General features: G+C 41.0%; 6 protein-coding genes across 10 annotated transcripts in view; 4 read left to right on the top strand and 2 right to left on the bottom strand.

Annotated features, from left to right (window-relative positions):
- Nucleotides 1-109, top strand: part of LOC113019950 (uncharacterized) — a 1,242-nt gene extending 1,133 nt beyond the window's left edge. The window contains exon 2 of the mRNA XM_026163617.1: nt 31-109. The gene's annotated coding sequence lies outside the window, so the exon portion shown is untranslated. The remainder of the gene's footprint in view (nt 1-30) is intronic.
- A 44,620-nt stretch (nt 110-44,729) lies between these two features.
- Nucleotides 44,730-100,488, top strand: dmxl2 (Dmx-like 2). 5 transcript variants are annotated; one of them, XM_026163628.1, is made up of 55 exons: nt 44,732-45,141; nt 53,608-53,733; nt 53,999-54,070; nt 54,192-54,270; nt 54,447-54,591; nt 70,486-70,552; nt 70,653-70,825; nt 71,197-71,377; nt 71,500-71,680; nt 71,798-72,016; nt 72,117-72,388; nt 73,136-73,399; nt 73,602-73,831; nt 73,929-74,131; nt 74,659-74,780; nt 76,552-76,641; nt 76,775-76,883; nt 76,982-77,101; nt 77,220-77,447; nt 77,912-78,198; nt 78,663-78,835; nt 78,922-79,573; nt 79,711-80,040; nt 80,130-80,249; nt 80,362-80,497; nt 81,079-81,189; nt 81,327-81,496; nt 81,852-81,949; nt 82,077-82,242; nt 82,642-82,906; nt 83,026-83,228; nt 84,212-84,604; nt 85,151-85,333; nt 85,470-85,766; nt 85,870-86,061; nt 86,173-86,249; nt 86,521-86,651; nt 87,137-87,382; nt 88,105-88,182; nt 90,426-90,616; nt 90,739-90,872; nt 90,963-91,048; nt 91,237-91,438; nt 91,906-92,023; nt 93,027-93,092; nt 93,783-93,869; nt 94,107-94,228; nt 94,352-94,490; nt 95,927-95,987; nt 96,139-96,266; nt 96,342-96,419; nt 96,529-96,620; nt 96,711-96,763; nt 96,863-97,080; nt 98,530-100,488. In XM_026163628.1, exons 1-55 carry the CDS (start codon nt 45,055-45,057, stop codon nt 98,737-98,739), a joined length of 9,261 nt encoding a protein of 3,086 aa, XP_026019413.1. In that variant the 5' UTR covers nt 44,732-45,054; the 3' UTR covers nt 98,740-100,488. The 5 variants fall into 5 exon arrangements, with proteins under 5 accessions (XP_026019440.1, XP_026019413.1, XP_026019420.1 ...); XM_026163635.1 differs by having other exon boundaries at nt 54,195-54,270; XM_026163643.1 differs by lacking the exon at nt 93,027-93,092 and having other exon boundaries at nt 44,733-45,141.
- LOC113020003 (uncharacterized) lies at nt 58,524-62,384 on the bottom strand. The gene is made up of 2 exons (XM_026163679.1): nt 61,920-62,384; nt 58,524-61,677 (listed from the first exon to the last, which is right to left on the bottom strand). The coding sequence occupies exon 2, from the start codon at nt 61,507-61,509 to the stop codon at nt 59,854-59,856; it is 1,656 nt and encodes a 551-aa protein (XP_026019464.1). The 5' UTR covers nt 61,510-61,677; nt 61,920-62,384; the 3' UTR covers nt 58,524-59,853.
- Nucleotides 100,489-100,518: 30 nt separating the features above from the next.
- gldn (gliomedin) lies at nt 100,519-106,196 on the bottom strand. The gene is made up of 10 exons (XM_026163667.1): nt 105,427-106,196; nt 103,824-103,875; nt 103,719-103,736; nt 103,469-103,567; nt 102,851-102,952; nt 102,636-102,752; nt 102,324-102,404; nt 102,114-102,239; nt 101,867-102,017; nt 100,519-101,775 (listed from the first exon to the last, which is right to left on the bottom strand). Exons 1-10 carry the CDS (start codon nt 105,967-105,969, stop codon nt 101,310-101,312), a joined length of 1,755 nt encoding a protein of 584 aa, XP_026019452.1. The 5' UTR covers nt 105,970-106,196; the 3' UTR covers nt 100,519-101,309.
- A 3,561-nt stretch (nt 106,197-109,757) lies between these two features.
- Nucleotides 109,758-112,771, top strand: cyp19a1a (cytochrome P450, family 19, subfamily A, polypeptide 1a). Its single transcript, XM_026163688.1, has 9 exons — nt 109,758-109,996; nt 110,091-110,241; nt 110,354-110,508; nt 110,621-110,785; nt 110,923-111,037; nt 111,114-111,225; nt 111,415-111,577; nt 111,848-112,089; nt 112,352-112,771. Exons 1-9 carry the CDS (start codon nt 109,840-109,842, stop codon nt 112,610-112,612), a joined length of 1,521 nt encoding a protein of 506 aa, XP_026019473.1. The 5' UTR covers nt 109,758-109,839; the 3' UTR covers nt 112,613-112,771.
- A 12,282-nt stretch (nt 112,772-125,053) lies between these two features.
- Nucleotides 125,054-144,179, top strand: part of tnfaip8l3 (tumor necrosis factor, alpha-induced protein 8-like 3) — a 20,099-nt gene continuing 973 nt past the window's right edge. The window contains exons 1-2 of the mRNA XM_026163696.1: nt 125,054-125,399; nt 144,050-144,179. The exon at nt 144,050-144,179 is cut by the window's right edge and continues 973 nt beyond it. Of these exons, the coding sequence (XP_026019481.1) occupies nt 125,354-125,399; nt 144,050-144,179 (176 nt within the window). The 5' untranslated portion in view covers nt 125,054-125,353. The remainder of the gene's footprint in view (nt 125,400-144,049) is intronic.

Genomic DNA, 144,179 nt, shown 5'->3' on the forward strand with positions numbered 1-144,179 from the left:
TGTATGGTTGTTTTATTTTGTGTCTTTCAGTTGATTACCTGGCATCTGTAAAGGCACGGTTACTGTACTGGTGTTAGTTTATGGTTGTGGAATAAACTTATAAAAGGCAGCAATCAGATGTCCGAGCCTGAGTACGACACAGTTTCATCAGTTAAAACACACCCTTACGGTGGGAGTTTGCTAAATTAAAGGTAGTTAACTTAGTAAAAACCGTACATCAACCATTCATTCATTTTCCTGTTTAGAGACAAAGCCACCCTCTACAATGTAGGCAACAGAAACAAGCTATTTTTCATTTTCCTATTTTTCATTTTATATTTTGCTTAACTAGTTCAAGCTGAGTAAGTTTATTAGAATTAACATTTACACAAAAATAAAGTTTGTATTTCTGTCTACTAATATTATTTTATTATTACATTAATATAGCACAAGCTTTAGTTAGCTTTGCACAAAATTAGGTGTTAGAAATGTTCTTTAAGGAGTTCAGAGCCGGTACTTTTTCACTTTTACTTGAGTAAATTGGTTGACTCAGTACTTCAACTTTTATCTGAGTATTTTTAATACTAGTATGTTTACTTCTACCAAAGTACAGCATGTCTGTACTTTCGTCACCTTTGCATTTAACATTGATTGATTTCTTCACTCAATTGCAGCTGCCGATACTTGCTCATCAGCCACTGAATTTTTTGATAGTAACAATTTTATTCAACTTCACTGAATCCACGATTAGATTGGGTTTTGCTTTAATTCAAAATGTTTTTACCGCTGCTTGTATGCATAAAGGCAGTGTTGGCGTTTTTAAGTTCAACTGAACTGAAGTGTACAGTTGACACTACAGCACAGCCTCATGGGAGTGAATGAAAAATGAATCTATTTTTTTGTGTCAGTGAACATGAATTTTCAAGCAAAGCATTTCAGTAGAAAACATATTTCATGTCAGAAGCACATAAATTATTTATAGAGAAAATGTGTCACCATGGCAAACGAATATAAAAAAAACAACTTGTATCGGTTGTATTTTAACCTAAATTATTATATTTTCTAAACCTAATTGATTCATTTTTAAAGGCCTACATTAAACTAAAGCTAACCAAGCAACATATTTGTAATTAATATAATATTAATATAATCAAACAGTGTGTGAAAAAATTGCAATGTGTATCACACTAGCTTGTTTTTTTAGGAAAGTGAGGACAACTTAAAAATGCTGTCTTTTTTTTACCATTTTATCAGCACACATGCGAGCAGACTGATGAAAAGTCATGCTGAGGAACATAAAACCTGAAAATTCATGTCCATCATTGATAATGGGCTGGTACTTATGTACTGCTTTTCTACTCTATTTAAACACTCAGAACACTTTTCATACTACAAGCCTCATTTTAACCTAACAGACTCACACTCACTCGCACTCCAATGGATGCATCTGGGGCAACTCAGGGTTCGGTATCTTGCCTAAGGTCTCAAACCACCAACCATTGATTAGTAGATGACAGAGTATAAGAGTATAATACAAACTGGGATGAAGACTATTAGAACTCCCATTCACAAGCATTTTGTCACTGATTAAGTTATTTTGCAGTGTTAAATGTTCTTGTGACGATGGCAATAGATGAAAAATTCATCGCTACATTGATGCCATAAACTTTCAACCTATCCAATATATTTCCATAATAGAGATATTTCTTTCACCACCAATGTGAACCTAAATGTGATAATGAATGAAAAACAATAGAATTACTAAAATCATTTGATTTGTCCTGGAACTAGAAATGTGTTTACGAAGTTTTGTGGCAATTTTTATGGAACATGGAATACAATTTTAGACGTCAAAGCAAAAACCCTCTGGTGGTACCAGAGTTAATGGGGATCACCAACATCAATAGGATTCATCATTTTGGTGAGTAAAGACATCTGTACCAAACTTAATGGGTATCCATTAGTTAGTTACGATATTTCACTCTGAAGCGAAGCGATGGACCAACTGTCAGATGGCCCAAATGAGAAACATTGTTATCCACAAAGCTTTGGAACTTCCATGGCTGAAAATAAACCAGTTTTAAACCCTCACAACAACAAAAAATGTTTGTTTGCTTTATAGTCCAGGTTCGTATCCTCTTCTGTAGATTATTTAAATTGTTAATTTTCCCCATTTCAGAGCTGCACATATTTCATTTCATTACTTTTTGCCATGAAAAGTCACATGTCCATTCAGTGAAACCAATCAGACCATTTGATGCAATTAATGAAGTAAGACTTTCACTGATGTCTCACAATTGTTACTATTTTTTTTTCTTTTTTAAACCTTCTGGTCTCCAGCCAATCTCAGCCACACAATACTTGCATATTAACACACACTGTTTGGATAAGGAATTGATTCTTTTGGGTCTGGCAAACAATATTTTTTTACATCCCGATCATTGAGTGATCTGCTCAGGATATTAGAAAGTCTCTTTTCAGCAGTGAATAGAGAGAGAGAGAGAGAGAGGACGGGTGGCCTTTTACTGGACTCCAATTGTCTAGACTTCACACACCAAAACCAGGTAAATGTCAGGTATTTCTGAAGAACGTCAGAAGCTACATTTCACTCCTCTTTATTCCATCTTTTTCCCGTCCTCCTTCTCCTTTCATGGACTTCACCTCTTTTCGATGCTTGTGTCTCCCAGATAATGTCAGCACCTCTGGGGTGAGCTGCAAAGTGTGATCCTCCCACCTTTTTCTGTGCCTCCACCCCTTCTTCCACTTCATGTCTCTTCTCATCCTCTCCCCTGCACCTCGTTTCTCAGATGTGCTTCTCCTTCCTTTTGATAAGCCCAACAGTGCCTCCTTTCTCTCTCTCTCTGGCTCTCTCTTAGAATTTAGAGGGGGATAAAAATCTCTAAGCTCTGAATTATCTGACTCTGCTAAAGGTCACAGTCCTAATCACCCCAGATGATTGTGAATGGAACCAGCAGCAGTCATTAGCAGCTTTCTGTCTGGAACCAAACTAAAAAAAAAAAAAAAAAGTATGACAAGAACACAGTTTTTACTCCAATTCAAAAAGCGACAGCTAGGGTGTCTGCTAAAAGGCAAGAGTGTGTATATTTTAAAAATACCACCCCTACCAATATATTCTAGGTGCATAGTTAATATCCCCTCTAACACATCTTTGTTTTGTGAAAATAACAAGGGGTGTAAAAATATGACTGAACAGATAGAAATTGTAAATAACAGTGACAGGAAAGGGTGTAAACAATGAGTGAGCAGTAGACAAAAACACAAAGGGTGCCTAAACACATCTCACCAGAAACAGCAGTCAGACAACACAACAACAAGGCAACAAGCTGAGACACACCTGCAAGTATAATACCATTCACACCATAACTGGAATCAGCATGATGAAAAACTCGGTAACAACTATGAGATATTAAAAATTATCACAGGAAATAAAGTCAAACAGTCCTAATGCTAAAAAGACAAAGCATTGGACTCTGTGTGTGCGGACGTCAGAGAAAAAGGTTCATGAAACAAAAGATAAACGTGTTCAAAGGACAAAGGCTATAAAGGTTGTAAAGAATGCAGATTTACTGTTTTATCTACCCCAGGTTTAGGTTTTTCTGGTTACCAACTTAATTTTAACTGCCAGTAAGAACTTGCATATCATAAGAGATAAGAGATTTCTGCTGAAATTCCTATTCAGGCGTCTACTTGCACCCTTAGATTCATTGCTGTTTTGCTTATGATTTTCCACAGTAGTCTTTGCAGTGTCTCAGTACTGAATGACACCATAGAAATTTACCACACCTGAACAATTGGGTTTAGGCATATATGCAAATCCACAGACTCGGTAACAACTATGAGATGTGTCATTAATTATTTAACAAAAACTAAAATGTAGAAGCAGTGTGTGGAAAACTAAGCACACCCCTACTGCTTCCATAGGAATTCATAGGGTAAGAAGCAGCCAGGTGTTGGAAATCAATGCAAACATTTTAGCAGTTTGCTGATCTGGAGCATTCGGTTGGGTGTTGACATAATGTCAAAGAGGAAAAATATCAGTCTGGGAAGATTCGGAGACCCTTTCCAAACAGTTTAGGGTTCATCATTCTTCAGTGAGAAAGATTATTCACAAGTGGAAGACATTTATGTCACTCAGCACATGACGGTCATCAATCTTCCCTGGACTGGCCGCCCCAGCAAATTCCCAGCAAGGTCATACTGTTCAGTGCTCAAAAAACACTGGCGCCACCGGGCCCTCTGACCACCACAAGTAGGCAACGGGTGAAGTGTCTTGCCCAAGGACACAACAACCGATACTGTCGGAGCCAGGGCTCGAACCGGCAACCTTCCGATTACAAGACAAACGCCCAACTCTTGAGGCACGATCGCCCCAAGGAGAAAGCCTTGTCCTTCTAAAAGAACAAGACAGCATGGCTTGTGTTTGCAAAAGTGCATTTTAAAGAAACACAAGAACAATTTCCTTTGGAAAAAGAGACCAAATAGAGACGTTTGGAAAAACAACACAGCCCCAAATGCCTCATGTCAACTGTCAAACAGTGGAGTTGGAGGAGTGATGATTTGGGGGATTTTGCAGTCAGAGGACCTGGGCACCTTACCGTCATTGTGTTGACCATGTGCTCTTCTGCCTACTGCCCCAGGCACCAGGCAGTTCTCTGGTGTCAAGAACAGGGCCCTTGGGGATGGCTGAGGTTTGCAGTGCATTGTTATGGTTCTCTGGGGCTCTTGCCCTTTGGCCTTAATGCGCCATCTGGGGCCTTCTTTCTCCTGCTGCTGGGGTTGGCATGCAGTTGTCATTGAGATGTGTGGCACTGAAGCTTCAGTACACATAGGGAGCTATGCAGAGTCTGGGTCTCCTGGGTCTTTCGCTCTCTGCCTCTGACTCTTGGGGGGGCTTCTTTCAGTGTCAAAGGCACACACACACAGACAGTCATGCAAGACTGTAGTTGTGTATCTGATTTTTTGTTTCGTTTTTTTTTGACATTGTGAAATATGTTGCATGTTGTTTATCCTCAGAATTGGTAATTGATTGTGTTCTTGTTTTTTTCTTGTTTTCTTTTCTGTATTTGAACCATTGAGGAACAAAAAGGAGGGCAGACGATGGTTATATGTTTAAATTGGCCACACATGGAAATCAAGGCAAAAACAGTCTTGTTTTTGTGTCAGTGAAAATCAACAATTCAATTCAAAACTGTTTGCAATAAACAGGCAAATGAGCAAAGGATGACTGAAGAACAGTACAGCAAACCATGTAAATGTCATAGGGTGGAAGTAATTTTTATGTTTTATTCTCTGTGTGTGTGTGTTTTTTTAAAAGTTTGTTTTCATAGTTAGCATGTTTTTTATTTGTTGTTTCGTATGCTTTTATTTTAAAAAGTCTGTTTTAATTTCCTACCCACAGCTTCCCAATCAAGGAAATGATCAACACCTGTTCAGTCATCTGCTATAAAAGATGGGAGGTCAACACAGTCAGGAGAGCCGACACACAGCAGGGTTGCAAAAGACATGCCACATGGGTATCAAGGAAACCTGGGCCTCCACTGTCTGTGGAGGCGGAGGTGGACCCAGTAAAAGGCAGTTTCCAGTGGGACACTGAGTTTGTTCTAGAACATTTGTAACTGTTGCACCCATGCACATAATATACAACAGGACTGCTATGTTGCTCTGATTTAGTTTTTTGTTTGGTTTGCTTTTAAATGCCCTGCACCCTTTATTGTAAATAAAATAATTGTTGGGTTTTGTACTACTTGGTTGTCATCCCTGTTTTTGCTGCTCACTGCCTGATGGAAAAGGGGCCTCTCTTTTTCCTTTTTTACAAAAATACTAACAGTTTTAAAAGATTTTAAAAATGGAATTATGATGACATTATACCACATGACAGAACAGAGCCGACTCCATCTAGGCATCGAGATTGTATCTCAGTGGTATCTCATTTCAAATGGCTTGTGTGGCACTTCCAAATAGACCTGTGTTCAGACTGTCATTATGTATTATAGCAGTATTTTGAAAGAGTAGTGTTTCATTTAAAAAAAAACAAAAAAAAAAACTTAAGTTGTTTTATATGAGCAGAAATGATGAGTCAGCTATATTTGTAACTCTAGTTTCTGCATTTTTGAGTATTTACAAATGAAGTTTCTGATAACACATATATTTCCACCAGTGGTGTGGGGTGAGTTTTACAGATAGTCAATCAGAGGGACACAAAAAAGTTTTGTTCTAATGTTTAACAAGGCAAATCAAACCAGATTTAAAAACCATTTGTGCTGCCTATCTTTTACCTTTAAATATGCTGATTGCAAAGAATTATTTACTATTATTTGACAATGAGGAGTGGTGGAGGATTTTTAGAAACATTCTTGTAGTAAAAGAAGCAATAAAATACCATGAAAACACCTAATGACGACAAAACTGTGTTATCGACAAATCATAAAAGTAAAAGTAATTATTCTGCAGAAAAATGTTCTCTATCAGTATTTTATGGATTAATATTTCTGATGATGAGATTTAAGGCTGAGCTAATTTCAAACATTGTATTTTCTGTTCATTTACAGTAATGCAACATATTCTATATCTATCTATCTATCTGGAGAGAGAGCGAGAGAGAGAGAGAGAGAGAGAGAGAGAGAGAGATGTTATGTATATTTATATGTGCATGTGCAAACTGTCAGTTTTTGCAGGAGTTCTTAAAAATAAGGTGCCGTTTTGGCAAAACAGTTGGTTAAATATAGTAGGGATTTCTCAGAGATACTAAGTGCTGGCTGAGCCTGAGCCTCTTTTTTTATTTGCCTTTTTTAATAAACCAGATAAGATGTCATCTCTCCATCATCAAAGGCTTCCCTTGCTAATGTGCTAAAGGAGTTATTTCAAACTTTTTAAACTGCACTCTGTGATGGCATGCCACACATGGTAAGCTCCACACCTCATCACCCGTTGATTCACTTTAGTTTAATTTACAGTCACTACTTTAAAATATTCTATTTATTGTTCAATATCGTTTCTTTATTAAATGTATTCATTTTTCCATCACACCTTTATATGGCGTGCACACATATTAACCTTGCAAGGTCAAAGTTCTGTTTTATGTTATATTAATACATCTTTCTTTGTTTGAGTTACCTGGGGGTTGGTGTCTCCTCCTGTCTGGCAAAAGGTGTGGCAAAGGGCTGGGAGACCTGAAGTACTGCTGACAGCCTAATTGGATTGCACCACATGCTTCATTGCCTGGGGGGTGTTTCATGTTTGTTTAAATGTTTTGTATTAGTTGGTTATATGGCAGCCATCTTGTTTTCCCCCGTGTGTGTCATTTGGTTTAGCTAAACCAGTATTTAAGTCCCCCTGTGTGTCATTTCAGCAGGTCAGTTTACCATATGTTTGTTTGAGGTTTTGTTAATTATTATCTTGAGTTTAGTCTATTGAGTTGACCTCTTTTATTGGTCTGCCTGTTTAAGTTTTGGCTTTGTTAAATATATTTTCATATTTTTGGGTCAATAAAACCCGTTTTTTTTAATTAAAACCACCTGTGTCCTTTATGCTTTACTGCTTGGTCCCTGACACACTCTAACTTGCACGTTACCGAAGGTGGTTTATAAAAGAAAACTTATCTTGTTAAGTCAGCAGCAGCTTGTCTTGTCATTGTTGCCATTGTTTATGGGAGACTGACACACTGCTGAAATGGAGACACACTACAGTTTCCTATGGCATCCAAGCCAAGCGACGCTTCAGCGTCAATAGCCAGCTGCAGTCACAAAATGACAGTAGTGTCAAGGACGGATACAACCAGGTGAAAAGCTTTATGACAGAATGCTGCAGCACTGACATTGCCATCAGTATTGATAATATATATTTAAAATTCCACCATGCAGCTAAGATGGTAACCACTGTAGGTGACAAATACACACCTTCAGCAATATAATTTAGTCCATTACAAGTACCTACATCTCATGTAGTCAAATTTTGTCATTATGAATGCACTTCTCTCAAATCAGCATTTGTAAATGTGCACGTAAAGGATTTGAGACACTGCATGTAGTTCCTGGCGTCCAAATACTGAAGAATGTACAGTGTTCATTTTACTCAGAAATACTCTCTGTATAAACAAAGCTAAGCTTCTTTACAACCTTCACATTTCAAATCCTATTCAGTCTAACTTAGACATCACCTCAGAGATTTGCATGCCAACACACAGTGCAGACCAAAGACAAAAGGCATCACCAAGATTTGAAACCAAACCATTTCAGAGTATCCAGTAGTTCTCAGTACTCCAATAAACTGTGGGTTCAGAGCTGACAGAGTTTCTGTCAGCCCAGTGGCAGGATATCCCACTTTCATCAGTCTATCAGTCAGTCAGCTTTCCAGCACCTCTTACCCCCTACTCTATTTCTGAGCTCTTTATCAACTATCTGATGCTATCTATTGCGGCAACTAGATATCATTCCATCAACCCTGCCCTGTATCCTCTCCCTCCTCCACAAGCTCCTCAGCTTCTCTCCCTTCACCCCAAGTCTCTCTCTCTCTCTCTCTCTCTCTCTCTCTCTCTCTCCCTCTCTCTCTCTCTCTCTCCCCCTCTCTCTCTCTCTCTCCCCCCCTCTCTCTCTCTCTCTCTCTCTCTCTCCCCCTCTCTCTCTCTCTCTCCGGTTGTATGTGGATCGATGACTTACTGCTGTGCTGAATGTCAGGCTGTCCGGCTCCAGAAGCCGGTGAGGACACACCAGCTTCTGGAGGTACGCCAGAGGATAAGGGCTGACTTCATGTCCCCTTGACATCAGGATGATGATCATGGCAGCAAGTGTGTGCGTGCAGGCTTCTCTGTCAATGTGTGTCTGTGTGCGCTGAGAGGACACCATTGATTCTCACCAGTCACTCTTACTCTACAACAGCAGACTGGGCCAAGTAAAGGTCAGGGGAGAGTCAGCTCCAGCTGCAGCAGCACAGATACTGTATTTAGACATGCTATCAGAGGCCATTCATGGTAAAAATACAATAGAGACTGCAAATCATCTCGCAAACAAACACGGGATCTGAGTGAACTTCCAAAGTGTCTCTAAAGGTGTGTGTGCATTTGACTGCCTGTGTGTTATTGTTCAGAGGAGAACCTAGGGGAGCATTTACAGCAAAGTTACTGTACCTTACTAAAAATCACCCTGTAGAGAAACTGATCTTCCATTTGTGTCTTTTTTCCTTTCTTCCTATTCCCTCTATTTCTACAAGCACAACATAATGACCACCCTTTTCCACCCCCCTCAACAGTCTCAGACACACATAGAGACTCCTTGATTACGTGAGAGCCATTTCTGGCCCAGACGCAGCGTGTTCAAAGTACTTTCTCTCTGATGGAAAAGAATGTCATTCAGACATTCTCCGAGTGGGATCCAAGCCGAAACTCCATTACCTGTTCCCAAAATAGACTCACTTTCTCCATCGTCTGTGGTGTTTATGGAGAAAAGTGGAAAAGGTAGAAAAATCAATTTAAAAGTAAAGTAGTGAAGGTGGCAACCAGTGTAATAACGACACGAACGCAGTGTTTCTCACAGAGGCTAACACAAATGATGACTATGTCTTCCATTACTTCATTATTTGTTCAAAGCTGTTTAAAACAGGCTGTTTACAGTAGAGAGGAGGACATGCTTTAAGTTGATTCCATAGAAAATTAACAACTTTTAGCTTTTAGCTATTTTTATGTAGAGGCACACGCACATGTGCACACACAAGTTTGGTTCCAGCTTTTCTGGACACATGTTTTCACATCAATAAAATAGCTTCGACAAATCCTCTGTTTTGCTTTTGCCATTTGGAGGCTTTTCCTGTTTAGTTTTGTTTGGTTTTGATAGATAAAACAGAGCAGGATTTTGTCCTATTCAGGTAAAATTTAGGTAACTAGCCTAAATCAGGATATTTGTATCCTTAGATGATAATCAGACTAAGCATTCCCACAATGGTGTATCATCAGCTTGATATAACAAGCTGATCTAGCAACAGTTGTGTTAACATGAAAGAGGTGGTATTTGCAGCATATGGCCAATCACAAATATGGACTCGTCTACCCTCTTTTACATTTCTGAAACCCTTTTTTTCAGTTTCCATCTTGTTATTGTCTTTTTTCTCCCCAACATCAGTGTCAACATAAAATCTTCATCTACCCTGCATCTGTCTCACACATACCCACAAACACTCACAAACACACATGCACACTCACAAACCCATGCTCCACTTGAAGTCACCAAAGGTCAATCTCTTTAATCTCAACTGACACAACCGTTATTGGATTCTCTTCAGCACTTCTAATGAATATGGATACACATAAGCTAGCTTGTCCACACTTGCATACACCCACACGCGCTCGCACGCACACATCGACTCAGCCGTCATTTCTTTCTGTCGACATCGCCTACAGTACACGTAGATGCATCTTGTTGCCATTACAGTACCCTTGTGACTTGCAGGCCATCAAACAAGAAAATGTGTCCTCACTGATACTTCTGCGGCTAAAATGTTTTATCAAGAGAAATAGCATTCTCAGTCAGATGTAAGGTCGGGATAGGTTTAATTTCACACATGTGTGGGCACAATGGATGTGAGCGTGGTGGTGTGCACCACTGGGAATATGAAATGTATTTGTTTCTTTCTTTCTGAGCAGAGCAGAGCAGAACCTCGAGAGCTACATATCACTCATAGTCTTCTGTGAGTGATTGTGGTCATAATACCAGTCCCGTGAGATGCTAACAAAGCTGAGGAACATTTTTCCTGCTAATTACTCATGTTTAGTGATTAAACAACACAAGTTGTACATCTAATGGAAAAATAACAGCATGTGCAGTGTGCTCAGGAGTTTGGTATATCCATTTTGTGATGTCTTTTTTGGGGGGCAAAAAAGTCTGCTCTCGTTAAGCAGCAGAAGTTTAAGTGTCACAGTGTTATTATACCACCGTGTCTTTAAGCTGTCTTATGAACTGATGGTATGTAACATTATGAATACAGGCAAGCCAAAAAATGGAATTGAGTTTGGATAGTCTTGTACTCCTAATTTCCCTGGTGGTAAGGTAGGAACATAAAATGCCCACTTTAGAAAAAGTATGATGGTGGATTGGTTTAAAATCAAGATTTTCTCTGAGGGGAATGAAATTCATCTGAGACCTGACTCATTTTTATTACTGTTGCTTTGAGTTGTTTTACGTTTAGGTTTACGTTACTAAAAATGTTTGTAAAATCAGCATGCATGAATGGGTGCTAGATTGTACAGGATGGGCCATTTATATGGATACACCATAATAACATGGGAATGGTTGGTAATAATAAAGTCCTGTTTGTGGCACATTAGTATATGTGAGGGGGCAAACTCCTCAAGATGGGTGGTGACCATGGTGGCCATTTAGAAGTCGGCCATCTTGGATACAACTTTTGTTTTTTCAATAGGAAGAGGGCCATGTGACACATCAAACTTATTGGTAATGTCACAAGAAAAACAATGGTGTGCTTGGTTTCAACGTAACTTTATTCGTTCATGAGTTATTTACAAGTTTCTGACCACTTATAAAATGTGTTCAATGTGCTGCTCATTGTGTTGGATTATCAATGCAACCCTCTTCTCCCACTCTTCACACACTGATAGCAACACCGCAGGAGAAATGCCAGCACAGGCATCCAGTATCCGTAGTTTCAGGTGCTGCACATCTCGTATCTTCACACCATAGACAATTGCCTTCAGATGACTCCAAAGGTAAAAGTCTAAGGGGGTCAGATCGGGAGACCTTGGGGCCCATTCAACTGGCCCACGATGACCAATCCACTTTCCAGGAAACTCTTCATCTAGGAATGCTCAGACCTGGCACCCATAATGTGGTGGTGCACCATCTTGCTGGAAAAACTCAGGGAACGTGCCAGCTTCAGTGCACAAAGAGGGAAACACATCATCATGTAGCAATTTCAAATATCCAGTGGCCTTGAGGTTTCCATTGATGAAGAATGGACCCACTATCGTTGTATCCCATATACCACACCAAACCATCACTTTTGTTGTTCCAACAGTCTTGGAGGGATCCATGTGGGTTAGTGTCAGACCAATAGCGCTGGTTTTGTTTGTTAACTTCATCATTCACATAAAAGTTTGCCTCATCACTGAACAAAATCTTCTGGGTGAACTGAGGATCCTGTTCCAATTTTTGTTTTGCCTACTCTGCAAATTCTGTGCATCGATCTGGGTCATCCTCGCTGAGATGCTGCAGTAGCTGGAGTTTGTAAGGGTGCCATTTGTTAGTAGCTAATATCCGCCGAAGGGATGTTCGACTAATGCCACTCTCCAGTGACATGCGGCGAGTGCTACGCTGTGGGCTCTTGCTGAATGAAGCTAGGACAGCCACTGATTTTTCTTCATCAGTGACAGTTTTCTTGCGTCCACATTTTGGCAAATCCAACACTGAACCAGTTTCACGAAACTTAGCAAGCACTTTGCTGACTGTAGCATGGGAGATGGGTGGTCTCGTAGGGTGTCTTGCATTGGAATCTGCTGCAATGACCCGGTTGCTGCGTTCACTAGATATCAACACAATTCGTCATCAACGAGTGCCCAGTGGAGAGAGTGGACAGCTTCAAATACCTCAGAGTTCACATCACGCAGGACCTGTCATGGTCCTGTCACATCAACACCGTGGTGAAAAAGGCCCGACAGCGTCTCTACCACCTCAGACGCTTGAGAGACTTCCAACTGCCCTCCAAGGTGCTCAGGAACTTTTACTCGTGCACCATAGAGAGCATCCTGGCGGGAAACATCTTAACCTGGTTCGGGAACAGCACCATGCAGGACAGACGAGCTCTACAGAGGGTTGTGCGGTCAGCTGAGCGCACCATCCGCTCCGAGCTCCCTGACCTGCACTCAATCTACAGCAGGAGGTGCTGGACCAAGGCCAGGAAGATCGTGAAGGACCTCAGCCATCCCAACAACGGACTGTTCTCTCTGTTGAGGTCAGGAAAGCGATTCCGCTCCCTGAAGACCAACACAGAGAGACTGAGGAGGAGCTTCTTCCCGCAGGCGATACGGTCTCTCAATCACACTACCACACAGTACTGACCCACACATATGGTTCTTACACACACACTGGACTTTCTGGACTTTGTTTTTGCACAACACTGGTCACTATATTCTTCATTTCCGGTTAATACTTGTACAGCTGCTGTTATTGTGTATATATTTATTTATATTTAGATTTCTTCATACATTCTTATATAGTTCTATATTGTGTATTGTGTATTTTGTTGTACAGTTATTTTATTTTCAACTTTAATTTATATATTTTATCTTATTCTTCCCAGTTAAATTTACCCTTCATTCTAATTTGTGTTGTACAGTTATTTCATTTTTAACCTTAATTTATATTTTATTCCTTCCTAGTTAAATTTACCCTTTTTAATTTTTCATATTTATTTCCTATCTTATTCATAGCCTTTTCCTTTTTTGTTTTCTTTAGGTCACGAGCAGTTGTCCAAGCATTTCACTACATATCGTACTGTGTATGACTGTGTACGTGACAAATAAAATTTGAATTTGATTTGATTTGAATTTGAATTTGATTTGATTTGAATTTCGATTCGCTCCTCACGTGTTAACCTCTTCGACATGTCAATGGCTGTGAACCAAGAGAAACTTGTAAATAACTCATGAAAGAATAAAGTTACGTTGAAACCAAGCACACCATTGTTTTTCTTGTGACGTTACCAATAAGTTTGATGTGTCACATGGCCCTCTTCCTATTGAAAAAACAAAAGTTGATACAACTGACAAGATGGCCGACTTCTAAATGGCCACCATAAATAATAATAATGATAATATAAAATGCACATTATTTTATCAGTGAGGGTAGATGAGGTGCTTTCTGTAATCAGACTCACATATATATAAAGTAACGTAACTAACTACCTTGTGACCCTCAAGAATTTTTAGAACTGGGATTTGTTTCTACTTTGATTTGAAAATATTCAATAACTTATTGCTGAGTTAAAACTGATCTTTAAAAGAATCTGCAAAATCTAATGAACCCACAGTTAAAACCTTTCTTAGATTCTTAGAGATCACTCTCTGCACTAAACGGTTGTTAGCTTGATTCCTAAAACTGCATCACAACATTTGTATCAATGCTTCTGCGTTTCTAAGATGCGGTTCAGAAGTGAAGGCAGATCTTAATTTCCATCAAAGTGTAATACTCCAGCTCTCATGGGCATATTGTTATGGACGGTTCTTTAAATAAAAGAAGCCTGAAAAAATACGACTAAAAGTTTCTTTGCAGCAGACGCAGTAACGGCAGCCAAATCATAGGATACCACCATCTTTATCTGCCTTTCGCTTTCTTTTTCCACAGTGAGTCATGATGGTGTTTCCTAATGAGGTTTGGCTGTTTAGAAACATCCCATTTACAGTGCAAATTATAGGGAGCTAAAATTAAACCTCTGCATCATCAGCCCCATTTTCAAGACACTCAGCCTGGTAAATAATTGAGTTTGATGCTTATGCCACCACATGTCTTATTTATGATGCAGCCTATTGTAAAATGAAGGCCTTATTAGTGTTTTACTGACAACGCAAGCCTTTTTACCTGTGCTTTCTTTCCATCACTATGTAAACACACATGCATGTGTTTCATTTGGAAAGGCAGAGTAGAAAACTTTCATATGTCTTTACTAGGGGTGCAACGATACACAAAATTCACGGTTCGGTTCGGTTCGATACTTTGGTGTCACGGTTTGATATTTTTTCGATACAAAAAAATGTTCATGCCTTTTTAATTTGTCATTTATTAAAATTATAAATATATATTTTAACTCAAAAGTACAGTTTTTAAATTTAACCCTAACCCTTGTGCGCGTTTTTTATTTTGACAGCGAATGCGCACCTGCGGACCACTTATGTGCAGCCCTGGTTATATAGCTCGTCATATTGCAGCCACAGAAATTCTTTTGTCCATGAAACCATAAAGCTGCACTTTCTTTTTGCCTTATCTCATTTGTCATAACTTCTCCGTTTTGTGGTAAGCTTTTCTTTGGCTGTCACTTCTTCACCCCGACCTGTCTTATTTGGCTCAGCAGAACTAAAATATATATACTGCTACTTTTACACACGGACTCACATAAGCTCAGCGATTCTCTGCGCGATCAACCTCTCACATGTTTAAGCTTGCTGCGGGAGATTTCACTTGTCATGTTTGCATAGTAAGCTAACGATTAATAAGACGATGTCAGAGGAATTGGTGCACAAATTATCATCACTCACAGATCAGTGCTGTCGCTCTCTATACACAGTTCGCACGATTGCAAAGTGAAAGCAAAAAAACAAGCGCAAATTCAAACGCGATTTCAATATGTCACATATTGACAGTGGCTCACCGATGCCAATGACATAATTACCCAGCTACATTTCTGAAAGAATCCAAAAGCATTGACATATATTTTTCCTACAATAGCCCGACGGGCAGGGCAGAGAGATTTTTGTAGCCCGACTGGAAAGATCGCTAGCTCCGGGACGTCGGGCTAGCGATATTGCAAGCCCTGTATCTGATTGAGGAATCACTCATCTTTGGAAAAGAGAGTTTATTACAGAGAAATGTCTCTTTCCAAAATAAAAGCTATACTATCCGCTTCTTCTGGGCTATATTCTCAGCAGCATAAGGAGAATCACGTGCTAACAGCTGTCTAAATGACTCGGCTAAAGTTAGTAGCATGCTTGTTGTTTTTGTCTTTGCACTAGGATGATGTCGGCGTAAATGTGCAGTCATATTCGTTGTGTTCCCACTAGTGCTTTCAGGTTAATCTCGTTGAAATGACCTTAACGCCACAACACGGCAAATCTCCGTTAACGAGCTACCGCCGATCGCCCCGTGCATGGGGCTAGACGGCCAACACGTTAACGAGCTAACTGGGCTAACACACTAGTTCACACCAATGTAATTAAGCATTGCATGGCACATCCAACATACTGTTTTACTTTAGTCCATGACTCGCTTACCTTCAGGGTCATACGTCACATGAAAACCAAAATAATTCCAAACGCCAGATCTGAATGAGGGTGGGGGAGGTCCATCTTGCAAGGAGAGCTTAACTTCTGTCTTGCTAGCTTGCCCTGCGCTCTTCCTCCTGACTATGCTGTCTGTGTTGAGCACTCAGTGGATCTGCGCTCGACAGTGCAGCCTAGGCGGAGTAGTCGAACGCAGATTCACTGAGCGCTCAACACAGACAGCATCGTCAGAAGGAAAGTTGATAAAATAAATTACAAATGTTGTATTGTTCGATACATATGCGTACCGAACCGAAAGCACTGTATCGAACGGTTCAATATCGATACGAATATCGTTGCACCCCTAGTCTTTACCATACTTTGTAAGCTTAAAAGGGGTTGAGTCCAGTTTTTATAAAGATAGTACAGTTTTAGAAAGCAGACTTCTGTTTTCCACAGAGACAGAGTGAAATTTGTGCCATTCGTCCTCACGTAGTGCATCTGGAGGGAAAAGACCTTTAAGATATATGACTCTGCATTTAGCCTGTCAGCACACAGCTGGGAGCACATCTCAGCAGGACAAAAAATGCTCTCGGCACATGGCAGAAGAACCAGGTAACTATTAGAATCCAAGATAATAAAGAAATAAGCCAAAAGGCTTATATGCAGCTGTAAGTCTCTCCCCCTTTACATGTACAAGACACGTTAAGGATTTCTCCAAAACAGTTGAAACTCTTATGAGGAGGGCGAAAAAGAAACAGTTCCTTACATTGCAAATGCTACAACTTTTATCAGCACAAGCTGTGATGAAACAAGTGATTTTCCTTGAATGTGGGAAAAAAGTGCAAACGCAGTGTGATATTTCACATTTAAATATTTTGAAATAAGTCTGCTAAGTGTGAGTACAAGATAAAATATCTTCTAAAGCTTATCTCTCTTTAGATGTGTCCACGACGTCGGGGGAAATAAAACAAGGTTGTGTAGATATTTTATCCTGTATTCTCGCGGCTTAATTTTGGCTGATTAAACAGTTCTCGACTCTCTCTGTGAAACTACTTGCAATATTTTGCTCTGAGTTCTGATTGCATCAAAATTTATGTTAAGGCCGGGTCGACTCGTTTTTATTAGCGAAGAGGGAAGAAGGGTTAAGGGGCAATAGATAATGTGTTGAGGAAAATAATTGGAATGTGTGTGTGTGTGTGTGTGTGTGTGTGTGTGTGTGTGTGTGTGTGTGTGTGTGTGTGTGTGTGTGTGTACCTGTACAGTGAACACAGAGCACATGAGCTACTGCATTAACATGTTCACACTCTTGGCAAAGACTAATTGAGACAAATACACCAACTAAATGCTGATCTTCATAACCATCTCCCCCAGATATCATCTGCTCCACAGAAACTTCAAAGTATTTGGGAAAAATTGAAGATGCAGAGATACTGACCGAAGGCAAAGACAGTATTTATTTATTTTTTTACTCTTTCATAAATTTAAAATCCCCCCTGGGGATTTTATAATGTAATATCCAGAGTGACTGTGATAAACAGGCAGAAGGTAAGTTAGTAAACATCTAAAAATACTCTTAATACATCCATGGATTAGGGGTGTAAAGGAAAAGCCAAAGGAGCCCCTTAGAAATTAACTCGGAGTTCTCCTAAATTGGTGGTTTTATGGTTTCCTATTTGTAGCCAGGGAGGTTATGCTCCCTGCTCTGTTTCTTTTCTCTCGCTCCTCCTCTGTCTTGTTGTTGTGCAGAGTGGAAGCACACCTGCAATTTAATTGCGGGGTTGTGTCTCCGTCAGCATAAATTCACCCGGGCTTCACGTCTCGCTCAAAACTCCTTCGCCTTCTCCACGCCATGATTTTGGCTCTCCGCAATTTGTGAGGTTAATCCAGATAGTTCGGTCGTGTTGTACAACAGCTAAAGTGTGGCCGCCCATTTATTTCCAGCCATCGTGGACGGAACAGCAATAACTGCCACTAGTTGCTGGGATCTGCTGCTCTCTGGAATCTGTCTCCAGCCGCAGCCTTTGTTGATGCCTTCTGCCATTCTGGTCACACTTAAAATTATGACAACTTAATCTTCCGCCACCACTGTCATGGCAGCCTATTCTGAGAACGGCTGCCTTGCCTGTGTTTCGCCTGCGTCTTACCTGCCGTGCCAATAAAATAACTCAAAGAGTGTTGTTTGTGGGGTTTCTCTGGATTATCTTACAATGTTTTCTTCACACTGGTTGCCAGCAGTGGTGTGGAAGCTGGTAAACTGTTGCCCAAATCAGGAGTCACTGATTTGGGTCACTGTATTAGAGCACAGTGTTGTTTTGTTTTTTGTTGTTGTTTTATTTATTTTCTGTATCAGTAACTGGATTATAAGATATAAGATTATAAGATTTCAGCTGGCACTGAAAAATAACAAAACCAAAACAGTGCTATTGTATACTAAAATTTTGCAGTTTCCATAGTTTACAGTGCAATTAAACAAATCTATACAGATGTTCAAAGGTACGCTCTCTGGTTGCCTCCTGTGAGTCTTTAAAGCTGCATTTTGCTTCTGTTCTGTTGTGTCATACTGTGTTCCAGACTCGTTTGCTTGCAGTGTGTTTCCGTGCAGTGTTCTCTTGTTGTTTTGGACTTGCCTTTTGTTCGTTTCAAGTCTGTCTCGGCAGGCTGCATTTGGTTCTTCTTCTATTGCATTTCAAGACAGTGTTGTTAAAATAATGGAAAATGAACTTGGACAGGATTCTGGATCCAGAAGTCAGTAAATTCATGGTCACACAATCAGACAAAGTTGGTCTCTGAACCTGAGCACATATATACAGGGTGGGCCATTTATATGGATACACCATAATAACATGGGAATGGTTGGTGATATTAAAGTCCTGTTTGTGGCACATTAGTATATGTGAGGGGGCAAACTCCTCAAGATGGGTGGTGACCATGGTGGCTGCACATCTCGTATCTTCACACCATAGACAATTGCCTTCAGATGATCCCAAAGATAAAAGTCTAAGGGGGTCAGATCGGGAGACCTTGGGGGCCATTCAATTGGCCCACGATGACCAATCCACTTTCCAGGAAACTCTTCATCTAGGAATGCTCGGACCTGGCACCCATAATGTGGTGTTGCACCATCTTGCTGGAAAAACTCAGGGAACGTGCAGCTTCAGTGCACAAAGAGGGAAACACATCATCATGTAGCAATTTCAAATATCCAGTGGCTTTGAGCTTTCCATTGATGAAGAATGGACCCTCTATCGTTGTACCCCATATACCACACCAAACCATCACTTTTGTTGTTCCAACAGTCTTGGAGGGATCCATCCAATGTGGGTTAGTGTCAGACCAATAGCGCTGGTTTTGTTTGTTAACTTCATCATTCACATAAAAGTTTGCCTCATCACTGAACAAAATCTTCTGGGTGAACTGAGGATCCTGTTCCAATTTTTGTTTTGCCTACTCTGCAAATTCTGTGCACCGATCTGGGTCATCCTCGCTGAGATGCTGCAGTAGCTGGAGTTTGTAAGGGTGCCATTTGTTAGTAGCTAATATCCGCCGAAGGGATGTTCGACTAATGCCACTCTCCAGTGACATGCGGCGAGTGCTACGCTGTGGGCTCTTGCTGAATGAAGCCAGGACAGCCACTGATTTTTCTTCATCAGTGACAGTTTTCTTGCGTCCACATTTTGGCAAATCCAACACTGAACCAGTTTCACGAAACTTAGCAAGCACTTTGCTGACTGTAGCATGGGAGATGGGTGGTCTCATAGGGTGTCTTGCATTGAAATCTGCTGCAATGACCCGGTTACTGCGTTCACCAGAAATCAACACAATTTCGATCCGCTCCTCACATGTTAACCTCTTCGACATGTCAATTGCTGTGAACATAGAGAAACTTGTAAATAACTCATGAAAGAATAAAGTTACGTTGAAACCAAGCACACCATTGTTTTTCTTGTGACATTACCAATAAGTTTGATGTGTCACATGGCCCTCTTCTGATTGAAAAAACAAACGTTGTATCCAAGATGGCCGACTTCTAAATGGCCACCATGGTCACCACCTATCTTGAGGAGTTTGCTCCCTCACATATACTAATGTGCCACAAACAGGACTTTAATATCACCAACCATTCCCATGTTATTATGATGTATCCATATAAATGGCCCACCCTGTAGAATGCTCTGGGGATTATTATATCTCCACCCTCTCAACTACAATTAACATCAAAGTGTCTAGACTAACACCAAACAGGATTCCTTCTTATGGTCTGGGGGCTGTTTTGTTATTGGAGGAAATTGTACAGTGGGTTGATATCCCCCCTGTCAGGTCTGAGGCTGACTCAGAGCATGATAATACCAGTCCAACTTGGACAGCAGCCATGTTGAATAAGAAAACAGGCCTCTCCTTGCACCAGCTGAAGGCACACTATGTTAACTAGGGGTAGACACATAGATATCTTGGTAGTGCCCTTCTAATATCTTTACTGTTGCTGCTATTTATATTACTGTCAGTATTTCCTTGATATGGGGGTTTGTGTATGTACTGTAATGGTTTTTCCTTTTTTCTAAACCACTCTTCCAACATGTTCCTTGTTCTTCACAAATCCATCACTCCTGCACAAACATATTATGCACAAGAAGAAATGTACACTTAATTTAATATTTAAGAGTTGCTCTTGTAGTTCAAAACTAAGTTTCAAACCTGCTTTTTCATTTAATATATTTATGATTAGCATATGAAATAGAAGCCACTTGTTTTTGATCTAGGATTCCTAAATTAAGGCACAGTGGTTAGCACTGTTGCCAGGGTTGGACTCAGCCCCTGCATTTTTGGTCCAGGCATCCCACTATGATCGCTCAAAAAAATAAAATAAAATAAATGGTTTCTTTTCATTGTTTTCTATCAGCTTTTCAGCTCCACCTTTTTCACCACTTTTTCTATGCTAAACTTTTTCTACAAGCTGCGTGTTTTGCAGAGCAAAGGTAGGGGAGGGGCCAGTCGTATTAAGACATTTGATTGGGCAATCTAGTGTCTGTAATGAAAATGAACCAATCGATTGCCGTCAGTGCTTGTACGCCTGGTGTGCAGCAGGCTTCAAGCCGGTCCATCAGCCCAACAGGAAAATGCCCAGTATGCCATATTACCAGTCCACTCGTGACTGTTGCCTCACAGGAAGAATGTACTGGGCTTACATACACCATCTGGCTGTATGGAGTTTTCATGTTATCACCATGTCTGTGTTTGTTCTTTCTGGGTACTCCGACTTCTTCTCACAGCTAGTGGGGTTACATTAATTGGTGATTTTAAATTGTACATGTAAATGTGAATGGTTGTCTATCTTTCTGCGTTAGCCCTGCGACAGACTGGTGACCTGTCCAGGACTTGTCCAGGCCCCATGCAACCCTGAACAGAATAAGAGATTATTAATTAATTTTTTTTTTTTTTTTTTTGCTTTTAGTACCTGTTTTTTTTTCAGTAGAAGATATCTGATCTTGTTATGTCAATTTTTTTTAGATTGATCTAATATTTATTAAGTACACATTTTAATGCAGTCCAAAAAAGCTGAACTTTAAACACACTTGCTAATGAAGTCTAAGCATTTGCTATAATATTATTACCTCTTTCAATTACTGTATTCTCCATACTGTATATTCAAATGCTATCTCCAACTGCGAGTTCATTTTCCAGTCTATTAAAGCTGCTATAATATGAGGAACAAAATGTAATAGCAAACTCTTTGGTAAGGGTAAGGCATACACAAGCAAATAACAATGGAAAACGGATGTCTGATCTTTAATGTGTGGACTACACTGATGTCCATTCTCCCTTTGACAGGGGTCACTCCTTCCCCATTTCCATTGTACCCATTTCCCAGTAGTATCAGTGTAGTGTTTCATTATTGATTACATGACTTTCTGTTTAATTTAGTTGCTGACTTGGTCAGTTCAATTTCAGTGTTTTGCAATCCGGTTGTTCAGGGATGACACGACGAATCCTGCTTCCGGGCCTAAAGGGCAGGGATAGCTCAGTAGGTAAAGTGGTCGCCCCATGATCGGAAGGTCGGCGGTTCGAATCCACTTAACGGCTACCCTGAGGTACCCCTGAGCAATGTACCGTCCCTACACACTGCTCCCCGGGCGCCTGCTTAGTGGGCTGCCCACTGCTTCACAGAGTGAATGGGTCAAATGCAGAGAAAAACAAGTAATTTCCCCATGGGGATCAATAAAGTATCCATTATTATTATTATTATTATTATTAAAGTAGTCTGCGTTTAATATGGCTTTTGTGTTGTTAACATGTTTAATGTTTTGTATTTTCTTCTATTTGATCTCAAAAAGCTCCTAAAACAGTCAGTGATCACTGTTGACCTCCCTCGGCTTTTATTACCGCTAATCATTTATTTAAGGTCAGTTTTTAAAACCTTAGGATGTAACTACAGCCCAGCCCATGCAGCAGTATATGAATGACTAACCTCGTATTGTGGATGGATTATCTCAGTTGTTCTCCTGGCTGAAGTTTGGTCCTTTTACAGCATCCTGCCATACGATTACATTTGTTCCTGACCACCGAGAACACTCACGTTAACGTTTATCGAGTGGAAAAAAAGTTAGCTTGTTTATATTATGCTAACATAGCTGTGTTGCTAGCGGTCACGTAGCACATCATTATATACCAGCTAGCCAAACTTCAGTAACCCTACAAACGTCACTGCTGTTTAGCTTTCTGTCTTCATTTATGTTGGAAGTGATAACAGAGCTGTACGTTTTAATTTGTTTCCAAAACCCCGCAGTCAGGACATGCTATATTGTATTTAGATAGAAGCTAGCGAGCTAACTCCCTGCTAACTTCTAACTCCGTTAAATGTCATAAATTCCGTTTTCATGGATGCCTGGATGTTAAACTCAATTGTTACACCTGGTAGAGCAGAACGCTGATCATTTTATTAAAGATGAAAGACTTTAGACAGTTTTTCAACTCTCAGTAATGCCACAGTGATCGTTTGATATATGGACCTGCAGCGGAGTTTAGGTCCAGACACGGCTAGTGACGACAGACTGAACAACCGGATTTTTCACAATTGTTTATGGGTCATCTGTATTCCTGGGAATCAAGTGGGTGGGTCCTATTCCAAAAAACATGTTCAACAACATCTGAGATTTTAGCTAAAAGAAGCATGTGGAGTGTTTATGTAGCTGACATTCCTTTAACATATATACGTGCATTAGAATATCTAATATATCTATCAGTACTCATATGTAAAGGTGTTGGCTGAAACCAGGATTATTGCTAGTAATATGTGTATGTATACTTTGGTTCTTTGTTTTTATGGCACCTTCCTTACCTTGATAAGTGGTACGGTCCATACAGGTGAGGCTGGAAATGCCTAATTACAGGAGAAGAGAGAATGAGACTGAATTTTCATTTAGTTATATATATATATATCCTTGAATTTGGCCAAAATGTTGAAACTAGGGTCCTGCAGTGTTTCCAGCCATCCAAGAATATTAGCAAGCAGTAAGCCACTCACATCCAGATTGTGGAGTATTTAACCATATCTGATGCATAAAGCTTTAAATTTTCTCCAAGCAACTTCTCTATGTTACAATTATGGCCTGTGTAGATTACAGAGAAAAACACAACAGAATCCTTGTGTGTTTTCCAGTTGAAGATAAGGATGTATGGCAGAGAGGATAGTAAAGAAGAATAAATGGATGGTGTAATAAAAAAGGTCCTTACACTTAATGTTGCACAGTGTTTAGATGCTCATGAGACATTAAAAATGAAACAAAACAGGACACAATAGTCTCACAGATTCAGGGGTGGGCAATTAATTTTCCCAAGGGGCCACATACTTAACAGCGACTCTTGTAGAGGGCAGCACCAGTAAGTTTAACTCAGTTTTACTGAATATTAATCTTGTGTCTTTACGAGCTTTTTGGTGCAGCCTTCCATGGCACTCCCAGTTTCTCATGTGGCCTCTTGGGAAAATTAATTGGCCATCCTTGTTTAGAACCTCTTCCATCTATAATCGGTGGAAGGTGAGAGCCATATAGCAGTGAAATTGCAGAATAAAGCCAAATAGTTCTTAGAATGGGCCAGTCAGTAACTGGAATAGATGTTTGGCTAATGAGGCAAAACACCAGGGACATGCTATGGTACCAAGTGAAGAATGGAGCCCTTGTGGTCACTGTGATTATGCAGGTTTGACTCACCGCTCATTAATAGCTTTGCTAAAAAAGAAAAAAGGTTTAAATGCATATGTTTAAAACAGCTCATACAGTAGAGCCCCGGGTCCTTGTATTGCTAAAAGTGAGTTTAAAAACAAAATGTCATCTATAATTCACATGTGGTGTGTGGGTGTATTTGAAGTGAAAACATGTAAATGGAGCATTGCAGTAAACAAATTGTAAATAATGGTTTTTAAGTACTTTTGCCAAAAGCGAATGTGTATGAAGCAATTCAAACAATGCAAATGATTGAAAATTGCATAAATTACTCTCACTTTTTGCCAAAGGGCAGCTCATCAACATCATTTAGAATCAGAAAAAGGGGCTCTAGAAGGTTTCTTTCCTTTATGTTTTCCTCTGTTTATCATTGCACTCACACATTCCATTATCCTTATACCCCCCCCCCCCCTTTCAAATCATAGTTTAAAGAATATGAATTGTAAACTAAAGTGAGGTCATGGGTTATACAGGAGAAAGGAAAAAGAGCTGATTAGTTAGGAAAAGCTCCTAAATCTGTCATGACACCAAATCTTAATGAGCCAGGGGTTCCTCAAATCCAAAGTGTTTGTCCTGTCTTGCATCACGTTGTACCCACATGGAGTGTGTGTTGTAATTACGGCTTTAACAATGACTTCTCTTCCCTTCGTTTTCCCCCTGACACCACATCAAAGACAATGTCACTGCAGAAACAATACATAAATCAATATGAATGAAGGGAGTGTGACAGGAGTTCTGTGGCAAAGACTCATTATACTCATTAGAGGGCCTTGGTGGCTGTTGAGCCAGCAGATGCCAAGGGGACCTCTCCGGCCCTTCTGTGCTCTTTAGACTCTCCTGAACACTCACATACACATACAGAGAGAAAGAGAGAGATTACAGGAATTTGCCTGCCTCACCTCAAGCTGTCAGCTTGATGTGTCAAACACCAATTCACTCCCCTTTATTTGGAGGAGAGCTACTAGCAGCACTTTGCGATGCAAATTCCTCCATGTCCTTTTATGTGGAACCTTGCTAACATGCCAGTCATGCCATGCTTTCCTGAAGGGCTGCTTTAAATGCTGCACACTCAAAGCTGTGGTCAGAATCAATGGTTTTGCTGCTGTTAACCTGGAGTTAATATTTCATCAGTGGAGAAGCTCTAAGATGATTAAGATGGGTTCTCCCAAAGCAACCCATCCTCACCCAGGTGCACTCATGATAGAGAATTATTTAGATCTGAATAGAAAGTAATGTCAGCGTGCGAGAAGGAGGAGGATCTAGTACCTCTGCTCCTTTGTTTGGTTTTGTTGCTGAGTTATGGTCAGATATTTCATCATGTGTTTTCTCTCGAGTCTTATAATTTTACGTGAAGTTCAGCAAGTGCCAGACGAAGAACATTTAGCTTTTGGCCTGTTTTCCGTGCATATTACTCTTGTCTTGTGCAATCCAGTTTATGCAAGGCTGGTTTATACGCAGCCATCTCGCACCTTTATTATTTATGATAAGAGAAACAGCTCGTGTTGGTAGATGGTGGCAATTTTGTTACTGCACTCTTCACTTAGAATGAAACATTGCACGATGATAAGGGTCTGCGAGAACGCTGTGATGTCCTCTGATGTCCTTTACGTTCTCCCGGCTCTGAGAACACAAGTATATCTCCTCATCACACGCAATTAGAGCAGAGCCCGAGTATAAGCGTAGGAATATAAGCTCATGCACCCACACAAATACACACACCAGGAATTGTTCCAACATCAAATCAATAAGCCCATCCAGCTATGATTACAACACCAAGAAAGCACTTATTCTTTTTTTTTTCCTTTTTTTTTACTGGTTGGGTGCTTCTGTTTTGTGTACATTACTTTCAGACCTCACAGGTTGTAATGAAAAACCACATCTTTGTGCCCAGTGTATGAGTGTCAGATTACAGCCATCACCTTAGGAAATATGTAAGTTGTCCAGCACATTCTCCAGAGTCTTTTACTTTACTTTTTTCTAAGTGATGCATCTGAATATCTTTAAGAGCAATTTCAATTTTAGATGTTTTTCCATCATATTGACAAGGGGGACAATCATAATCTTATATTTCTCACTTGAACCTTTGTTACCCACACTTTGCTATCATTATGGTTTGTTTTGTTTTTGTTTTTTTTATCTTTAAATCAAAGTAAACACACAACAGAATGTGGGATGTACGTAGTGTGAATGACATGACTGATGAAAGCAAAGATACAGTTCTGTATTAAGTTGTTGTATGATGAATGTTTTATATTGACTACTGAGGTAGAGCTTGGTGTGATGCTTGTGAGTTATAAGTTTACTTTTGTAACATCCAGTCAGGTTGGGGGGGTATTTATGCATCAGTCACCTTCTTATGAACTTTAGATAGACTCCTAGATTTTTACTTTATTATACCCAGGACCAGCCTCACAGCCTACAGTCATATCTTTTATCACTGTGATATATGTAGGCTATTCTGCACTCATGTTATCCAGAAGAATGCGACAGAATGTGAAATACATATTTAATCTTCTATAATTTTCAGCTTCAGTAGTTTGTCATCGTGTACTGTGAAATGAACTGGGGACAAACTGTTCAGATATTCTTTTTTTGTACCTTGTCCTTTAGTCCTTTCCAGATGGGAAATAGTGCACAAGCTCTGCTTACAATGCATCCAGGTGATTGCTTGTGAGAGGTAACAGGTGTTTGCACTCCACTCTAACCTCATCTGTACTATGCTTGACCTGCAGACACCTAGACCTTTTCTAAGACTGGCATAATTTTAGTGGTTACTCTTTAAAAGACCAGAAACAGTGCCAGCTGATTATTTGGATGGCAAAAATGATTTTGTAAAAAACCTTTTTGGTGTACTTTGAAAAGATTAATTTGACATCTCAGCTCATGAGAGTGTGTATGCCATTTTATACAGTACTCTGCAAATGACTTATGTGAACCCTAATTTCTTTATATTTTGCTGGGAAAAGTTGTAGCAATTGATTAAAACATGAAAACATAAATGGAAATGCAGTATATAATTCAAATACTGAGTTTATACAATTCTAACAACCTATTTTGGTATGACCACCTATATCCTTCAACACAGCCTGAGCTCTCTTAACTGAACTAACTTAAACTAAGTTTTCTTGGCATTTCTTTAAGTAGTCTTCAGAATAGCTTTTATGTGGATGTTGGCTGCTTTTTCTTCTATTCTCTGTAAAGATGATCCCACACTGCTTCTATAATGTTGAGGTCCAGGTCATCCATGACTGATAGTTTCCTATTATGTGTTTTTCAATCCAGGTATGGTTTTTAGTGCATTGATTGTGTGTTTGGGGCAACTGTTATGCTGGAAAATTAAGTTGTTGCCAATCATGAAGGTACTTTTGTGCATTCATAATTCCATCAGTTTTGTCAAAACCTCCAACACCCCGTCCTTGAAATCAGTGGCGACTCGTCAGTAGAGGGTGCTAGGGTGCCGCCCTCATAAAAATATGGGAAGAGAAAAATCCATCATAAACAATTAATTACAGAAATATGGCATACATTAAAATTATACATTACATTACAAGTACAGTTTGCTCATACACTATGTGTGATTGCCAGAACCCACCTGCCAGAATGCATTTTGTGTTCGAACTTTACGTTACATTATCCATGAGGTCCTTGTGAAATATATAATTATTTTTCGACTTCCTTATATGGACACTGGCCAAATAGTAGTGTATGGAAAGTTTTTTTTTTAACTCATGAGGGTCTGAGGCTGAGTTTCAATTGGATCTTGGAATTCGCCTCTTGGGGCACAATTTTGTTCCCTGACCAATTAGCATAGATTACCTGGCTTGTTTAAAAAATTGATTGGACAATTTTATGTCATTCACACATTCACATTTATTTAGACTTTCCTCAAAAAAAATTCTTTTGTATTTTTCTTGTTCAGTTTCTGTAAAGATACTATTTTATGGCTCTCAAATTTTTCATAGTTTCAACTAAAGAAATGGGAACAAATATATGTTTTTATGACAGGCTGCTAGTAATAAACCACCAAAAGATAAAATTTTAAATTGTCTGTTTATTATTATTAATTTATTATTTATGTAATATTTATTAAAGGTTTATTGGAAATGCAGCAGAATTGTGGCATCTTAAAAAAAATATTAGGTTCCTTTGAATTGTGGATTTGGGAACCGTAACATATTTGGGGGTTTATCCGGGATATAACATAAGTGGCTTGTAGAGCTTCCCTTCCACAGTTCAGATTTATTCAAATTTAAATTACTTATACTGCACATAACCAAATACACAAATTTGTAAAAGCATTAAAAAACTAATTATATTCAACTTAATTATATTCAACTGACCCATAAAGCTGCCTCGCACTATTTTCACTTGCTTGTTGCATCATCAATTACTTGGTAGTAAAAAGAGAGAGGCATGTAATCAACAACATTAAAAACAATATCAGTTCTCTGTGTGAGTTCATGTAGAAGCCATGAACTTAGACAGCATATCTTGGAATGTCTTTTTTTGGTCCCCTAACTCCGTCACCATTAAGCTACTTTCATGTGAAAGAACGAGGTATCACTTTCCAATCCAGTATCAAGTTCTCTCTCATTTCCATGATGCACACAAAAATTATAACAGTTTGAAACTTTTTAAATAAATACTTTGGTGTCTATTTTTCTTCTTCAAAAAAAGCTCAATGAAGTTTCAGCTCTCATGATGCAAGATTGAGTGTTAAAGCATTGACACTACAGTGAACTATAGCCTTCAATTCTTTGTTAAAAACCTGTCTAAAGATATTCCCTTGCTGTGTTAAGACTTTCCCTCAAAGTATAATTTAAATCTATGATTGCTTGTTGGTCGAACTCCATTATTTCACTCAGAGAGCGAGATAGAAGCCCTCTGCAAAAGTTTTTCAATAAAAGTTTTACGATGAAAGATGAGTCCAATAAAAAGCAATAACACTAGCACATCCTCATTAAAAAGAACTTTGTCATATTTCAACTCCAAAGGCAACCTAGGACCAGGAGACTTTTATTAACCCATTAGCATACTAATTACTTCGGATGAATAACAATACAGAAAGAAGAGTTTTCAACCCCCAAAAGGTCATTGTAGTGTCAAGGAATGCATTTTGAATAGTTGAGACATATTTTGATGTCATATTTCTCACTTAAACAAATTCTGGCAAGCCTTGTTCAACTTACTGCTGAAAAATGATACAGTCGGTGTAATAAAGGCGCCACATTTAGCAATCCTGGCTTTACTGTTTGCAAACAAGCATCATTCATGATCAATATCCACAACTATGAAAAGTGATCCTCCCGGCTTTTCTCCGAAGCTCAATTGATTTTTATTTTGTCTTTGTCTTAGTTTTATGAGTATGGTTGAGTGCCATAAAAAGCCTCTCTCTCTTTTAACATTTTCTTTGTGTTTAGCTCCTTGGCAATTTCATGTGATTTGACCCACAATAATCTAAAATAGCCAACGGCTGTTTCTTACCATATTATGCAGTCGGGTCTTTTTAAAAGCCTATATTGCTGCCTGAGAGACGCTTATGTGAAGACACAGGAGGCTAAGGAAAGAGCAATAAGGATGGAGTAACGCTGGTGGGGAAGGAAGAAGATGGTGCTGCAAAGACCATTGGCCAGGTGATGGCTTATCCTATAAAGCAAGATTGAAGACATGGCTTTTGGTCATGTACAAGAACACACGGGAGAGCCACTGGAGCTGTGTGCGTGTGTGTTACTCTGTGTTTTCGTATTATCCAAAGACAGAAAGACAAAGAGGGGGAGTTTAATGGAGTGTCCCAGGGCGAGGCTCCGTTGTTCCCCCTCATCAAGCACGCTGGCAGTGCTTTAGCCCCATAATGGCTATCGTGCGCCCTGAGCCAATAGGCGCTCAACGGTTTCCTTTCACTCATTGCTCATTATTATAGGCCAAGTGCAACCACTGGGGGCAGGAGGTTGAGAAGATGCACTACATTAAGAGACATGAGGCAAACACGTTGTGCGATGAGGATGAAAAGAGACACGAGGACCAAAAGGGGAAGGAAAGAGTGACGAGGTGGAGCCAAAGGAAGGGTGACTGGTGAAGACGGGAGGGGATTATGAGTTGATTATGGAAGAAATCACATAATGGCACAATCTAATCACAGAAATAAACTGCTGCCAGAGGGCAATGCTTGCTCTTGTTAACATGTCCATCTGGATCAAGTCACACACATTGTCAAGCACACACATGCAGGCATTCGTGTTCTTTCATGTGTGCACTCATACACTCAAGAGCATCTCTGACAGCTGCCATTTACAGGAAAGGAGTGATACTCGGAGTGGAGAAAAGTCCGGGACAGCTGAATCCCTCTCCCATGTATCACTAGCACAAACTATTACAGACAATCTTAAGAGAGTCATTCAATACACACAAAGAGGAAATAAAAAACATCTGAAAGGGCTGCAAATCATATCGATCACATGTGAGCATGTTTCTATTCATGAACACATTTTTTTTCTCGATCTTTAGTGGAGTCACAGAGCAATTTGTATGCTTTATTCTGCGTGCTTTTGAAGATTAAATCCTCATAGCAGCAGCTGCTCTTATTATCTCTATAATGACATATTTTTCAATAGCATAGGTTGATCTCAGGTGCAAGAATGATCAAGAATTGTCAAGCCTAGAACAACGGTTCAAGTTATTTGCAGATGAGCATTTTTCTTGGTCTCTATTGCCCCCTACTGACTGTAAAGAACTATATCAGTGTAGCAGCAAAATGTGAACTCAGTATGGAATGTCATTAAAAACCACTGGCCTTTTTATGACGGTTACATAAAGGCAGTGTCATTCTAGATAAATTAAAAAAAGGAGTGCTGCAAACTATATTTATGCTCAAGAGCATCTCACAGATGTCTGCAAAGAAAACATGTTTAGCACTGGTATAACACATAGATGTGTAGAGGACAGAAGAACTGTTCCCCAACTCTTAAATATGATATACTTGAATCAGCTAAACAGCAGAATCTGTGCCACCGTGCTTGCTGGGTGACCTCATTTCATATCACCCACTGTCAGGGGAAATTATCTGACTAAGCCTGGTGCTTTCAACTAACAGCCCCACAGTCACAACGTGTCATGCAGAATGAGTAAGGTGATAATGAAGGATGTCTGACAAAGGGATGTTTTTTCATCCTGGAGTCATTAATCATTTATTATTATTTAATCATGCAGTATTTAATAACAAATAACCTTTAACTTGCATTTATTCCTGCTTTCTTTTCCTGTCATATTGGCAAATGACACACTCGCATTCTCTCCAGTCTCTCCAATATGTAAATTAATATGAAATATAATACGCAAATATAATAGGCAGGATTTTAATACATTAGTTCATTGACTTAAAAGTCTTAACCAAACAATTCTCACGTTTAAGTTTTATCCTTTTTTTTCTCTTTAACTTAGGAATGAACAACTAAAAATAAGGCAGGTGTCATCTTAACATTTCTAGATGTGCATGTGAGTCTGAATGTCATCTGACCAGACCTTGCTAATTCTTCTGCCAATGCCTGTAGGTGCTCATTTGAATACTCTTTCTCCACCTCACAGACTGATTCGTTTTATTTTGTTCTCCCTTGATAGGCTTCATTGTCTCCTGTGCAGATAAGGAGTCTATTATGAGCTTCCTGTAAGATTTACAAGGGCTGCAGCTGCAGTATGACCATCGTCAAACTCAAGGTCCTTTAAACTATACCTTTCTGTCTGTCTTTCTGTCTCCACACACATATACACACACACACACACACACACACACAAACCTATCACTCTGAAAGTGATCTTTCAGTTGCTTCTCTCTTTAGAAACATCTTATCAGACCTGATAGTTCAGATTAATGATCAGCCAGAGTACAAAGACACACACAGACAGGACCATTTACAAAAGTACACTTTTAAATCAGCCACTGTTCAAAGACACATTTTCTTTCTTTCTTTCTTTTTTCCCCTCTCTTTTTTTTCTTTCTTTCTTTCTTTTTGCTTCATTTTCTGTCGTATCTAATTTTCATTGGGGAATAGCACCTTTTCAAACCCGATTACAAGTCCCAACTCTAAAGTAGTTTCGTCAAAATAGTGTCATTTCTACCATTGTAGGAATGACACTATGATATCCTTTGAAACAGGTAATGTGATTGGATTAGTGCCAAGTTCCCTCTTAATGAATCAGAATGTCCAACAGTAGGAGGTCATGTCTGGGTAATTTGGACAAAATCAAAACCTAAATGTTATCTAGTTTTTATATTTTCTTTTACTTTATAGTAAACAAGCATGAAATATGTGCAAAATTTTGTGATTCTGAATTCTAAGCTACACTTTTTGTTGGGTGGGGTAGCTTTCCTAATCTTATTGTCTACCGTGTGTTCATTTTTTATTTACCATACTGGTCTGTGTCTTGATACAGTTCTGATAATCTCACTGTAGGTTGCTGAGCCAACAGAGCCCTGCATAAGCTGGGGGGAAGGGAGGGGTTGAGCTGCCCAGCCGCAATAGTGGAACCATGTGGCATAATCATTTCCTCTCACTCTATAGGCTTCTGTTCCTGGGGTTCACCCGTCTGCCAATAGTACACGTGTAAATCTATGTCACATATATACATGCAAGGAAGTATGATGCACATACACACTGCAAATGTATTGCAAACAAACACAGATGGCTGTGCACTTTATGCACTAATTTGGTAGCAGTAACATTTTTTTATGCGCATATGGACACACAGACATCTTTCCGTTACTACAGATAGAACTGCTGGTGTTTGCCAAGACCCACCAACTGAGATAAGGGAAATAGTGTAGTGTGTTCAGGCAATGTATTCCCCAAGAAGCTGCTTCAGTTCTGAGGGTCATCTAGATTTGTTCTCTCCAGTCAACACTGCCCTCTTCTGGTTAATATTTGTAATTACAGTATGACAAACCGCTTATTTCTGTGCGATGAAAAGCTTAGAAGTTGAATAACCATTTAGATGGATGGATAGATTCCAAAATACCACATTCTTTGCTACAGTTATTTTTTATTAAGCACCCAAAACCTTCAGGTGTCATACCAGATACTTCTCTATTCTATTAGATGTTGGTAGGCATATAATAAATGTTGTTTTTTTTGCTAGACTAAAATAAGAGATCAAAATTTCAAGAAATCAAGTATTAATTAAAATATTGTGAGACATGTAACAACCACATATTTAAAATACACATTGCAATATAAACCTTCTCTAGTCTTTGTTTTGACATCAATACTATAAATAGTCTCACAGTAAAGCAAAATACTTTAGAAAACAAATATTTTATACAATTACTGAGTGAAACACATTAAAACTGTGAGATGACCAATGCTGCAAATTCATTAGGTTATCACTGTGGCTCAGAAGAACAGCAAGGTGACTGTTAATTGAAAGGCTGGTGGCAAAATCCCAGCAAACCTGCATGTCAAACAAGATACTGAATGTGAGTGTGAGTGTGAGCAGAGACAACAGAGCATATAAAATAATCACTTGTGTGTTTGTGAATGATGCTCGTATGGAGTATAAAGGCACCATATACAAGTACCAGTCCATTGACATAATCTCATCTAAACATGACAGAAACAACAAATAAAAATGATTTTGATTTCTACAGAGGCAAAAGGTTTAAAGTCCATTTTCACTGGATTTTATAGGTTTTCATTTGATTGCAACAACATTGGCTGGAAGACTAGAATGCCTCTGCTTCTGACCCATCCTGTTACATTAACACTTTAGCGTATATGAATGATACTTGTTGGGTGACATCCAATAAGCATCTTTTTAAAACTAACAAAATGTTTCCCTTTGTAAAGGGGAGAGTACACTATTTACAGAAATGGAAAGTAATCTTTTATATGCACAGTAGGCCATTAATGCCACTGACCCTTTTTTATGAAACCCAATTTGAAAGTATTTCGAGCGATCTAACAAAACTGAATAAAATTCTGATTGCTGCACAGTGTACTTCTCTTTGGTGTTTAACAAAAACAGCTCTGTTAAAGGACACTTACAGATCGCACGTATGCACATTTCCCATTCTGTGATTCAATCATGCTTGCTGATAGGTAGCCAGCTTCATGCACAGTGGCCACAGCTTGACTCCAACCTTTGACCCTGCTATGCAAACTGAATACCAATAAGTGACTACACACTGATTTTGTCAACATCCCAGACATGCATGCCACTCTTTTTTATGATCTAGTCAGGGATTTAGAACAGTTTTGAAATATAGAGACCATTCTGAATACATGTAATAAATTATAATATGCAAGCTTCCAAATGCAAAAAATAAGGTATGATGGGCAGCTTAGCAGATTGGCATGTACCAGTATATTCCAGTAAAACCAATCTCAAGCACATGCATTAATTAAGTAAAATGGACAGTGTAAACAAATAGTAATGAAGACATTCTCCACATACCCTCTCTCCTCCTCACTAATCAGTGTTTATCACAGTCATTTGCAAACCTGTTGCGACTCTGTTGAGATTACACACATTAGTATGGTCTGCTATTGTGTGGGTTTGTGTGCACATGGGTGTTTGTGTGCCAAGCCCTTGATCTTCTCCTCACACTCAAGAGTGACCTCACAAAGCTGCTCACACCCACCATCTGCTCTAGTCCGGTCTGCTCTGGTCATATGCTGTGCGTCGCATAGAAGAACATGTCTGAAAAACGAATGCATTCTGAAATCTATCATATAAGTAGCTGTAAAATAAGATAATTAAGTGTATAATTAATTAATTGCTTGCTTGCTGAGAATAGAATGGAACGGCAGACAGTCAGACATGAATGAAAGAGAAAGACATAGCAAGACCAAGTAAAGCTCATTGACATTAAAATGAAGGAACAGATAATCCTGTTAGAGAAAAAAGGTTAGTTCATAACACAAATGCTCTGATGAGTGTACCCACACGTACACACATTTACTTATACTACTGAACACAGGAGGACCTCGACAGAATTTCAAACCAGTGAATAGGAAAGGAAATAATTAATTTTATGTCTATACACACACACACACACACACACACACACACACACACACACACACAGGCACAGACAGTGATTCATCCCTGAAACAACTGCAATTGCGAGAGATCCATCAGTTGGCTCAAGGCTGCCTGGACAGGAATGCAGGAGAGACAGATGGACTAGTTTAACCACAGTAAGAGAGGCTGACCTTCTAAAGAGTGGGAAGAGGAGGGGAGAGTGAGACAAGTGTGGAGAGAAAGCGAGAGAGAGAATCAGGGATGGTGTCAAAGACATAGACGATACTCTGAAATAGCTGTCATCAATCTTCAGTATCGCTACAGACACAGAAATCTCAGAGAGCCGAAGACGTGTGTGAGAAAGAGATAGAGGAGGAGCAGAAGATAGAAAGCAATGACACTTACAGTGTAGCTGCATAACTCCAAAATCAAATATGGAGTACAAAATTACTGAGGCTAGGGGCATGAGGAAGCACTAATACAAAACCACATTACACTGTTGTGTGTGGTTTTAATTTGTCCCTAAAGAAAGAAAATAAATTGTCATCTATTCACCCAGAATCCATGGCTGCTGTGGCAGTTTTGCCTTATTGAGTGGTGCTGTTACCAAACACTGAGATTAAGGAGGATCCGTCAGGATTTTCCACCTTTCTGTGGCAGTGCATATTTCTGTTTTTTAAGAAACATTAACAATCTAAGCTATCCTGTCATTACAAGGTCCAACACAAACCAAACACATTTCACAAGAATAAAATGAAAACAGCATAGAAATGAATACAGATGTTGCTGCTATAGGAGGGCAGCATTTATCTTATATAACACTCAATTCAGCATCTACAAAGGTATGCAGAGTAATAAGTGTAGTATTACAGTAGTTTTATTTTTCTATCTTATTTTTTATTGTTTTTCAGCAACCAAATCATTTGTTTCCAGTTTTCATAAAATTCAGAATTTCCTGAAAAAAACCTAAAGTTTTTGTACCACGTTGATTGATATGATATCTTACATGTCAACGTGGGATTCAAAATCTACTGAATGTGTGTGTGGGTGCGTGTTACCCATGCACCCACACACACATGAAAGGTTCTGAAAAAGTGGACAAAAAAGGCTCCGACCCCATCAGGAGTCCAGGTTTCAAGAAAACTGTACTTAACATCAAGGTTTAACGTGTTTTTCTTAGTTAGTCTTATGTTGCAGTATGCTGTTTGAACATCTTCTTACAGTGAATAGACTGTCTTACCTCACTGTTTAGTTTTGACTGATGTCAACAAACAAAAATCTGCAATAGGATTAATCCCTCTGACAGATTAAGAACAAAAAGATGTCACTCTGTGTTGTTTTTGCCACTGCTTCAGTTCCTGTGCTATAAATGTTTCCTAGCGTTTCATTTGCTCTTTGAATTTTCTAAAATTCTGTGTTTAATTTCTTTTACCTGACAATTTATCACTAAAAGCTGTTGTCACTGGCAACGTGTTGTGCTGAACACCATCAGCTACAGTAAATGAAACTGTTGAGAAAGCCAGAAATTTAGAGATTGCATGTCTGGATCTGTGACTGCAGGTATGTAGGACATGTCTGTTCATGACTAGCTTAGATATTTGAACTTTTAAGGACCTGATTCCAAATCTTTCCTTTATTCTGTATCCTTTAGCGCTCGTGCTGAGCGGGCTGACAAGAAGCTTGTCCTTTTGAACGCAGCATTGATTTTCAGCCATTAAATCGAATCATTCAATTAGATTTAATCTCAATTTGAAGCAGATATGATGGAGACAATAGTACAAGTTCACCAGGTCTTCTAATGTGAAAAACATAAAGAGCAGACCTGCACACATGTTGCTCATGTACCATATGATTTTATCAATTATTTCTTCAGCTAAAAGAAGTGAGTCTTGTGCTACTTTCAAACATTGTTTACTTTTTTTACAGTACTCTTTCCTCTTGAGTGTTCTTTTGTTTCCTTGTGTTTCCATTTTCTCCTGTGAATGTATTTGTGTGTATAGGTCTGGGCGTGGCAGTCAACCTTGATCTGCTGTGTATTTGGTCTACACATGTAAAACCCATCCACAATTAAGGTCTGCAGCACTTGAACCCAAGCTGGTTGTCCACCCCTTGCCAGTTTGTCATATCTGTGTGGAAATTTGTGTACAGCTAAGGATGGTGACCTTCTACTCTCTGGTCTTCAGTAATTTTTGCATAAATCCAAAGTAATTTTCTTCTTTGTGTTTCAGGACAACAATCCATTGGCTCACCTGCCAGCTCACTACAGCAGAGCTCTGCATCTTCCAGCCTACTCAACTCACTCCAGTGTCAGACAGCCTGACTTTCAGCCTTCAGTCTCAAGCTCAAACAATCTGTCACCACCAACTAAGGACAAAAATACTAAATATTAACAGATAATAGATCAATAGATGATTTAAAAAAAAATCTTTTTCACAATGCAGGCTGGAAAACAAATATGGTGTAATGGGTTTGTGACTATTATACTTTTTATTCCCAAAAAAAAGAAGAACAATAAATAAAAGTAGGAGAGTTTTTCGACACTTCTCTTCTTGGAGAGAAAAAATACTTTCTGCTCAACATTTGAGCATGTTTGAGCTGGGACCTTCAGTTTTTTCACATCAAATATGTGGCCCTTGTGCTCTGTCAATATGCACTCTAAGACGCGGAGCTCAAGTTAAGATAGAATGATGGATGCTTTAAGTTCCTCGAATATTTGCATGTTTGATCTTTGAAAACAGACTTGGAGGCCTGTAGAACCCACAGTTTTACAGGGAACTGATATTTTATTTAAAGCTCCTCATATACCAGACACATAATAGTCTTTTTAAAAGTCCAAAGCAGGTGAATTTCTTTACAAATACTAAAACTTGAGTAAGGGAAACAATTTTATCAACTTACAATATTCCCCAGGTATGACACCATGTACCAAATACAAGTTAGCTTTACATGGAGCACTAACCTGCTGAAAACAGCCATCAGAAGATGGCTTACATTGTGGTCATAAAGGGATGGACAGGTGTGACAAAGTGGATGAGCAGTTGCAAGGCTCTCCGTTTGTCCCATGTGTTGACCTTTTTTTTTTTTTTTTGCACATTATACACATTATTTTGTTTCTATTTATTTGCTGTGATTTACTATTTGTGGAGTAACATTGTTGCACTCACTGTCTCGGGTTTGTAAGCGTTCTGTTGCCGGCAAATCAAACATTCTGCAAATTCAGGCAAATACTCAGTTACATGTTTCTTTATATTTTATTATGTTACAGATTAAGTAATTTGTTCATATTTACTTTGTTCTGTCTTTTCAGTCTTCATGTGGGTCAGGTGTGGGGAAACGCCTGCCTAGCATTTACTCATTTTAAAGTCCTGATGAAGTCACACATGACATCAGCAGGTCGAACCAAGTGGAGGGGTTTCTTTGTCTATAGAAATGCTTCCTTTTGTTTGTGTCACGTACTAAAGGGATTTGTTGAATCTTCCAGCCATTTAGTTGTGTAAATGTGCATTCAAAGCATTTTACCTGGAGAACAGTCTTCATTAACAAATTTCCCACACGTGGGACTAACAAAGGTTATCTTATCTTATGAATAAATGCACTGAGTTTCTGCCATGCGATGCCACCTGATTGGCTATTTAAGTTTAAAAAGCAGTTAAACAGGTTGATCTAATGACTGTTTTCTTTTCTTTTTTTTAATCCATATTCGGGAGAACACCATCACTTATTTTGAGTGTAATATTAATTCATTTTCAGGACTCTTAAGTACTCTAAAAGAGAGCTTAATCAAACTTTTGACAAATGATCTAAAAATAGGGTATTAATATGGTGGGCGCACATCAGAAGATGAATCCAAAGGCAGCCTTAATGAGGTTAAAGTAACATTTAAAGGCTTAAAGTAACCACTGGAGCATATTGAATGAGTCTGCTATGTTTTTACCAATTATATGTCATATGCATGCTCTGTTACATATATGCTCATACACACGTGGTTTCTAATAATCCGTCAATGAGTGCCAAGCAATTCCTGTGAGCCAAAAAGTCATAGTTCAGAAATCTCTGATCTGTCTCTGACTCAGTTTTTTTCTTCTTTTTTATATTTATCTGGCCTTGGCTCTGTGTGATGTCAGTGATAGCAGATGTATGGTCACCTCACAGCCAGATCAGAATAAAATACAAAAGCCAAACCTGACTGCTGTCCAAATCTATTCTAGTGAGGTGAGAAAATCAGAAGAAACAGACATAAAGGGAAGCGGAAGGTGGCTGAAATGAATAGCTTGTCTCAGGCAGATGATGAACTGAGAGGCTGTGCCGAGGCCTAGTAAAAGGTGAATAAGGATCATTTCTGAACTGTGAATCATGAAAAGCTGCTTTAGCAGAGTTCAAGAATAAACATTGTAAAAGAAGTTGTAAATTAGTATAGGTATCCTCTGTGACATCTTCATGAGAGTTCCATATTACGGTTTGCAGTTGTAAAGCATATGATATTCATGGCCAGTACACCATGGATGAGGTCACTGCCCTCCAAAAAAAAAAAGTTTAAAGCTTGCCAATGGATATGTTGTAGATGTATAACAGGTTCAATAAAGAAAAATTATAACTTTGTGCGGTCATGTAAACACACTATATTTGTCTCATTGCAGCACAGATGAAGCTCAGACTATAGAACCAAAGGATGCAGAAGGTTGACTGGCTCAGCGTCCAGGCTTGGCTGCTTTTTTATATCTTGTATCTTGAAGTTTTATTCAGAATTAACACAATTTCCGAGATCCAGTGAATCTTTATTTCTGTAACCATTTACTACCTGCTAGTTCTTCACAACTACACAGAGTGTTATTATTTGCACACCTCTTGATGCAATGCTGAGACATTCACATGCTATTTTAACAGTATGTATCGAACACTCTTTCTTTATTACTTCCCATCACATATAATGGTGATGAAACCCCATTACATGTTTGTGCTGGGAAGCAGAATGTCTTGCACCTCAGACCCAGATTGGAACTCCCTCCAGCTAGCAGCCATCCATGAAATGAGAAAATCTATAATGCACTTAATTTTCATCTCTGTAGATCAAGGTAGTGTCTCTTAGTGGTACTGGAGGGACTAGAAACACTGCATCAACCTTCATCAAACCCTCCTGCAATATTCAGACATACAGTACCTATTACTCACCCTGTCAAACACCTACTATACACATTCTTGCACAATTCCTTCTTTTTTGCTCTAAATACATTCTTATCTTCACACATAGTGTGCTGCAGCAGTGGAGTCTCAGAGACCTCAGTATTCTTGGCCTGCAAACCAAAGTCACTGAACAACATATCTGGTACCAATTCCCTTTTTCCTAATAATCTAAAGCAGATATCTTCCATTATCTCAAAATAAGATGCAAACACGTGCATTAGTATAAACAGGTTAGACTGCTTTTTCAGTCACTCATCGAGACTTCATCCTGAAGGAATGCACTCAAGGTTTTAGTCACACTTCCTCTCTGCAATCTTAAAAAATTTCAAAAACAAACAAAAGAGAGCATTTTTGGTAAAGTCTCACAGGATTTAAAGCTCGTGGATGGCACTCTGGGTTATGTAACGGTAGTCATTGGTGAATTTGTTTCTAATTTACACAAGATTACGACAGCGTAAATTATAACCTGATGTTGAAGGTTAAACTGTAAATGTAACTCTTTTGATGGAGGACTTATGTTCTTTGTAGGACCTATTGCTAATCATCAGTCATTATGACCAGTCCATGAACGCAGAACAGCTGTAAAGTCTGACACTTGAAGTTTAAAAAATGGTAGTCACCAAATGCTAAATGGATAGACACATACGACACGATGAGTGTGCCCCGCCATTGTTGTTGACACTGTTTATGAGTATGTGTCACATTCTCTCTGGGCTTCTGCCTCACAATATTCTGTTCTGATGTCCTGTGTGTCATGGTGGCTGGCAGGCAGGCCGTGCTTGATGATGTCAGTGTGGCTTAAATAACTAGGCCAGTGCCATGATGGTAGGTTGCATATCATCCCCCACAGATCGTTCACATCATTTTTCTACAAACAATGAAGGAGAGTGTTACAGCCGATATGTAAAAGGGAGTTTAAGGGGGAAAGAGGATAAACAGCATTGTGCTGATGCGTTCTGTTAAATCTCATCAGTGAGATGAATTAGAGCAGATAAACAGATGTGGAACAGTTACACTGAAGCTCAGTCAGGTCTTGCTCACCTCCCTTTGTTCTCTGTTAAATGGTGCCTGAGTGAGTCTCAAAATCCAAAAAGTACAAACAAGAGGCAGGACAGTTGCATGTGATCTTTTTATTCATTAGAACATTTCTTCACTGATTTTATATTATGCTTCCACAGTGTTATTGGACCACCTTTATTTTTCAGCACAGCCTGAACTCTCTCAGGCGAGCCTTTGTGTCATTTCTTTAGTGTTCAGGAGTAGTTCTCCAGGCTTTTTGAAGGACATTCAAATCTCTTCTTTGCAGGGACGTGCAGAGGGGGGGGGGGGGGGGGGGGGGGGGCTAGAGGGGCTTGAGCACCCGCCCCTTTCCTGATGAGTGCCCAAAGTGCCCTTTTGTTGAGGCAACTTTTAAATTATTTTTTTTTATTTATTTATTTTTTTATGTGTGTGTGCGTGCGGAGTCCTGTCTGTGCCCCTCAACAATAATATTTAACTATTAATCACAGTTTTGCTAAATAAAAGGATCTGGCTTGCATCAGTCACATGATCACATTTAACCAATGATCGCCCTCGACGGCAGAACGCGCTGGTTACGAGCCGGGAACGAGCTCACAAAGAGCACGCGCATTTTTTGCGGTCCGGAGCTGTAGGAGAAACACAAGTTAACTCAGAGACGCAGACTGATGCGACAAAACCAGTAAGTAGGTGTACAGCGTACACTGTAGTGTATAGCACCCAGGAGTATTAGCTTATTACGTACACGTTGGTAAGCTGTCTTGTGGCAATTTGACGAACTGAAACAAACGAGCGTGCTGTGTGTGCAACAGCGCGACAAACATTACCTGTCCTTTTATTAACTGCACAAGTAGTGCTGGTCATAGCTGCTGGCTACCTGTGTAAGGCTGTCATGGGTCTGTAGCTCTGTCACCGTTTTAGGGAACATATTTAGTTTTAAAGTAAGTTTCTGGGCATTTCCTGCCTTTCTGGAGGGAATATATTTCACTAAAAAACGATCTAATATGCATGTCCATATAATAATTATTATAATTATAATATTAAAAAACACATGCTGTATTTTAAAGAACATACATTAAGAAGCAGATTATATTAGATTTATATTTTAAATAAGACAAAATTAGGATTTTACAGCAGTAAAATGATTGTATCTCTACAGTTTAAACATGTAATAAGCTTTGCCCTGCACAGAGTGGATAGTGAAACAAATGGAATCATCATAAATACATTATTTCATATTTATTACTTCCCCCTCCTCATTGCTTTATTATTGTAGCTCTAGTAATGAATAATAATGTAAGGATGCCCATAGTATATACAGTATTCTGAAGAAGGTCTAAAATGTCACTGTGTGTGCATGTGTGTGTTTTATTTAGCTGGATTTAAAAAAAATATTACTCATGATATAACATTGTGCAGACATGGCTGGTAAGGACATGAGGAGGAAACAGTAGGAGCTGTATGAGGCTACTAAAGGCAGGGCTATAACATTTTTCTGTCATCATTTTATTATAGATTAAGTGCAAGAGTTGTTAGGTGTGGATAATTAGATTATAGTTTATTGCAATAGCAAGTTGTGCCTTGTTCTCAGATAGACAGCAAGTGGAGAGTGATATATGAAATGATGGGAAGGAAGGAAGAAGAGAAGCAAAGAGTGATTCACAGGCAGAGCCGAGTTTGTCACAGTTTTTCGTTGCCTTATGGTTCCAAGCGCTGTCACCAATCTTTGCATTTTGTTATTATCTCATGACACTTGTTTAATCAGCTACCATCTCTCCTATGGACTTTTTAATGTCTACAGTCTCAGATCAACACAGCCCTGCCCTTCCCATATTAGATTCTTGATGAATGTGTGTTGTTGTTATTCAGCCTGGTTCAATGTGCCCCTTTTTAACTTTGAGCACCCGCCCCCTTAAACCTCTCTGCACGTCCCTGCTTCTTTGGATGTTGGCTGCCTTTTGTTTTGTTCTCTGTCAAGATGATCCCACACTGCTTCATAATGTTGAGGTCTGCGCTCTGGGAAGGCAAATCCATAACCGATAGTGTTTCTCTGTGTGTGCATGATTTTAATGCACCAGCGGTGTGTTTGGGATCATTGATATGCTGAAAAAGGAAGGTGCTGCCAATCAGATGCCTACAGATGGCATTGAATGGCAGCTCAAATTTTATTCTGTTTTTTCTTCGTTCATATACATACTATCAGCTTTTCAGTTAATATCACCTTGTTGGTGCAAAATAATATCAAACTGTTGTATTTTTCATAGCTTTAACTAAAAAATTGGAAGCTTTTGCAACAGGCTGCTAGTAACAAATTGCTTAAATATACAATTTAAAATGGGTTCTTAACAAACACAAAAGTGGTTCATCCCGTGGGTTATGTGCTTCTTTTATGCTTGAATGATCCATTGGTCAGTGGCTTAACAAACAAACAAACAAACATGCGTTTAACACCCCAGGTACAAAAACTGGACTGAAAATGCATGAAAAGGCAGTCTAAAGAAAAAAATTGAAAGGCCTTGAGAAAACGTGAAGAACTATTGCTCAAAACCACTTTGAAAATTGCAAGATGTGTGCTCATTGGAAGCAAAATATCATGAAATAAAGTGTGACTCAAGACTTTTGTACAACACTGGAAATTCTAATGTTAAAGAAATTGTTTGTGACATTGAGACCAAAAGACAAATACATTATTTTACAAAACTGAAGTGAAATTAAACAGGGAAAGTCTCCGTTTGGATCATCTCTAGATTTATTAGCTTTTCTCTAAAGAAAAAGCAGGAGTTTCACTGAAACATTGTGCCACATGCATCCTAAAAGAAACTAACTAACTAACTAACTAACCGTAACCAGTATGTCTGCAATCTTAGCCACCTTCTTTCAGCTGGCAGTGGCGAACCACAAAGGAGAAGAGCCACAGAGCTCTATGAATGTGTGTCTGATCAGTTATAAAATGCCCTCACTGTTGTATTTTAAATGTTTTCTGTCCGCAGTATACACATCATATTGTCTAAATTAAAACCCACCCTTTACCACTTTTGATTTAACCCGTTCAATTAGACCCCGGACCCTACATTTACAAGCAATAAATTGAAATCCACAAAGATGGAGTCCCTTAAATACAGAAGAGTGCTACTAGAACAGCTGAACAACATGACAGATAAAAGTACAGTTGATTACTGATATGAACTTTATGTCATTCTATAACATAGATAGGAGGGCTTAAGCACACACCTTTCTCAGTGAGAAATACGCCCAGTGATGCCTCGCACACATATCCAGCAGTAAAGATTTCCAGTCTAGGTTGAGCTATCTAGGGCTTTTCAGTCGTGCCTGGACAACGCTGTGAATGCGCATGTCAGGATCGCTGCAGAGATCCCGCTGCCTCGGCTCTCACGATTAATCGTCGGGATGGTGTTGACAGCGAGAGGCAGCAGGCGGCCGTTTTTACACGTTTAAATAAATGTCAGGACCTGATAAAATTTATTTATTCAAGTCCAAGTCAGGTTCTCCGCAACAACACCGTTTGTGGAGGACGACGTTAATGTTAACGATGGAATTCCCAGTCTCTGCTGCTAGATGGAGAAACCGAAAGGGTGGACTCGTTATAAATAATTAGAAAAAAGAGAGCCCGTCTGCTGCTAAAATAAAAGGAAAATGCATCTGCACCAGGTGCTGACGGGAGCTGTGAACCCAGGAGATTGCTGCTATTCGGTGGGAAGTGTGAACGACATTCAGTTCACGGTAAGATTTTATTTTGATATTGTTTGCTCAAAGATGACACCCATTGAAGCTAGCGACTAAGTTAGCTAGCTGGGTAGTTAGCTAACCAGCGTTATATTGGCTGGAAACGGGCTGGCTAGCGAGCTAAAGCACTGGCTAGCCGGGTAGTGTGCTAGCCAAACTGCCGCACCGAGTGATTCACAAACAGTGGGTTGAGACTACGCGGGGCATCCGTGTCACGAGCTCCTTTTTTAATTTACCGTGACAGTCAGTCACCGATAAGCAGGACCCCACGAGTACATGATCCGCTGCGGTGTTTGCATTAGCTATTTACGTGAAGGTTTTTGACATTATTCTCCCCAAGAAATTTTAAAACAGCCACTCAAATGACCTTTAGCTGCATCTCGTAACATTAGAATTACTGCAAGGGAATCCCTTTGCGCAGCCATAACATTTATTGGCAAATATTTGCAGTGGGATACGCACCGGTGAAATTCGTTTGCAGTGCAGATTAGGGGCGACTTGTGTGTCAGGGTTTGACGACGTTGCGCACCTTCACAGAAGGAAAACGCTGTGTTTGGTGTGTTTGCAGAACTAGCTTAGCTTGCTCCCATTTGGCGTTAAATCCTCCTCACAGATCGTTAGCTCGCTGTCATCCTGGCATCAGCTGCGCCAGCCGTGACGTAGAGAGCCTTATATGGATACATGAGTTAGGCGGCTGAATGGCCGTGTTTTGTCACTGGGGAAGAGCATAATCAGAAGACATTTGCCATTGCTTTGACTTATAAATGAGTTACATTTTTCATGACCAAGTGTTTGATGTTCTTTAGAGGTTTACAGTTTTAGATGGGGCAGTCGGACATCAGTCACATAGACTTGATGGGTTTTTAGGCATCTTGATCAAACGCTATTATCTTGAGCTGAGTCTGCCTCTGTTGCGTGTTGTGTGTTAAAGATATGTTAAGATCTATCTCAAGTCGACCCCGAATACATAGACAAGTCAATATTTCGCTTTGTGCTACAGGATATGGCAAGAATCTGTAATGTCACAGTACACAGTCATCTTTCACCCCCAACAAATTGACAGGCTGAAGTAAACGTGCAGCAGAATCCAAAACTGTTGCTCTCTGTGTTGGTGTTGAATCGATAGCAGAAGAGGAATGATGACTTTACTGATAGCCTGATGAATGTACTTTATTTTGGCTTATTACAGCTGCCAGATCTGGGCTTGTTCCTGTTGCCTATTAATGAGGTGGTGTTTTGTCATTGCGTCTTTCAGTATCCTCAAATATGCGCTACAGCAAAGGACAAAGATGATTTTGAAGCTAAAGCATTGCATATCGCTTTGCCGAAAGGGCCCAGTTTCTGTGCCTGGTGTTTTCTTTCAGTGTCTGAGAGGGTATTTGAAGAGCACTGGGCTTCATGTCCAGCAAACACATTTACACTCCCACTGACCCTTAGGGCTCGGAGGCCAGATCCTGACAAAACGCACGAACACATACGTACATATCTAATCTAGAGCAGCCATGAGGGCACCAGCTTCAGCATGGCGTCTGCAGTGTTTCATTCTAAACTATCAGCATTGACATATTGACAGAAATCAGAAGAGATATTTTTAAATAGAGTTGGAAAGTGAAAAACAGAGATGTTGCCTTCTCTCTGTGCAGTGGCCTGATAGATGGTGGTTATGTGCTGAGAAACCAGAACAGTTTGATCTATAAGTCGGAATTAAAGGGAACAGTACATATTTAAAAATATAATATTGGCAGATTTTTAATAATCACGTGTTGTTTTTTCTGTCGTTAACTGTGGCTAACACACAGCTGTAAAGTTTGGTTAGAAAGATCATTTTCATGTCTATTAAAGTGATTCTTAAGCCTTAGTCGGTGTCTTAATATCTGTAAAAAGCCTAGTGGGTTTGATATGCAGATCTGCAGATGTGTGATCTGCTAAAAATAGAATACATCTGTAAACTAAGCACAAGGAGAGGAGGAGCACGTACTCCCTCCCAAAGCTCCATATTTCTGAAAATGTTCTTATAGTTACTGCAATAGAAGAAGGTGCTGCACATTGATCAAAGATGGATAGGATTGTCTAAGATTACATAAATCTTGGCCAAAAAATGTTTGTTAATTATGTATCTATGAAGAAAAAGTGTCACTAAAACAGGTCCCCTGTTGTTCTAAAAGCAACCTGCCTGGCTGGCTTCATTGATTCAGTTGAATATGCTATGACTACCTGAGAGAATGAAGAATGATTGAATCTAGATGTTGTATTTGGCATTAAAACATTCATTGTTTTCTTGCAATCTTGCTGCAGAGAACAGTAAAGACCATGCCATGTGACTATAAGTGGAAGAGTCAAAGTACAGGTCTGTGCCATACAATTCGCAAGGGTTAACATCTTACAGACTGATAGACTTACCAGGTTACTGCAAGTCAGAATTGATCAATCCTTTAAAGAAAACAATGCACCAAAAGCTTTTTATGTTTACTGTAAGTCCTGCTAGCTTGCACAAATATGCCACAGATGGTAGCAGCTGGGGCTTTGGAACATGATCACGTGATTATGTAAAAGTGGCATTTGATGTAATGAAGGCAGAAGTGATCTCTCACTTTGTTCCTCATATCTACTTTCATTACCACAGAACACAATTACATTCACTCCTTTATTTTAAAAGACATTAACAAATACCTCTCTGTCATTATGCAAATAGCATTTAAAATGAGACTGGCAAAATGTCCCTCGTTTCTTTAGCTCTTATCAGTAATAACACATGTTATAGATACCTGCGCTGTCTTTCATGAGAATCACGATTTTTTGGCTTAGAATTGAGATCACGATTCTCTCACGATTTTCTTTTCCAGTATAAATATTTATTGCACTTATTAAATGCACATCAACTTCGTAACAGTTGAAAGTGAACATAAAAACAATAAATAAACATAAAAACAACTAATGTCTCACGTTTTGTTGTTGCCGCAAAATGTTGTACTGCTTGAAATTCCGTCTCCACCATTGCTCGACGCTGCGTGTATAGAGCAGGTAGTGCAACAATAGAAAAATAGTTGCGGGACAGCACTGTGTAGCGTTTGTCTAGGGTGTTGATCATTTTCCTAAATCCCTCGTTTTGCACAGTGTTGATGGGAGCCATATCTTTGGTCAGGTGATAAGTGATAGCCTCTGTAATTTCTTTGTGCCTGCGGGAGTTCGACGGGTATAGGGAAGCACTGTATAAGGGTCCCGTTATTGATGTTTGGGTGGTTGACCGGGACGGATTTTCTCCTGTCACTTTCTCGTCATCCCTGACGTGCTCTCCGTTATTTTTTTCCCTGCTAATTTTAGCATCACATGGCACAGCTTCTGTATCACGTGGTATAAGGCTCCGCCCTTGTCATTTGTTGAGCAGGAAGAGTGAGCGCTTGTTTTCATGCAGATTACGTCCCGGATCAAAATTCGGTACAATCGGCATCTTTGTCATTTTTTTTTCTTTTTCTTTTTTTTTTTCTTTTTTAAATCGTTGTCATTTGGAAATGAGATCGCACATAAGTATGAATCGACATCGCGATTTTCTAACGATTAATCGTGCAGCCCTACTCTCAAGTAGATAGTGCTCAAAAATACATAGTTTGTATTAGAGCTGGGCGATAGAACGATAACGACATGTATCGCGGTATAACTTTTTCTCGATAGAAAAATTAAACTATCGCGATAGACCTCGCCGCTCTTGTCCTCTTTAAAAAAAACAAAAAAAACAACCAATCCAAATTAAGTAGCGCAGAGCCGAACCAATCACAGCCGCAGCGTCACGTCACGTGACTTGTTACGTACAGCACAAGTGCCAAGCCGCACATGTGTATTTGTTTGGGAAGCAGCCAGCCACCGTACCGCCCGGGTAATGGAGGAAATGAGTGTGCCGACTAGAAAAATCAACCGAGCGTGACCGAAGAGAAAACAGATGATGGTTCCAATGCCGGAGAGATTGTCGAACGGAAGAGCCATAGAAGTTCCGTAGTGTGAAGTTATTTCGGCTATTTCAAGTCTGACAAAAAACAGAGTAGCGTGCACTGTAAATTGTGCCGAAAGCAAGTCTGGAAATACAATAAACTGGTGCATGCGCTACGTCCACACGTACCCGGGTATTTTTGAAAACGCAGATTTTTCTATGCGTTTGCACCTTTCGTCCACACGTAAACGGCGTTTTTCGTCACTGAAAACGAAGATTTTTAAAAACTCAGTTTTTGCATTTACGTGTGGACTAGAAAAACGGAGAAAACGCAGCGTCAAAGGTGTGCGCATTTTTTGACGTCACACTGTGCGCCACGTTATTGTTTCGGTGAAATGAATTTCTACAATACTGTTAATTCTACTCTCTGCAGTGTTTAAATGCTTACATATACAAACAGTTACTGTCCGTCCACACATACGACTCGGTTCTGCTTCTATGCCCCAGCTTTGTTTACTTTTTCCCACCGAGGCTTCTAGACTTCTGATTGGCCAACCTTTCTGCACGGTTAGGAATCTAGCGCCACCTGCTGCTTTGGCATGTTCATAGCAGCGTTTTCCTTCATTTCTCCCTTTATGTGTGGACGGGATTATTTCTTAAAACGTAAACGGAAAATCTCCGTTTTCAAAAATACCCGTGTACGTGTGGACGTAGCCTCAGTCTCTGACTGGAAGCGCTAATTCGTCATTCGGCTTTTGTCAGACTAAAGTAACTGTTAAAACTGTTTGAAAAGCTAAGCTATACAACAAGGAGAGATTGAGAATTTCCTTTTAGTTCTCAGTTTATTTGATATTGACAAAGTTAGTCAGTTTTGTCTGTTCTTCTGTAAAACAAACTAAGATTTATTTTTAGAATTAATATTTTGTTTCTAAGTGGAATTGACAATTTAGTCTGTTTTGTTTGTTCTATTTTGAAACTTAAACGCTTTAGCGGCTGCCTTTTGTGTAGTTTGCAATATTTGCCTTTATTTATCTGAAAAAGTCTCATGTTCCTTAAGTACATCTACCCTGTTGAACGTATTATGGGAAATAAATATTTAAATAAAAACAAGCTGCTGATTATTTCACATTTTACTTGTGAGCAACGGCACATTTAAATCTTACAAATATAGTTATTTGGCTTATATCGTGATAGATATCGTTATCGCCTGAAATGAAAAAAAAAAACATATCGTGATATGAAAAAAATCTTATATCGCCCAGCTCTAGTTTGTATTTAACAGAAAACTGACAGTTTATTGTTTCTTTGCTTGATTGCAGCTCTTTCGTCAGTAGACAGACGATATTTATCCATTGGCGGCAACATTCTTCATATAAGCAGCTTATATGTCTGACAGGGAAGAAATGCAGCTCCATCAGGGTCACACTCGTTAAGTCGGTGGATTTAGAAGCTGTAGATACTTGAGTGTGATGATCCAAATATATTCAGACACAATCAGTGGCCGCCTAATTTAATCTTTTACTGAATCAAATTACTATCCTAAAAGTTAGCTGGGCATTACATTGATTAGACTTTTCAGCAAACGGTGGTGTTTGCAATAGACTGCCATTTAAATAAATGTACTGTTGACTAAGTCATAGTGTTTCACATCTCTTAGTTGATCTACTTTAATCTTAGAATCTGTCTCCCTGCCTCTCTAATATCCTTTCCCTTCTGCACACGAATAATGCCGTGCAGACAGATCAGAGGTAATGCTTGTCAGAGGCCAAAGATGCTATAGACAGGAGACGTGATTGTCTAGATGTGACCGTGGAATATCTCAGTCTTTAAAAACACCAAAATAAAAGACAAACCTGAGGTATAATTTGACCGAGAATCTCTTACCTGATGATGGTGACACTGTTGTATTTTTATGTTTTTTATCCATTTAAATCTTCTCTCTGTTTGTTACACGGTGCCAGTCTTTGTCATAGGGTAACGATACATGTATTTGTCCCAAACCAGTGTGGGACATTCAATTCAGAATGATTCCTTTGTTTGGTACACCATCTATTTGGCTCTATATACTCTAGAGCCAAGTTCCACCTGGATCATATTTGGCAGTGCATCAGTTGTCAGTTAGCAATAGCATGTGGATAAGCTTTGAAAGCTGAGCACACACTGCGATGATTATTAATCTTGTATGATGTGCTAACGCCATGTTTTAATAGTGTCTTTCCACACAGACTATCACACTACACAATCACAAAGCAGTACAAAGCACCATATATAACAAAAATATTATTTGCTTAGTACTCTATATTAAAATGCATCAAGTGTTGGCTTTTTTACCATGAATATCAGAATTAAATTTCTATTACTAAAAAATGCAGTCCTTTGTATGCCAACCCTCTATGTGGATTTGAGGATGATTTAAAAAAACAACAACGATGGGTCACCCTCTTTAACTTGGGTATATTTAAGCTCACTAGCTCCAGGTCCTGTTGTGTCTAAATGTGAATGTGAGGGTGCAAAGGAGTCCTAGACAGCGCGTGACGGTGACCGCTTTTAATTCCAGCTGTAATGTTCAGAGGGAAGTGTCGCAGTAAGAATGAAGTACACACTGCACCTCCCTTATTCCTTTCTACGTGTCACTCACATTTTAAATTATAGTATTTCAAGTATGGTCCTATGACAGTTTTCACTATAACTTCATCCCCTGATCGTCACTCAGTGTTATATAACTAGCTATAGCGTGTTTTGTGTGACCTAGTGGTTCTCAGCGTCTCCTCCTGTTCTCCTGAATAATGAAAGACACAAGCCGTCATCCTGACTGTACTGCTGCTGTGAGACCAGTTTGCTGGTGTCCTAGGTGCCGCTGTCATTCTGCTCATGTATGCCAGCTGCTGGCAATCAGCATCATATCAATTTACCTTCCAGTCGATGTTCCAAATCTTTATATTGTAGGTATTACACCGGGTCTGCACAAGTGTATAAAAATCCTTGCTGCTAGACTGTTGCTCATGCACTGTCTAAAACACAAAATGTAAATATTTTGAACATTTAATTTAACTTTTTAAGCTCCTCTTTGGTTTTATTTATGAATGAGACTGAAAGTGTGACAGTTACAATGTAATATTACTTAGTTTTGTGGCTCGCCCTTGTTCATCTGCCAAGATGAGAGCGAAAGCAGAAGTTTTGTTTATGAACGTTTGTCTGTTCAGCAAAACTGAAAAGGAAACAAAAAATGCACACTGTATGGACTTTACACCATGGATATCCTCCCATGGTTAAGTATTGCAGGTGGAAAGGAACTTGTCTGGAATTGGTTTTATTTGATTTGTATGAGAAGTAACTAAAACTAGTCTTACAGCAGTTATTCAGCAGTGCGATAGCATGCATATAATGGTGAATGTGATCAGTGAAATTTTTGTCTCATCAATGTTTATCAGTTTTCTTTAAATATTGTGTGAAATATGATCCACAAAATGTGTCTTAGACTATCTTAGATGCTGGGGATATGTGCCTCATATGCTTTTCTGTTTTAGAGCCTGATTGATTTATTGGCGGGATGATATTAGCTACTTTCAGTTCAATCAGTATTGGCATTTATAGCTGCTGACAAATGAAAATTAAATGAGAGATGGGAGAAACACCCTTCGAATATGTGGAGATTTGTCCACCAGAGGGCACTCTGCAACCTTCCTGTTTGCAACAGCGCTGAATGCAACAAAAACAACAAGCAGCTGTTCTAAGCGCAGTCAGGCAGAGCATAAACTAGTAAATAACTAGCCAACAAATGTCGGGAATATGTTTCATGTATCTAAAAAGGAAAACAAAATGTTGACCAGTACCAAAATATTAGCTTTTTAAATCCCCAAACATTGGTCTTAAAAATCCTGCATTGGCAAGGCTCAGGTCGTTCAGATGCAGTGTCACATGTGCTGTTAAAGGCTCAGTTTTTCATTCAGTGCCACATGAGAATGATGTTCACAAATGCTGTTTTCAATAAATCATGTGAAATCATGCTATAGTGCTATAAAATCACCACATATGTGCATTAAATGATATTATGATTGCAGTGGCTGATCAGTCCTGTGTATGCACTTTATTTTCAGGAAAATAAATTTTTTTCAGTGTGATAAATGGTAAAACCAAAAATGACCAACATCGGCGTGTAATAGAAACAGATCAGGAGGTTGTTTCAGCGACTGCAGAGTCACGCTGTTGTTATTCTTTCTCCCCACCATTCAGCTACGAATGTAATTTCCTGTAGACGCCTCTTTCCAATTGTTGAGCTGTTCTTTCATGCCTCATGTGATTGACACAGCTTTTGCAGATATTGTATATGCTTGGCTATATATTGTCCATGTAGTTAAAATCAAGTCATATAAATATTTGAAGTAGTAAAAATAGCATAGTGAAAAGATTTGCATATAGAATGATCTCCAGCTTCCAGACACATTTTGCAATTATTGTAATTTTAAATCTCAGTGTCTTGATTACATTTGTTGAATGACTTAAAATGTGATTTTGTTTTTCCTATACTCTGGTATTTTCAGGCCTATGGCTCAGGATGCGACGTAGTGATCTTGGCTAGTGACTTTGAGTGTGTTCAGATTATCCCGGGAGCTCAAAATGGAAACATACAGGTGGGCTGTGTGGAGTGCTCCCACCAGCTTGGCAGGGTAAGTGTTAAATGCTCACAGAGACACACTCCCACACACAGCTTTAGTTTTTTTTTGTCCTGTGGCTAAAAGATTTTATCAATTATGCTGAGCGGAAAGAGGTACATTTTTCCTCGTTTGCATTTGTCTTCAACTTCTCGTCTTCCTTTGCCATTTCGCTATCCTGCACCACACCACACCTTCCTTTTTCCTGTGGGAGTGACTGTGCAAAAGCACTGGTGGGGTGAGTAATGTTGTGATGATGAACACAGCTCTTTATTTTTAGATTGCTGCATCCTACGGAAACACAGTCTGCATCTTTGAACCTCTTTCTATCAACCCAAATAAACGCCACAAGGTGAGTACCAGCGCCAGCTTTTTAGGCAGATTTAAGGATTTAAATCAGTTTGTAGCAGATTTAATTACACCTTTGTTCCACTAACACTGCATGGTGTGTGTCGCTCTCCCACCACTAACAGCAGCTTAACTATCAGTGGCAAAAGACAGGACAGTTCTTCCTTGATGCCATCACCTACAACCTGGCCTGGGACCCACAAGGTACACAAATGCTTTCTATGATTACCAGATAAAGGCAGCTCCTTCTCCTACCACCCTTTGATTTGGCTGAAACAGCATGTGCATTATGTAAGAGTCACAGTTTGTATGTGGCTCTGCGTAGTGTAGTAGTCAACGTGGGACATGAGGTGTGTAACACAGTGCTTTTGTGTCCTCAGGGAACCGCATCCTAGCAGCAACCGAGCGACTCCAGCTGTGGGCACCTCCACTGACGGATGCCCTGATTGAGGAGGAGGATGGGCAGATGATTGACGACAAGCCCCACCCTGTCCTCAGTGACTGGAACTGTGTCTGGCAGTGCAAGTGCGTTTTGGCTTACATTCTATATACTGTTTTATTAAAAAACAAAACTCGCTGCGTCAGGGTGATGCGCCTTACAAAGCTACCGTTTTAGGATAAATACCTTGACATTTAACTAACCAGTAAATTAAGTGTTGAACAGACCAGATACTTTTTCCCCACCTCCTCTTATCTCTTTTTGTGGAATTGAAGATGTTTTCTTCAGCCAAGTTTGTCTAATTTTAAGTGGAATCTAGAAATTATTTAAAATCCGTTTTGAGAAAGTTGAGGTGGATTTTTAGACCTCTGCACTGAAAAGGTATTATATTTTTGGGTTCTGTGTCTGTCTACCTGCCCCATCCTTTTAAACATGATAACACTCAAATGCAGAAAGGGATTTTCTTCAAATTTGGCACCAATCTAAACAGGAAGGAACTGATTAGATTTTGTTTGTCAAAGGTCACAAAAAAAAGCCTTTCTGGTCGTAACTGAATTAAATCGTCATCGATGATAACATTAAACAGAAATAAATAAAAAAAAAAAAAATATATATATATATATAATGTTAAGATTCAATATTGAGGAAGGGTACAAGAGGTGATCGAAGAATAACCACACTGGTCCGGCCGGGTGAAGTCAAACGAAGATTTTAATGAATACACGCGTGGGAAGAAAACTCTGTAAGCAGACAGGAAGTAGTCTTCGACTTAATCAAAGCATGAACAGATATTTTATAGCATCAGGGTTTATTTACTGACGCCCCTTCATGCGTCACATACATTTTATACATAGATCAGATCAACATCATGACTTTTCACCTAGAAAATCATCTTCTATTTTCATGGCTAGCCCTTCCTGTCTACCTTTCAGTTCTTGTCTTGTTCCTCTTTCTTGCCGAGACACCAAGAAACGGTTCCTCTTTTACCAAGACAATTTTGCAGTTACAGCCAAACATAACTAACCTCTCCTCTAAATAAATCTAATTTAAAGTGTGTGTGTGTGTGTGTGTGTGTGTGTGTTGACCTCACATGCTCTTTGTGTCACCTCTTACACTTCTGACCTTTTACCAGACCAGAAGCTCACTGAGACTATGTGTATGTCTTCTACTAAATAAATGTTTTAATCAAGAACCTCTACTAAAACCTTAATATAAAATGATAAAGCTATCTGTTACATTGTTAAAGCCTCGTCTTAGCCTGCGGCTCAAAATAACTTCCTGTCTTCTTTCTGCATACAACTTCCTGTCAGCCTGCAACTCAGTCTTTCTGAAAGAGACACTGTCTAAACCTTGGAATGCAATATCCATGCTGCAAATTATATTATTAATGCAATAACAATTATTTAACAATAGCAGTAAAATAATTTCCCTCCTCGACACTCCCCCTTTTGACCTCTGAAAACCAGAGGTCACAATACATTGTGTCCTCACGCAGACCCTTCTCTGGTGGTCTCGAACCTCGAGATCTCCAGGATCCTCGCCCCTCCTGTGGTCGCCGAGATCAGTCTTCTGCAAAGGAAACAAAACACCTTTTCTTGCATCTCCCTAACTTATCCTATCTGGGACTCTTTAATTAAAAGCCTGATCCTAATTATCTTCTTAACTTATTGACTTGTATTTATGTATACTCTTCAACGTTACTCATCACTTTAAAATTCTTTTAAGCGCTGGTTTCACGTCCAGTTGCTCGCTCTATTTTCCCTTATCTGATCATCAACATCCTGTGCACAAGTTGTCGCTGCTGCAAGTTAATCTACTCCAAAAGAAAACAACCACTTTAATCAATTAAGTTCAAGCATATAAGCAATTACTCCTGTATACATTTCATCATAGCTAAATGCTGCCTTGAAACAACTCCTATGTGTTAACACTAACTTCATTTTAAAACCTCACATTTCCTATGTTATCACCTGTTTTGGTATAACCTTTTTATTTCATTTTGCTCCCTTAATGTAACAATACCTTCTAATTCTAATGTATCAGACTTAACCAAAATATATGCTTTCCTTCCTCTTTGGTCCTTCATTTAGCTTTTAACTGAACTTAAAGAATTTAAGGCCTTTTGCCTGGAATCAATACTGTCATGTGTGTTTCTTAACTCTGTGTCTGTAAGCGTGTGCAATCCTTCATGAACTCATATTATCCTCACAGTAGATTGGCTAATCATAGCGCTAGCCAAAGGCTCGTGACCCTCCAGAGACAAATTTGAGCCACAACTCCTTTAAAAGCACAAAATGCAATATGTATAAAATAGTTATAACTGCACCTGAAATACAAAGTTAACATCATCATAAACATCTTATGGTCATCAAAGCAATGGGCAGGGCTGCGACCCAATTTAGCCCTGTCTGCACAAATTTTAGCCAACTTGTTTTTCAAATTTAGGTTCATCCTCCCTACCTCTTGCAAATCTTTATTCTTGAAGTGAGTACCATTGTCTGATCTAATTCTCTTGGGAAACCCATGCCTTGGAATGTAATGATTAAGCACTTAATCACGCTTTTCGCGTCTTCACATTCGGTCGCCCATGCTTCGGGCCATCCAGTCAAAACATCCACACACACCAACAAATACCTCACCCCACCTGGGCCTGTATCAATCATGTCAGTATAATCAATCACGACCTCTTCTCCTGGCCTTCCTGGCATGAGAACCTTACCAGCTTCAGGTTTTACTGCTGGCTTTGGGTTGTGTGCCCCACAAATTAGGCACGTTCTGGCCCTTTCCAGTATCATCCTTCTCAACTCAGGATGCCACCATCGGCACAAATTTCTCTCCATCTGTTTCACTCCCACGTGACCAAGCCCGTGAGCCTCATTCACCTTTTGTTCCGCCATTTTGGCCGTTAAAGCGGGACGCCCATCTGGCCCCCTCCACAAACCGCCATCTTGCCAGGCTCCTTTGTTTTCCCACACCCCCTTTTCCTCTGGGGATGTCTCCTCCTGAGCCTGTCTAACTTCTCCCATGCTATTAGTGCTACCCTCCTCTTCTGGGGTTACCTGCACCAGTTGTCTCTGTCCTTTGTAGCCCGCTGCTTCCTTTGCGGCTTCGTCAGCTTTCTGATTTCCTCTTGCCACCATACTGTCTGCTTGTGAGTGGCCTTTGCATTTTATAATACTTACCTCGTCTGGGTCCTCCAGGGCCTTTTTGTGACAGATGGGTGCATTAGTGGCCGTTCTGAACCCGGCTCTCTTCCACTGAGCCAGTTCCACATGAGCTGCTCCAAACGCATATGCTGAGTCAGTGTAGATGTTCACTCTCATGTTTTTAGCCAACCTCAGGGCTCGAGTTAGGGCTATCACTTCAGCTCTCTGGGCCGACTGTTGTCCCTCGATTTTTCCTTCAACCTGGGCTTTCTTAATACAGTCATGTGGTTCTCCTGACCCCATTAGGTCTGCCATATTTATTCCTTCATGTGTGAATATCAGATTTGGCGCCTCTAAAATTTTGCTGAACCTTTGTTGCGTCAGTGGAGTCATTGTGAATGCCTGTGAGTTCACATAGGCCACTACACTGTGTGTAGTAAGCACTTTCAGTGGGTGTTCCCTCACTATATGTGCTGTTTTCTGAATTATCTTTGCTACTCCTGCTGCGTGTTGTGTGCATGTGGGATGCCTTACTTCTGTTGAATTTAATCTTATGCTGACATACATAAGTACATCCCTACCTCCCCCTTTTTTCTGAAACAACACACCATTCACAACTCCCTTTGTTTCTGAAACATCAAGATAAAATGCCTCATCATAGTTAGGTGTGGCCAGATCTGTGGCTCTTGACAAATCCTATTTTAGTGAAATGAACGCTGTCCCTGTGTCCGGCGTCCAAGGCAATTCAGCCTTCAGATTTCGAACACTAACTTTCTTGATCAAGTCCCTTAAAGGGGCCGTTTTACCCACATAGTTCGGAATGAACTGCCTGCTGTAACCTGTCAAGCCAAGAAAGGAAAGCAACTCCTTCACAGTTCTTGGTTTTGGATGTGTCAGAATTTGGTCTCTGTGTGTGTTCATTAACCCCACTGATCTGTGTACGATCACCCGGCCCAGGAATGTTACCTCTGGCCGGACCAACTGAAGTTTTTCTTTGCTCACTTTGAAGCCACACTCCGCCAATCTGTTCAACACCACGAGCGATGCTGCCGTACAGGCCGCTGCTGACGGGGCTGCAATAAGAAGATCATCAACATACTGTATTAATTTACAGCCCCCTGGCAGTTGACATGGGGACAATGCCTCTTTCAACACCTGATTAAAAATTCCTGGTGAGAGTGCAAAGCCTTGTGGTAGGCGTGTGTACCTAAATTTGCGACCTCTGTATGTGAATGAGAAAATGTCTCTGAGTGACTCGTGCAGTGGGAGACAAAAGAATGCATTCGCTAGGTCAATACATGTGAACCACTTTTGGTCTTCAGTTATGTGCTTCTATTATGGTCTGTTAAATGGTATGTCATACTTCAGCCGGAACAGGACAGGCGAACAGTTAGCTAGACCCACATCTGTGGGCCCTGCGGACCACAAAGTACCAGGCAATTTTGAGAGCTCAGCTACTGCATCAGGATGATCCATTCTTTCCCTGTCATGTATTCTGGAGATTTCTTTATGTTCTAAGATCACTACATCGTTGGACAAACAAGTTATGCGATATATTTTACATTTTGGTGCATACCAGACATTTGGAATTTGGGTGCCTTGCCAGCATGCGTTGTCCAGCGCCCGCTTGACCATTGGTCCCAGATCTCTTGGCCCATGACCCTCGTGGACCGCCAATGTAATGTGAGGGGCTGAATCCTCTCCCACATTGTACCAAGGCAGTTGTTCATCAGTAAATTTCACAGCCGCGGCCACACCTTCTGGTCCAACATAAATGTTATGTGTTTGCACATTCCACGTCTGTCCCTCAAGATCAGACTGGAACTGTTCCCAATAGATATCGTTATCTTCCCTATCATAAAAGAGTGTAACGTGGAAAGGATCTCGCGGTGGGGAATAGACGGCCAGGCTCATTATCCAGGGTTTCCACAGCTGATAATGTCTCAGAATACCTTCTTCCACTAGCCTCCCCCAGTAGATTTTGGCAGTGGGTTGTTCAGAGTTCTGGACTAGATATTGAGTCTTTGAAGGTGATCCCAGTTTCACAAGCAGGTCCCTGCCCATGAGATTTTCCAGGCACCTGTGAGGACACCACATATTGGTGCTTCAAAGTCTGTTTTCCCAGCTGTGTCAATGCTGGATCATCATCATTGACAGCATAGGTTCTGCCGTCCCCACGCTGTTCAGTTTCTCCGGGCTCCATCAGTATTGCTCCCCCTCCCAGCCCCAGTCGGCTACTGGGTACTGGGGGGCTGGTGCTGCATTCGGGTTTGGAGCCTGATGTGCTCCCCTGTAAGCAACTCTTTGTCTTGGGCCTCCTTGTGCCTGGGGTTGATAGCCTCGCCTCTGATAATTTCGCTGCGATTCAGGGCATTCTCGGGACCAGTGTCCTTCTGCTCCACAGCTGTAACAGGCAGTCCAAGACACACTGCCAGGATTCCCCGGATTCCGAGCCCTTTGTCCTCCCCTCACGGATCCACCACGCCCTCTCTGCGGTCCACCGGTCCCCCAATTCCCTACGGGTTGACGCTGCCTTGGTGCATTGGCGGGCCAACGATCATCAGGGTAGAGACCCGGATCCTGATCTGGCCAGTCAGGCACAGGATCGGGCTGAGGCCTTGCCACCATTATAGTCTTATTTAGTTCTTTCGGTTCTTTTTTCTTCGCATTATATTTTTCGCGAGCCTCACCCAGCTGCAGCCTAAGCAGCTGCGCCTGTGCTTCATCTAACTCTTTCTTTTGTTTGTTCGTCAAATCCTGTTCCTGCTGAAGTCTGTGGGTCACATGTCTCTCCCACTGCACCGAGTCTGCAACGGCAAAATCTGGGTTCTTTTCCAAGTCAACTGCAACCTGGTTGGGCAGCCCTGCCAGCACTGCCGAACGACACCACGCTCTACTTTCACCCTCCTTCCCCGGATGTATTCCTGTTCCTAACAACCATTGTTCCTTTGCTTTAGCTAAACACTCTCTGGGTGTGTTTTTGGGATCCCAAATAATTTTTGGAATGGCTCCAAAGTTAGGAGTTGGGTCCTTCTCCCAAACTGCATCTGCTAAGTCACTCTGCACCTCATGATATTTCAGGTCATTTGCATATCTGGTTGTTTGAGCTATCTGCTCTACATCTGCTAACCCACCACCCAGCATACAACGTCCGGCCAAAGTGCGAAAGTCGCCCAGCGCTAATTCTTCTCCTTCCCAATGTTCTCCCTTGGTTATTGGTGGAAGTTGTTTAACCAATGCTTCCAAATCTCTCACCTTATAGGCGCGATAAACTGGTTCGTTCTTTGGACCTGCTATTAGAGGCAGACTTAAACCAGGGTCAGGAGCTCCTTGTTCAAAACTCACTCTTCTACTCTTCCTCAACTTTCCTTTCCCCTTTGAGCTCTTAAATATGGGCTGTCTCTGTGCTTGGTCTCTCTTCACACTTCTTTTCCTCAAAATTAGGCTTGTACTTGGTTGGGGTTCAGCTCCTCCATCTTCGTCCTCCTCATCGTCTTCTTCTGATGACGTCGCACGGTCTTCATTCTCCTCTTCTGGCCCTCCCTGCATTACTCTCTGCTTTATAACCTCCAATGCCGTTAATGCCTCTATGGACGCACGTAGGGCCTCATGCATTTGTCCATACACTTCTCCTTCAGTTTTTAACACCAAGGTCAGAGGTATTTTATCACCCAGCCCTTTCTGTTGGGATATAATAGGTTTACTTACCTCAACCTCCATCGCTTGGCACTCTTTCTCTGCTGATTTTGATACTCCAGGGGAAGCCAAGCGAACAGCTTTCTTAAGCTGTTCGAGCTGATCCTTCAGAGGTTTGCATCCCCTTTTCCTACTAGGTGTCGCACCCGAGCTGTCAGCCATTCTCTGAAACACAGACTTACCTCTTCCAATGGTTCCTCGGATTAGTGTTTTTTCATTTATTTTAAACCCATTAACGGCGCTGCGCGTCCCTTGTATACTTTACAGCAACACACCCTCAAGGGTCCCTCAACTTGTCCCGTGCTAATAAGTCTAAAACCAAGAAATCACCTTTATGACATTATGTCAAAGCTTTCTCCATGTTGCACAGCCTGCCACAGGTCTAACAAAAAAATCGCTGCCCGAGAAGGCTCCCACATATCAAGGTGGTCGTTTTCACAAACTTCCAGCAGACCCTCAAATAAACAAAAACAACGACCCAGGCAGGCTTCCAGTTCAGCCTCCTCAATTTCTATGCACACTGAAAACTCATGGGGAGATTCTTCTGTCTCCCCGTGTCCTACACAATTCACCTCCAAATGATCCCCTACAATTGAAATTTCAGTGTGGAATGACGCAGAGATTATCATTTCCTTATTTATTCACTATATGTAACCTGAATTTTCTCTGTCTTATCAAATAACAAAGGTTATCTTTACAATTTGTTATTGAACTACTAATTAAGTTGCTTTTTATGGTGTCAGTGATAAACTGCCCCTAAAAAGTCCACTTTATTGCGTGCTCATTGAGTTACTCCTATCAAAACTATTTAACAAGTTCAATTTACACATACTCATTAATCTGTCACGCTTATTAGTGGCTCATGGTTGCTTAAAGCCTATGTCTGACTTGACCACAGAGTTAGAGCATCATTCAATCCTCTCAGGATGACCACTCCACTTACTCTGCATCCAGTCAGCTCATGAATTAACAACCCTTGCAGACTGTAACCCTTTTATTTTTTGTTTATGCCTTCAAATCCACCTTAAATCTTCTTTACCTAACCGTTGGTTTTAAACACAAACAATTCTTATATTCTATTTTGAAACGCTGTCACCATTCATATATTTACAATGTTGTTATTTACTAAGCCAGCATTTTAACTGCAGACATTTATCCACATTTGCAAACAATAGTTATAGAGCTGAATGACACACAAAACCGAAAGCATAGTCCTCTCATGCGCTCTGCATCAGCTGCCTCATTTGCATGCACACACACTCTTCATCTAAGAATAGCAGCAGGCAGTCAGTGCATTGCTGACTCGACCCACAGAGATCTTTTTTAATACAGAGACGTCTTATATTTACAACTGCACAGATTTTAAACCTTTTAACACCTATCAAATTTCGACAAATTTAACATAACCGTTTTTTGCGATCAATTAACCAGTATCAAGACTTTAACTGTTTCTGGCCTCATTTCTAAAATCCCTAACTCAATTTAAAAGCGTCAACCAACCCAAACTTTGCCTGAAGCTTTAGGTTAAAGTTACACGCCCGAAGTCCACTTCTGCTGGCCAAAAAAGCGCAGATACCGTTGCAAACGGTAAGGAGATTCTAACTCCTAGTTATTCTGGAGTGCCCCAAACTCCACAGTGACCAACTGACTATCCCTCTTCGAGGACAATGTCTAAGCGTCCTTGACATTGGCAAGCGTTACCTCTGAGCACTGCGCTTCCTAGCAGACTCGAACTGCCGTTCTAGAATAATTTATAATACTTTGAAACAACAATCAACACCCGAAGCAAGTGTATAACTGAGGCAGGTGCAACCTAGTGGCCAATTTGACCGCTCAGGTCCACTCTTATGACCAAATTTGGACTCTAACCAACACAATAACCAATTCCCTACCAACTACTTGAGACTCTAACTCAATTTCTTTGGGACTTCAACCCAGTATTTAAACTTTTCTTATCAGACTCTTAACTACTTTCATTTCTTCTTAGCAGAACTCTAACTGCTTCAACTCATGAGATTTTCATCAAAATCAAAACAGACATCCACCAGTAACTTCAGTGAGTAGACTTAAATTTTATCATGTCCAATTTGGCACACTTTGGAAATAATTCAACAGGTAGTGCCTTACCTTTTGGATAAGCCGGCTTATGCCCACTCACTTAGACCACTGGAATTCACGTCTGCCCGTCAGACCACCCAAGACCCCGGATTTCTCCGTCCAAACCTCCAACTCTCCTTCCCCAATAACCGGACGAAGCCCCCAAATGTTAAGATTCAATATTGAGGAAGGGTACAAGAGGTGATCGAAGAATAACCACACTGGTCCGGCCGGGTGAAGTCAAACGAAGATTTTAATGAATACACGCGTGGGAAGAAAACTCTGTAAGCAGACAGGAAGTAGTCTTCGACTTAATCAAAGCATGAACAGATATTTTATAGCATCAGGGTTTATTTACTGACGCCCCTTCATGCGTCACATACATTTTATACATAGATCAGATCAACATCATGACTTTTCACCTAGAAAATCATCTTCTATTTTCATGGCTAGCCCTTCCTGTCTACCTTTCAGTTCTTGTCTTGTTCCTCTTTCTTGCCGAGACACCAAGAAACGGTTCCTCTTTTACCAAGACAATTTTGCAGTTACAGCCAAACATAACTAACCTCTCCTCTAAATAAATCTAATTTAAAGTGTGTGTGTGTGTGTGTGTGTGTGTGTGTTGACCTCACATGCTCTTTGTGTCACCTCTTACACTTCTGACCTTTTACCAGACCAGAAGCTCACTGAGACTATGTGTATGTCTTCTACTAAATAAATGTTTTAATCAAGAACCTCTACTAAAACCTTAATATAAAATGATAAAGCTATCTGTTACATTGTTAAAGCCTCGTCTTAGCCTGCGGCTCAAAATAACTTCCTGTCTTCTTTCTGCATACAACTTCCTGTCAGCCTGCAACTCAGTCTTTCTGAAAGAGACACTGTCTAAACCTTGGAATGCAATATCCATGCTGCAAATTATATTATTAATGCAATAACAATTATTTAACAATAGCAGTAAAATAATTTCCCTCCTCGACAATATATAAATAAATAAATAAAAAAAACACACACACAAATGTTCACAGACCATCATGTTCTTCAAAAACACTTTACAACACACAGTGTAATATGATGAGCATGCCCAGACATGGATGTCGGCTGCAACAAGGCAGTTATTCTAGTTTGTGTACCTTTGAGGCAACAGCTGAATATTTTGCATACATTATTTTTTCACTATTACTTTGGAAGTAAACGTTTTTTGGTCATTTTCTCTTATGCAGTGAAGAGTTAATCACTTCATTGTGCAGAATACATTCTGTAATCTTCCCTTTCCCTCATAAAACCTACAGTCAGTTACTGATTATCAAACACATCTGGCCTTACACGAAGACTAGTCTTCTGAGTCAGCAGGCAGTGCCGCTCTCACGCCTTAAGCTGTGTGAGTAGACACAGACATATGAAACCACATCTGTTACTGTCATATGATGACTAACAGAAAACTACGAAATGGTTGCGACCAACAGTACCTTGTGCACAAAGAAACAGACTGTTTCCATGGAGAAGTGGATGTTAAGGGTTTTGCTGACGCTTGACCACTAACCATGTGAGGTTAACTTTTTGCTGCGTTGAACGTGTGAAAATTATGGTGACAGTGTAGGAGCAGGTGAATAAAACCCCACTCACACAGGAATAGAGATCGATCCTTGACCATCTGTGCAAACACCTGTGCAAAGGCAAGGCAAGGCAAGTTTATTTGTATAGCACAATTCAACAACAAGGTGATTCAAAGTGCTTTACAGAGACATTAGAAACAAGAACAAATAAAAAGCATGATTTAAAATTGAATAAAACAAGCAAATAAACTAACTAACTAGTTAACAAACAAACAAACAAACAAACAAACAACAGTATATAAAATCAAAACAGATAAAATCAGAACAGTAGATAAAATCAGTAGTTAAATGTAAGTTTTGAAATTTAAGCTTAAAGTGTGGATTTGGTGCTTTATTCAAATGCAGCTGAGAACAGGTGAGTCTTCAACCTGGATTTAAATAAACTGAGTGTTTCAGCTGATCTGAGGCTTTCTGGGAGTTTGTTCCAGATATAAGGAGCATAAAAGCTGAATGCAGCTTCTCCGTGTCTGGTTCTGACTCTGGGAACTGATAAAAGACCGGATCCAGATGACCTGAGGGATCTGGATGGTTCATACTGGGTCAGGAGGTCATTGATGTATTTTGGTCCTAAACCATTCAGAGCTTTATAGGCCAGCATCAGAACTTTAAAGTCTATCCTCTGACGGACAGGCAGCCAGTGTAAGGACCTCAGAGCTGGACTGATGTGGTCCACTTTTTTGGTCTTAGTGAGGACTCGAGCAGCAGAGTTCTGAATGAGCTGTAGTTGTCTGACTGATTTTTTAGGTAGACCTGTAAAGATGCTGTTACAGTAATCAAGCCTACTAAAGATGAATGCATGGACTAGTTTTTCCAGGTCCTGTTGAGACATCAGATCTTTTATCCTTGATATATTCTTGAGGTGATAGTAAGCTGACTTTGTTATTGTCTTAATGTGTTTTTCTAAGTTTAGGTCTGCATCCATCACTACACCCAAATTTCTCGCCTGGTTTGTGGTTTTTAGATGTATAGATTGAAGTTCTCTGGTGACCTGTAATCGTTTTTCTTTGGCGCCAAAGACTATTACCTCAGTTTTGTTTTTGTTTAGCTGGAGAAAATTGTGGCACAACCAGTCATTGATTTCCTCAATGCATTTACCAAGAGCCTGTACAGGGCCTCGGTCTCCTGGTGACATTGTGATATATATTTGTGTGTCATCTGCATAGCTGTGATAGTTTATTTTGTTGTTGTTTATAATCTGTGCCAGTGGGAGCATGTAGATGTTAAACAGAAGGGGTCCCAAGATGGAACCTTGGGGAACTCCACATGTGATACTTGTCTGCTCAGATGTGAAGTTACCTATTGATACAAAGTATTTCCTGTTTTCTACGTATGTTTTGAACCAGTTTAGTACAGTTCCTGAAAGACCTGTCCAGTTCTCCAGTCGTTTGAGTAATATGTTGTGGTCAACTGTATCAAATGCTGCACTGAGATCCAGTAAAACTAAGACTGACATTTTTCCACTGTCTGTATTCAGACATATGTCATTAAACACTTTGGTCAGAGCGGTTTCAGTGCTGTGGTTCTGTCTAAAACCTGACTGGAAGGCATCGTAGCAATTATTCTGTTTTAAGAAGTAACTGAGCTGTTGAGAAACTGCTTTTTCAATGATCTTACTTAAAAACGGGAGATTTGAGATCGGCCTGTAGTTGTTCATTTGTGTCTTGTCAAGATTGTCCTTTTTCAGTATAGGTTTGATTACAGCAGTTTTTAGTGATTCTGGAAACACACCTGATAATAAAGAAAAGTTGACGATCTGTAACAGGTCTGACTCTAAAGTCTTTGAGACCTTTTTGAAAAAACTTGTTGGCAGGACATCTAAACAGCAGGAGGAGGAGTTCAGTTGACCTAAGATGTCCTCCAGGTCTTTGCTGTTAATAGGTTGAAACTGTTTCATGGTGTTTAAACAGTTTTTTGGTGGACACAGTACATATCCTGGATCTGCTGTTGATGTACCAATTGCTTGTCTAATTTTTTGGATTTTTTCAGTGAAGAATTTGGCAAAGTCATTGCAGGCCATGGTCGAATGAAGTTCAGCTGCCACTGACACAGGAGGGTTTGTTAGCCTGTCAACTGTAGAAAATAAGACCCGAGCATTATGGCTGTTTTTAGTGATGATGTCAGAGAAGTAGGACCTCCTTGCATTCCTCAGTTGTAAATTATAATTGTGAAGTTTCTCTTTATAAATGTCATAATGAACCTGGAGGTTTGTTTTTCTCCATCTGCGCTCAGCTTTCCTACTCTCTTTTTTCATTTTTCACCAGTGTGGAGTTTCTCCATGGAGACTTTTTCCTTCCAGAGATAACCTTCACCTTAATGGGAGCAATAGTGTCCATTACATTTAACATGTTAGCATTGAAGCTATTGACGAGCTCATTGACTGACCCTCTGGGCAGGTCAGGTGTTAATGGGAAGACCTGGTTAAAAATTGCACTGCTGTGTTCAGTTATACACCGTTTTGTGATCACTGTTGTTGATATATTTGTGTGGGCTGAGATTTTACTTTCAAAGAAAACACAGTAATGATCAGACAGGCCCACATCAGACACAGTAACCTTTGAAATGCTCAGGCCTTTGGAGATCAGTAGGTCAAGAGTGTGTCCTCTATTATGTGTGGCCTCTGTTACATGCTGAGTCAGCCCAAAGTTGCCCAGAGTGTTACTCAGGTCTTTAGTCCCTTTGTCCTGAGGGTTGTCCACATGAATGTTAAAATCCCCAGCAATAATTACACAGTCAAAATCAACACAGATCACAGACAGCAGTTCACTGAGGTCATTAAAAAAGTCTGTGCAGTATTTGGGAGGCCTGTAAACATTAAGAAACACAACTTTGGATGGGGCCTTCAGCTGTAAAGCCACATATTCAAAAGACTGAAAACTTCCAGGAGATAGCTGCTTACATTGAAATGATTCATTAAATAAGACAGCAACCCCTCCTCCTCTCCTGCTCGCCCTGACCTCACTGATAAAACTGTAGTTAGGAGGGGTCGTCTCGATGAGAACAGCTCCACTATTACTTTGGTCCAACCAAGTTTCAGTTAAAAACATAAAATCAAGGCTGTGCTCAGTGATTAAATCATTAATTAAAAATGTTTTCCCAGCTAGAGATCTAATGTTTAATAAAGCCAACTTAAGTGTTTTAGAGGTATTACTTGTCCCCTCGTGTTTGGGAGCAGTCTGTGGCACACAAGGTATGTTTACTATGTTTAAAGATCTTTTAGAGTGCAGCTCTCTGTGTTTTGACCAGGCCACATGTCTCCTGTCACCTAAAAGTACAGAAATTTTAAAACCTTCTAGTAAACAGGGTCCCAGCTTCTCCTGGGAAAAGTCATCACTGCCATAATCCTCACAGCCCGGACCCTTCACACATCACGCATCAGACTGCGGAGACAGGGCATGAAGAGGAACTAAGGGGGGCGAGGCTGGGCAATGTGACTTCGATTGCTCTGTTGAGGGTGGGGCTCGATGGCGAACCTTTGGCCGCTCTGGTGGGAGGTTTATGGGGGACAAAAAGGGATTGGGACAGGGGGTAGATCTGAGCCCAGCATTGACCCGCTCCATCATCTCCTCAGTGAATTTCAGGTGTGGGGAGGAGGGAGAAAGGGAGGGGGAGGAGGGTGATGGCCTGTCAGGGGTTTGGGGGACTGGGGAAGGTCGTGGTCCCTTGTCCTGGTCGTTGGTGTTGTTGAGAGAGTTGGAGGCAAATAGGGACCCCTCTTCTTGCCTTAGATGTCTCTCCTTTCTGAGGCTCTTCCTCAGATGCCATGGATGTCTCTCCTTTCTGAGGCTCTTCCCGGGTGGGGGCAAATGGAGCTCCTCCTCAAGGTTTCTGCTGGGCTTTGTCTGTTCTTGGAGTACTGTTTGTTCCTCTTTATGAGATAACTCCTCGTTTATCTCAGCCTTGGCACCAAGCACGGATGGATGACGTATGGAATAAAACAAGTTGGAGGTGAACAGTTTCACCCCTGACTTGTTAAAATTAAATCCATTTGCTTTGAACAGATGCCTGCGTTCCCAAAAAATATTAAAGTTGTCGATAAAGTGCACTGAGTGGTCAGCACATGCTGATATAAGCCATTTATTCAGTGTAAACAACCTGCTGAATCTCTCGTCTCCTCCTCTGACCGGCGGTACAGGTCCACTGATGAATACAGCTGCATTCAGAGAGTTTACAGTATTTAATAATCCAGTAAAGTCCCGTTTCAGAACCTCCGACTGTTGTTTGGACACATCGTTTGACCCTGTATGCAGAACAATGTTTGTCACAGTTGGATATTCATCTGCAATTTGAAGAATTCTCTCCTTCAGGTTGTTGACCATATCGTTAGGAAAGCAGAGGACTTTAGTGTTCTTACCGCACATCCTTTGTACATCCTTTACGGCAGAGTCACCCACAATCAGAGTTTCAGGCCTAGCCTTTAGCTTTCCCTGTGGCCTTTCACTTTTCAACAGATTTTCAGACCTTATTTCGCTGCTTTTAGATGGATGGTTGTCCGATATAGATCCAGGGTCCTTTGATAGTGGAGCAAATCTGTTCTGCAGTTTCACATTCAGTTGTTTTGGAGGTTTGTTGTTAACCTTCCTATTCACGGTTGTCCAGTCCTGTTTCCTCCCGTATACAGGGGTAGAAGAGCTTCTCTGTCTCGTAGGAAGTGAAGGCCAGTCGGTTTCAGAGATTTCAGCTCGCTGTGCCCTGCCTGTGATACGTCCTCCCCCTTCCAGGAGACATGATTTATGTCTTTGTTTTGCACCAAGACAGTCTAAGGGGGGATTATCACTTGAGGATTTATAATAATGGGGGGGGAAACGAGTATTTCCCAGAAGGTTGGAAGTGGTTGCTGGGGAAAATAATGGCTGAAGCTCTCAGTTACAGTTGCAGTCCTATAGACCAGCGGTCCCCCAACCCCCGGGCCTCGGACCGGTACCGGTCTGTGAGTCGTTTGGTACCGGGCCGCGAGAGTTGAGGCTCAGGTTTTCAGGGTTTTTATCGGTTTTCAGCGTTATTTTGTTATCGTTTTCATCGTTAACTCTGTTTTCCTGGGTCTTTTCACGTGTGTTATGAATAAATATTTTTTTCGGTACTGGTATTAGTTTTATTTTGTTGTATTTATCCACAACACCTTAAAGGCAAGTCCGTGAAAATATTTTCGGGCATAAACTGGCCCGTGGCGCAAAAAAGGTTGGGGACCGCTGCTATAGACTGCTCAGTGACGTTTTGCTATAGCACTTTCTTTGTGACGGATTTCACTCAACGAGAGCTTTCAATCTGATGGAGCTTCTATTTCCTGCCAGTTGAGAATCTTATTGCCTAACAACCATTGATTGCATTATGTCCAACGTGGTGAACAGCTCTTGAGGAATGTGTTTGGCATCACATGAGAAACCTTAATAGCTGATATTGTTTTTGTTTCTTTTTCCTTTTCTTTTAGGACCGCTGCGTCTGTCCACGCAGCCAAGTGGTCTCCTGATGGAGAGTATTTTGCCACAATTGGAAAGGTTAAAGATTCATGTTAACATTTTTTTATAAATGGCAAATTGTTGAAACATTTTTTTGTACCTCAGTTTGCCTATATAATGATTTTCTGCACATGTACAGGATGACTGTTTACTCAAGGTTTGGTATCCCACTACTGGCTGGAGATCCGCAGTGGTGGTCCAGGACCCGTCTGATAAAAAGCCTCTTCCTGTTCACTTCTCCTTTGTTTACTTGGCTCATCCTCGCTCGGTCACTGGTGTGTCCTGGAGGAAGACCAGCAAGTACATGCCCAAGTAAGAAAGCACACATGATCACACACATAATATGCTGTAAACGTGTTTATTTGTCCACTTTTGTTGTGCGTGCTTGTTGTCTTTTAAAGCCAGACATAATGTTTTGGCTATAAAATTAGGTTTTGCCTCCTTTGAGTGATGCGTTACTAGGCCAGAACGATATTCAGCGCACTTGGTTAAAAACGTGGTTCAATAACTGGGCATCCAGCAATAATTTTATTTTAGTCATGGGGTATGCATACTTAACTCTTGTTCTAAGAAATTGTTGTTGTGTCCCTAAAATGTGTTTTGACTGAACATTTTTAATAAAGGCAAAATGAATCAAAAAAAGAACTACTGAAGGACGATTACATTCTTGTGTTATTTTCTAGGGGTTCAGTGTGCAATGTGTTGCTGACATCTTGTGAGGATGGAGTGTGTAGATTATGGTCGGAGACCCTGTTACCTGAAGACAGTCTGCTTGGTGGACAGATCACTGAGAACACACAGTCCTTCAGCTCTAGCCTGCCAGGCCTGGCAGGCAATAAGGACAAGATCCAACATGCTTTGGAGGTACACTTAGTTCAATCTCAGCAGAAATAATTCATAAATGACCAAAAAATGGAATATTTCTCAGAAAGGAATAACACAGACCTGTTCTCTTGCCTTTATTCCTGTGCTCCCTCTCTAATTAGTCAATCCACCACCTAAAACATCTGCGCCGTGGCCGGCGACGGTCCTCTGCTTTAGTGGCACACAGTGAGCTGCTGCCCTCTCAGCTGGGCACACAGGATGCACACACTCACCGCCACATCACTCATCATGCCAATGCCCTGTGTCACTTCCATATCTCGGCCAGTATTAATCCCAACACAGGTAGTGTTTTTTGTTGGACTGGGTTTTAAAATGAATCAATGTGCACATTGAATGGAGCTGTAAACTTAATCTAAGCTTGTGTAATATTTGTGCTCCTGCCATGTTTCTGTCTGTCAGATATCCCATCAGTGCTAGCTGACTCTGCAGTGTTTAACCCAGACGATGGCACAGGTGGCGGAGGCTTTGTGGTTCACTGGCTCAATAATAAGGATCTTAGCTTCACTTCATCCATGGACCTTTTTATGCTGCAACTCCGTAAATTCTCTGAACAACAGCTGGACCAAACTACTGAGGACCCCTTGGATCCTGAAGGATCCCCTATGAAGTTTGACTTTGGTATGACCAGGCTAACAATATATAAGGCTGCTTAAAACCTACCATGTTAAAGGGCACGTGTAAGACTAAATAATTTTTTGTTTTTGTTTGTTTTTTCCAGACCTGGATGAGATGTCTGACAAAGCATCCTCAGAGCAAGGAGAAGAGGGTGAGTCAGGGGAGCAGGGAAGCACCAAGGCATCCTCCCCAGGATCCAGCTCTAGCATGCCTCTGCCTTCCATGCTGCTAGAGAGGAAGATGGAGACTCTGATCACAGAGTGGAACAAGAGCCCAGACATGCTGTTTACCATCCATCCATTGGATGGATCTTTCCTGGTTTGGCATGTAAAATACTTGGACGAATTCAACCAGGGCATCTTCAGACAGGTTCAGGTGTGCGCAAAAATTCAGAATATGAAAAACATTTTTCAAGCAAATCATAATCTCTTTTCCTAAATTGTAACTTTTCTGTTTTAAATTGAATTCAGTCGTTTACTTGCTCGTACACACCTTGCTCACAGCACAAACTGTGTGACTGTTTTTTCTCAAATATAAATTGACTCAGCATTCCTCCAGCTGTATTTGACATTCAGAATATATTTTTTTCATTTTCTCCAATAGAGAATTATGGAGAGTACTCTGCGCTTTATCAAGTTACCCACAGAATTAATGTTAATTAGCAAAAGCTGTTATAACTTACTGAAGGAAGTCTTTGTCATTTTAATAAAGTTAGAGCCCAAGTAATTTTTCACCTAATTTTCACTTTGATATGCAGCGAGAAGCTTGCACTGTAGCATCCGGCTGTCCTAGAAAGAGCAGCACTTCAGCACTCCTCTAAGGAGGACCAAACAGGATATTAAATTTAAAAGGACTGAATTTTGGGCTTCAGCTGCACAGATGTTTACATTTGTTCGAAAATATCCCTTTTGCATTGACTGCAAAAATACAGTAGAGTATGAAAAGACTTTAATGCTCTAATATTAAAACATATCTACACAATATAAGTTAAATACGTGTTTGAGTTGGTTTAGCACAGATGAGTAATCCAAAAGGAATATCATTAGGAAGCTGAATTATTATGTTGATTTAAGGGTTAAGACACTAAGAAAATATTCGCAACTGTTTTTTATTTTCCTCCAGGTGTCCTTCTCCTCCCGTATTCCGGTGGCGTTTCCCACAGGAGATGCCAACTCACTGAGTAAAAACATCCTCATGTATGCCTGCACTTTGACTGAGGGTGTAAGCGCTGGAGTAGGCAAGCAGGGAAGGATAGTCCAACATGTGTCCCACTCTGCTTCAGCCTCAGCTGGCCTTAGTTCTGCTGCTGTGACCTCCCCTCCCAACCCTCACATTAGTCCAGCTGTCATGATGGTCTCCAAGCATGTTGATGGATCTCTTAACCAGGTACGAGGTTGAGGTTAACCTCGCTCTTCTTTCTGAGGGCTTTGCTCACATGTTTTGATAAATTGCCACTTTAGCCCAAGATGTTTCCACAGGCTTGACGCAATTCTCAGACAATCTATCATTTTGCAGTTCACACTATAATTTGATGTTTTTTTGCATATTCTGTTTCCCTCACAAAAAGCTTTGATTCCTCTGTCTGCAGTGGGCTGTGACATTTGCAGAGCGTTCTGACTTCTCCAATGTACTGACAGTATCTCATAAGTTTCGGTACTGCGGCCATCGTTTCCATCTGAATGACCAAGCTTGTCACACAGTGCTGCCGCTGCTGCTGACCTCCTCTCACCACAATGCCCTGCTCACCCCTCCCTCAGCCCCTGGAAGTTTGGAAGGAGAGCAGCCTCCTACCTTTCCCCTACCAAAGGGTCTTCCCAGGTATAGCATGAAGTAGAGGTAGAGAACTGAAGCAGTCAATAATGGGTTTAGTTTGCTGGTGATAGGCTAGTAATTGTAACTGTTATCCATTATTAAGGAAGCAGCTTCGTAATGCAGCTACAAGGACCTTCCATGACCCCAACGCCATCTACAGTGAGCTGATTTTGTGGCGAGTGGACCACATTGGACCCCTGTCCTGCACTGGAGGCGTCTCAGAATTGGCCCGTATCAACTCTCTGCACACCTCTGCCTTCAGCAATGTTGCTTGGCTACCCACGCTAGTACCCAGCACTGTACTTGGTAAATATACCGTACATTTTTATATAAAGCTGATTTTTGAGTTGTTGTTGTTGTGGTGGTGGTGGTGGTGGTGGTGGCGGCGGCGGCGGCGGCGCCGCAGCAGCAGCAGCAGCAGCTTAATAACAAGAATTTTGATTAAGAGGGACATTTTCACTCTTGCTGAGACTCTTGCTGCACTTAGTTATTTTTTTTGTCCAGGTGGCAGGAGGATATTAAGTTCGGAATTTCTCAGGAAATACTGAACAACTGTCACAGCTACTCAGTTCCAGCAGTAGCAAACGAATCAGCAGTATGTTCCAGCTTTGCGGTCAAAATGCAGTGTTCTTCTGTCTTATTGATACTGATGCCATAAGTCTTGAAAGGAAAAAAAAATATACCCTTTCTAATTCAAACCCATTCTCAATCTAGTTTGTCCCGATTATTGCTCTTTGAAGAAGTTTTCTTGGATGGCTCCATTTATGAGTGTCCTTCAGAGTTATGTGCATTGCCCAATATTAAGCCTGCAATCTTTGTGTTGTGTCTAACAGGAACTTACTGTAACAGTGCCAGTGCCTGCTTCGTGGCATCAGATGGTAAAAACCTGCGTCTCTATCAAGCTGTTGTGGATGCCAGGAAACTACTGGATGAGCTGTCAGATCCTGAAACATCTGTGAGTATATATGCACTGTTTTGTTATTGCTCACTGCAATGTGATAGTTTTCGTTTAAGGTTTATGTGAATGTATCTGGGTTTTCAAAGGAGCTTGCAAAGAAAAGCGTCTGGACTTCTTTAAGTTGCTTGAAGACGTTTCACCTCTCATCCGAGAAGCTTCTTCAGTTCTAAGGTCAAATGGTGGAGAGTCCCAGATATAAACCTAGTGGGAGTGTCCCCCCACAGAGGGACAAAAGATCCCCTTATGATCCTCTAATCGCCTGAGCCAAGGTGTGAAAACGGCTGTGGGTCCCAATCAGCCAGAGTTTCGGGTGAGCTCATTGTGAAATCTGGCCCCACCCTATCATGCGATTTCCTGAGGTCAGATGGCCCAGGATGTGAGTGGGCGTTAAGGCGTCTGGGAAGGGATCTCAAAACTGGATTATAGATGGCAGACGGTGTCGTAAACCACCGCCTCTGTTCAAAGATGGTCGCTCACAGTGGACATAAATGGCTTCTTTCACTCCTCTTTCAAACCATCTGTCCTCTCTGTCCAAAATGTGAACCAGTTTTTCTCCAAGCATAACATCCTTGGATGCATTTCAGACCCAGCAACACGCTCAGACAAAAACTGGTTCACCCGAAAGACAAAACGCCAAAACACAGACTTAACAATGTGGTGTATGCTGTACAGTGCAGCGAGGAATGCCCAGACCTCTACATTGGAGAGACCAAACAGCCACTTCACAAGCGCATGGCACAACACAGAAGAGCCACCTCCACAGGACAAGACTCAGCAGTCCATCTGCATCTTAAGGATAAAGGTCACTCTTTTGAGGATGCCAATGTTCACATTTTGGACAGAGAGGACAGATGGTTTGAAAGAGGAGTGAAAGAAGCCATCTATGTCCACTGTGAGTGACCGTCTTTGAACAGAGGCGGTGGTTTACGACACCAACCGTCTGCCATCTATAATCCAGTTTTGAGTTCCCTTCCCAGACGCCTTAACGCCCAGTCACATCCTGGGCCATCTGACCTCAGGAATTCGCATGATAAGGTGGGGCCAGATTTCACAATGAGCTCACCCGAAACCCTGGCTGATTGGGACCCACAGCCAGTTTCACACCTTGGCTCATCAGGGGGTCCTTTTGTCCCTCTGTGGGGGATACTCCCACTAGGTTTATATCTGGGACTCTCCACCATTTGACCTTAGAACTGAAGAAGCTTCTCGGATGAGAGGTGAAACGTCTTCAAGTAACTTAAAGAAGTCCAGATGCTTTTCTTTGCAAGCTCCTTTGACTACGATGACCTGGATGACTGAGAACCTTCACAGACCTATCTGGGTTTTCATTACTCACACTGCGGAACTTTAGAATTTGTCATGAGGGACCAAGAACTGAGTTAAAATCAGGCTTATGTGTTGCTTTGTTGGCTTTGTTTGGCTTAAAGGTGTACACCAACCATAAAACAGCAGCTGTCAAATACACACATTATTCACAGATGTTAACTTTTGCTATAGGCCAGCTTTTAAATAACCTAACAACTATTACATCAGTCACACAGATCCTGAATTTATAGGACATGTGGCCATGTTGTTTTTGAAGCAAAATATGTGTTTTCCTCATGCCCTTATAACAATTTCCAGACTTCATTCCTCTGTACAATATAAAAAATATTATGCAACACTTTCTACCACTCCAATGGTTTTAAATGAAATGCAGTATGATGAAATACAAAGTGGATTATGTGTTTTTTGTGTTTTTATTTTTTCCTTGTATATCTCTTCTTAGAAACTCGTGGGCGAAGTGTTCAATATCGTCAGCCAGCAGTCCACAGCCAGACCCGGCTGTATCATAGAGTTGGATGCTATTACAAACCAGGTTAGCAGCTGCTCTGTATTTTTTCTCACCCACTTCAGATCAATGACAGACCAAAATTCTTGGCATGAACTACTGAAACCTCCTGATCAATAGATATAGTAAACTGTGTGATGCTATGTCCATGTGCCTCCAGTGTGGAGCCAGTACACAGCTGCTACATGTCTTCCAAGAGGACTTCATTCTAGGTTACAAGCCCCAGAAAGAACCAGAAGCAAACACACCAGCCTTTCCACCTGGGGGAGGTATAGCACTCTGTTAAACTCTGTGTCGGTCTGTTTATTCCTATTTTACAGCCCAGTTGTCATTAGATGACGATAATACTGCATTTTACTCTATCCAGATTACCAACCTCCTCCCTTCTCTGAGAAGTTTTTCCTGGTGGTGATCGAAAAGGATCTCAACAGGAACTCTGTTCTGCAGATGTGGCATCTACATCTTAAGTCTGTGCAGGCCTGTGTGGGTAAGTGTTTTGGTGCGTGAAGCAAAGCATTTATAGGTGAAAATGAAAAATAATGTGAAGTCTGCTTTTTTAAATTTAGATTAACTTGTCTCTTCTGATGTGTTGCCTCTGTGTGCAGATGAGCCAAGCCCAGATTACAGCTTCCAGAGCCAGCTGATGGTTCCCAATCAAGTTGTGAATGCTGACTCATCTCCAGAGACGTCTCCTGTCAGACCCTTGCCACGGTCAACTTCAACAGCTAACTTGCAATCTGCTAGCAAACTGATCCTCAGCTCGAAGCTGGTTTACAGCAAACGCCTTGACCTTCCTCATGGGGTGGAGGTTACTAGGGCGACCCCATCTGCAGGTTGGAATATAAACTTATGAGTATAACCATGCTGTTGTTGCTGATGTGTAAAAACTAGTGCTGTCAGCGTTAATCTCGTTAAAATGACGTTAACGCCATAACCGCATTAACGCGGTAAATCTCCGTTAGCGAGTTAGCGCGGGTCGCCCTATGCGTGGGGCTGCACAGCGCTAACGCATTAACGAGCTAACCTCGCTAACGCGTTGACGCCGTGCAGCTGACAGATTAACGCTGACAGCACTAGTAAAAACTCTTTCTTTTTTCTTTTTACACATAAATTAATGCATCATTTCAGCTGTCCTTACTTACTGTAATAATTCAATGCCTGTCGACACAGTATATTCAATAGGTTGTGTGTCTTTATCATTCAGTTTTGAGGAAATTAGTTTCCTGGTGGGTTTAAATGAAAGAATATGCTAAAGAAAAATCTTCCTAAATTTCATTTTGTCTCCTCTTTCTATCAGGACATCTGAGTTCCTCCTCTATTTACCCCGTGTGCCTGGCTCCATACTTGATTGTTACAACCTGCTCTGATTCCCGAGTGCGGTTCTGGCACTGTGCTGTGGAGGGTGATGATGGGAATGGTATGGATGGCGAGGACAACCGGGTGTACCGCTGGGAGCCCTGGGCTCTGATGAATGAAGAGGAGGACAACAACAGTGCTGTGTGTGTGTCAGGCCGGCCTGTAGCTGTGTCGTGTTCTTACATTGGCAGGCTGGCTGTGGCTTTCAAACAGCCACGACAAGGACAGGTAGGAAATTAGAATTTGGCTTTGTATTTGTATTGTGAATGTATTATACCACAAAAAAAACTAGCAGCATAGAAATTGTGTAAATTACCTTGAAGTGTAAGAAAAATGCAATAAAAATGTAAATTGGGCAAAGAAACATCATTTGGCTGGACCCTGGACTCTCCCATTAATGCATACTAATGCCCTGTGTCAGCATATTATTTTACTTTTATGTAAAGTGGAGAATGATCAAGTTTTGCATTTGGGCTGCATCTACAAATGATAAGCATTAGTGAGAAGGGATTAAAAACTAGCTAGATGTCACTGAAGTGAAAATAAGTTCAGGTTTAACATCAGCAGTCTGGCTTATAAGCAAGTCCGTGTATTTAGTGTTAAGGTGCATGTAAAAAGTATTAAGAGCCTTACTGTCTTACTGATTTGTCACAGCAGTCATGTTAAATCAAACGGTCTTCTGTTGTCCTCAGAGTCTAAGTTCCATAGAAGACTTCTCTATGCATGTGTCCATCTACGAGTGTGAGTCTACTGGTGGCTCAGAGTGGGTTTTAGAGCAAACTGTCCACCTGGATGATTTCGCCAGACCCTCTTCCACCCTGGATCCAAGAGTCAGTGTGGACTCAAATCTCTTTGTCTACAGCAGGTCAGGAACTATTACGTTTATCATATTCTGTCAGAGTAAGTGTTTTGCTTGTATGTCTGATAGGTTATTCATTTTCTTCACCTCAGGTCTGACTTGTACATGAGCAGAGACCATAGCTCACCCAACATTAAGCACTACGTGCACTTGGACTGGCTGTCAAAGGAGGATGGATCGCACATCCTCACTGTGGGAGTGGGCTCCAACATTCTTATGTATGGCCGTATCTCTGGTGTGGTCAATGAGCAGACGAGCAGCAAGGAGGGTGTGGCTGTTATCACCCTTCCTCTAGGGGGCAGTATCAAACAGGGGATCCGCTCACGCTGGATTTTGCTTCGGACCATTGACCTCCTGTCATCTGTGGATGGCACCCCATCGCTGCCGGTCTCCCTTTCCTGGGTAAGGGATGGCATCCTAGTGGTGGGCATGGACTGTGAAATGCATGTGTATGCACAGTGGCATCAGGACAAGAAGCCCGGTGAGGGAGAAGAAGGCAACCTTTCATCAGCAGACATAGCCGGAGGTCAAAGCACAGTGTCCTCCTCGATCTTTGAAGGGAGGGCCAGGTCAAAGAGTGTGTTTGAGGGGAGTACTGCAGTAGATGAGGCCCTTCGTGCCCCGGCAGGACTTCAAGAAGGAGGACTCTTTGAAGCAGCTCACTCGCTGTCCCCAACTCTTCCTCAGTACCATCCAACCCAGCTGCTGGAACTCATGGACCTGGGCAGAGTTCGGCGTGCCAAGGTGAGTCCATTTCTACCTCATTCAGTAGTGAAAACATCCAAGTGAAATCTAGTGAGTTTTTATTCAGTGTTTTTTACACGATTTGATGCGGATTAGCTGATTTTAATAAAGTCTTGGTCTTTTTTTGTGTGTGTCAGGCCATCCTCGCCCACCTGGTAAAATGTATTGCTGGAGAAGTCGCTGTGGTTAGGGATGTGGAGGCAGGTGAGGGCGGAGCCAGGAGACATCTGTCTCGGACAATCAGCGTTACTGGCAGCACAGCAAAAGACACCATAGTGTCGGGCCGTGACGGAGGCAGGGACTACACAGAGATCAACTCCATCCCTCCCTTGCCTCTGTACTCCCTCATGTTGGCTGATCTAGACACCTCTTATAAAGGACCTGAAGAGAATGCTAAGGGAACTAAAGGGACTGATGGTGAGGCAGCCCAAAAGTCCACAGAGGACCAGTATGCTGACCTCTTCCAGGTAGGAAGAGTTGAGACTTGAACAGATTTTGTTGTTAAAGGTTTACCTGCACGTAAGGACTTTAAACTCTTCTCTTCCTGCATTAACAGGTGCCAACAGTTACCACGGATGACTTTGTAAACTTTGCCACAGATAAACCAGAGAAAAAATCCCGAGTTATTAACCTCTCTCAATATGGGCCTACCTATTTTGGACCAGAACATGCTCAGGTAAAAATGAAATAAAAAATAGGCTTCCCTTTACATAAAAATCTACTTATGGAGAAGTAATATTTGTTTATCAGTTCTCTGCTTCACTTGCTTTCTTCTCAATTGTGTCCAGGTGCTGTCCAGTCACCTCATGCACTCCAGCCTTCCAGGCCTGACCCGCCTAGAGCAGATGTTCTTGGTGGCCTTGGCTGATACTGTTGCAACCACAAGTGCTGAGGTCGCAAGCTCCACTGATCAACAGTACACAGGTCTGTCTAGTTTGTGTGTGTTCCAGTCGTACTTATGATATGTACAGGAGACTGTGTACAATATAATACATCTGACATTTGGCATAAACACTGTATTCCTTAAAAAGAAGTCATAACAGCATCCTTACTGATATTGCACTGCTGCAGTAAAGGTTGATTACATATTTTTAGCAAGCAGATTGGTTCTAAGTCTTGGTATTTAATTGAAACCTAGCAAATCGGTCCAATATTGCATTAAAGTTAAATAAATGTTTTTAACAAACAGGAAAGGAATACTTTTCTTGAGTCATTCGCCAGCTATCAAATCTTGGTGGTTAAACTGCTCCTTTCTCTTTTTCAGTATCTTTTGCCTTTTTTTACTTCGGTTTTTCGTTCTTTTTATTTAGTCTTTTGTGAGGAAGACATTAGCAGGTTGTTCCTGTGCTAAGTAAGCAGAGAAGAGGGTAAGAAGGTTCAAGGACTGGAGACCTATTGTGTGACAGGATCACATGAACTCAAGTGATACTTGAGTTTAAAGGTCTTTGCCCTCTTGTTGAGTGGTCTTTGGGGGGAAAACTGATCAACTGCTGGTATTTGTGTAGGTGGCGAGGCTCTTGATGAGTGTGGACTAAGGTACCTGCTCGCCATGCGTCTTCATACCTGCCTGCTCACCTCTCTGCCCCCACTCTACCGCATGCAGCTGCTCCACCAAGGTAAAGTACTCTGCTCATGGTGCTGCTGCTGTGAGACGAGTATACAAAACGTTTTGTATGACAGTTATGGGGTATATTGCTCCTTTCACTATCCCTATTATTCACTATCCCGATCCAACTATCTGCTTCTATTGCAGGCCTCTCAACGTGTCACTTTGCATGGGCGTTCCACTCAGAGGCAGAGGAAGAGATGCTGAACATGATCCCAGCAATGCAGAGAGGCGACCCACAGTGGTCTGAGCTCCGGGCCGTGGGTGTGGGTTGGTGGATAAGAAACATCAACACTCTGAGGAAAATGGTGGAGAAGGTACCAGAATAAATATGCGTATTTATATATATAAAAATCAAAATGTAATGCTGATTACAATGCTGATTGTTGTAAACCTGCTCAACATTTGGCAATAAACCCATTCTGATTCTGATTCTGATTATGGCAATATCTGCCTCAGTTTCTAGGTGAGTATATGAACTAGAAAAGGAAACTTACCATCCAGTTTACTCTGTAATGTAATTAATTTCCTACAGGAGTTTTCCATTTCTAGTAAATAGGAGCTAGGAACAGCTAGGAGTTACTGTAAAGACTTTATGAATCAAAGCAATTGGTAAATATTGATAACTCTTTAGAAATAACTAAATAACGACTATTGCTTGTTTATAATCAGTTGGGAAAAGCTGCATTCCAGAGGCAAAATGACCCTTTAGATGCTGCCCTGTTCTACTTGGCCATGAAGAAGAAAGCTGTCCTGTGGGGACTCTTCAGGTTGGACATTTTCTCTAAACACATAATTAATTTGAATAATTTTTCCAATGTTCAGAACAAGAGGTTTTAAGTGAATTTTCTTGCTAAAGCAGAATGGATACCAAACTCTGTGGCTTTGTTCTTTCAGGTCTCAGCATGACGAGAAGATGACTCAGTTCTTCAAAAACAACTTCAGTGAAGACCGCTGGCGAAAGGCAGCTCTCAAAAATGCTTTCTCCCTACTGGGAAAGCAGCGCTTTGAACAGTCGGCTGCCTTCTTCCTGTTGGCTGGTTCCCTCAAAGATGCCATAGAGGTTTGAGGACTTTTAATAGTGCACAGACAACTTACTGACGCTGTGTTTACTCCAGTAGCATATTTCAGCGTAACTTGCAGCAGCAATATCATAAAGTCGTCTCTCTTTAAGGTGATATTGGTACAGAAATATGTTGATGACAGAGTGGGTCTTCAGCCTTTAAATCACAAAAGAGAAGCCTAAATTATATAAATAATAAGATGCATAACAGTAGCACATAGTCTTTGTTGGCCTAGATTTTTCTCAACACACAGTCAAAATATACAGATGGGCAGAAAAGGAAGTGTGAGTTTCTGTTTGTACCTTGCAGAAATCTTTAACTTTTTGCACTTGGCTTGTTATTTCTTTAAAGAAAAAAACCTGCACCGTTAACTCATCACGCTGTTTCATGGTGTTTAGGTATTGCTGGAGAAGATGGAGGATCTCCAGTTAGCCATGATAGTAGCAAGGCTGTATGAGGCTGATTTTGAGAATTCATCCACCTGCCAAGGCCTCCTTTATGAGAAGGTCTTGGGCTGCAATAGGGACGGGAGTGGTTACCACTGTTCCAGGTTGCACCCCGATCCGTTCCTCCGCAGCATAGCCTACTGGATCATGAAAGACTACACGCGAGCCTTGGACACATTATTGGAGCGAATCCCAAAAGAGGACGATGAGAACCCTGGTTAGTTGGTTGAAGACATTTTAGTGATTTTTAAACGGCACGTTCCATTGTGCATTATTCATGTTGTTTTCACCTGAAATAAATATTTTCTCCCTTTTCTTTCCATTTTTGTGCATCAGATGTGATGGTTAAGGCTTGCAACCCTGTGGTGTTTAGCTTCTATAACTACTTAAGGACACACCCTTTGATCATTCGCCGCCACTTTGCAAATCCAGCGGGCACAGCAACAACAGTAGGCCTCACTGCTGAAAAGAGCAGCGCAGATGAGATCAACCTCATAGAGCGCAAACTGTTCTTCACTACGGCCAATGCACACTTCAAGGTGAGTCCATACTAATCTAGCTATTTACTCCAATCCAGTTCTCTTGATGGAGTTGGGAACTTGTACATTATATGTGTAAGTATAAATATGTAGTATAAAGTGAGGCAGTTACAATTGAAGTAAGGACAAGAGTAAAAGATTAGTGAAATCATCGCCTTCTGACACAACTAGCAAAGAACATTTTTAGCCTATAAATTCAAGTGCACTTTGTTGCTTGTGCCTGTAACTGATGATCAATTTTTAATGTCCAGACTGCTTCCTCTGAAATCGCAGGACTAGGGTAAACAGGATAGGGTGAAACCGTGATGTTCATGAGCTTCATAAATAAATCACAAACACAGCAAACAGCTTTACACAAGAATCAACTTCCACTATCAAAGGATGCAAAATTTGTTACACGCAGTTTACTGCAGTCGCATACAATTTTGCAGGGAAAGAGAAAGAATATTTTTGCCTTGTAGTTTAGCAGAAATGCAGTAATAAGTCATGATATTGTTGTTGGGCTCGATCACAGAACATTATTGTATTTTTGCTCCATGAAGATCTGCTGAATTTGCTCTCTTTCTACTCCTCTAAAGGGAAATGAAATGTAGCATTGTTATAACAGGAAAAAATAGACTGGAATAAAAACTATACTTGGAGGCTCTCAATTACATGTTGCATTAACCCAGCCAGGATGTCATTGAGTGTGAAATGAAGGAAATTAGATAAGCTGTAACTAAGAAACTAACATTTTTGCTTGACCCACCAGAGTTTGTGAATTTAGGATTCAGATTTAGGCCTTAGCTGTTGCTGTTTGATGTCATACCTTTTACATAATCATCATTGTAGACAAAAAAATCCACTTTGTTACAATAAGAAAGATAATTGTAATTTATCACTTCCATCCCCCTATGTATCATTCTGATAACTACAAAAGCATGCATGCCGAGATTATATAACAAAAGTTCATATACATATTATATAATCTCTGAATCTTGTAGGTGGGCTGCCCAGTTTTAGCTCTGGAAGTACTTTCCAAGATCCCCAAGGTTTGCAAGAAGTCTGGCTCATCGCCTCTCAGCAAGGCTTCATCCAAGGCCAATTTAAACACAAGCCAACCCTTGGAAAATGGCACTCAGGGAGGTTTGGACTGGGGCTCTCCAGCAGCACCGACACAGGCCTGGGGAGGAAATGATGGCACTGGTGGGTTGGACTGGAGCCAGCCTATGGTGAAGGTAGAGGAAGATGAGCTGAAGCTGGACTGGGGAGATGTCAAGGAAGATGATGAGGATGAGGACGATGGTGGTCTGACCATGAAGAAACCAGAGCTGGAAACCGAAGGAGAGGAAGGTTCAGGAAAAGGCAGCCAGAAACTGCAAAGAGAGGACTCACAGGTAGCAATAATATCTAGAATCTCCTTGAGTAATTGTGGAGATCTCAGATTTTATTTTATTGTGTTTTTTTCCTTTGGTTGCACAGTTAAAATACCAAAACAGGAAAAAAAAACAACTTCATTTTGATGTTGTATGAAGGCACATCCTTGTCTAGTTTCTTTACTGTCTTATCTGGCATATAGGAGACGACAGATACAAACCAAAATGTTACATTTAAAGGATTTTTATTTGGAGTTAACACATCAAAGAAGACCTGCCTGAACACTCAGCAGGGAGAAAATGATGTTTATTAGGATATGTAATTTAATCGTTATTATAATAAAAAACAATTGTGAGGGTTCGACTCTCATTCAGATGTAGTGTTCTTGAATGAGAAAAGAAAAACATGTTTTTTCTGGTGGGGTCTTCTCCAAAAGGTGGAAACTTGCAGCAAAGGTGTCAGAGAGTGTTTTTGGGCTTGATTTGCAAATTGGGTCGGCCCCAAATATAAAATTCAAGGCTACAAAGCACGGTCTTTGTCCTTTAAGTCACTCGCATGTATTTCAGGGCGAGTCGGAGGTCGACGTGATAGCAGAGCAGCTGAAGTTCCGTGCCTGTCTGAAGATCCTCATGACAGAGCTGCGTACATTGGCTACAGGCTTTGAGGTGGACGGAGGGAAGCTCCGCTTTCAGCTCTACAACTGGCTGGAGAAGGAGATAGCAGCCATGCATAAAATCTGCAACTACAAGGTCGACTTTAATATTATTTGATGTTGTTTTAGCCTATTTTAAAAACTGCTGAATGTTTCTATAAATGTTTTTCAGTTCTGGTTCATTGTAATTTATTTTATTTTTTTTTTTTTTACCATAAACGTTATCAACTCAGGTGGAAGGAAAGGAGGAAGAGTCAGAGGTGGAGCGTTGGGGAGAACGCTCAACATCGGTGGACATATCAGATGACGTATTGGAGCGAACAGACGCCGGAGCCTATGAGCGTCATCAGATGGAGCGCCGCCGGCTTCAGGCCAAACAGCAGCACTCTGAGAGGCGCAAGGCATGGCTGAGGAAGAACCAGGCCCTGCTCAGAGTGTTTCTATCCTACTGCAGCCTTCATGGAGCCAAGGGAGGCGGAGTCACCTCTGTTCGCATGGAGCTTCTGTTCCTCCTGCAGGAGAGCCAGCAGGTATGCATGCACCTTTATACATATGTCATTATATATGTTTGTTTTTTATTAGTACAAAACAGTTTACAGAGAAGGCAAATTCACTTTTTGTCATACTCTGTAGGAGACCACAGTGAAGCAGCTGCAGTCCCCTTTGCCTCTGCCTACTACACTGCCCCTGTTATCTGCTTACATTGCCCCCACCAAGACAGTCATAGCCAACCCTGTTCTCCACCTCAGCAATCACATACACGACATCCTCTACACCATCACACTCATGGAGACCCCACCACATCCGGACATCATGGACGATCGGGTCAGTACTTTAAAAACAAATCTCTAACTTCATTTTAAGATGACTGAAAGTCTTACTGTCTGGTTGTTCAGTTTGGGGATGAATAATGAAAAGTGATGTTCATGTTTTTAGGTGAACGCTCTGCACACGCTAGCAGCATCTCTGTCTGCTTGCATCTATCAAGCACTCTGTGACAGTCACAGCTACAGGTAAACACGTGCATTGCAACAGATCCAGAAACCAAAACTGGCTTCACATTACCCTTGTGCTCAAAGTATGCGCTCATTGCTATTTAGTAGTTGAGAACTATTGTTTTTGATGCTGTGCTTGTGTAGCTTAGTCTGACTCCAGGTCTGTTCAGACATTTGTATCTTTGAGTTTCACACTATGAAAGAAGAATAAATATATTTAACAAAATGTTGAACATGCATGTTTTGGGCTGTTGTGACTTTATCGTTTAATGTTTTGGTTGCGTTGCAGCAGTCAAACAGAGGCCAACCAGTTTACAGGGATGGTTTACCAGGGCCTTTTGCTCAGTGAGAGGAAACGACTCCGCACAGAAAGCATTGAAGAGCATATTACTCCCACCTCTGCACCTGCACAGTGGCCAGGTAATAAGACCTCTTACTTTGCTACCCAGTGGTGTATTTGGGGAGTTGGTTTGATTCTGACTGAAGAGAGGATTTGGATTAGAATATAATAACACATTTGCTCTAATTTGTAGTTTTACAAAATGAAACTGAAGTCATATTTGAGGATCCTCACAGATGCATAGGATGGGGAAAATGGCTTTCTGTGTAAACATCAAGGACAGTATTTTGTGAAAATGTGAAGAGCAGGACGAGAGAGAGCAGAGCAAAGCAGGCAGTCTGTGTTTATGCAGAGGGGCAGATGGTGTTCTATAATAGGAGCTCAGTGGCCTCTGGGAAGGAAATGGAAAGAAAGAGACTGATCACGCCATCCTGAAAAGGTTTCATAAATGGGTTCTCGATGGTGCTGAGATGGTGTTTTTGTTTGCCTGTGGAAGTTATTTGTGTAAATTAGGGGGTAATCTGTTGCACGTTTATCACGTTGGATGTGCTTCCCCTCTATGCAGGTGTGTCGTCCCTGATTTCATTGTTGACATCTGCGAGGGACGAGGACCAGCCAAAGCTCAGTGTGCTCCTGTGTGAAGCTGTTGTGGCAGTTTATCTTTCCCTGCTAATCCATGGCCTGGGCACTCACAGCAGCAATGAACTCTTCCGCCTGGCAGCACATCCCCTCAATAACCGGGTGTGGGCCGCAGTCTTCGGAGGAGGGGCCAAAGTCGTCATTAAGCCAAAGAGGCCTGAGGCTCCACCAGGTAAAAGGACAATTTGGTAGTTGGCGATCTAAAACCTTTATCTTTACCATGTCAACATTGTTCATGGTTGTAATTATTTGCCTTTATCCCTTGATTCAGCACATGAAGTTGACCTTTTTCCTCCCACGTCTGTTTTCCCTTTAACATCTCTGATCACTTCCACTTTTGGTATTATCGCATAGATATTTACTTAGCACTGTCCTGTTGATGCTCCTAACATGCTGCTGCTACTCGTGTGTAGCGTCTTGTGTGAGTGTGCCCTCTGCCCTGTGTCCCAGCGCCAGCTGATTTTGAGGCAGCCAGGCCAGAGGAGTCTCAAGAGACAGGAAGACCAGAGCAGAGCAACTTCACCTCAAACCCCACTGTCACCCCTACTGAAACCCAGCGCCCTAAACGTCCCCCTCCTCCTGTTTTAAGGGACGAGGGGGTGGGCACTGTGGTATCTGCAGCTAACACCAGCTGTGAGTAACTGGGCTGGTGGATTGCAGTGCTGGTTTGCAGAATTGCAGTGCATGGTAATTGTAAAGGTTTGCATTGTTGCAGCTGCTTGAATGACCCACCACTCTATCGTGAAGCTACTGCTGAATGAGCATTACAAACAAAAAAAAAAAAATCCACTACTGTTATGACAAGCCAACAGCTGTGTGTGTGTTTGTGTGTGTGTATACTGCATTGCATGTACATGTTGTAACGTCCTCTGTGCTCATTTTGTGTCACTGAAGCACCAGCTGGGCCTAGCAACGAGTATTCAGAGGCCAATGCTGAGCAGCCCACTATATGTGAATCTGAGACTAAACCAGGTACACTTTCAGAGGCTTCCTGTAGCGTTCAGGCTAAATATCTACTTGTGTGTTGTCCAGATTTTAGAATGAAATACAACCACAATTCAAGAAAACCACTACGGTGCTGTGTTAAATCTAAACAAAAACAGAATGTAATAATTTACACATTTCTTAAACCTATATTTTATTTACAATAAAACACAAAAACCCTACCAGATGTTTAAATTGAGATATTTTACTCTTTCATGAAAAATATTTGCTCACTTTGAATTTGATGACAGCAACAAATACCAAAAGTTGAAACAGGGTGACAAAAGGCCTGAAAAGTAACATTTTGCAATTAATCAGGTTCATTTACAACATGTCACTAACATGATTGCTTTGTAAAAAAAAAAAAAAAAAGAGCATCTCCAAGAGCTGAAGATCATCGGTCCTCTTCAGTGTAAAACTTTTAAAATCTCATCATCTACTGTCCATAAATTCAAGAAAATTCATAGATTCAAGGAACCTGGAGAAATCTTCCCTGTGCACAAAGGACAAGGCCGTTGCCAGAGAATGCAACACCATTGTCTTCTCTGGATCAAACTTAATTTCAAATGGACTCAGACAAACTAGAAAAACTGATCTGTGGTCAGATGAAATTCTTTTTTTTGTTAAAACATGGACGCACCATCCTCCAGACTAAAGAGGAGAGCGCTCCGTTCAGAAATGATATGGAACTGTATTAGTACCTATGGAACTAGCAGCTTGCACATCTGGAATTACACCATCAGTGCTGACTGGTATGTACAGGTTTTAGAGGAACATGTGCTCCCATTCAGATTAGTTTTTCAGGGAAAGCTTTGCAGATTTCAGCAGCTGCATTCCCATATCAGATAAGAATGGGACAGCATTCCTCTCCCAAAAGTCCAGCAGCTGCTCTGCTCAGACAGTCCTGACTGTACAGATTAAAATAAGGTTGGATCCTGCACAGTGGGTAAACATGGCCCTGCCCCAACTGTTTTGAGACATGTTGCTGCTATCAAATTGGGAACGAGTTAATATCCTTCTTAAAATGGTACTTTCTATGATCTACTGTGATGAAAACAGATTAGCAAAAATTGCATTTTGTTTTTAATTTGCATTTTACACGGCATCCCAACTCTCTTGAAACTGGGATTGTATTTTGAAGTAATGCAAATGGAGTTGGTGTACGTAAGTAATTTGCAGTTGAGTTAGTTACTGCATTATAGATTTATACTAGCGCTTGTGTGACATGATTCAGGTGTTTGTCTGTTTATTTCAAAAACTAAGCCATTCCCAAAGTGCTCACAGCTCTACTGTGTCACTGTTGGCTGAAATTGACACTGTTCATCCATATTCATCAGGCCAGAGTATACCGTGCTCACATTGTGTTTGTGAGGGAGGAAGATGGGGACTGGCATTTAGACTCCACATCTCTAGAGCTTGAGGCAGCTCTGAGCAAGGCCAGGGGCCTTTTGAAGAGCTCCTTTAGAGGACAGGCCATCTTAAATGCCAGCCTGTTGATAAAAATCACTTGTTAAAATTGTCCTTTTGAGGGCCGCGGCAAACCTGCATGCATGCCACAGTCACACAGCTTTAGAGAAAAGGTACATGCTGATGCCCAACTGTCATGTTCTAATTAACTCATTTTAACCTTAACATACTGTAGTTGCCAGTCTCATCCTGTTTGCCTATTAAGTGCTGTGGATATGAGGAAATGCTTAGCACATGATCGCTGAAGAAATTTGCCATCGTTTGATGTGTTCTTTGTGCCCACACATGAAATATTCACTGATTCTATTATGTAATGGACTGTGCAGTATCTGTGTGTCTAACTGCACTGTCTACTCTGGTTTGTGTCTTGTCTTGTTTTGTCTGGTGCGATACCAGAGATGGTCATCCTGGATAATGGTGCAGGTTTGTGTACTAGCGAGTGTTTCTTGCCCTGTGCTTACATCCCAAACGTGTGCTTTTTGTGCCTTTTTGTATTTCTCCTTTCCAAAAGTGTATGACGTGTCATTTGTGACTGAAGTTAGGTGCAGACAGGAGCCTCCTTTCTCAGGTATTATGTGTTTTATGTAGGATGTGGATGCAGTACTTTTCCTCCGGATCTATTTCTTTCTTCTTTTTTGGATTTAAAGTGATGCTGAGTTTCAGCTGATCTTCAGCCTTTGTATAAAATGCAGCACACTGCAGACCTCTTTTCAAATTGTCTTGTGTTTGAAATATACCATTTCTTCATTCTTCTTCTGCTACAGTGGCTCCCCCTCAGCCCCCAGCAGAGGATGTGGACCGATACAGACGCAGATTCAACATGAGGATGCTGGTTCCTGGACGCCCTGTAAAGGAGACACCTGCCACGCCACCTCCTGTTCCCGTTGAAAGACCCACCTACAGGGAGAAGTTCATTCCCCCAGAGCTGAGCATGTGGGACTATTTTGTGGCCAAAGTAAGAGAGTAAAGCTGTCAAACTGAATCTTTGCTTCAGATTTAAGGTTTAAAAAAACAAAACAAAACAATATACATATTTAAGCCTTTCATTTACTCTTTGCTGATCATTTCCCCTCTCAGCCTTTCCTGCCGCTGTCAGACAGCAACGCCCTGTATGACTCAGACGAAAGCGGTGCCGAGGATGACGAAGATGATGATGACGCCTTCCTATCTGACACACAGATGACTGAGCACTCTGACCCCAACTCTTACAGGTACAGCCAGCCATGCTTCTTTCTCTTTATTTCCTCTGAGACTCATTGAGGTTCATATTTTAATTATTTGTGTGTTTGTGGGTTATGTAGCTGGTTTCTGATCCGCCTGGTCATGGTGAAACTGGCTTATCACAATGTCAAGAACTTCATTCCTCTCACTGGCCTGGACTTTACAGGTACATGCTCGCCAAAAGACCGATCCTAAACGCCTCTCTAAACGTAAGCGATGCATTCTTTATGAAGGTGCATGGAAATATTTTAGGACATTTCAACAATAATTTGTTAATCATATGGAATCCACAGATAAACGCTTCATAGCTTTTTGCTTCTGAATATCAAATTTGTATATGTGTTTGTGTCACAGAGCTGCCAGTCACGTCCCCTCTGAGCAATGCTGCCTTGAAGACTTTGGAGACCTGGGAGCAGCTTCTGTTGGAGCGAATGAATACGTTTGATGGCCCACCTCCCAACTACATCAACACTTACCCTACTGACCTCAGCACAGGAGGTGGCCCTGCAATACTGCGACATAAGGCCATGCTGGAGCCTGACAACACACCCTTCAAGTGAGTATTACATCATCTATATGTAATTTTTGTCTTTGTACTTACAGCAGATAAATAGATAAGGCCTCAGTAGCACAGATGTAGACACCAGTTAGTGACCAAAGGTTGCTGGGGGGAAAAAACAGTATTCTCTCCGAACAACTCGCTAACTGCTCACAAGTGGTAGTGAAATAAGTGTAAATTGACTGGAAATGGAAAACAAGTTCCACCCTTAGAAACATATTGGTTTCAGCCAGAAGGCATAACTTGAATTTTGAAAATGGCTGTTCTTTCTTTCCAGATTCACATCACATTTCTTCAAGCTTTCGTGTTTTTTCAGGCTTTACTTGCTAAAGATTGCTGGCAAGTGTTTGCAGACAAGACAGTTTTCTTCCATGCAGACTACAGGAATTTGTGTTACTCTGTTAGTTTCTTTGCTTCTGATTTTTCAAAGTGACCTTGTTTTCATCCACTTTTTTTTTCTTTAGGACAAGGAACCACCAGTCCTTTCCAGCCCGACGTCTGTGGCATTTCCTGGTCAAACAGGAAGTTCTTCAGGAGACATTAATCCGTTACATCTTCACAAAGAAAAGGAAGCAGAGCGAGGTCAGCACATGGCATTTAATTTTTGTTTTTTCCTTAGATGAAGTTTATAATTTCTTTTATGAATTTTAAGTACTTGAACATCACATTAGTCAGCAACTATATTATGTTGGTTTTTTCTTTTATTCTTTTTTTTTCCTCCTCATCTTAGTGTAACACATGATTGTCATAGAAAATTTCTGAAGTGGATTTGCTGACATTAGCCCAGGTTAACCACACGTAAAGACACGACGCCTATAAACAGAGATTTATGATCCTTGTAGGCATCAAACAACTAGCCCTACCAAAGTGAAGTATCCGAACAGTTTTTACAAAAATAACATATTTTATATGCCTTTTAATTTAACTTTAGTTCTTAGTGTGCCGCATGTCCACAGTAGGTTTTCCCTTAAAAATGGAAAACGGTATCCAGATGCTCGGTTGTCCAGATATTTTTTATTTTTTTCCCAGATCTTTTCTTTGGAATATTTTTGCAGTCTATTAGTTGGAAATGGCAATTTGGTAATTTTTTTTAGTCATGTATCTAAATTCATCCCTTGATTTTTTTTTTTTTTTTTTTTTTAAAGCACCGAGTGAGCATTTTTATCACTATTAATATTTTTCTTATCTTTGCTTTGACTCCTTTAACATATAATCAAGTATAAGATGGTTCACTGCCTTCTGTGATGTCTGAATCAGTCACTTTTATGACAGACTGCCAATGCAGCTCGAACTTAAAAAAAAAAACCTCCTATAGATTCTTGTCCTCATGCCTAGTTAATAATTAAAACCTTTTTCGCTAACTGGAATAACATCATGTCAAATTCAGCTGTAATAGTAAGATGTCTCCATACCTGCTGCAACATGTCTGACTTACTCCCATTTTATCACCAAGTATACAATATCCTGTCAGCTTTGTTAATTTTTTTCATTTTCATTTCATGATTTATTTTTCTGTTTGTGCATGTGTGTTGTGTCGTGCTGTGTTGGTGTGTCCTGTGTCTATATTGCCTCTGTGTGTGTGTAGTCTGTAGAGAACCATACGGACCGTATAAGCCCACACTGCAAAGCAGGAGCTAGCAGTTCCTATAAGGTAGTATCATTTACTGTACCAGCCCAGGCCCTGGCTCTGTCTGAGCATCTGTCTATCTTTTCTGTCTGGGAGAGTCATTGCGAAGCCAAGCTTGAAGGAGCAAGTGCATTAAACACTAAAAGAAATCTTGCACCAGTTGCACAGGGTTTGGTTTGCAGTTTGTTTTGAGATCCCGCCATGCTGGGGTAAAGCACTGCATGTCTCCTCTCTAGCTTGGCCTGATAGTGACTGCTCTGGTAATTTTTTGGCATAAAATCTACTCGAAGCTCTATAGCTTAGATCTAATGTCTAATCTCTTCCTCTCACTGGGACACTTATCCACTCACATAACCTCATATCCAAACCTATCAATAACTCATCTCCCTGTGTAGCTCACATCCTTTCTAGCTGGACTGATTCTGCAGGACTCAAAATCACATAAATGAGATGGCACACACTTTAAACCTACTAACTTGCATGCTCACTGTCAGGGTGTGGTGGCGAGGGGCTTTCTAACTGGAGGGTGTCAGCCCAGAAGCTCAGTAGTCATACTTGTCAATATTTTCTGTTTTCTATCCTACTAGAGGGAAATTAAAGTCTATTTATTTTTTTAAAAATCTCCTTCATACCATTAATCTGACCCAGGAGAACCTTATTTTAGTGTTTCTCTCTTCAGCTTTGATGTTTTCCTTTTCTTTTTGTCTTTTCCAGGTGGAGGCTGATTTGGGCTACCCTGGAGGAAAAGCTAAAATCATCCACAAGGAGTCTGATATAATCATGGCATTTGCCATAAATAAGGTCAGTTGTGGGTGTTAACTTGTGTAAAATACTGGGGAAAACTTGTGGTTCATAATTTCCTTTGATTCTGAGGACACTGTACATGGAGACAGGATTATTAGATAGATTTATATTGAATGAAGGTTTCTAGAAATCTTTTTTAAGTAGCAAATACATGGCAGTTACTTTCTGGGAATTCAGAGAAGCTAGTGATATGTGTTGTCTCGCCTTATCCACCGTGCTTCCTTACTTTCCTAGGCTAACTCTAATGAAATAGTGTTGGCTTCCACCCATGATGTCCAAGAGGTTGATGTGTCCAGTCTAGTAGCTGTCCAGCCCTACACGTGGATTGGGGAGGACTTTGATAAGGAGTCTCGCAGGTCAGACTAGCAGCAGATCATATGATTTCCTTCAAATCTCACCGAGCCTGGACTGCACATTCCCTGTCTCCTCTCCGATTAAATGATAGCTTGTGTTTTTTTGTTTGTTTGTTTGTTTTACAGCTCTGATGATGTAGATCATCGTTCTTCGCACACCAATATTGCCCAGGCTAGCTCCGTCCCCTTTGCACCACCGCAGATGCCAGTCTCTGCATCCATGCCGTGGCTCGGTAGTGGTCAGACCAGTATGGGAGCCAGTGTGGTACGCGATTCTTCACTGCAAATCTACACAGCTGTGCAACCTGAATCCAGCAAAACCAGGCAGCAGTACATATGCAGTATTTAGCGATAACCAGTAGGGGGTGATTAAGTTCTGTTTCAGGGCTCATAGAAAGGGTGGCATGACTCTGCAGTCGTTTCATTTCATAATATTCATTAGTAAAGATTTAGATGTATTTTTACAAAATGAAAACGCTTCATTTAAAACTTCTGCTTCTGGAAAAAAATCAATTTAATTTGGGGATTTTATTCAGCAGTCTGCCGGGCTTGCACGTTTTCAGGCAAAGTTTGTTTTTTATTGTTATCGCTGCTGAACCACGCCGACTAAACAGCTGGCCTGCTGAGTCTGTAGATGCAGATACAGACTGGGGGTGTGTCTGCATGGCAGTGATGGCCAAATATAAACACAGATATCAGAAGCCCTTTCAGACGGCTAGCCAAGGTACAGATTTGCGTCAGACTAACACGCAGATAGGTTCTCAGTGTCCCAGCCACGGTGATAAATGTTTAGTGTGATACACAAAGGAGGACAAGACCGAGGGTGTCATAGAGGTTCAAACGACTGTGGAAGGGGTTTTGTTAAATGTGAAGGTTGAGGAGGGCTCTCTTAACATATTCAATTATCATATTCTGATGTGCAGCAAAATTAGTTGCACTTGTATTTCATGTAAATTAGTTTGCTGTTTCATCTGTCTAAAAGCTACTATCTGTCCAGTTTTAGAATTAGTCTTTACAGCAGTGGTCAGAAAAAAAGTTTTTTCATGACCAAAATGTGAAATTACATGCATGTAAAATACTTTAAAGATATTGTTGATGCTGAAGAAGTCATGAAAGTGCAGGAATGAGTTTTAACTAAAAGAGCTGGAATATTGAGGCGATCTGCAGAAATTTGCTTGATGTTTGAAGTGATGTGTAATTTACCATAGTCACGTATAAGTCTGAACGAGTGCACACCTGAACGAGTGTCATGTGTGTCTGAGAAGAAGATTCGATAAAAGTGATTTAAACTCTTGCGCACATAGACGGTGCCTCAGTCAGCCCATCATCCAATCACGTTACTGCTTAGGTTAGCCCAAGGCTCCACTTAAAAATGCCTAAAGACTGCTTGATGACCACTGATGATCGGCGCTGCACTGAATAGCTGTTTGCGATTGCTTTGGCTGGTAGCAGATTGATATGGTCGCCTTTGATTAATGTGTAAACCAATTTGTCTGCAAAAACTTGCTAAATGCACGCTAAGTGGTAGTGACACTGTGAAGAGTGGAACCCAAACGGGCAACAGTTATTGCTCAGGGGGTCGTCAACCACTCACTAGGCTGATCTTCAGGCCTGACGTTTTCAGATAGTTAACTTAATTGTTTGCCCAATTAATTTAAGCTAATTACAAGATAAATGTATGTTTATATTGATGTCTTTCAGATTATGAAGAGGAATCTAAACAATGTGAAGAGAATGACATCCCATCCCATATATCAGTACTGTGAGTGCTACTTTGAGAGGATTCACCAGTATACATGTTTAACACGTATAAGTAAATTATATAGCTTCTCCTGCTTTGTATTCCTGTTCTTTCCCCAACATCTCTCTCCCTTTCTTTTCCTGGTTTGTGTGTGTGTGGGGCTGTGTATCAGACATGACTGGGGCTCAGGATGGTAGCGTGAGGATGTTTGAATGGAACAGACCTCAGCAACTCATTTGCTTCAGACAAGCAGGCAACGCTCGAGTCACCCGTCTCTATTTCAACTCCCAGGGCAACAAGGTACACACACAAAGTAGCAACTGTGTTTTGTGTGTACGGTGCCATTGTTCTGATTCCTCTGAAACATTCTTGTAGTGTGGAGTCGCTGATGGAGAGGGCTTCCTCAGTCTCTGGCAGGTTAACCAGACATCGTCCAACCCTAAACCGTACCTGGTAAGGTTCCCTCCCACCTCCTTATTCACAGTCGCAGCACACACACAATATGAGTGGTCTGTATAATTCAAATGAAAATGTGCTTTTATTTTCCTGTTCTTGCTCTCAGAGTTGGCAATGCCACACTAAGACCTGCGGGGATTTTGCTTTCATCACATCCTCCAGTCTCATCGCCACGGCCGGACAGTCCAATGATAACAGGTCAGATTTGGACGACTAATCAAACACTGCTCTCTTTCTTTTTGTTTATTTTTTCCAGCTGCATAATATTTTGCTTTATGTTATTTATAGAAATGTTTGCCTGTGGGACACTCTGATTTCACCTAACAATACTATGGTGCATGGTGAGAAATCCATATTTATTCTAATAAGTGAGTTTCAGTGATTTTCTTTTTCCCTATATTTCAAGTTTATCCACTTTTACTTCCTACCTCCCCCTTCAGCTTTTCCCTGCCATGAGAACGGGGCCACTGTGCTTCAGTATGCTCCTAAACAGCAGCTGCTGATTACTGGAGGCAGAAAAGGCTTTGTGTGCGTGTTTGACATCCGACAGCGGCAGCTGCTCCACACTTTCCAGGCCCATGATTCAGCCATCAAGGCCCTCGCATTGGATGCCTTTGAGGACTTCTTCGTCACTGGCTCTGCAGAGGGCAACATGAAGGTGACGCATGCTCTTTCTCTCACTCACTTCCTTGCTGATACACGCTCACATTGTGTGCTGAGGAATAATATCCTTTTGTGTCAGTGAATGTTATTAAACATAAGCACTGTATAAAGCATTCAGCATCAAAACTACTGAGAATTATTTTATATTCATTCCAAGTTTGTTTTTTTTAATCCATAAACTGGAGGAGTATTTGGTGCAGCTCTCTAGCCTTCAAACAACACTTTTGTCCCTGGATTTAAGATTCCAGGTCTAGTTTTTCAGGCTTAGCTGTTGTGGTTTGTTTATTAAGTATTCCAGTATAAGGTGATGAGATCAAAGACTTAAAACACAGAGGTGATACGGTCTAAAGGTCAACACTGCACTGCCGGGATGACTGCGTTCTTGTTTTAGATGTTATAAGCAGGAACAAGAAAATGTTAAAGGCAAAAGATTTAGAGAAGTGAGTCTTTCATGCTGCTTTTAATCAACTCAGATTCTTTTATCTTTTAATGTAAACTCAGACTGATTTGATGATAAAGCCTCTGTGGGTGCCATACTGTCTGCTGCAGGAAGCCTTGTTCTTCTTGTCACTAAAAATAGTTTGTTATGACTTTGGCTGAACTAACTAAAACACAGACTACTGTATGTTATATATTCAAATCTGACTTCGGATTTATCAGTGACAGTCAAAGCAGCAGTGTGTTAATGTTTGGCACAATCACATGGAGTACTGGTTGAAATTACTGTCCTGAAATATTTGAGAATTATTTTTATTACTGATAAATGTGTTCTCTGTATTCTGACTTAGTTGATTGGCTAATAAAAATTGCTGTGATCACCTGTAGTTTTCATGGAAGACACCAACTTGTCTGGAAATACTCGCCATTTACTCTACATGTTGTGAAATGTAAAAACATTTAAGGAAACCAGAAATTAAGGCTGCTCACCTTCAAAGTAAAATTTGTGCCTGATCGCTGTAACTGACACATTTGAAAGGGTGCAGACTGTGTCTGTTTTCTGTTTTTTGTTTGCATCAGACTTTCAATCATTTCACTTCTGCTTGGCGAGTGTTTACAGACAAGTCAAGGTATGCAAACTACCGGCAACTGCGTCAACCTGCTAGAAACAAAAGCAAACACAGATTAGCACTCTATACCCATGTCCAACCTCTTTCTCTTTTCCTGCTACTGCCATCAACCTCCAGCAACCACCTTTTTGGGGGGGGTTGTCTGGATCCTTAAAGCACATTTGTCTCTTTGTAGAAACAACATGGAAAAATGCTAATTGATCACAAATGCCAAACAAGTGGTGTCCCCAGCCAAATAGTTTTTAATTTCTCCAGTTTCATTATTTAAAAAATGATCTGTTTGGGTTTTTTTTTTTTTTTTTTTTTCCATCCAGAAAACCCTGGGAAGAGAAACTAATTATATACTCTGTTCTCGCTCTCTCTTCCTTTGTACCCAGGTGTGGAAGCTAGCCGGCCACGGGCTCATGCACTCTTTTAGCATAGAGCACGCCAAGCAGTCCATCTTCCGGAACATCGGCGCAGGTGTCATGCAGGTGGAGACGCGACCCGGAAACCGAATCTTCACCTGCGGAGCAGACGGCACCCTAAAGATGAGGGTCCTCCCAGACCGCTACAATATCCCCAGCAGCTTGGTTGACGCCCTGTAATGCTTTTTGTAATTCTGAGGGTCCTAAGAGGAAAGGGTCAGAAAGTGGAGGAAAAAAACCGAAATGCTTCTGTAACACTCTGTAGGCATTAATAGAAACGCTGCTGGGGGAAGAGTTAGTCAAAAGATTACCACGCTGTTGGCAACTTTCAGCATGAACGGTGTTCATGAGTTTACTGTTGGCCGTATCCAGAACGATTAAAAACGGAGCTGCAAACATTTTATTTTCCCAAAGGCTGAAAACAAAGTTACAAGCAAATGGTATCATACTTGATTTTAAAGCTAGTTTTATTGTAATTTTATCGAAGAATCTCTACTCTTAGAGTGTGTCCATAGGGAAGCTATGCATGTCCTGTTCTCGTTATGCGGTGCAATCACAGGTCTATTGATAGTGCTCTGTAAAAGTGCTCAAGCAAAAATTTTAAAAGTGTGTAACTGTTGTCATTTTGTGCCCACAGCTGAAATCTCTTAGCATCTACTGTAACCAGCACCGTGGTTTGTTATTAAGTCAGTGGTTTCCAGTGTGAATCGAGTTGTTGGAATCTGCATTTTGTTTCGATGGTTTTTGCCCCCCACCCTCCTGCCTTTTATTTGCCCAGCTTTCTCAGCTCCGTGGAAGAGTTGATGGTGCATTTGGTCCTGATAGTGACACCTGTCTGTATCCCCCCCCCTTCTCTTTTTCCACTGGCTGCCCATCACTCACTTGGCCTATAATGGTTTGGGTTCAGCCCGCTCCAGTTTGGCCCTCTGCGTGCGTGTTCACTCTGCTGTGTCTGCCATCTGTACGTCTGCGCGCCCACCTGCCCTCAAATGCCTGTTTGTGCGGCAGACTCACTGCTAGAACATTCCTGTTTGGAAGACGGTGTGTTTTACTCCTGTGACTGTGATTTCAGTGTTTCCATCTGTCTGGTACAACGCTAAAGATCCACCCACCCACTCACCCCAGAGCAGAAACACAAAGGTTCACTTCTGGTTTTATCACAAAGATTTTATTTTATTTGTTGTTTTTTTTAATTGAGTTGATTTTCTTATTTAAGTTATTTATGTTTGTGTTCATTTGGTTGACCATTCCTTTCTAAAACTATTTATCTTATTGCCTTTTATTTTAGGAATGTAAGGGGTTTTACTGTAATCTGACTGGGAGATGTGCAACAGTCTACTGTAAGTGTGTTTACCTCACTAGTTGTTTTTACTGTTTCATCCATAAGGAATAGATATTTGCACTCAAATTCTGGAGACACTAAAAGTTTATTTCAAATAAATAGGTTATTAAAGAGGAAACGATTATATACAAATGAATGTCTGGCTTTATTTGGCCTACTAGTACAACATTTGAAATAGTTTTATTATATAAATTATATAAATATATATATATGAACTATCACAACAACCTTGTACAAACATGAAGGCATTTCTTTATTTTTGGTTTGTATCATACCAGTTGGATTAGTTGTAACTTTTGTTAAGTGTATGTATGGTATTTATTAAAGAGATTTGTGTTTCTCTCCCTCTCTTTCTGCCCTCTGTGTGTACTGTATGCATCTTAAGTGTTTCCCCAATGGTCCCACTGGTGTCGTGTGTGTGTGTGTGTGTGTGCGCGTTCGTGTGTACGTGCACATCAAACAGTCGAAAAGAAGCCATTATTATGAGTAGAGGCCTATTAGGGTACTTGAGCCTGAAGGTGTGTAAGAGAACAGGTCATGGTCAGTTTTACCTTTTGTAAAGTGAATAAATTCTTTTTATTTCATCAGGATGATTTGGCGCTTTTTTTTTTTCTTCTTTTTTTTAATTTTTATTTTTATTATCCTTTGCAGCCAGACAGCTGTGCTGCTTCCTTACAAAGGCAGGTTTGTCTATATGTACAAAAAGAGGGGGAAGGGACATCACGAGTTACATCTGTATAAAAATCAAGCAGTGGTGACCCACCATGCAAAAACGCAAATGGCAACAAAAGTTGAGTTATAGGTTTGATTGGCATAAACTGCCAGCTTATACAAAATGATAAGTTTTCACACTATTAGTAAATCTTGTGTCCTTTGAAAACTCCATGTACAGTAAATACAGCACTTCCTTCATCCATCCATTCATACATTTTCTTCCGCGAAAGGATGGATACACCCTGGACAGGTCAGCAGTTGCTGCAGGGCTAACAGATAGTCAGACAAACATTCACACCTATGGGCAATTTATAATTGCCAGTTGAGCTCACCCCACTAACTGGATGTCTTTGGACTGTGGGAGGAAGCTGGACTACACGGGGGAAACATGCAAATTCCATACAGAAAGGCCCTGGCCAGGTGGCGGATTCAAACCCAGGACCTTCTAGCTGTGAGGCAACAGCGCAAACGTCTTGTTAACCAAAACCATATTTACTTTAGTGAAATAGTTTGACGGTCAATTACAATTTCACTTAACACAAAAGTAACACGGGACAATATATTTAAAACAGCGACACACACAGTGTATGTCACTCTTGTGTTATCAGTTTTCAGATGCAGTGAATAGATGAAAGTCTGCAGGCGTTTTGCTCTCAGTATTTACTGTAACGGTCGTGTTCGGACATCATGTTTCTCACTCATCAGAGATGAAGTGGACCACATACAGCCTGACGTAGCTGTGGTCCCAAACATACAGGTGTCTGTCCTTTGGGCTGTAGGAGAGCATTGCCAGCACTTCACCAGCAGACCTCAGGTCAAAGGTCACATTGACCGGCTTTCCCTTCAGCAGGTCAAACGCAAAGGTGACTCTGGTGTCTTTGGTGTCGGTGACATACAGGACGCCACAGGCGATGAAGGCGTTGCCGGCTTTGATGCGAGGATAGGTGGTGTTCACGTAGGATGTGACGGAGAAGGTCTTCTGGTCCAGCTGGGCCACCATGATGCTCTCGTCAACATTGGATGCAAAGATCAGCCACAGGCCGTTCTCATCTGCTGCCAGCTTGAAGTAGGTCTTAGAGTTGGGGAGCAGGTAGGCGAGGTTGTTGTACAAAGAGTTTTCAATAGTGAGAGTCTGAAGTCTTTTGGTGCTGAAGTCAAATCTGTGAACACACAAGCAGGAAGCTGCTAAATGAAGGATGTGGAAGTCATAAAAAATCACCTTGATGTGCATCGAGTGGCTTTAAGGCTTACTTGGCAATGCTGGGAGTGCCAGCAGCATGATAATAAAAGAAGCCATTGTGAACGATGTGGCCGCAGCCTTGATAGTACTTTATAACGTCTATGGTGTCGCTGCTGTTCTTCTGGAAAAAGGAAATGCTTTTGTACTCCTTCAGCATGCGACCTGGGGAAGAACAAGCAAAATCTTTACTGCTAAAAGACGTGGAGATTATAAAAGTGGGGACAGGAGCACATGCGCGACACTCTGTAACCAGCCTACCAGAAAAGTGATCCGCCACCCATATTCGCTCATCGTTCAGCTGAGCGGTGTCCTTCATCCATGTGCCAAATGTGGTTTTCATCTTTGTCACATTTCTGGGGTTGATCAGAGACTTAATCAGGCAGTCTGTGGGGAAAAACAAAAAATCTCAGGGGATTTACTCACAGGTCACATGACTGCACATGAACACAACCTCCTCTGGAAACGTACCGTTCCTTTTGGCAGTCTTCTCGTGTAGTTTTTCTGTCTCCTTTACAGGTGAGGTTTCATCATTTGGAATGGCATGTAGCCCTGTTAGAAGCAGTTTCATCCTGTTTTAGTCATGTCATTGATGGACTAGTTTGTCAGAAGGTTTCAATTAGACACTTTATGGGGAGGGGGGGGGGGGGTGTCTTTGAATTTAAAAAGAGAGAGAGAATTTGAACCTTCTTCCCGAGAGCTTTGATTGCATTGAAAATTATTTTGTCAACAACTGTTTTTAGGAACACAAATGTCACCTGCAAACTATGACTGATCTCTCACCCTGATTATGAGAAGCTTGGAGGTGAGCTCTGCGGTGCCCTGTTCTGGGAGGCCCCTGAGGCCCCGGCGGGCCAGGAGGACCCATAGGCCCAGGTGGTCCTGGAGGCCCAGGTGGACCTGCTCAAATGGAGAGAATGTCTAAATGTTATCCATTTAAATTTATTTTTATTTCAGGTCATCTGCAAAATAGTTCAAGTCAATAAAGTTCTACTCACCCTCAATAATGGCATCATTGGATGGTTGGATCTTCTCTCCGGGTGGGCCCAGCTCTCCTCGCTCCCCTCTTTCTCCTGGTTCTCCTTTCTCACCTGGTGGCCCTGCGGAGAACACCGTGCAAAATAGCTAGAACATTGTATTCGTAACCTCAATACACTTTGCCCCATTGTTGAAATGAATTGTCCCATTGAATTGCTGGCATGAATCATGCCATCCACTGTGGAGGAGAGCAGAGTGAAGTGGGAGAATACTGGAAGACAGTTTTCCAGTTCATTCAGCTGAAGCCCAAAACCACAGAGATGAATAATATCGGCAAGGGAAGAAAGCTGTTTCAAACTCTTCACTCATTCATGAAGCAAAAATGTGAATAAATTCTGCTTGCATTGTGATACATGGACAGAAAGAAATCTGTGCGTGTGTGTGTGTGTGTGTGTGTGTGTGCATGCCAAGGAGTTTAAGTGGCTGTTTCTTCTTTTTTGCTATTTTAATACTTTTCTCTGCAGGTTATACTCAACCTTTTGACTTTTACATTGTGCCAGTACTTCTATGCTTAAATGGCCAAGATTTCCTGAGGACAAAATAAGGATGGATGCCGAGTGAAAGCACTAATTCCTTACCTTTTCTTCCTCTTTTCCCATCAGCCCCAGGAAGTCCATTCAGTCCTGGGATGCCATCAGTCCCATTGTGTCCAGGCAGGCCATCTGCACCAGGCAAACCTAGAGTAACACAAAAAAATCTTTACTGTGGACTCAACGAAAGAATAAACATTAAAAAAAGACTTATCAAGAATATGGGTCACTAAACCACAAAGGAGACATACCCTACAGCAGGTTTTAAATTTGGATTAGGAATTGTGGGTTGACTTACCCGGCGGACCTGGAGGGCCTGTAAACGAAAGTTTAGAAATGTTAGAGAATTTTTTAAAAGTAATATTCTGAACATGATCACATGATTCATACGAGTAAAACATACCAGCTATGCAGACTCCCCTGGTGCTGTTGCAAATATCAATCAGCACTTTGATCTGAAGTAAAAGAGGAAATAGAAAAAATATTAATGCAGTAAATTTAGCAGCATACTTTACCTAAAATTACTCTATTAAAAATAAAAACCCTGCACCTTTTAACGTGCCAGTTAAAGATTATCTGTGTAGACTTCAGAAACCCCTTCATGTTAAAAGACACCAGCGGCCATTAAGGAAACTGCAGTTAGCATCGTGTTAATTGTGTGGTGTTCACACTCAGTAGGTATGAGTCAGCATTCTGTGCACAGGCCAGAACATGAGCCTGACATACACATTAAACTGACTGATCATTTTGGTAGATGAGAAATGTTACTACAGTCTGAGTATTAATTGTTTTACATTTGACTCTGAGCTTGGTTATTATAGAGAAAAGAGCAAGAGGAGATTAAGAGCTTGTTGATGCTGACCCTAGTTCATGCAAGGCGGGCATCACCTTTTTAAAGTGCAGGTAGAATAACTCTGACTGCTGCACACTTTTGCTCTGTAGGGAAGTGGAGAAAAAGAAGCACTGAGGCAAGGTGCTCTAAAGGAAGATTAAATGTCGCTTTCTTTGGATGTATGGGGTAAATCTAACTCCAGTCTTTTTATATGATAGTCTCTAGAATAGAACATCCAGTTTCTGTTTTGTAGTTCAAAAACTACTGACTAGTTTTACTCGTCTAGGCTTTGATTGCAGAAGGGTAAAGGGTTCATGTTCAGAGCAAAAGGGGACTGCACTGACTGAAGTGCTAGCTTGAAATCTGATTTGCTGTTGTCTCACAGTTGAATTTGTGGCTCTAACTTCATCCATTATGCATCTTGAAATCCGCCAGCTACACATAACGCCCCCAAACCCTTACCGTTACCCTCTGAGTCATCAGAAGCTAGTTAATGAGTTTCACAGAGTGTTTCCAAAGAAATCAGACTGTTCAATGTTACTGAGAATGTCAGGAATGTTTCCTTTTTTAAGTTACATTAACATTCATTGGCTCAAATTCAGTCATTCACATTGGTTGAAATTCTTTTGTATAGTGCTTTTAAGTCAGTATCTATAGAATAATATTTAAGATATATACATAATTATCTGCGAGGAATATTATTATTATTATTATTATTATTTGATATGTAATAATATTTACTTTGTGGCAGTGACTAGAGTAAGTCATATTCAATAAGACGAGCATGATTTGAATGCAGAATCTCAGTATGTTAAATAACTACAGTTTTTCTGTGAAATGTAGCTGAGTAGAAGCTTAAAATGGTACAAAATTAAACTTCAAGTGTGTTTACAAAAAAGTAGTTTGATAAATGGAAATATTCTGTTGGAGTTTGATTAGGACATCTAAACTAAAATTCCTGTAATCATATTACCACAAACAGGATCTGGAGCCTTCGGCGCTGCCAGCTCGTCAGGCTCCATGAGCGTTACGACTTTCAGCCATTAGTCCAGTGAACCATTAGCGACAGCATTATTAAGCAATCACAAAACAAGGAAGCAGGCTGAGCTGCTCTAAATGTCCTGGCTTGCCTTCTCTCTCTCTCTCTCTCTCTCATTCAAGGATCTAGACTCACCGGGACCATGGAGTATGTCATCATCATCATCATGTCGTCCTGCACCTGCGCCTTGTGGTAGTGCTGGCTGTGCCGCTGCTTGTGCTTCTCGTGCTTCGTCCTCTTGTCGGTTTCCTCTCCGACCTCCTGGCTGGCCTCCTGCTCACTGATCTCCTTTCCCTCCTCCTGGCGAATCTCCTGCAGCTCCTGCTGTAGCTCCTTTTCCTCTTCTTTGCTCCTCTTGTTCCTGGAGTATTGGTACTGATATTGTGGCTGTTCCCCCACGCTCGCCCGCAGCCCTGCTGCTCCTCTGGGCACCTCTTGAAGAAACTCCACCACAGAGCTCTGCTCCACCTCCATCAGCCGTGCCTCTGTCTGCTCCAGCCTGGCACACTGCTGATTCTGCTGGACCAAGAGCACCAGAAGGCCTATAGAGTTCATCAGTGCCACGACACACGTCCCGTACAGCACCATCCGCTGAGGGAGAGTCATGCTGGGTGTGGGAATCCACATTGTCACCACTTCACCTCCTCTCTTCTGGGGGTCAACCCCTGACCTCAGCATTCAAAGAGAATGAAAGAACAGTGAAACAGCACAGAGGATGTGTTAGCTCTATGACCTTATGGAACAAGGTGCTCCCAACAAAAATCAAAACATCTAAAATTCAAAGTAATCCAAGAGACAGGAAGACTTTAGCGGAAATTTAAGCTCTCGTTCAGCTTGTTTGAAATCTCTAAATAAAATCTAGTCAGCTTCAGTATCTGAGCTCAACACTGGTGGTCTGTCTGAAGGCAGACTGGTAAATACAGTGGCTGTTCACCAAGTGGAGATGGGGTTATGTATGTGTGTGAGTGTGTGTGTGTGTGTGTGTGTGTGTGTGTGTGTGTGTGTGTGTGTGTGTGTGTGTGTGTGTGTGTGTGTGTGTGTGTGTGTGTGTGTGTGTGTGTGTGTGTGTGTGTACATGCAAACCAGTGATGTAGGAGTGGGCATTACACAATCTTCTGAGCTTGTCTGGGGAGAAACCCCCGCCTGTTCAGTCACCTGATTTATATTCATCTGAACCCATTCTACTGCACCGCCGTGGGCAGACTGACATCTCTCTCACACACACACATGCACGCGCACATATATGATGAACACACAAGAGGACTCAAACACATTACAAGAAAGCACGAATACACCAGAAAAAAAAACAACTGTTCACTGGTACATTTACATTATTACACAATTACATTATTATTATTATTGTTGTTGTTGTTGTTGTTGTTAGGCCTATATGGCATTAAAAGAAAATACATTACATCATTACATATTACCACTATAGCTCCACTGAGTTCTCTCCTTTTTCCCACCTCCTGTATCCTTGAATTTCTCCCCCCGGCTCTCGTCCTTGTCACATCCTCACAGCTTCCATTCACCAGGCGCAACAATGGCCCATTTCCACAGCTTTGATTTAGAACTGAAAAATGACATTTAACTGGAAAGGTGACAATTCAGCAGAAAAGAAATTAAGGCATTTGAAGCTTTTCTCCCTGCAAAAGGTAGCTGGTACAGCCTGCTTTGGCTTAAACAAAGATGTGACTACCTTAATAGTGCTTTAATGAGTAAGTTAATTGGCATCTGTGGTGTTTTAGAGCACTGCTCACTTCATGTCGCTGACCTACATGCTCTTGCAGCCGCGTTAAAGCCCTTTTACACAAACACACACACATGGGTTCAGCATAGGAGGAGGTAGAGGAAGAAATCAGCCAAGCAACATAGATTCAAGCCCTGAGCTCACCCTGTAGTGTGGGTCACTGATGGCCAGTGGTTGGACAGCTTGAACTGCTCCAGCCAGACATGTACATATGAGTTTTTATAATAATTTTCTTTTCTTTTCTTTTCTTTGCATTCCAGATATAATTTTTTGCAAAGGCTTATCAATTATTTCATACTAAATCTATATTTTGACATTCCCACCTGTAGCCTTTTCTCCTTCCTAAGCTGCAGCTGCTGGGAAAGCAGCTTTATCTCTGTTCTTCCCACAGGTCCATGTTCGAATTCGGACTCCTGCCCAAGGACAGACAGATGGCCAGCCTTCCTGAAGACTTCATCCACCCTCCCACTTCTTCCTGCTCAGAAATTTAAAATTTATTAGGACTACTACAGAAATAAAAGTGAGGGATTACTTGTACTGCAGGTAAGTCCTCTCATAGTGTCAACAGAAAAGAATAAAGTGGAGTTCAGCGTGTAATGTCAAACAGTAAAGGCAACACTTTCTGTTGCATGTAGCTTGTAATGTGCAGCGGCGGAGCTGGTGGGGAAGGCAAGTTCAGCTTCACAGTGTTATCATATCTCACGACCAACTCTCCAGTGCTGCTTTAAATGTGAATCATGTGATAAATTCCCCAAGGTTGCTCGGGCAGCACAAAGCTGAGAGTCTGCTTTCTTTCGCTGCTGGTCAAAATCATCAGTCTCTCCTTCTGTTCTGTTAGTTTGAAAGTGAAACTTCACCCTCTTTAACTTCTGAGGTTTTACACGTGATTAAAAATATATATATGATTTTAGCAGGCTATTTAAATATAACCTCAGAAGAACAACAACACGTGGTATAAATCAGCACACTCTTTTTTTAAAGCAGTGTTTGAGTTCATTGAGGTTTGAGGACATCTCTCTTTCAGGGAGACTGTTCTAGATGTGCCAGTGATCTTTCAGAGAGAACAGCCTTTCACCTGTGGACAAAACAACTAGCCATACCTTTTCAGTCTATTTCTAATTGTACTGTCTTGAACTTTGATGTTTAAGATGCTAGCTGAGGTTTTCAGTTGTTCTGAGCACTGCACAGTCTGAATTTGCTGGGATGTCCACTCCTGCAATGACTGTGGATGGTGATAAATTATAGGTTGTGTAAATTGTGTGTAACCCTTGTGCAGTATGTAAAGCATTAGAGCTGAAAGAGGGTGTACTTAATTTTTTATGTTTATCTAAATATGTGATGTAATAATATAATCCTACATATAACACATATTCTGACATGTCAAAAATCTTTTCAACAGCTCGTTTCTGAATAACTCCCTAAACATATACTAGTGATAAAGATGCGGTTGACCACAACTCAAAGCCCAGAGACGAGGTTACGCACACTTCTACTTTTTAGGAGAAACAAAGGGGGCTGTCGTCGCTTAATCATGCAGAACAATCTAGGTCTACGCCATCACACAGGGCATCGTTATCGAGGCAGGGGCACAGCACACAGTCAGTCATTTGAAGTGTGCGCATTCTTGGACTGGAGTGTGGGCGGTGAGTTTGCAGGGTTCTTTATGCAGAATGAGCCAAGGAAACAAAGGCAGGCACAAGAGCAGACAGCATGGGTTATGTTGAGGATTTTTAGAATTTATAATGCTCAGCGGAGAACTGAAAGTGGCTAAAAGTCACAGATAATGTCAATATTCACCGAGTTGTTCCATGTTTTTAGTTCACAGACCAGCTTTAATACTGATGACCTTTTTTTTTTTCTCCACTTTGTTTTCTGGCGAGGAAAATTCTTCCACCAGTCTCTCCATTAGCTACAGCTATCCACTCTTTCTTCAAACTGTCTGGGGGCTGGAGATGAACAGATCAGTCTAGCTTTACTGTAGTACATAGAGCATATCATCTTCATTTATTCATCTGATAAACAAATAAACAAATACAGTATGGTATCTGCATTTAACACTGGTATTATGTGTAACTTATTTCCTGGCTTCACTGGATCTGAGAGCAACGCCAAATAAATTAAAACACAGGAAGCCAGGATTAAATGGATAGCATTTTCCTATTTTTTAGACTTTACTGTAATATGATCACATGTGTGAGTACAATATGAATACATAGCAGCTCTGATTAAAACAAATAGCTCTGATTTTGTATCACCTAAAATCCAAGTCAGCTTTTGAACATAAATCTAGAATCAATGTAATGAAGAATATAATTCAAATGCAATTACATATGTCAATATTAACATTTAATCCATTCCCTTGTCTCGCTTGTTTAATAAAAACAGATGAAAAATGTGCATTTATTGAAAAGCTGATTTTTAATAGGCAGCTAGAGCAAATAACACTGATGTTCTCAAGTTCTCACAGGCAAAGCAACTTCTTTTAAAGTTTAAAGGAGGTGAAAACCTTCTCATCAACAAAATGCCAAATATGAGCTCATATTTGCCAACATGCAACCGCTGAACTAGGTCCTGTAAACCCAAGGGCACAAGCACAAACCCAATCCCTCAAGGTTGCCACAGTATTGTTTACCTTTTTCCTGCAGTGTTGTGGCTTTTGCATTACCCTGACCTGGCACGTAACCAGCTCAGACCGCCTATAAAAAGGCAGATGTGAGCATTCAGACCCTTCAGGTCTGTGCAGGCTGCTCTACATCATCACCCTTCTCGTGGATCTGATCTCTACTTGTGAACAGGCGATGGGTCCTGTAGGCTTAGACGCCGTGGTGGCAGATCTGTCCGTGACCTCAAATGCCATCCAATCGCATGGAATATCAGTGGCAACCAGAACGCTGATACTGCTCGTCTGTCTGCTGTTGGTTGCCTGGAGTCACACGGACAAGAAAATTGCGCCAGGTTGGTTCAGGTTGCTCTAATTAGGAGTTTGTTTGTTTTTACAACAGAATGTTGTGAGAGCTGAAATATATTTTCTGCTTTTTTAATACAACAGGTCCTTCTTTCTGTTTGGGTTTGGGCCCACTTCTGTCATATCTGAGATTTATCTGGACTGGCATAGGCAGAGCCAGCAACTACTACAATAACAAGTATGGAGACATTGTTAGAGTCTGGATCAACGGAGAAGAGACGCTCATACTAAGCAGGTTAGTTGCATTCAATCTGTCAGTGCTGATGCTACCAAACAAGCCAGTCAAGAAGTAAAATGAAAAGCTTCAGTGGATTTTTTGTTATTGTTTTTTTTTTTTTTTAAACCAGAGCTTCAGCAGTGCAGCATGTGCTGAAGAACGGAAACTACAATTCACGTTTTGGGAGCATTCAGGGACTCAGCTGCATCGGCATGAACGAGAGAGGCATCATATTCAACAACAACGTAACTCTGTGGAAAAAGATACGCACCTATTTTGCTAAAGGTAAAACTGGAACTCTTTCATGAACTTCAAAACAAAGTCAGCTATTCAAATGTGATTTTTAAACAGCAAATATTTGTCTAAACTAAATCATAAAACCATCTCATGTTGTCAGCTCTGTCAGGCCCAAATTTGCAGCAGACGGTGGATGTTTGCATCTCTTCCACAAAGGCTCACCTGGACCACCTGGACACCCTGGGACTCGTTGATATCCTCGGTTTGATACGCTGCACCGTGGTGGACATCTCTAACAGACTCTTCCTGGGCGTACCTCTCAATGGTGAATAGGATGCATGAATATGTTACTTGCGTTATCATGCAAGCTGTACATAAAGAATTTCTTGTCTCCAGAAGTGGATCAAAAAGATATGGGAACGATTTTAGCATGCTAATATATTTATGTTACCTTGCATCCAGAGAAAGAGCTGCTGCTGAAGATTCTAAAGTATTTTCACACATGGCAGGATGTGCTTATCAAACCTGACATCTACTTCAAGTTCGGCTGGATTCACCACAGGCACAAGACAGCAGCGTGAGTCACTCAGTCTCATACATAAGCCCACCTTTAGTTTCATCTTTTTAAATATGTGTTATCTGTTATCTCACAGCCAGGAGTTACACGATGCCATTAAACATCTTGTAGATCAAAAGAGGAAAAATATGGAGCAGGCAGATAAGCTGGACGACATCAACTTCACGGCAGAGCTCATATTTGCACAAGTCAGTCTACGAAGTATTCTCCTTCTGCAAATATACTTTCATTTAAAGTAAAACCTTTCACTTGTGGTACTTGTGTTTTTTCATTTTCAAGCTGTCTCAGCAGTTCCTCTTTGCATGTGAAATGCTGGATTTCTTTTCCGCCTACCAAGTAAGGTCAGACAGCATATTTGCATTCAACTGTGTTTTCAGAACCACGGCGAGCTGTCTGCTGACGATGTGACGCAGTGCGTGCTGGAGATGGTGATCGCAGCTCCGGACACTCTGTCCGTCAGTCTCTTCTTCATGCTTCTGCTCCTCAAACAAAACCCACACGTGGAGCTGCAGCTGCTACAGGAGATAGACGCTGTTGTGGGTAAGAGGCTGCAGCAGTTAAGAAAAAATGCAATTATAACTGATTTGCTGCACATCAAAGATACATTTTGACACTTGGCACTGTTTCACTCTACACTGACAGCTCTTACTATTACGCTTACACACCCCATTTAAAAGAATAAGTCCAACTATATCACCAAAACCACAAAACCTGGCCACAATAACCTTCATTAACTCAGGAGTATTGCATTTCACTGCATTTGCTCCAGGCTGAAAAACTTGAATTCACAACAGTCTGTTGCTGCTACAGGTGAGAGACAGCTTCAGAACCAGGATCTTCACAAGCTGCAGGTGCTTGAGAGCTTCATCAATGAATCCTTGCGCTTCCACCCAGTGGTGGAATGCACCATGCGTCGAGCCCTGTCTGATGACATCATGGAAGGCTACAGGATACCGAAGGGCACAAACATCATTCTGAACACAGGCCGAATGCACCGCACCGAGTTTTTCCTCAAAGGCAATCAATTTAATCTGGAAAACTTTGAAAAGAATGTGAGTAGTGCTTTCATTGCTTTACTTTTTCTCCTGGTTAGAAAGAGGTGGAACTTGGTTGAAAAAGATGATGTCACACTTATTTGTTCTTGTCTGGCACTTGTTCCAGTTGCACCAGTCAGCAATTAGAAACACGTCAATCAGAATCTTTCAGTCCAGCCCGATGAAGCCACACCCACACAGATCATCTGAGCTTCGTGTTCTTGAAAATACATCTTTCCTTTTACTTTTTTTCTCATCGGTCCTCTTGTTCTGCCTCCAGGTTCCTCGGCGCTACTTTCAGCCGTTCGGTTCAGGCCCTCGCTCGTGCATTGGCAAGCACATCGCCATGCTGATGATGAAATCCATTTTGGTGACACTGCTGTCTCAGTACTCTGTTTGTACTCACGAGGGCCCGACCCTGGACTGCCTCACACAAACCAACAACCTTTCCCAGCAGCCTGTAGAGGCTGATCATCTCCACATGAGGTTCTTACCCAGGCAGAGAAGCAACTGTCAAACCCTCCGAGACCCGAACCTTTAGCTGTACCTGTACTTTTGTATACTTAATTTGTATAATCTTATAACGACACAAAGCTAGCCTTTATATTTTGATATACGCAAAGATTGTATTTGTACTCAAACTGTATGCATGATGTGAAATGTACATTTAAACCTGCTAACACTGAAATAAATGTAGATTATTGTGTCACAAATGTGTGTTGTCGTCTCATCATTTTGTCTGCATGTCATACAAATTTAGTTCACAGTTTTTTGTTTTTGTATTTTTTTTATTTGACCCCACATTTTTCTCATTCTCCTTTTTTAAATATCTTACACCTAAATTGAACTAATCACACGATTAATAATTTATTAAATGTGGTATAAATGTGCGTTTGTCATTTAAGAACACAGAAAATGAAAAAGGATTTCAAATTTGTCCTTTTATTACAAAAAAAACAAAAGCAAAAGCAAAGGCAAAGTCCAATGGAAGCAAAGGGGAATGTAAATACAAGTTATTACACAGAGAATAAGTAGAAGAAAGCAATGCATTCTAAGTCTACTCCAACTCTGAGAAGTAAGTTCATTTAAATTTTTATTGCACATGAAAAAAAGCGAGAGAAAACCAGGCATTTTCCCAGAGTTCCTCTGCACCCACACACTTTAATTCCAAACAATGACACAACAGCTAACTCCCCTACTGTTCTGTGCAAAAGTCTTCAGCGAGCCATTATTTCTTTAAATATTATTTCTTCCAAAAAGCCAAATTTTTTGTAATTTTTAAAGTGCTCTTGAGGAATAGTTTTCCAGACCTTCTGAAAGTCTTTGAATGCTTTTCTTTGGACACTTCTTTTTCACTCATTGTTCTCTTTTCTTTTGTGAATCTCTGAAAAATGCAAACGATAACACAGTTTGACAGGCATGAAAAAGTATTTTTGCACCAACAAGGTGATTCCCAAAGAGCTATAAGGCAAAGACTTGTCATATTTCAGCACGCTGTGTCAGGCTTGAAAAAAAAACAACAACTATGTACAGCAGATAAACAGTATCAGGAAGTCATGTCGTCACAAACAGTGCCATTTTATAATCCACAGACAACCAATGCAAGTCTGATAACACCAAAGTAACCAGATCTCTTTTGTCTAATTGCAAAACAAGCAAGAGATGATTCACTTACTCCAGTAAACGGTGCATTATGGTGCTTTTCAATAGATCTAACATGTGTGACTTTATGATCTATAAGGCATCGTTAGTCTCGAGATTGTTCTGAGTGGGTGATAAAACTGCCCTTCGACAGCCACAAAAAGAAAAAAAAAGGCATCTCTTGTTGCAATTATGTAACACTAACATTGGTCAGGAGAGGGCGCAGTAACACCTAATACAGTGATTTGATCTTTATCTTCAGCGTCTAGTCTTTTCATTATGTTCAGTTGCTCTGCCTTTGGGCAAAAGTGGCTAATACATTTCATACTGAGATGCTTCAGCTTGTATTGCTTTGCTAGAAGCAATCAACAAACACGCTGAACAATCAGTGTTCAATGTTTGAAAGAAAAAGGGCTGAGAAAGAAACTGTGTTCAAACAGGCAGTGTGTGCAGAGTTTCAGCTGCGCAGTGCAGTTTCTGCATGTCAACAGTCAGCTGTGTGTCAGTGATACAAGAGAGTGACACGATCAAAATAAGAGTATCTGTCTCAGCTTGACTGATGCGACCTCTTGGGGCCTTATGGTGCTGATCACAGTGAGATGGGAGGGTATTAAAGGAAGGGTAGCACGCACACAGCTGCTTGGTAGGCTAATCAGTACCTGCAACAAATCATTTCAGCACCTCTGCAAGAAGCAAAGTCACTGTCTGTGTGACTGTGTGTGTGTTTGTTACTGTAGAGAGACTGTGTCTTTCTCTCTGTAATATTGTTTTCAGTGCGTGTGTGTGTGTGTGTGTCTGTGTGTGCATCACAGATCACAGGCTGTTCCTTGCAGGTGTTGTGGGATATAGCAAATGAATCATAATAGTCTCATCAACCCCAATCTCATTTCTGCCCTCGATCAGGATGGAAAACATTTTACATGCAGCCCAGACAGATCTTTATGAGATCTTGCAAATTTGCGAGGAAAAAATGTTTCGTCATAATAATCTCCATGACATCTGTGAGCTTAATAACATTAAGAAGAGCTAGAGAGAATTAAGTTATTAAGATGGATGTAAATGAGTGAATACTGACAAACATCAAGCTAAAAATACACTGAAGCTGCTGTTCTTGAGGTTTTTTCACATGCAACCTGCTGCTCATCTGTCAATTTTTTTTCACAGTTCAAAAACCCTTAAGGCGAGCCGTGTTTATCTATCTTAGATTTATGTTAAAAGAGAACAAAGCCTGAGCAGACAGATTATCGAGCAGCATGCAAGAATTTAAATTATAATTTAAAATAAAGATCTGTATACATTCAATTTCCAGCAGCTTTTGACAAATGTGTTAACAGCCAGTGTAAAGTAGCCTCAGGGTGTAATGGTGTTTTAATTATCACATCCTCATGCACGGGCCTAGTTGAGTCATTGTACATCACCATCAGCAGGAACTGCAAAAACTTTTTTATAGTACTGATAACTTTTAGAGAAATCCCCCCTCAATTGTTTTTCTTTAAGAAGTTATTAAAACTTTTATTTATAGGGTCTATTTTTTACTTCCCTCTTAAGGGTAGCTAGTCTTTAGAAATGAGAATTAGCTCTTAAAAACTAAACAAAACAATAATTAAAGAAATCAGCTACTCTGTGTGTCGAAGGAAATGCAACGTGACTCTAAGTCATCAAAGTAAAATATCAAAAAACTGCAATAGCATGACCTTTGACATCTGCACCCATCATAGCAGTGGAGCAGCTCACGTAGGGTTACAGGAAAGTAAAAGTCAACAACCAAAGCAGATCTATGTTGTTATGGTTTTCTGGCTACTGTACTGGTCATGCTACAGTCACAGTAGGAAAAACAGTGGTTGGAGACGACGACACGCCCAAAACTAACAGCGTGCTCTGAACATGGGTTCTCGCTGCCTTTGAAATGTTACTTCAAAGGCGGGGACCCGGCCTGTCACCACTCACTATAAGTTGCTGTCCTCAAAGCAACTGCAAAGAAACAGAGTCAGTCTGCTATAACTTTGCATTTGGATGGGGTCAGGCTGGCAACTATGTGCAATCTGTAATAAAATGGTGATTCACTGTGATAAATCAGGGAAAATCATAAATCTGTTTCCTTTGATCGCAAATCTATTGCTGCGTACATACAAAAACACTGATATTAAACAGAAATTTGCTTACATATAGAGTCCAGCTAGAACCTCGTAGATCTGAAAAAGATCAGAAATAGTGACGGTGTTGCTGCAGGACAGCAATTTTATACAGGAATATAAGCAGAATATGAGCAACCAACAGCTGAGTCAAGTTCTCTATTGCAGAGAGACACACTGTAGACATGTTACACTCATCAGCACACAGATTAACTATGATGTGTTGGCAATCTGTCTGCATTTATAAATTAGATGGCAATTATTTGCAAACCTTCGCCAAACTGTCTGAGAGTAACTGCAGTCAGAGCAGGATTGTTCCACCAGGCAGCTTGTGCAATCCCCTTGTAATAGAAAGTGGTCATCCAGAGGCCGAACAACTACCACAACTACTTGCTATTGGTCACTGAATGTGAAAAAATTCAGTGCAAACACCAGGGAACCTCTGCTTTTTCCTAGTCACAAAGAGGTTACTCAAGTGTGCTGAGCCATAATGATTCATTCATAAGTTTTTGGTGGCTTTTATTAGCACTAGACACTGTAGTCTATCAAACCTTAGCAGCTCCTAAGGTACTTACTGTAGTATACCAATGGCATAGTCTAAAATCTCCTTTTAAATTCAATGAACCTGAAATCATGATGTCCCCCATCTTGTTGGCTTGCTTATAGTTGTTGCTATTCCAGCTACAGATGGGCTATGTCATGTTACTGACTGTGGAAGTATAATCTGAAAAAAGCACTAAGGGTGGAGCCAGTGAGTCCCCAAAACACTTTGGTTTGACAGGCCAGATGGGACAGAGATACAGAGATATATACTTCATGAATCTGTCTGTGAAGGTTCTCAGTCATCCAGGTCATTGTAGTCAAAGGAGCTTGCAAAGAAAAGCGTCTGGACTTCTTTAAGTAACTTGAAGACGTTTCACCTCTCATCCGAGAAGCTTCTTCAGTTCTAAGGTCAAATGGTGGAGAGTCCCAGATTTAAACCTAGTGGGAGTATCCCCCCACAGAGGGACAAAAGGACCCCCTGATGATCCTCTAATCGCCTGAGCCAAGGTGTGAAACTGGGTGTGGGTCCCAATCAGCCAGAGTTTCGGGTGAGTTCATTGTGAAACCTGGCCCCACCTTATCATGCGAATTCCGGAATTCTGGTGGTGAGCAAACTCTTAGCCGATGGTGCTCCTAGAGAGGAATTCAACTGAATAGATTACAGTTCCAAATGAATCATGCATCACTGAAGAGTCATCATCTCCAGACGTTGTCTATTCCAACACCAGACTTCTTAGCAATAACCAGAAATCTACAGCTAATAGCCAGAGATACTTGACTGTGAACCAAAGTGGCAGGCTGATCAAACAAACAAACCAACTCTGCCATCTCTTAAGCAACAGTAAGCCCTGGAAAAAAAAACCTAATGTGTACCATGAGTGTGGTTGCACGGTAACTATTAAGGCAATAATAGGAGAAAGTAATAAGAGAAAATGTGGCCCCAAAGCAGATGCCTGTTATACCACGCATCTGCTATATCAGTTTGTGATGGCTGTGTGTGTGTGTGTGTGTGTCCGTATGAGAAATATTTTTCAAGAAGAATTGAAAAATACTTGTGGTTTCAGATTGTGTCAGCATTGTCTGCTTGAAGCACAAAGATGATCCACAGTAATGTGTTTTGAGATTTTACACTTTGTAACTTTTTTGTGATTTCATTTAGGATGAAATCAGAGCACTTAAATGAAAACATGCATATTGCAAATCCACCACACTGGACTGTATTACACTTGAGCTAACTGTAATCTTATGTTCTTTCTCTTTAGGAAGTCCATGTTTCTTCATTTGTGGTTTTCATTTGTCACATGAGGTACATTTTCCATACCCATCCATTTATTTTAATTCTTCCATGACAGGTTTACAGAGGCAGACAGCCAGACAGCTTTAAAATAACTCTGACGCAACAGCCTAGCACCAACTTGAGACTGTCCTGCCTCGAGCTCTGATTGACCATCTGATTGATTACATATTATTTACTGCCAAGAAACGCACACACACACACACACACACACACACACACACACACACACACACATTATTTCTTGCTAAAATTTTCAAATGCCAGTGGCCATATTGTCTCTCCGTTTCAGTCCCCTGCTGGATTCGTGTTTCATTAAAAGAGAGCCATGGTTGCCATGGAAACATCTACCAGAAAGGGTAAACTGGCAATGTACTCGTGTCTCTACATTGTCAGAATTCTGTCAATATGAACGGTACCTCCTACAGTCAGTTATGACACTGTTTAACATGATGCTCGGAGTAATTTGCCCTCGTGAGTGTTTCTCAGCCTCGCTGGCACTGTGCTCATATGAGCAGTGTATTTCGGGCCTTTTGATAGTCACAGGAAAATTTGTGCAAAAAAGGATATGCAGCGCGACTCTCTTTGAAACAGGAGAGACTCTCTCTCGTCAGACTGGTCTGTCTGAAGAAGCCCAGACTGGGAGGCTTTCTGCCAGTAGAGGCACTGGATCAAAGGCAGACTCTCACTTCATGGCCTTTTCATGGAAGCCCATTTTGCAAAGTCAGCCCATTTGTTTCCCATTGAACATCAGAAGAGAGTGGTGGCACTCATCATTGAGGGAAGCTTTTCACCCTCTTCTTCTTCCTATTATTATTTTTGTATTCACCCCTCCTTTTCCTGCTTACTTTCTAAATAAGCCTGGAGATTTCAGAGTTAGCTCACTCGACAAAACCTAAAGCCCCAGTCAGAGATAAAGGATATCATGACGCTGGTTATCATCTCTCTTTGTTAAATCTGGCTTCAGGCTCAGAAAATGCTAATAGAAAAAGGGGAGTTTCACAGGTCATATGACTCTTCTCCTACACAAAATGATCCCCATGAGTGACGCTTACTTCAGAGATCTTATCAGATGATGATGATGATTAAAATTCAATATGTATATATAAGAACATAAGAAGTGCAACGCTGCAGAAAATCATTAATCTTGGTATTTATCACGCAGAGCAGTAAAACGATCATATTAATTCAAGTTAATGATTTAAAGCTGAATGCGTTCTCTGTTCTGCTGTTTATATGTCTCATTAAAAGTTACTGTCCCACAGCGTAAAGGAGACTTGGAAATATCTTCAGTTTGTTTGCAGAAAAAAGATCACAGTACACGTTCTGTGTTCTGGTGTAAAATATTTGAATCACCATTTATACATTTTTCGCATGACCACAGTGCATTTATGTGGCAATGCAAAACAGTTTGTGCTTCAGGCAGTGGTTTTTAGTAAGGTATGGCTAAACATTTACACATATGAATTTCCCCGGCAGACAATCTATAATGCACTTAAAGGAATTAATCAAAATGCGGTGATCCAGGCAATTTTGAGCGGAAACTCAAAACACAGCCTGCTCCAGAGTAGGTTATGTGTTCAGCAAGTTACCATGGTGATTTATCCAGGTAAAAAGAGAGACGGTTTTGTGATACAGGAAACTGACTTTAAAGGCTTTCACACACAAAGCACGATGCAAAAAAACTGACATGAAATTCACATTTTTCCGGATGCAGACACTTAACGTATGTAAATACTTGACGTATTGCATTTTTGTGCAACATTCATCCCCAAAAAGAAAATTGTAAACAAAATTGTCGACACCAAGCCACGATAAGCTGGTGTTTCCAAACAAGAAGAAAGGGAGGAAACTGAGATTTCACGGTTTGATCCCACAGTTGAAGCTGTATCGCAACTGCTTTCATTCATATTTCAGGATGTCAGTGGGGCAGTTTGAGAGTTGCTAGCAGAGTTGGAAATGCATCTGAGGAGTCAGGAAAATAATTTCAGACCCAGAGCAGTGTCTAGCTCTGTGTCTGGGGTAAAGCAGTGTTATTTTACTATTTACTTTTTGAGCTACAGTGCACTTGTTGCCAAATACATTGGTCTGGTTGGTCAGATCTGTTTGGAACTGAAAAATTGAGCTTAGATTGAAAAAATATTTGTCTGGCAAATTATGCAGTCAGAGTGAATAGCTGAATTAAGAACAGGTGAGTCTGAAAAACATTTTAAAAGCATGAAATATTCACTAAGCCATTCATCTGGCTTTGTAGTACACCTCTGGTACCACTCATCTTTTATGAATCTCTGACCATGCACATAATAGAATTTGTGGTACACTGAAGAAGACAAGTTAAAATGCATAATCAACAACTAATGTCATAACATGTAACAATGCCTGATCAAAATTCACTACTGTAAGCTAGCTTGCTAACATTGGTATTGACCAGTGTTGGCACTGGTGCAAGAAAACTGGAAGGTTGATGGTATGAGGGGGCATTTAGCTCATGTCACACTTGTGTTTTATAAAAAGAAATACTGTGATTGTCTTTAGACGACTGTTTTATTTCCCGTTTTCAGCTGTGGAAAAAAAGAGTAAGATTAAGTAGTGGGAGGAAGTCATATCAAAACAAGCCCTGATGCTTTAAGAGAGAGAAAGTGCTGTAGTTTCCACTGCATCATTACCAAAAAAAAGAATAAGAAAATAAAATAGAAAAAAAGACTTCTTTTACAGTTAGGTACAGTAGGACATATGATTTTGTGTTTCCACCAAAATGCTCTAGATTCAGGGTACTAACACCACTTTCATGTTCAAGAGGGCCAGTTCAGTGACTTGGACTACCCGAGGCAGTACCTAGCATCTAGTTAGCAGCCTAGCTAGCACCCACAGGTCCCTAAACGTGGCCACAAACTTAACACAGCATAACTTTTAACTTTTAACCTATTTGAATTCTTCCTACCGGGCTGTGAACATGTTAGCTTGGTTGGGTTTAGCTGCACAACGGCAGAATACAGAAATTTCAAAAACATTTTCATTGCCAAGCTTAGCATTTTAGCATTTGTTGAATCTCTGACCATGCACCTAATAGAATTTGTGGTACACTGAAGAAGACAAGTTAAAATGCATAATCAACAACTAATGTTATAACATGTAACAATGCCTGATCAAAATTCACTACTGTAAGCTAGCTTGCTAACATTGGTGTTGACCAGTGTTGGCACTGGTGCAAGAAAACTGGAAGGTTGATGGTATGAGGGGGCATTTAGCTCATGTCACACTTGCAAAAAGCTAGCCAAAAAAAAGACTGAGCTAACCGGACACCAAGCAATGCACAGTCAAAAACATCCTATAATTCCGGTGTTTGTTATCTTAATCTGAATGTCTGCACATATCAGTTTCATACGGAGCCCCGCAGGGGACATGGGAGAAAAAAAATTAGGGAGGAAAAAAAAAAATTAAGATGGACTTTTGCGAGATCTCAGAAAACAAACTCGGGATCTCGCAAAACTTTTGCGAGATCTCGCAAAACAAACTCGGGATCTCGCAAAACTAACTCGGGATCTCGCAAAACTTTCTCGCGAAAGTTGAATTCCAACAATGGCGGCAGCTACTTAGTTGTAATATTACTCTTTCTGGGTCACAAAATACACTTTTAAGATATTTTGAGGCGTGAATGTAGTTGTGTAAACGTCAGATACCTGCTCGGTTTACAAGACATCACATATTTGCAAAAGTGCTCCGACGTTTTTGGAGATCTGACACCCACTAGCTCGAAGCTAACGGGAGGTCGAGACCTACTACAGCCGGGAGGAACACCGCTTTCCCGGCACATCGTGCCTCGACCTCCCGGTCGGCTTCGAGCTGGCAGCCTCCGAAGAATGCGGCTAAAACTTTTGCGAGATCTCGCAATACTTTTGCGAGATCCCGAGTTTGTTTTGCGAGATCTCGCAAAAGTCCGTCTTAATTTTTTTTTTCTCCCTAATTTTTTTTTTCTCCCATGTCCCCTGCGGGGCTCCGTAGTTTCGGATTTATAAAATGATTCAAATTTACATTTAACATTTACATTTAAAGCATATTTGAAATAGTTTAAAAGCAGCAAAATGGAATAAAAACTGCAGGCTAGAAAACATATTCTCTGATATTCATATTCTATCATCACAAAATTTTTAAAAAGTAGAATTAGCTTGAACTGCTTATTACAGCAGTGTGTTTTTATCAAAACCAAACTGTGTGATTTCATTTTAATTATAGTTGTAAGAGTATGTCAGCTGCCTGTTTGGACAGGAATGGATCCCCAAGGCCGACACATAGCACCAACGCTGCCGTTGCCATCAGCCCTCATTACACTAATAGTGTAAATACAGAAGAATTAAGTTGTATCGCCAAGATTTCAACAATAAAATCTGTATAACTGTAGGGTCTTTACCTTACAATATAAAGCGCCTTTTGCCATTATTGTTGTGATTTGGTGCTATATAAGTAAAACTGAATTAACAAAACCTTGCTTTAAATCTCAGAGCTTTACAGTACAGCTATTCTATTTGTTAAAACTTACCAAAATTACCTCTACTACTTTAAAAATTAGACACTTTTGCACAGTTATTACTAGAAATTTTGGATTAAGGTCTGCTTTTTTCCACACTCACAAGTCACAGGCTGGATAAACTTGCACTGTTTTGTTTCCTACAGGCAACTATAATTTTAGATATATGGATTACTTTGTTAGCTCTGTAAACAAAGTATCTTATTAGAAGGTCCAAAAGCCCATTTAGTTTGTTTTTCCTGAAAATAAATTTGAATACTAACTTAGTAATGACGTGCATTTAAAATCGTTGCTAGAGTGCATTATCTCATATCAGTGGTTCGTTTGTCCTGTCCAAAGAAACTCAGATGAATTTATAGTAGTGTATAGTTATAATACTAAAATACCTAATAACTAGATGGCCCCACATTACCAAGATCAAATGTGTGCCAAAGCTGATGAGGTATTCAACATTCCTGAAGCTTAACCAGTGCACACATGCAAAGTCCAGAGAGACAGACCTGTGCTCCAGACTGATCTTTAATTTTTATGTTTTGGTTTCTTGTAAAAGCCAGTTCACTCCTGTAAGCAAGCAATGATAGTGCAGACTCTCTGCTATGCTTTTCAGTCTCAGGGCATGAGAATTGTATGTTTCTATTCACGCTCACACAGCCTACACAGACACTCTCCATTTCACATCGGGTCAAAGGAGTACATAGCTTCAAAGTAGTTCAGCTTGTTGTTGTTACCGGCATTATGTTTTTTCACTGGAATATTGCACAAGAGAGTTGCAATTGCTCTCACACACACACACACACAAATGCAAATGCACACAGGGTCAGAGATAATTGAGCCCTTGGCTTTGGAAAGACAGGCTTAATGCCATCTGGTGCCCAGAGTTCATGCTGAGAAACCGTGAGCTCCACACCTGGGAAACGCTAATGCCTGCAACTGTTGTCGGACCACCAACTGCACACCCACCTGCCTCCACACCAACCGCTTTAACTCATTTCACAAAAATTCATTCAAACACGAGGCCCACATTTTACACATTTAACATCAGTGGTCTGTCGGGTTTAGAGACACTTTGTTATCACGTGTATCTCAGATGAGGATTGTCTTTAGACGACTGTTTTATTTCCCGTTTTCAGCTGTGGAAAAAAAGAGTAAGATTAAGTAGTGGGAGGAAGTCATATCAAAACAAGCCCTGATGCTTTAAGAGAGAGAAAGTGCTGTAGTTTCCACTGCATCATTACCAAAAAAAGAATAAGAAAATAAAATAGAAAAAAAGACTTCTTTTACAGTTAGGTACAGTAGGACATATGATTTTGTGTTTCCACCAAAATGCTCTAGATTCAGGGTACTAACACCACTTTCATGTTCAAGAGGTGACTTGGATTACCCGAGGCAGTACCTAGCATCTAGTTAGCAGCCTAGCTAGCACCCACAGGTCCCTAAACGTGGCCACAAACTTAACACTGCATAACTTTAAACGTTTAACCTATTTGAATGTTTCCTACCAGCCTGTGAACATGTTATCTCTGTGGTTAAGGTGGACATTGAAATATGGAAATCTACAGGGACTGACGTTTGGTGCCAACCTCCATTGGAAAAACGTCAATTTTCTGTACTTTGTGTTGGCATCCTATTTCAGCTCCACATGTTACAGAGCGGTGTACATCCTGGACAGGTTGCAGTCCATCACAGCAGTGACATTATATCACATGAGGACGGTGAGAGTGAACCAGTACAGAAACAAATCCACTGTCTTAAACACATTTCCAGAGATGATTTGTGGGACACCATGAAACCACAACAGTAGGCCTATGCCAAATTCCACTTTGTGGGTTGAAACTGCACAGAGTGCTGACATTTTACTTTTCTTTCAGTTTACTACAGGTTTGAAGCGTCCACCAGCTTTGCAAGCGTACAGCGAATGCTACTTTATAAAGATGGTATAACTATAAACTATTTTCAAGAAAGTTTACTTAAGTTTCTCGATCGAGTTCTTGCCTTTCAGCCTTCCACCGTCTATCTGAAGACAATTATGTGATCTGCTCTTCAAGTGTTATATTGCTGGAATGTTCATGCATTTCAAAGCAGGGAGCACTCTTTAGTGTGTTGCTCAAGGACACACCACATTCAGAACTTCAGAATTAGAGATCAGGAAGTTAAGATGAAAAAAATAAAAAGACAAACAAGGGCAATATGAAAAGAAAGCTGTGAATCCGATTTCTGTCAGAGTGCTTTCAAAAATAACAAGAGCATTGGAAAAAAAAAGCTCTCTGCAGCAAATTGAAAACCAAATAAATTACAGTAAGGAAAGGCGGCAAATAATATTATTCTTTTGATAATGATGGTGAAGTGATTGACACTGAAGTGTGAATCATTGTGGGATCCACAGAAAAATCAGCTTTCCTATTGCACAGAAATGATCCACAACTTTTCACGACTAATCAGTCATTACCTGGTCTGTGACAGTCACAAACCAAAGCCAGTTTAGTTTTGTTGTTGTTTTTTACAACAGCCAGTAACAAGAGGTCATGGGATTTTTACTGCTGGAGATGAATTTCAAGTCGCCGTGAATGAGTCTCTCCCATTGCTCTGCTAAAACACAGGCAGCACTCTTACCCAGAGACAGAGAGAGGGAGGGAGAGAGGAAGAGCGAAAGAGGAAGAGACGGCACTTACAGCATACAGAAAGAGGTAGAGAAAGAGTTTGAGTGGAGAGAGCGTGAAGAGGCTGAGTGTGACAGCACCGAATGAGAGAAGGAAGAGAAGGAGGAGGGACCGAGCGGCAGGGAAAGGGTGGGAGACGCTGAGAGGGGGACGGACTCAGCGAGTGAGGGGAGGGAGCACCAGAGGAGGGGAAAGTAGATGAGAGGGAGAAGTAAAGAGGGAAACTGAGGGAGTCAGGAGAAGAGAGGAGACTAAAAGGAAAGGAGCGCAAAAAAAGGAGGACAGATCAGCAAATAAGCCTAGTAGCATTCCTCTCACAGCTGCAGTGATCCAGGCTGGGAGGGGAACTTTAGCTCACTGGGAGAAATAATAAAAACCAACCAAGAATTTGTGTATATTTTCTCTGAGCTAAGAAACCAGAAGCTACTGTAAAAAAGGAAAGGGAGCAAGAAGAGAGCTTCTGCAGACTCCGAGTGTCCTGCAGGGAAAGATGGATTCAGATTCTGGAGAGCAGAGTGACGGAGACCTCTCTCCAGGTAAGGCCTCAAGACTCTTACAGGTCACCACAGCACTGGTTTCTGGCATGCCCTGCTAACTAGACTTTAAGCAGACCAATCCAGGAGGTCTACAAGCTCTTTCTTCCTTTGTGTTCCAGTAAATTTTCAGCATTTTCCAGCCTTTCTTTACTCTCAACTAAACACATTTAGTGCGTCTCAATCCTCTCTGAACCATTTCTCTCACGCGCTCAGTCTGTTTCTAGCGATCAACAGCTTGCCTGTAAATCTGAACCCTTCTTTAGTGCACCCAAATGTAAGAATCGAGTACAGTATTTAAAGCTTTCAAAGATGTGTGACAGGCAAGCAGCCGTGAGCTCGAATGCATGTACAGTGATGCTGGTGGCTGGCAGAGGCTCCCTGAGTGCGTGGAGGAAAGCCGGCTCAGTCACCACCAGGAACAGGCAAGCTCCGACACGTGCAGCCAGTTTGTTCATCAACACGTCCAGCTACAGAGCGAGCCGGAGAGACCACAGACTCCCCGGACGCTGAAATCAGCTCCTTTTCCTCATGAAGCTCGCTGCTGTTTGCTGGAAGTTAGAAGAAAAAAAAAAAGATTTATGGTGTCAAAGTACAGGGCAAAGATTTATTGCGCAGATGAGAGTTATACATTAAACACACAGGTAGAGGCACAAATGCTCCTTAAAGTGAACTCGCTTATTGGAGATTTCACAGCATCGCATGCACGTGGGCGACTGATTCTGTGGGAGAAAGGAGGGAGATGAAGCATCCTTGTGGAGATATGTTTGAGTTTAGACAGATTGAAATGTGTCTCCAGGAGGGGTTTCTTTGTTTCACAGCAGTGTCAGAATACAGGAACAGTCAAATAGCAGCGAATAAAAGTAAAACTCACGCTGATGCTTGAACTGACTTTATTGCTCTCCTATCGTGGTTTCCTAAAACTAATACTACTAGTAGATCTGCTTTAGGTGTTGGAGGGTTTTATCATTTAATGTTAGATAACGTTGATGGCGTGGGTGTTTGCAGTTTTATTTGAAGTCACAGAGCTCCGTGTGCCTTAATGATGCTCTGCTGAACTCTGGCCATCTGCCTGTCCATCTGGACCATTGTCTGTCTGTCCTCTCATCCATTTGCAAGTGGAGAGGAACCTCAGTGTGAGGGTTAGAGGACTTTATGCATATAATGAGAAAGTGATGACATATTCATATCATCTGCTGACTTCCATAAAAGTCTTTCATATGAAGCGATGCTTTGTGCGTCACAGTTAAGCCAAACCGTAAAGGAAGAGGCTTTATTTCTGTCACTTTGATGTGAAGTGGTCTACAGTGTTTTCCAGAGACTCCAGGTAAAGCATCCTTCAGCATAACATAACCAGGTCTTTGTTACGTCAGAGTAATAAAATCATATAGATTTATCGACCGGACACCAAAAAAACAAAACGTTGTTGCACATGTTGAATCTTCAGGGTGATGCGAGAGCTATATTTTTCCAAAGTCAAGAGAAAAGAAGAGCCTGACTCACACTCATAATGCATCGTGCTTTGTTGCTGTGCTGCAGTGCCTACTCTACCGTGGAAAAATCTGGTTTGGCTCACTTGATAAGGTCAGTGAAAGCTGAGATAACGTATTTGGGAAAACAGGAGTCTTTTGTAACTCTGTTGTACACAAACAAAACCCTTTTCCTTGGATATGTCGGTGAGGGATGTGTGATAAATCTACGCTTTACACATACACATGCATATTTTCAGCAGTGTAAATAGCGAGGTATTATGTTTCAGCTGGCCTTGACCTTTCAACCATCTCCTGTGCCCTTGGGCAGTTAATGGTTGAACTTTTTTTTTTCCAAGAGAGTGATGTTCTAAATTTCTGTGCTGCATTAATTTTACCTCAACGTGCCCTTTCCATGAGCAATTAGTGATAGTTTATTTTCTTCAGTGCCTCTTTGGGCTAACCCAAGAGAACTAGCCTGACATGACCTTGGCACAGGTCATGTCAGGATTGTGCATTCAAGTAATATCTGTGTGTGTTTCTAACATGCAAACTCATAAATAAAACCACATAAAGATAATATCATGACTGAACTATGAGTAGCTTTCTAGTAGTTTGAGCCATGGAAACACTGTTGGAAGGTGGCTGCTAGTAAACAGATAGACAGATAAGTTTGTTACTACCCCCAGGAGAGAGCTGTTTGGTCACCTATCTATAAATCAAACTCAAAATAGTGGCCTTGTGATCCCATGTGTTTTGTGTTTTATATTTATGCCAGGAACAAGAAAATAGTGTACAGGAAGGAGAAAGGTGAGGAAAGCCTGCTAGTTAATTTAGGCAGCAGGACTCACCGCAAACAGCACATGGTGAAGGTGTAGCTACCAGGGCTGTGTGTGCCTTTGCACACTGCTTACCCGAAAACGACGCTGCTGCTCCTGCTGCTTGGTGCCACCACAGTCACCGCTGCTGTCAGCATTTTAAAGAAACACCTCCACCTAGGCACCCACCTGTAGGTCCTTAGCTTTCCAAAGGCAGTAAAGCAGAAAACTACTCCAGCTGGAGGGGGGTGTAGCACACGCTACAATATGTAATTGACTGTGGCTGACTTAGATTTGGCTACGTCATTATATATCATCACTCTATGGAAGGTTAGCTGTGAAAAGGTGCTGTTTCTCTTTGTATTAGCTTCTTACACACAATATAATAGCATTCCTCAGCTTTCTTAATGATTCACTTTCCAATGTTGCACATTATCAGATGGGTTAGCCTAAGTTAGCAAAATTTAGAAAGCCTTAAATGATATTTGATATTTTACTTTTAAGTGAAAACATGCTTTAGACCTGCTGCTTAATGCTTTTACCATTCTTCCCAGTGATGGCGCCTCACGTCTTGAGCCTGAATCCCATTTTGTCTCCTTAAAGACTCAGTTTTTCCACCCTGATAAACTTGTATGTTTTTTAACCCGTACGTAGGGCATCCCACCTCAGCTTTTAGGCTCTTTTTTGCCAACTACATCTATAAATCTATGATTTCTGTGGGCTTAAATAATAATCTGTCTCCATGCTTTCTTATGGGAAGCAAGAAGATTTATGCAGCACATTTTTTGCGTTTACTCATAACACACTCCATGTGATAATTTATGGAAATATTTTAAATAAATAGGCTTAAACTTTTTTTTTTCATTAAAAAAGTAAAAGTTTCACACTATTTAAAGTGTCGCAAAAACATTCTCGAAGATTTTCAGGACGCTTACATGAAGCAAATTTAAATAAGTTCTGCTGAGGAAGATATTTTCTAACATGGGAGAGTTAGGACAGAGCTTCATTACAAAAACTAATATTGTGCTTCATTGTGTTTTTCTGGCTTTGCTACAGCGTTCTGCACACAGAGCACACAGAGCTGTGCTGCAACGACTCTGAAAAAAGGCCATAAAAAACCCAGCTCAAACAGAAAGGATCATATTTTCTTACCCATAATCATCCAGTCATGCACTGAGCATGCCTCTGACCATACCAATATCCACAAACTGATTCACCCAGTCATCCTGTCCCTCCTTTCTGTGGTGGAGCGGGGATGACCACACCTAATTATGAGTCAAAGCAAAGCTGACTGTCAGTACACCTGTTCTCCTGTGTATGTTGCACAATAGGTGCAAAATAGAGGCTAGAAATTTCACTAAACTGTAATGCTTCAGGGCTTTCAGACACTCCTGTTTTCCACTTTGAATTATTTTTTTATATATCACTATATTATATTAAATTACATTACTGTGGCATTATGTTTAGCTATTAACCACGTTCTGTTTTTGGATGATTTATCCTGGTGATGTGATTCTCTCTAACACCATAACTCCATCAGCCCTGTATAGATCTATTTCCAGACATTTGTGTTTACCTTCAAATTCACAGGAAAAGCAGACTTGTTGAAAAGGGGAGCTTTTTGGCTGTTGTAACAACAGCTGTGATATCCATAGGGGCGTGAGGGCCGTTTCTGTGCTTCTATTAAAAACACAAAACTGCAGATGTTGTCTGATGACACAACTGAAATGCGATATTGGGCCAGTAGATTATCCCCGCCATTCATTCACATGTTTGCGCATCAACAAACCTGCTTTATTTTTCCTGTTAACCGCCACTATTCCAAGCTTCTACAAACACTTGAGCTATCTCCGACACATCAGAGCAGACCAGATGCACTCGGCAATGAGAGAAAGGCTTCTGCCTCATGATTGCCATGTTGGCAGACTGGCCACATGCTTTGCACATGTGAGCCAGCCCTGGATACACTGCAACACTCCCAAAGATACGCACAGACATACTGAAAAAAAAGCCTGCGCTCTTCTCGCTCATATCCTTGGTCTCCCAGCACGTGCATCCCTAAACTCTGCATTTAATCTGGCCCACAGATGGAGAGTGCTCACTGCACTACACCCAGCCCTCTGTACACACGCGCATACACACAAACACCCACACTCAAGACACCAGGAGCTGGTTCTGGAAAATTGTAACACGAACTGAGAGAAAAAAAAACACAGGAGCGAAGCCGTAAGTGGAAAAGACGACTCAGGAGAAAATAGTTTTTCCTACAACTGAAGCAAAAGACAAAAAAAACCCCCCTTTGGTCACTATCTGTGTGTGAGTGCACTTCCTCTGTATGCACATGCATGCATGCATGCACTGACACAATAATACCGTGGCATTTCACGGTGTTTGTAGGACATTTGGAAAGAGGATTGTCTCCCCACGGCTGAGCCATTACTGAAACACGGAGTCAGACCGCAGAGGCACTCTGACAGACATTCTGGTCAAAGGCCTCATAGACACACATTCATAAGGAGGAGATGGCTGCGGTTTCACAGGAGGGCCATTCGAAGCAAAGCAAACAGTCAGTAGTGGCGCCTGAAGTGAGAGACGATCTCTTTGGGGAGAGCAGTATGTATTAAATGAAGGCTGGACTGGTGTTTGAGAACCACTGAGCCTGTGCAGATGCCGCCTCTGTGAAGGAGCGTGTGTTGGTTTATTTTCTCACTCGCGTTGACCTAAAATCACAATCTCTGATAGAAAGTGTTCTTTACCTTTACTTTGTGGTTACAAGAGTTTTCTACATTAGTGCCAATAGAACATGATGTCTGGGATTTTCTGACAAAAAAACTAACAAAAAAACCCAAAACTTAACATGCAGATGGTAAAAAGCTAAATACACTTTTCCTCTCTCTCCCACTCCAAAAAAAAAAAAAAAAAAGATAGAAAACAATGTGGAGTGGGAGGCAATTACACACACAGCTTTTCACACTTAACTCTAGGAGAACTGAACAAACTGTGCTGATTATAGCATTATAGAGTTGTGGTAGGGAAAAGCACCCGCTTTCATCATATTTCATAACAGTTTAACAGTGTGTCATGTTGATCCTGCTTTCAGAAAACCTTTAAAAACTATTTCTAGTGAGATAGGAGACAGCCGCGCAGACAGAAGTAGCCCTGGCAGCTATGTTGTGGGCGTAGACATTTCACGAGCCTTAATGGTAGCTAAAACTTTACTCTGTGTTATCCCTGGAGGCTGGGATTCGAATTAACTCATGGAATGATTCGGTTTAGGCTCGTAATAAGGAGTCGAAAGAAAAATGCAGTCAATAAAAGTCAGAAACATATGAATGTGAGAAAGAGAGGGAGCGTTGTGAGTCTGCGTGAACCACAGTTATTTCCTGGTCATTAGTTAGTGGTGTGTTGGCAGCCAGGACGGCAGAGGCCCTTTGGCTTCACACTAATGCGCGTCGTGCGCAGAGAGGGAGGGCCCGCAAGGTCAAAGCTCAAAGCATATGCAGTTTCATCACTTCAATCAAAGCAGGAGCAATCTGAAAACTTGAAATCCTGATCTTAATATTCTTTTCTTGACTATTTATGACTCTGTAATAGTTTATTATTATTGATGCTTTATTTCATCTGTCCTCTGGCTGTCCTGTCAGTAGAATGTGTGTGAATATTAGATAGAAAGAGCATTAAAAAAAATCCCCCCTGCGAAGGGGTGTTAATGGGTCAATGAGACAAGTTGTGTAAAGTGCTTTGAGTGCTCAGATAGAGTAGAAAAGTGCTACATAAGAACCAGTCCATTTACAAATTGTCAGAGTCAGTGTTCACAGCATGTTGAGCTGGTCATGTTTGAATCTTGGGCTTGCATTCGCTAAAGGCCGCTAATTGAAGTGGACAGCATACGTCACAATTTTCCAAATTACAAACATCCCTGCGAGGTGACAAAATCAGTGAGGTCATCACATTTTACCAGCAAGTACAGGAAAAGCCTGTGAATAGAAGGATACTGGAGGCCTAGCAGAATTATGTAGTGTTTTTGTAATGAAGAGAGAATAACTGGGAAGGGGGGGACCTAAGCACTGTATAACGGCAGTGACAGACTGAGCTCCTCTGTGAGTGAATCGAAGCTTCTCAGTGCCTCATTTTTATTTTATTTTTTTTACGTGAACTCGAAGTGAGTGAACTAGTAAACAAACCAGGAGGCCAAAGTTCTGGGAAGGGGGGAATTTGGGTGGGCTGTCATGGTCTGGATGATTTTGCATGCGAGTATCTGTGTGTGCGCGCATCTTCTCGAGCACCCGTGTGTCCCTTTGTGAACGATGCCACGGCATGCTGAGACTTGGCCGAGGTCTATGAGAGGAGCGACTCACCCAGGGCCGGAAAACGCTTACTTCCTCGACACTGTAGATGCGCTGAGAAATGGAGAGAGGAGCAGATGAGAAAGACACAAGAGCTTCGTGTGTGTGTGTGTGTGTGTGTGTGTGTGTATGAGACAAAGACACTGCAGCCAGTTCTTAACACAGCTGTACATGGTAGAAGGTGGAAAAGAGAATGAGAGGGGGAGAGGTGTTGTTTCTTTTTTTTGTTTAGCTTTTTTTGGTGTTGTGCGCGGCTATGTCTGACGTTAAGGGATTTTGACAGGAGTTAGGCAGTCAAACTGTGGACATATGATCTCACCTCTTTTTCTTCAACACCCCCGCCTCCTCCATCCTTGCTTCCATCACTCCTCCACACTCCTTTATTTAAGTGACCTGACACATCTGCAGACGGTATAGATTGCTGCGACAGTCTATTTGTTTTGATTTTCTTCTTTCATCCGCAATAATTCAGAGCATTTCTCAAGCAAAGATAGTCAATTTTTCTCTCTTTTTTCGACCATCTTTACCTTAGACTGAAAGGCCTGAAAGATGCATTCCTCTTTTTCTTGCCCTTTGATTCTGTAAAAGGCATAACTTCTTTATTTTAGACGGAAAATGGGAAACTGGGTAACAGAGAGGCTGAATACATCATACTCCCCTGTATTTTATTAGGCCTCAGCCCCACAGTCTATCATTATAGTTAACGCACAAGCCCGCACACACACATTTGTAGCCAGCTGTCGCTGTCAGATTATTCGGTGCACAGAAGCAAATTTGTCATTTCGTTGCGTAGAAATGTGGAGTCTTTTTCTCCATTCAGTCAACATCATCATAATGAGATTTGTCAGCTGGTGATGGTGGCTGAGTACTTTTCCACAGAGGTTACCAGAAAAGGGAAGTGGAGAGGGGAGACAGCCTGCAGTTCCCATACCCAGCTAGCCAGATACCCAGTTCACTGTGGTCTGGTGCTTTACTGTAGTTAAACAATGGCACAAACATGGAAACCATAGCTGGTGGAGAAATTTGCTTTGCAGCAGAGGAAAGGTCAAATGGTTGCAATCTCACAGGACCCCGCAGTCCATGCTGGGTCCTAACAGGATGTCTTGGATGCCACTTCTGATCCTCAGCGGACCAGGAGCTCCTTTGGTCTTCATAACAAGGAGTGACTGTGATAAAAGCCAAGGGCAGAGTAGAAGGTGGGGGTCAAATAGCTGCTATCTCTCACCCTCCCTCTTTTGGGCCACCCATTTTTTGGGGGGGTTTTTTTGTGACAGGACATCAAGCGGCGCATTAATCAATCAGACATCTTCTGCAAATGCTTCATTTCGCCCAATCTCTTTGGTTCAGCTCTACAGGGACGTGGCCATTAAAACTAAGAGACAGAGAGAGACAAAGAAAGAGATGAAGAATGGAGCATTAAATAAGGCTGCACGGCTGCCAAAGGCAATCTGTTCTTGTGTCCCTCATGAATCAGAGAGCCCTCCTAAGTGCTTTTCCCTGGACCCTTCATCACAGTGGACATTTAAACCAGTCCCAGGATAAACACACTTATAGTCTCAAACTCTGTTGCAAGCCTCTTCATTACAGCTACATTAACATCAGTCCCCCCCCCCCCCCCCCCTTCCACCCCCTTTTATTTAGAAATGGCCTTTAAAGCTTTTCCTGGTTGATATTCATCCATTATGCTGTGAGTAACGCTGAGTGAAACCATTTCTGAATAACGCACAGAGGACTCCTAACTTCAGAGGCCAGTTAGCTTCTATTTTCCAGCTTCATTAAGAGCGTTTTTATGCCTCGTTTCTTTTTTTTTCATTCCACAATTTCCTTTGACTTAAAACTATTTGATTGCAAAGCCACCAAAGAAAAAGTCTGAGAATGGTTTATTTTTAAGCTCCTCAGAGCACAAAATAATTTGATAATGACCTCACCGATCTTATAGTTTCTGTATGCTCTGAAACAAACTATTGATCCAACCTGCTGTTCAGCCACACTGAAGGAAAAACGTGGTTTTTTTTCTTTTTCTGTAGCTGTACAACTGAATATACAAAATGCTTTGGAGCACACACACTAAAAATATAATAATCATGCACATATGCAGCGTGACGTCAGCTGATTTTTCTTTTCTAACATAAATATATCACAAAGCAGCTGTGATTCAGCGGTTTCTGATTATTGATTATTTTCCTGCAGCACTTGAAATGCGATAAAATGAGATTCCTATTTCATCTCCCCACCCTTCCACACATATATTATATATATATGTTAAGCCTGAGGCAGCAAGATCCCTTCCAATACAGAAGCCAACACAGATCAGTGATACCAGACATGATATTTATTAGGTCAGAATTAGCATGACAAACATTAGCTTGCATGGAGGTGGGTCGGCAAAGAGGCTTGCAGGGGCAGAAGCAACTGTGTGAGCAGGCTAAAGCCAGTTTTTATAAAGTGCACCCCACGTGTTATCTGTTGAGCCATCAGATGAGCTGTTATGAGTCGCTGTACGGGCATACCAGGCTGAGCTTGATTCCATGACCTGCCTCGGCTAATGCTAAATGCTCAGATACTGGCTCACACTCATACGCTGTTATCTGCACTGAGAATATATGCTGATCATCAAGTTGAGTCAAAATCAATCCATCAAAGGAAAGCACATAATAAGTGTGCTGTGGCATCAGACCATATATTTTTACTTTTGTTAATACAGGCTGACTGAATATGTACTTTTTCTTTACACTTAACTGAAAATGCTTATCAGAAATCACACACTGCAGGCTATATTTATTAATATTGCAGGCTCGGTGAAAACAGTCACAGGATCAGTTTGTTTGCTTTCTTAGTCAGTTCTCCAATTTGTGATGTTTCCATCACATGCACTGACCTTTATCTCACTAGTACTCGTGTGTAACCTTTGTGGTGATGCAGTCACTTTTGTGCCTCGTATTATCCATAGCATCCATAAAAAGCGGAGACAGGTAACATCTGCACAAAGCATTAACAAAGAGCAGCTTTTCATTTGTCTTGTTTGTCATATTTTTGCACAATGTTAGCAGTATTAAAAGCCTAAATCCGGATGTATTTTTTGCCATTACGCTCATTAAAGCGTGAGCTGTAACCTACAGCATACCCTTCGGTTTCAGCCACACACACTACATTTATACTTTAAGCTCCATAACCCTACTTTGCACAAATGAAAGTCATTAAAGTATTAAAGCTGAGTTATTTATTAACCATAAACTTCTGAATGCCACTCTACATCCTGAGCAGCTGTTAAAGGCACAGTGACTGACCTCTTTCAGCACCAGACTGCCCTTTGGAAACTGGCTCAGAGTCAGATTTTACATGTCATGAATAATGCACATCATTGTGCTTCACTCCACTGAATCGCACTGTTTTTCTCTCTGTGCAGAAATCATAGCTTTCTCAAGTTTTATCAGATGAGAAACAAACACATACATTGCAACAGACAGAGTGTGCAGGGGCGCTATGTTTGAGTCATCTTCTGAGGAGCGTTGTGGGAGTCCAAAAAACGCCTATGCAGAGACTTTTGCAGGTCCAGGGCGAGTGGAGGAGGAACATGAAATGACAAAAATTGGTTCCCATTCGACAACTCCTTCCTTATGTACAAAGGCATCGTGATGTGTCTTTATGCAGCCGTTATCTACACGGCAGTATATTAGTGCAACAGCGAGTCTGACAAACAGCAGCTCAACAAGTCAGAAGCCTCGAGACTGACAGTGGAAAATAAATATGTCCCTCCTCCAGCTCCTCTGTCGAGGTACCAGCTGGCACAGTCCACCGGCCTCTTGGGCTCGCTTAACATCAACCCTGTAGGCTATTAAAACCCCCTTTAAGATCACTGAATGACCCACTCCTTTGTTTTCCTAAAGCCTTGTAAATGCAGCCAGAGAGAGTCTCACTGCAAATCCTTATTGGGAACCAAAAGCAAACGAAAAGGCCAAGGCAAAAGAAGTGGAAGTCAAGCTGCCACCCTTGTTTACTTCTGCTGCGTGAGGAGCGTTCTCCCTGACATTTTCCTGGTATTGATACATCGTTGGTGCCTTTTTTGTGCTCCGAAATGGCATCGCTGATGGATGGCAGACTTTATTACCGAAGGCTTTCCCCAGATATTTTACAGCAGAAAGAAATGATGTAACTTTTTCCAGTGAAATTCATTTTATTTATGTGCATTTGTCATATAAATAGAAAATAGAAACCATATACAGCTACTATATGTCATATATGTGAATCATCATATATAGCACAGTAATGTGCAATTGGTCTTATAATGTGTCCAGGGAGCATATGAGTCGTTTAGATGTGGTAGCTAGGAATGTGTGTGTCAGTCTCTTTCCATCTAGCTGTAAAGCTATCATCACCCCAGTTAATTAGTGGTCAAAGTTGGTCTGCACATATACATCTTTTAGTTGTTACATTCCATTCCATTTTTATTTGTTGGCATTCAGAGTGCAGTCTATCAAATTTGGGCTTTTTTCCCCTTCTCAGTATTTTATATATGCTACGTAAACCCATTCTGTAGACAGTTTTTGTGATATTGGTCATAAAAAAATGCATCCACATTTTCATTCATCACATGTATCTTACTCCTGAAATCCAGACACCTTCCTATATCCTTTCTCAGATATTGGTTGATCCGATTGCGTTTGGCACCATATGCCACTGATATTGCTTTGCTATTTGATTAACTTTGAATCTCACTGAACAGGCTTGGTCTTTCCTGCAGGCACATATTTGAAGAGGAAAGTTTGAACACTTAGATTCTGCACAGTAACTCAGTTTCTCTGTGATTCTCATCATCCTTAAAAGGAGGCATCTAAATCCATAAAATACATCATCGTGTCATCCGTGCAAGGGCTAATTCTATGATCCCTGTTCCTTACAGCTACTCCCCTCAGCTCCCCGTCCTGGCAGATAGCTTGGGCCAGTGGTTTGATATAAATAGGACTAACAAAACATTCCCATCTCCTTCCTGTTTGTAACACATATCTCTGATAAGGAGCCACTTACCTTTACCTTTGCAATATGATCCTGATACATTGCTTTGATGCAACATTATATATTCAGTAAAACCAGATGTTTTATATAAAAAGAATCTCAATTAATTCTGACACTGGTCAGTAGCTGTCTTATAAAAAAAAAGTCATATAAAGTCAAATTTGACTTTGTGCAACTCCTGCAGAAGTCCATTTTTATATAACACATGAGGCAAAAGGGTATTTACACTGTACTTCTGTTCTCCTATAAAGAAAATACCTGAAAAGGAAAAATGTCTGGAAAATTATTGCACTTGCAGAGTGCCAAGAATGTCCTGGAAACCACTCATTTCAAAGAGGCATACAATACATAGCTGCTGGTGAATAGAAAATTGGTTGCAGATGGAAAGTCACCGTATACCAGGAGGTTTTTGGTGATGCTGTAAACAGGCAACAAGGAAGCTTTGCAGAGCTAAACTGTGTTTTTGTTTGCTTTGGACCTTTTTTGCATCTCAGAGCTATGTTGTGTGTCAGTAGTATTTACTGTTTGCAACAGGTGCTATACACACATTTATATAGTGCTTTTCCAGTGTTATTTACATATATACACACACACACACACACACACACACACACACACACACACACACACATACAGGACTTTATTCTATGTTATCTAATTGAAATTCATCTATTTCTCTGAATGTTTTTCATTCCTATTCTTTTGCTTTTTTGTTGTCACATGTTCATCATATGCTGATATCCATCTTCACTGGAAATAATTTGTATGCTCACCTGTGTCTGTTGCATAAACACTAAGTCATGTGCTGTTAGTGTATCAGTGGCTAGCTGGCTTTAAAAAAAAACAAAAAAAACCCTGCACCTGTGCTGAGAATGTGACCTGGTTTGTTGTCGTTAGTAACCCCGCACGGGGATGCGCTTATCAAGTATTATGTTTCCTTGTGTGAGCGGGTCTGTGCGCCTGTATCACTCACGTTGTGGGTACATTAATGTCACGTTATAGAGCCCTGCCTGCCTTTTAAGCACAAAAAGCAAGTACTCCGTGCATCAGTTATCGCAGTTTAGACCAAAGACGAAGTTAATGTTGGGGTTAGAAAAATAGTTTAGTAAGGCTAAGACCCCAAGGAAATGATTTTAGGTCATTATAATGTTTTTGGAAGAGGAAATAGAATTATTGTGTGTGTGTGAGTGTGCATGTAGTCACCTGACAGGATCAAGATCCTGAGTATTCAGAAACTCTGAATGTTTCAGACTAATAACACTCTAATGGCTGCACCAAATGACTCATAGCTCTCTGAAAACAGTCCAGACAATATAAAAAAAAGCAAAACTACTAAGACAGCTCCACTTAGGAAGCCTTTATTTAGAACAACCTCTTTCCCTTTAGGTCAGTTACATCTTCGATTATGTCTGTAAACAGGAAGTATTTCTTCAGATTGTCATGAAGCTTTTTTTCCTGGTCAAAGGACAGACACAAAATATACACGTACTGTATCCAGACTCACACAGAGCCGCCTCATATTTGTGTGTTCCACACTTCCGGATGTAAAGTGCCTCCAGTGTTGACTCGGTAAAGGCCAGCCAGCTATTGTCAGTCTTAGTTGCTGGCTCTGCTAATGGCTCATTCTTCTGATTAGTCTGGAACAAGACCAACACAAGCCTTTTCCATCCCCACCGCCTCACAGCTGGGTGTGCTACAGAAAATGTCCAGATTAGCAAATCTTGCATCCAGTGTTGAGCTTTAGCACGTTACACAAATAGAAGCAGCTCACTTTTCATCCAAAGAAAACATATATTTTCTTGGATTGTCAGCATTCAATGAGCAGTGATTCCCTTTAAAGTGGGACAGTTTAAAGAATGCAACAGCTGAAACAAAGTTGACTGCACATTTTTATAAGAATGCACTGTTTGGTATTAACCATCCTTTCACTATTGCTGACTCATTCCTAGTCTGTATAATGTCTGCTTATTATATCCTCACGCTGGAGCAGCATCTCAATCCATCACTCCAGCCTCCTTCATTTAAAAAGCTTCAGGGTCAGTATGGAGAGAAGGACTAACTCATGCTCATTATATATGGACATATCTGTTCACTAGAGCCAGTGGCTCCATAGTGTGGTGGTTTAAACATGTGCTTAACAAGCAAAAGATTGCCCACTTGGTCCTGAGAGGATACACAGATCCCTTAGGGGTTGCACCAGGAAGGCGATCTGTCATAAAAATCTGCAGAATTAAATATTACAGCGCTACCTGCTGCAGTCACCTCTTCCTCGGACTGCCCGAAAGCAGCTAGCTGTTTGCAAGAGCCATGACATTTGCCCTTTTCAGGTTGTGAAACATAAGGCTACAGCTTCACTTCACACAGGGACCGTTAAACTGACAAATAAATATTTTTCCATCTCGGTTGCTTGATGTAAGTGTCTCTGGCTGCAATCAAAATAATTTCGTCCAGATGGATCTTTTTTTTTTTTTTCACTCCAACACCTTGAGCAGGGCAGGTTTGGCCGGTCTCCATGATCCACAGTGGATGTATATTCTGATGCAGTGCAGCTGAAACTGTTGACTCAGGCCTCGGAAAACACCAGGCGGAACAAAGAGAGACTGTCTAGTCAACAGCCGTGGCCAGAGAGCAGCAAGCACCTTACTAATCCTGATGTTAAAAGTAAACTTCACCAGCTCCCAAAACATGCTTATGTAACCTCTCTGATGGGCTTCTGCGACTGGCCCCGCGTTAGCGGTTTAGCTCCGCTCCCTGTTTGTGTTCAGCAGCAAATTCAGAGCAACCGCTTTGCTTAGTAAAAACTTTTACAGCAGAGAGTGATGCAAAGGAAATAATGAGCAGGTAGGAGAAGAAGTGCCAGTGCTGGAGAAAGTTAGCATGCAGTTTTTTTTCTGGCCATGTCTCCTCTGACAGCTTGCACTATTCCTTAACTTATTCTGACACTGTGGTTCATGCATGTCACTCAGCACAGCCTCTGGGTGACAGGCTGTACGTGTGTGTGTGTGTGTGTGTGTGTGTGTGTGTGTGTGTGTGTGTGTGTGTGTGTGAGAAAGAGAGAGAGAGAGAAGGAAAGCTTGGACTTCTCACTGTCTTCTTGTTCACTCCCATAATGATCCACCCTCACTTACTCTCTATGTGCTAAAATCTCCAGTCAGTATCTGAACCACCCACCTCCTTTACCAGCACTCTGACTCACACCTCAAGCGGCCTCATGTCCAGTCTTCTCAGTAATTTCCCCCCGCCCCTTCCACCACACTCCTTCATTTTTGCTTACATTCTTCATCACTGCGGGATGCGCAACCAGACTTGAGACAGGGGTCAAGGCGAGTGAGTCGATAGCCACCTGCTGTTGCTCAAAAAAGAGGCTCCAGCCTGCGTGTTGAGGAGTGGCAGGAGAATAATTAGTCTGCTTTTAGCTCTGCAGAGAAAAAAAAGAAAAGAAAAAAGAAAGTGAGAAAGTGTCCAGTCAATTCCAGCTCAATAAATCTTTTGGCATAATCACAGCAGATGTTTTTTTTTATTTTTGTTTGCATCTTTTTTTTAATTTAATTTAGAAATGGAGTCACTCGCACATACTGGTGGGATCCAAATCCAAGTCGCCCGCACCGCCATCGGTCTGACAAGGCCGGCTTTATGGAGCAAGCTGTCACCTTTATCAGTGTGCCAGGGTTTCAGAAATCTATCCAGTTGGGTTTCTGAATATCAGAGGCTCGCTGGAACAAAGAGCTGCTTCAGAGGAACAGGAAATGACTGTGACAAAGAGAGTCTGTTGATGAGAGGCACAGACACAGATCTGCCTAATCACAACCAGTCATATGTATATTATGGTGTGACTATTCAAATATCATGGAAACTATCGTGCAGCTGCTCAAATGTTTGTGTCCATGATACTCAGTTATTTCCTAGGTGGTTTCTTGGAAGTCTTTTAAGTGGGTTGTTTATGAAGTTGTTGGAGTTCTATTGTCGCTTGTCTGTGGCCTCTATGGTAAAGAGAGGGTAGATGGCCATCTTTAATAAATGGAAAATGTAGCAGCCCTTTTTTTTTGACAAGCAAATGTTTAGGAATTTTGCTCTGTACACACAGTGTGGTCCCACCACAAGCAAGGAAAACGACATACAGTACATTTATCAGTAGGAAAAGCTGTGAAACTTGTGAAAGCACAGTGAAAAGTCAAAAAATTAATGTCCTGCTTTACAGGCCCATCCAACTGGTCTGATTGGAGTCCTCGCCTCTTCTGGCCCCCAGGCCTTATGTTTGACACCCCTGCTTTAACACCCATAAAGCAAAGCAGCTGTGATTTTTATGATAAGTGATTTTTTTAGGCTTTACTCTCACCACACTCCTCTTTAGTTATTGTTTCAATATTGTAGTCCATCTTAGGTTAAAAGCTTAGGTAAACCTGCTGCTAGCTGTGCAGCACCAAACAGCAGGCAAACATACTGGAAAGCAACGTGGAGCATTTAGCTGCTAACAAGCCATGTGTTTCCCCGAGCAAATGGTAGGAAGCAAACGGCAATATTAAATTTGCTAAATTGCCAGAAACCAATCTTGACGTTGTCCCACAAACAACTGTTAGTTTACCAGCACCTCCATACTGTCAGGTTTATGTGGGGATAATTCATCAAAGCTATGTTCACAGCTTATTTATGCCACGCCAAACTGGACAAAAAAAGAAAAGAAAATCGGGACATATCAATCCATCATGAAATATTGCACGCTTCCAAAATCTGAAAGAGTAGGATATATGCCATGCGACTCACTTCCTCGGAGACCACAAGTGAAACGAGTGTTTTCATAGTAATTACAGTCAGGATGACACACTTATCCCTGTTCCCAGTAAAAATCTGCCTTCGTGCTGAACTGAACTCATAGAAATACCAGAAATATTGACACCTCGTGATTTAAATAGCACTGGGAACTTCTGTGTCCTCATGCTCACCCACCACACGTTTGTCAAATGCACAATAGGTCTCGCCCCCGCTCTTCTGAGGCTCTACAAAGAAGAGGTGAAAAGAGACATCAGATTTTTTTTTTTTTTAATGCGATGGGGGAAAGGACTGTAGACAAAGACATCTGCTGTTAAATGTCATGGTGGGCTAATTATATATACATGAAATGTCATTTAGCTGCAGACCAACACAGGAAATGTCACTTCTGTACATTCACATGAAATGCCACTGATTAGGTTTTCCCAATTGTTGCCCACCCCACCCCACCCCCACTTCCCCCAAATTCAAACACCTCCTTTGTATTGAAATAACAAACAACCGGATGATGTGACAATGCTGTGAATTCTAAACAGTCACATACAGGAGCTGTGTGCTTAAATAAAATTATAATGACAACTAAGCAGGTGTTCCTCTTCGAATATGGGCTCATCTGTTGCTCTGCGCTAAGCCCACTGGGCAATGGCACACTCATCCTCACTTTTTTTACCCTCTCTCTCCCACTCTGGACGTAGATGTGGAGGAGGGAGCGGTTGACAACGTGCCCAGGGAACAGGGGGTGGGGTGGGGGGTAGTGAAGCCTCTTTGCTTGGCTTTAATCATAATAGGAGTTATCTGGTGTGTAATTTGAAGCTGGGTGGCACCTAAATAAAACCCCTTTCCATCCTCCCACTCCTCACATTCACACACAGACACGTGTTTGGCTGCTCGCATTGCTTCATGAGGACACAAGGAGCCTTTGATGTTCGCTCTGAGATAAACTGTGGCTGCAACAGGACGCAGACTAACAAATGTGATCAATCTGGACTTGTAAAAGGAAAGTGTGTGAAAAGGAATCTTATCTATCTTCAGCTGTTTGAAGTTTTCCAGGGAAGACAGTCATTCCTCCCATAGCCAGCTCGCTAAACCACTGCCAGCTCCAGGAAAGCCACCGCCCTGCTGCAGAATGTAGATGCATCTCAATTTATCCCTCGTTCACTTCTTCAGACTGTCGTCTGTACCTTTTTTTTTTGCCCATGACACAAAATACAATCTTGTTTATAAAAAAAAAACAGAGTCGTATATCTGAATAGACTGATTTATTCGACTTGACCTTTCATCCCAAGAGGAACTTTCAGCATTGCCATGTCATCATATCTACTCACATAAAACTGTTACCAGTTTTCTTGTAACAAAAAAAGGAAAAATAAAACCTACGAAATTTCTGCAGTGTCATGTCATGAAACGAGCAACTTGCAAAAGCCCGCTCGTCCAGATGGATTTCAGCTGTTATGTACATGTAAACATGTAAGAGTGTGTAAACAATGACTAATGTGTGCATCATTTATTTATTTTATTTCTCTTTCATCTCCCACCTTCCCACCTGGTCATGGCAGATGACCGCCCCTCCCTTAGCCTAGTTCTCCTGGAGGTTTCTTCCTGTCAAAAGGGAGTTTTTCCTTCCCACTGTCGCACACTGCATCTTCATAAGAGGTCTTTTGATTTTCAGAATATTGATGTTGATGTGTTAAGGAATAAACATATATTCTTAGTGCTTATTTGCTGATTATATTGTTTTATGTATTTTAATAAGAGAGGGCCAACTTTGAGTGTAAACTAGGCTGACAGGAAACTGCATTTGCAGAGCATATGAGGTACAGACAGAAAGTGAAACTAAGCAGAGTGTTCGAAACTTAGAGTGTGTGACGTGCTACAGAAGTATATAAACAACCATGCGGCTATTGCTGCTTTCAGACCTGAGCTTGTGTGTTCGTGTAAAATAAAGATAATTTTTTGAGTTAGACCACTTTGAGCCTTGAGTTTTTCTTGGCCGCCAAAAGAATACAAAGAACTGAATTTAATAGCTGTTATCCTATATTCTAAAGAGCTTTGAGTCGACTCTTGTTGTGATTTTGCGCAACAAATATTTCTCACCTCTGAAAGGTGCAGCACACATTAAAGTTTTTAACTCATTTGTAAACCTTCTTATTTTGGATTGGTCATCACGAAGTGCAATATATGCTGCAGATTAAACTCACATGTCTTTTCTTTTCTTCTCCTTTTCGTTTCTCTTCCTTCAGGGCAGGAGAGCTTCAACTCCCGTTCCCTGGCTCTGCAGGCCCAGAAGAAGATCCTGAGTAAGATGGCCACCATGGTGGTGGCTAACATGCTGACGGATGATACCAGCAGTGAGATCTTGGACGAGCTCTA

This window comes from Astatotilapia calliptera, chromosome 1 (genome assembly GCF_900246225.1).
Source record: "Astatotilapia calliptera chromosome 1, fAstCal1.2, whole genome shotgun sequence".
NCBI lineage: Eukaryota > Metazoa > Chordata > Actinopteri > Cichliformes > Cichlidae > Astatotilapia > Astatotilapia calliptera.

Excerpts from the sequence above, each read along its gene's own strand:
- cyp19a1a (XM_026163688.1), top strand. The coding sequence starts at position 109,840 with ATGGGTCCTGTAGGCTTAGACGCCGTGGTGGCAGATCTGTCCGTGACC. Across the intron at positions 111,038-111,113 it reads CACAGGCACAAGACAGCAGC|CCAGGAGTTACACGATGCCA; the intron begins GTGAGTCACTCA and ends GTTATCTCACAG. Across the intron at positions 111,578-111,847 it reads GGAGATAGACGCTGTTGTGG|GTGAGAGACAGCTTCAGAAC; the intron begins GTAAGAGGCTGC and ends TTGCTGCTACAG.
- LOC113020003 (XM_026163679.1), bottom strand. The coding sequence starts at position 61,509 with ATGGCTGACAGCTCGGGTGCGACACCTAGTAGGAAAAGGGGATGCAAA.
- gldn (XM_026163667.1), bottom strand. The coding sequence starts at position 105,969 with ATGCTGAGGTCAGGGGTTGACCCCCAGAAGAGAGGAGGTGAAGTGGTG. Across the intron at positions 102,240-102,323 it reads GAAGACTGCCAAAAGGAACG|ACTGCCTGATTAAGTCTCTG; the intron begins GTACGTTTCCAG and ends TTTTCCCCACAG. Across the intron at positions 101,776-101,866 it reads GGCACTCCCAGCATTGCCAA|ATTTGACTTCAGCACCAAAA; the intron begins GTAAGCCTTAAA and ends GTGTGTTCACAG.
- dmxl2 (XM_026163628.1), top strand. The coding sequence starts at position 45,055 with ATGCATCTGCACCAGGTGCTGACGGGAGCTGTGAACCCAGGAGATTGC. Across the intron at positions 96,764-96,862 it reads TAACAATACTATGGTGCATG|CTTTTCCCTGCCATGAGAAC; the intron begins GTGAGAAATCCA and ends CTCCCCCTTCAG. Across the intron at positions 97,081-98,529 it reads CTGCAGAGGGCAACATGAAG|GTGTGGAAGCTAGCCGGCCA; the intron begins GTGACGCATGCT and ends CTTTGTACCCAG.